The 144,179-nt window shown below is 37.2% G+C and overlaps 1 protein-coding gene across 4 annotated transcripts; it reads right to left on the bottom strand.

The window, feature by feature from the left end:
* Positions 1-61,388: 61,388 nt before the first annotated feature.
* On the bottom strand, positions 61,389-121,976 carry GABRG1 (gamma-aminobutyric acid type A receptor subunit gamma1). Of its 4 annotated transcripts, none has more exons than XM_071432457.1 (9): positions 121,873-121,976; positions 103,635-103,783; positions 95,559-95,626; positions 83,333-83,553; positions 80,502-80,584; positions 79,188-79,325; positions 78,907-79,059; positions 75,585-75,796; positions 61,389-70,790 (listed from the first exon to the last, which is right to left on the bottom strand). In XM_071432457.1, exons 2-9 carry the CDS (start codon positions 103,744-103,746, stop codon positions 70,512-70,514), a joined length of 1,266 nt encoding a protein of 421 aa, XP_071288558.1. In that variant the 5' UTR covers positions 103,747-103,783; positions 121,873-121,976; the 3' UTR covers positions 61,389-70,511. The 4 variants fall into 4 exon arrangements, 3 of the variants coding, with proteins under 3 accessions (XP_071288558.1, XP_071288557.1, XP_071288560.1); XM_071432456.1 differs by lacking the exon at positions 121,873-121,976 and adding an exon at positions 120,374-120,955; XR_011680018.1 differs by lacking the exon at positions 121,873-121,976 and adding an exon at positions 120,374-120,955 and having other exon boundaries at positions 70,668-70,790; positions 74,261-75,796.
* Between the last annotated feature and the right edge of the window lie 22,203 nt (positions 121,977-144,179).

Genomic DNA, 144,179 nt, shown 5'->3' with positions numbered 1-144,179 from the left:
CCTTACATTTTTCTCTTTCTTCTTTTTGTTTTTTCCCTGAAAAAATCAAAAATGCTGGCATGATGCCCTGCTGGTACATTACTGAGATTCTTTGCTTTGTTTTTTTCCCAGCTAGGAAAGTCTTTCTTGTGGAACAACTTATCTGTTAAAAGTATTTCATACTCCAATAACATTAAAAGCAATAGATAGAGAATAACAGAGTCATTAAATCTGCAGGAACCTTGGCATTGTCATTGTTTTCTGTATTTAAAATTCACAGACTTTAGTGTTGGTGGTTAAGAAATACTTTTGAATTCTGGAATTTCAGGGCATTGGATGGTGTGGTAGAGCTAGGACTTAACCTCTGTGCAAGCTGCAAGCTGAATGCTGTTTGCAATATATATTTAACAAAAAGAACTGGTTGGTGATTGGCACATATATGACTGGAATTCTTCTGCAAACAAGCCCTGTCAAGAGCTGTTTTCCCTTTATTATTACCAGTATTACCCCATAGAATACACTGACTGTTTGTATTAGCCAAGAGGAAAAGGGCCTTTATACCATATCAGTATGAAATAGCTTGTGTCGTAGTTTTGTGCACAGGTATCATCTCTGGCTGGCAGTGGTTTTATTATCAGAATAGAGGCAGAGCTGTAAGAATTGTTCCTTGCACTGTGCCCTCCTTCCCCCAGCATTAGCTGGAAGCATGAACTTTAGATCTGCGTTGTCATTCCAACTGGGGAAAGTTCTTCCAGCAGCTGTTCCTTAGCCCAGATGCATGTGGCACACTTCATGGCACAAGAGACTCCACTCATCAAAGGTGTAGGTGGCCAACTGCCTGCTGACCTGGGGGAAGTTACTTAGGGATTTAGGCTGGCCTGCATCTTTATTAGCAGGAAGTTTTCAGCTGATCCCTGGATGTTGCCAACCTGCTGTCTGCACCAGGTAGAGTGGAATGGTAGGTCAGTCCCCTCATTATCCTGTACAGCTGGAATCTCTAATTCTCTACAGACATTGTCTTTCATCTCATTCACTGTGCCCCACTGTGCATATTATCTGAACACCTAGTAGAGTAACCATTACTAAAAATAAACTATTGTCATTAAATTCTTCTTTTACAGTTTTCAAAGGGAAATTGCAGATTTATGACGGTAATTAAAATTACAAACTTAATTTAAGCCAGCCAACTAAGACAGCAGTTATGATAAAGAGAAAATAATTAACCTCACTATAAAATAGGTGTATAAGGCAGGTAGGATGTATATGCTGCCAGGGCTGACTGCACAGAGCTCAAAGAGAGCCATGACTTAGTCTGGAAACCTAATTTTTAAACAGCTAAAACTGGGGGAAACCCCAGCCAACATTTATGTATTTAATATTCAGTATATATTAATCTCATGGTGTTCATGTGACTTTACACGACTGAATTTATATTTCTATGTATCCTGCTCAGTTTATGTGTATCTGATGCTTAGGCAGCAGCACAGGGAGCACATATTGCAGCCTTTGTGTGTGTGCATTTATAAAGCTTGCATTTCTTACACGACTGGTATTGATCACCCATCGATTTTCTGGCACACCTTCCAATCAGATTCTTATATTAAAGGGGAATAAAAAGCTGAAAGTGATTTCACAGATCAAAGAGCATTTCTTTCAGTTGTACACAAACCAGATAAGAAAAATACCAAGGATAAACTGTAAAAATCATAAAATATTTTCTCCCACTATGATTGTAGGAAAGCTAGCTTGGAATTTTTTTTCTTTCGTAATTGGAACATCCTTCTGATTTACAGCTTAAGATCTTTTTAAATCAACAGTTCCTCCTATTTTTATGTCACCATTGACCTAGAGAATCTTTATTCTCCTTCCTTGCCATTTATCTCTCAGTCCCAGTTTTTATGTAAAGAATAAATATATATCCTTGGAGCACTTATTTTTATTGGTTAACAAAACAGAGATTTTTCTATATATATTAGCATAGGTGTTCATACCTCTTGACTGGACTTATCAGACACATGGTATTTATAATGCTATTTTATCAGTGCCATACAGAGGGGCAGTAATTTTTTCTCCTCTGTCTCATAGAAAAACTGCATACAGGTGCAATTGTATATGGATAATATTAAATTTATAGATCTGTTTTGTAGGTTCATGGCTTTGTTGTTTATATTATACCTTTAGAAAATGATAGCTGTTCCAGCTGACAAAGAGAAATTAACCAGAAATTAAAAAGTTATTTATTTGGACTTTTCAGGAGGCTATAATAATTGAAAAAATATAAAGGAATTATACATATATAAATATATACACACACACACACATATATATATATATACACAAGGATTTGTCCTTACCATGAGGGCATATCAGTAACATTGTTGTGGTTTCAGAGTATGTGTAAATGAAGTAGTAAATTTTTTTAATAGTGTTTTCATAGAAATTTAAGGAATTTAAGCAGTATTGGGGTTGACATTATCAATCTGTAACGTCAAACTATGATAATAATGCCACAATGACTCCATTCTGATGGTGCTGAAGAAATGAAATGCATTACCTAACCAAAGGCCTACAGTCCACTAAACAAACATAAATAATCTGGTGTTTATTTAGCAGAATGTACTTAACAAAGTGATAAGTGGTTTAGTGTCCTGTCCTTACATAATGTCCAACAAATAAACAAGGAGGTTGGAAAGTGAAGAGAGCACATGACAGCAAAAAACCAACCACGTACAATCAGCCACTGGTGAGCGAGGGCTCTCCACTCCCACCACTTCTTGCTAGTATCTTTACTTGACTTCACTGCTACACTGCTTGGTTTATTTGTATCTCCTCTGTGGATGCATGCCCTGTCTCCCCAATTTCTGTAGCTGATGTCATTCACAGCCTCATTGTTTCCACTCTCTCCTTTGCAATTTGTTTCCATATTCTTCCTCTTACTTTCCTTTTCCCTCACCCATTCCCCAAAAGTACTTTCCAACTTTGTTGTTCTCTTTCCCCCGCCCCTTATCATGAATCCAGTTGTTTCCATTGAGAGCAGCATAGTCAAGTGAAAAGATTCTGTCTCAATGAAGTGTCAAAGTGTAATGGTAATTTTTCACATTTTCCTTAATTTCTATTGATATATTTCCAGTGACAAAATTTTGATTTAACTTATTTGTATAGGTACTTCTTTCTAGCTCCTGTAGCCAGAGAATAATTTTGAAAAGCATTAAACAGCTATCTGTCTTTGTCTGGGGTTTATTATCATTGTATTTTACTTCTGAATGACAGATAAGCAGAAATTGACCTTCCATATTTACAGAGATGGGGTTTTATATTTCAAATGAGACTTATTTTTTCCCCTGTAGATCTTTTCTACTGTTTTTGTGACTTAGTCAGTAATTTCATCCCCTAAGCAAAATGCCTGTGGGGCCATTTCACACAAAGGGATTTGGCTTGTTCTCTGAATTCACTGTGTAGCCCTGAACAGCAGGAATTATTCACTGGGGATTCCCCCCCCACCATGTTCCAATCATTTTATTGTTAGTGAGTTTCAAAAATAAACATGTTTTATCCCCTTGAGCAACTCACAATATGCAGCTGAATTGAATAATATATTTTCAACTTGTTATACTTGTGCCAATTTAAATTTCAGGAACAAAACTGCTCAGGAATATGCAGGGTTACGTGTCTATGTATCTTTCAATAAAGAGTAATCAGATTTCTTTTGGTCCTGAATCATTGTTGAAAAAAAGATGGGTGGTTACTAGTGAGCATGCTTGCTTCAAGAATACTGCATTTCTACATGCTCAGAATAATTTTATATTCATTTTGATTAGAGCAAACTGCTTACTCTCAAGAGGCTGACAAATACTAAAGATTTCCACTTTAGTGGTTTACAATGACATCAAAGTGGCCTTATATCTTTGCAAAAATCTGTTTCCTTGGTAACGTGAAGCAAACTGTTCATTTCAGAGGTGCCTATAGAGAACAACTGAGATTTTATTTTCATATTAAATATCAAAACTTAATGTGGATAATGACATTGTACAAAATATACTACTATGTTTAAATTATATTCAATCTTCAAATAAATAATAAAAATGGTCACATTGTAATATCAATAATTTATAATTATATTTAGATAACATTATTTGTTGGAAGTCAAAGTACAATATGTTTTCATGCTTTTTTTTAAAGGTAAAAAACAAAACCAGAATAATGACTGTTGAAAAGTCAGACATATTAAGAAATACTTAATGGAAAAGGATTCCCCAACAAGTAAATTTTAAAGAGTTTGCAAATACTGTTTAGTTAACAATGAATGATTTCTCTGTCAGGAGTATCATTCTCTGCTAAAGAAAAGCTTTATGCACACAGAATTGCAATGAAAAATAGCTCTCTTCATACAATCAATAAATGATTAAAACTCCCCATCCTGGTTCCATTTATTTATTAGACTCTTTTGCTGTATCTTAACTAAGGACCTGAACAGGAAATACATCTAAGCATGAGCTTAGCTTTGAAGTGGCAAACATTTGTATGGAAGCCTTCTGAGTTTAGGAAGGATTTGAGGAACAGATGCAAAACTTACAAATTCTCATGAACACCTTGAAGCTGTTACAGCCGAAATTGTCACACATCTACATGCAAATGAATACTCTTTTTTCTGACAAATAATCTAAACATCTGTCAGAACATCTCTACAAAACAAACAAACTGACACTCCAGTTATGATCAATAATCACTCTGCTCAGGGCTCATTAGAGATGGGAAAATATCTCCTTTTTGTCTTGATGGAAAGGGAAGGAATATGAGGTAGAGATTGGACAGGGCAACAGAAGGAGTGGTGAAATTCAACAGGACCCAGACAGAGAAACTTTATAGAGAAACATAAGATCTCTGTTGGGAGAAAGCAGGGATGTGCTTTTATAAGCCAGGAGGCAGTATACTACAAAGGCAAACTGTAACTTACGGGTGCTGAATAAAACTCCTGCAAAGAATCCATCCCGTAGCATTTTCCTAGACACTGCTCCTGTAAATTATTGTGAATTATGCAGGTCTAGCTCTCCCAGGGAAACTGGGATTATCTGAATGAGCCCTTTTTGTAAAAGGAACATATTGTCAGTCTTTTTTTTTACCATTTCCTAGCAAGTCAAGCTGTGAGAACAGACAGTAGTCTCATGCTTCAAATTATTTAAAGGTGCATTTAGTTTGCAGAAAATATCTAGTGAGCTTCAAGAGTAGATTGGAAAGGCAAACCAACAATCTGCCTAATAACCAAACAAAGACTTGTAGCAGATCTCTGACAGGGCATCATGCTCAACACCAAAATGTGCAAGAAGGTACTTCTTGTTCTAAGTAGTAAACACTTTTAACAGCAACTATAAAGTGCATTATGGGCTAGTATTATGCTATTCTGCAAATAGAAAGAGTGGGGATACAAAATCTTTTGTACAGGGAGTCATTAGGGAACAATGACTTTTCTTTCTTCCACTAGATTCCATGCCAGTATCCTATATAAATTCAAGAACTGCAGTGAAAACTGAAGCTCCTCTCCATGAAGATCTGTGTTGAAAATACACTCACACTCTTGGATTCTTCTGGTCTGGATTCTTCTTCTGGGTCACAGGAACTGAGGGTGGTATTATTTGCTTTTCTATACTATAGTTGAAAGATTTATAAATGAATAACCAGTGCAATCCAGTCTGGCATCATGGTTATAACATAGAAGCTAATTAAGTTCCTTCTTCTAACATCATTATTACATTTGATAGCTTTTGTTAGATTATTTGTTTACCTATTTGCTTTTGCTGGAGAAATTTAATTTAGCTACACATTTGGCCACTAGCTGGCCAAAATTTCTATGAGAGAATTTATTCTCTGTTGTTTTCAGCTTTGAAACTATAGCAGCATAGGCTGTAATTAAGGAATACAGCTGTGAACAATCAGCACCAAAAGGTGACAGGTTATTTAACACACAGAGCATGAGCAGCATAGTGCACCAGGAAAGATCCACAGGAAAGATCTAACATTTTCAGAGAAGGTTTACATCACCAAAGAATTGATGCATGCTATCAGGAGGAATCATTGAGATGTAACCTGAGGTGCTATGGATAACATTGACATGAGGAGGAATTACCTCATCTTACAGCTGGGAAAAACATTAAATATAACAGAATGCTAGTTAAACCAAACAGAGGAAAAACAACAATAGTCAATCTTCACTTTTTTTAAGAGCTCTTCTGGTCCTTGAGGCATTAATTTAAAGTAGGACTACTTTTTAGCAAGTATTTCCATTTTTACTATCCTCTGTTTCTTACATTCTGAAGAAAACCCCACATGACAACTTACAAATTGTAAAACCAAGACTCCTGGAAATTTTACCCATTCCAGAAACTTCAGCAAGGAACAATCAACATAAGTTATTTACATGTGGTGCTATCAATATATTTAAATTCTTGTAAAGGAAAAGAGATGACAAAAACTACTGTGATAAGAACCTTGATGCTCAGCACGTGGCTTCTGTGCAGCTCCTCTTGCTTTACAGTTCAAATAATTCCTTCAACAAGATTTTTATCTGGTAATGGGCACATGAATGTTACTTTCCAGTAGTTTTGTACACTAGACAGGAACCAGAATCATATAATGCTTCTAAGCTACCTGGGAGTAAAAGGGGAGATTTTCACTCCTTGGGTGATTGAGGTGAGGGGAGAGACCTTCCTGAAGAGCTCAACGAAGACAGGATGGGACACTCTACGGTGGTATGGAGCAGTTTCATGGTAGCACTTGGGAAAAGACACAATTTGACAACAGACTCTATCCCCACTGAGCTAACAGCCCCCAGCAAAGACCTGGATTACCAGACATAGTTATAAAAATGAATTTGCCATCTCGTGAACTTACAACTTTGTATATCCAGGAGCAAAGGAGTATTTCATATGGCATGACCACAGCAACAGTGATGGCAGCAAAAAAAACACCTTTATTAGTAAGAAAGCTAAATTTCCAGAATAGTCTTTCAAAGATGTTTTTCTTCCACATTTTCCAAGTAACAGGAAGTTACTTGATAAAGTCACTTTTTTCTCTCCCCAAGTAAACACAGCTTTTAATGAAAAGCACATTTTCTGGTGTGAAAATAACAGGAAAATGATTGGAAGCTGAAGAAATCTTGAAAAAATAATTTGGAGATTTACAAGATTTTGCAATTGTTTAACAAATATGATTAACATTGGTAAGACCACAACTTTATAAAATTAGGATATAAAGTTCATTTCTGTAGCTCAGACAAAACCTTTAGTGTTTTTGTGTGTAAACAAGAGTTAAACACAGGGAAGTTTTTAAAAAATAATAAAATCCATGAATAATGCAGATATATTTTTACTGATCATTGGAGGAAAAATAATTCAGTTTAAAAGAGATAACAAAATTAAATGATAATGAAAAGTAATAGAGCACTAAAAAGACAGAACTATTTAAATATGGAATAACAGATTGATATTCACAAACACTCCAGAAACAGAATAATGTGTGTAAGAACCTTGACTCATGCTAATACTTCTATTTTTTTGTTTGTTTGTTTTGTATTTTTTACTCTGGAAATTATAGCTGAACAGAATTCAAGACAAAGGCTTAAATTATCATTTTTGCAGATTATTTTATTTTATTAAACCAGATTATATTCACTTTAATGACTTTATTTCTATTAGCAAATCATTTTTGTTTTAGTTTTAAAATTTATTTTTCTTCTTTTTTTTCCTGTATATCTGTTCCCTTTTTTTGTATAGTAGAGATTTTTTTTGTTTTTGTTTTTTTTTCCTTTAATAGAACTGTTTATTTCTATCTAAACATCTTACGTTGGTATTTTCACTCTTCAAACGTATTAAGAAAGCAACCACCTGGCAGAAAACAAAGCCACAGCAAGAAGCAAAAATATTTGCTAGAAATTAAATCTATAATTAAACATTAAATCCATAACTAAGTCCATAAAATATGACTGTTAATCAGACTTTTGAGCCTAAATCTTTAGTGCCATGGAGACAATTCACATTCTGCTACCTACCTTTCCGTGCAAATTTATTTTATTCTTCTTTGGCTGTTAGTATATTAGCCATATATTTCATTTGGTTATTGAGAAATGGTACAATACAACTCCATATAAATCTTGAGATATATGTGTTATCCTTTTAGCAGTATACACACACATCTTTGGGTAACATCCTCAACACAAAGTTTCAGAGATTCCACAGTAACCCCGGGTCAGTCTTTGTCTTATGAGGGTCTGCCAAGAAGGCTATCATCCAGCTTAAGTTCCTTCCCTCAGGAAAACAGCTTCATGGTAGGAATTGCATGAAAATAAAATGCTTTTATAACCTTATGAGCACTGTTATGAACATACCATTGCTGCTAGACATGTTGCCTTTTTCTTTCAGTGTATGAGAAAAATACTCATTTGAACTTGTGCAGCATTTTTTGAAGGTGCATTCCTTGAAGGGGAAGACAGTACATCTTCACAAGCATACAGTTCAGCAGTAGAAAAGAAAGTTTCACCACCAGCACAAATTCTTTCTTTTCTGATCTTTCAGAGTTTTTTTTCTTCTTTTTCCCTTTTTTTTAAATCAAGGTTTTCTTGTTTTGGATACAATTGCCCTCTTGTACTACATACTTGATGCTACCTCTGATGAAGTTTTCAATCTACAATGACTTTTGTCACCTTCAGTAGCTCTTTTCCTGGCAATTCCCGAATCAGTTGAGGAAGTTCAAACTGTAATTTCCTGTCTTTACACCCAAGAGAATTCAAAATCTGCTAGAAAACTCAGAATACACAATGCTCCTTTTTCTGTCCCTTCTTGATTCTTCTGTTCTGACTTCAATTCCTCACTACAGTGTAAGGACCACTTCTCTTGTCTGTTCCTGCCATGTCCTGTACAGCTCCAAGGATGCATCCTAAGGAAGCTGGTAGCTGGTGTGTTTGTGGAAACTTGTCTTCAGTTTCCATCTAAAAATTCAGAAAAATCCTTTGTCCTCGTATTTGGGATTCCTCTGCTTTAAAACTTTATGTTAATAGGGGTAAGAACTGTGTCTCTCAGTTTGCAGATCTCTGTGTGTGAATGCATATGCTGTCCAACATACAACAAATACACAGAGATGCAAATGAAATTTAGCAGAATTACCAATTTCACTTTTCAAGTGTAAAGAATGTCTAGACAAAGTACATATTTGTCTTCCTCAGAGTTTCAATTTGTCTAGGCATGTAGAATTTGGGTTTATACTGGTGTAACTCAGCAATATACAATATAGGTAAAGCAATTTCTGTAGAATATGGTCTATGTGTTGAATGCATACATTGCTGCTGAGAAAGTGAAAACCAATTAGCCCTTAGATAAACATATTATGGTTATGATGTGTGACATAAAGAGCAGTCATGAAGAAAATTAAGAAATCTAGCTCCAGCAACTGTATCAAAGCTTGGTATTTTCAAGTGGAAAGAATAACCTTGGCTACACGCATTTCATGGCTGCATAGGGAATAATTCCTCTACTGACAAATCAAGACATGGAAGAGTTTCAAAATGAAAAGTATATGCAGGCATCAATTACATGACAGTATTTACAAGTTTATTCACTAAACAATTGATGACAGAGTACAAAAATAATGATGTGAATTTAGAAATATGTTAAATTATTTAAATGCTTAAACAAATATGGATTTTTTATAAAACATCATTATGCAAGAAATTAAATCAGACAAAAGTATAATGTAATATTGCATTGTCAGAGTAAGAAAAATCTCTTCCTTCCCAAGCTGAAAGGTAAAAGGTTTTGGAATCTGGGAACACCACTTTCAATCAGAAGTGATGGAGACCCTGCCCTGCCAGAAGGATCTCAGCCATGCTAGGGCTGATGACTGAGCATAAGGGTGAGCAGCTGGCCAGCCTCCTCCATGACTGGCGCTGGGGCAGAGATTGTCATAGCTGAAGTCCTTTCTCCTGCGAGGTGGCTGGGCATTGCTTGTGGAGGGGAAGTAGAGAATAAATTCTACTTTTTCCTCCTTCCATGTGCATGTAAAACTTTCAATTTTTGCTCTAGTAAACTGCCTTTCTTGACCTATGAGTTGTCTTCTATCTCATTTTCTCTCCCCTGTCCACAGAAGAAGGGAATGTGATAGAGTAGCTTGGTGGACACCTAGCATCCAGAAAAAATTAACCCCTCACACCTGGCAAGAGAACAAATGCCAGAGCCTTAATAACCTGATTTTCCAGAAACCAAGTTACTAAAATGCTGCTTAGTGTTTCAGTCACTTGAACGATCAGAGCCAGATAGCCTCAATAAGATGTGCCTCCATCAGTAAGACACAGAGTATTTTCACTAAATGCAGCTTCCCTTTCCTTAGGCTGCTTTCCCAGCACAAGTCATAGTCCACTTTAAATCATTCCAGCTTGCTGTCTGTTCACAGATTAAAGTAGAAAAGAGTAGAATAAAATATTCAGTATTTAATACCAAGTAAGAGAATAGCAAACAGAAAAATATTTAAGACATATGTACTGAGATAGTACACATACCAAGGTAGGCTAGGCAAAGGGATAAAATTCAGCTAAACTGATTAAAGAAAACTGATCATTTTTTTTCCCAAGGAGAAATTATGCACTAAGGAAACTGAAGCAGAGGGCTTGGCTCTGTAAAAATTGCAAAAATCTCAAGCCGTTTCCCCCTGCCTAAGAAAATAAAAACAACAAAACCTGAAATAATTATTGATATAATTTTATAGAAAAATCAAATGCAGGGGTACATATTGGTATTGATTTAAAATATATTTAAATTGCACCATTTCTTTTTAATTGCTAAACTATTTTAAAAACTGTTTTAAAAACTGTCTTCTCCAAGTGTCAAGAAAAGTCAAACTGATTTTTTACCCATAGTATCGACCAGTAGCTTTCAATGTATTTTAAAACCAGAATATATGTTCTTACCGTATAAAACAGCAAACTGGAATCCAAGTATCCCTTTCCAAAGTCATCTGTGATCAGGACACAAATTTCTTCAGGACAAATGACTTCTGGAAATCCAGTAGGCTACTGGATGCACCAGTTTAACCAGTGGGCTTCATCACCCCAGTGTTCTCATATCTGACTCTCTTAATTAAACTACATCCTTTGTAGGAGGCTTATTTTTCAAGCACCTGGCCTCATGTGAGAATTCTGAACAAAAAGCAATTTAACTATGGCAACTTTTTAAGTTAGTGAGGAAATGAATCTCACAAAAAAACCCAGAACCTAACCAACAATATATCAAATCAGGGTTTAAAATCTGTCATGAATGGGAAATGAGGAAAAGAGAAAATTCAAAATACCAGTTAAGACATCAAACACTTTGTCAAATATATTCCTATATTCACATTTGAACTGTAAGTATCCAGTTACTGTGTGTGAGAGCCTTATCCTGGTGAATATGTGAATACTGGACCCTTAAATTCCCTCAGTGGTGAGCAAATGGAGGCTCTCTTTGCTGACTTCTTTAAAATGAAATGTTGTTGGTCAGCAACAGTGCATACATTCCCAAATAATAACTTGTGAGTGGGTTTCTATGACTTTGCATCTGTTTCTACAGATGAGGACAAGGATAAGGAAAATTATTCTCCAGCCTGGATCAATTGAAGTTATAGTGTGGTTTCAGTGCTACTTCCATTATGATCTAGGTGTTCAAACTCAAAACTCAATGCAGAATCTCCTCACAGAGAAGTAAAAAAGAGGACAGAACCCTTAGAAAAAGTCTTTGCTCACAGGGAGAGGCCTTACCTAAGGTTCCTTTCCCCCAAAATAGCCCATTCCTCCAGATCTCCAGGAATCTCTTATTTAGGGTTTTTTCTGTAGAATTCCAGATACCCTTTTCACAAGCCCAGTACTAGTGAATGTAAGTGGAAAGAGGGAATGGGAAAGAGAGTAAAGGCCTTTTATAGTAGCTTTAAAAGAAAATTTTCCAGATTAATCACCTCAAGCCATTCTGAACAGGCTACCTACCATATTGCCTGTTTTTTAATTAAAATTGATTAATGAGCTACATCAATTTACCCATTTAGATTTCTGTGTCATGTATTTTCATTAAAGTACAGATGACTATAAAATAAAAGATTCAGCAGAAAAGACACTTCACACTGAAAGATACATCTAGAGTTATCAAAGAAGGGTATTGATTCCTTCTGAGACAAAAGGTTGCTCATTCATCAGTCACACACAGGAAATGATATCTGGATTTAGAAAAATACTGAAGCCTATTAGGGTAAGAACTGACACTAATTGGGAGGAATGACAAAACTTCCTAGCGAATGAAACAGAAATTAAAAAGTTTCATGGAGAAAGATTGAACTTACCTGAATGGATGTCAAGAACAAGATCTTGTGCAAACACAAAGTTGTTTTTTTTTTGTTTTTTTTTTTTTTTAATTTTGGGTAGCCCTACTTCAAGAAATTTCTTACTGGACACAATCAGAGATCTAAGGCCTGCAGAAGAAAAGAAAACTTAATGAAATGGAAGAAGAAATGACTTTGTGAAGTCCCATGGATAAAGGAGTGAGAATTTTCATTCCTCCACCTCTGACTTTTATAAATGTTTGTAGCAAGTCTATCTATTCAGTTATTGCAATCTTAATATTTTTGTGATGCATATTACCTTGAAAGCAGTTTGAATTAATAGTGATTTCAAGATAACTGGATAAGAGAAAAGCATTTCTCTCCTGGGAGTGTGATAACTTTAGCTAGCCCTAGAAATGTCTTTTAAAAACATCAGAAATAATATATTTGCATACAGCGCCATTGTGGGCAGTGTGCTCATGCCCACAATGTACAGGAAACATCCATGTAAAGCTGAGATGTTTTCTTTCTGCAGTGAGGTGCTGGAGTACCTGGGCAAGCTGCCAAGAGAATCTCAGTTCCACAGAGAGTAATTTCTTGCATGCCAGCTCTTAGCAATTGTAAAATACAGTGTTCCAACACTGAACTCATTCCAACTGGTTAACTGCTCTAGATACATCGTCATTAATGGGATTTAACCTAATTCTGGTTCTGCAAAACTGCTTTGCACAAAACAAAGATAAAAGCTAACCAAGAAAAAGACAAAAATAATACTGTATGAAAACAAGAGCTGAAGCAAAGACTTTACAACTAACTACAGTTGTAATGATTTTAATCTGAGAGACCCTTCATAATTTCCTGATCAATCTACCATTAGGAAGAAAGGAGACTTAGGTATTGAAGTTGGAATCTATTTTAATTAATGGAGTGATTCCAAAGAGATTTAGAATTTGGTTTCCTTGGATTTCTTCAGAGTTCCATTAATATATGGTGGCCTTATAAAGTAGGCTCAAGTTTCTGGTGTTTCGGATCCATTTAGATTTGGTTATTTCTTTTTGACTACTCTGGGTAGTGTCTTGGAGATAAATCATCTAGCATATGATTTAGCACAGCAACATATTTTTTGAGAAAATTAATTCCCTGGTTTCACTGAGACCATTTCGAAAATCTTGGACTTGCAGAGACATTCACAGTTATGTTACCTTGAATGATTGATCCTAGAGAAAGTTTGCCTTTGTGAGGACATAGAGGGCTTGGACATAAATCCTAAGAAAATTTGGTTAATTGTACTGTCTGAAACATTCCTCTATAAATCCCGTGACAACACAGTTCATTTTGACATCTACAATCAATCAGTGTGTTAAAGCACTTTTTAAAATTCCCATATATGATGTCAATTGAAGTAAAGAGCAGAAACTCACAGACTTTAATACTTTAAAGTTTAGATTTGTCCATAAGTTTTGCTTTAGGTTTACAGGGCAAATGAAAGCAGGAGTCAATAAAATGAAATTACAAGAACAGTGATGTTTCTCTTTTTTTTTTTAATCTTTACTTGAACATTACATTTCCCATTCCTGTCTTGGATCTCAGTTTAATTACTGAACATCACTTAAGGCAATTCATATATAACCTAAAGATGGCAGGACTTGCAAGATTAGAAGTAAGACCAAACTAAACTTCTATTTGTGATTTTCTTTTCTTTGTTCATTTGGATATTTTTTGGGTTGTTTTGGGGTTTTTTTTGTTCCCATGAAAGTTATCAACACTGCACTAATTTGGCTTACACTGAGTGCACAGCACAATTAGGGAAAGTGCTAAATCTGCTTCAGGAATCAATACTAGTGTTTAAATGAGAGCATAAAATTTGGGTGAATTCTTTGCCCTTTTTTCTCCTAAAATTTCATGCTTGCCATACAATTGACATAATTACATTAAACAAATCCATCCATCAACAAAATAAAAAACACAAATCAGAATATTCAATGATCTGAGCCCATGACATCTAAAGGATGACTTACAAATCCAAGATTGTTTAAAGATATGAGATAACCAATAGTCATGGATTGTCAGATAAATTGAAACAGTACAGTACACCTATATATATATGGAGACTCCTTCCTCAGAATACTTTCTAACACTGTAGAAAATCTATATCAAACAAAAACATACCACCACTTTTTAATCTTACATACAACTATAATTTTGTTCTTGCCCCCAATAATGTAGAAACATGAAACAGAATACAGATACTTTAGACTAACAGTAAAAAAAGTCAGCCTCCCAGAAACAGTCCACTGACCACACTTTTCCCTCTCTCCCAGAGAAGAGACATAAGGAAGAAATGCTGACAGATGTCAGTCAGAAAAATACACCACTGGAAAATTTTCAGATTTGTGAAGTGATGTAAAGAACCTAATAGAACAGGTTCTTAGTCTTCTGGGAAAAGTAAGTTAGCTCCAGAAAATTGCTTTGACATTTTTGTAGGTATTGCAGTGAATCATAGTCTAGCTTCTGCAGGACATATGGCAACACTGTCCATGAATCTCATTATGTTATTGAGCCTTTTAAAAAAAATGGCCCTGGTTCTGCCCTGATGCCAAAAGTCTGAGCAGATAGCACTGGAGAATATTCTATATTGCACAACTAAAATGAATTCACAAAATATACTGCTACTGGGACTCATGGTCTTGTGCAGAGCAATTCCCGATGTAGCAAATAAAGTATGATGATCATTGGACCACTTTCTGTGTCAAACATAAGGTCAAATAACACTAGTAACTGATGAGCCACAATACAGTTTTTAATTAAAAAATAAAAGTATTGATGGCAATAGTGATTATGGAGAAATCTCTTCCCTCCTCCTCCTTATTAAGAGAAGAGTTACTTTATGAACACATCATTCTCTGGCAGAAACCACCAGTGGGCTTAGTTGGAAGATTTTTCTTAGTACAAAACTTTACAAAAATTTCTTTGCAGCTAAGTTAGGGATATGGAAATACTAATGAATATACTAGAATGTGAAGATTTTTTCCCTTTGAAACAGCCTCCTGTATGGACAACTAAATAGAATTTGAAGAGATTGAGCTTGGCCTCCACTCATCTGAGGGAAAGGCCTTAGCCAGCAAAAAGTGCCCTTGGTGTATTCATCTTTAGTATTCCCCCTGAGCAGCATTTGTACATGGCAAGTAACTATACAGCCTTATCTGAAGTATCACTCTTTATAGTTTAAATTAAGGAGGATTCCATACAGCTTATGAATCACAGCCCTAGAACTGTCATTGTCTCTATACAGTTGTGATACCGGTAAAGCTGTTTATTGAATCTGACATTTTTAATGGGAAAATGGTAATTTTAGTGAGACTTTCTCCAGAAACGAGGCCTGTTGCATGGATCTCAAGCTTTGTCTCCTATACCTCAGTGGACTGTTGCAGAGCTCAGGAAAGTCAAAGCTTGTGTGTTAATGTTAACTCAGCTCTTCTTAGGCACAGGACAGAGGATTAGATTTATTTTCTCTTTACATTTGGAAGTACTATTATTTTAGATGTATATTTTTAAACTGCACTTACCCTATCAGTGGAAGAAACCAAAAATTATTGAGAAAACAATTCCCATAATTGCTGTTGTCCTAGTACATAAATATGACAATATTTTCAGCACATTTTATTTAAGCTGAATAAGTAATAATATTACTCATTCTGACTGGTTGATTACTTTAAAAGTAGCAACATAGTAATTGTATTAGGAGAAGGTGTGTTAAAAATAAATGGCTTGAAATTTGGCAGAATGTCATTGGTTGCAAATGAGGGAGCAGGTTGTTCTATCCACAAATCAATGCCAAAGGAAAATTACTTTGCTTCAAGCTAATTGTCCAAGTAATGATCTGCTTAAGACAGCAAAGTACATTGTACATAAGTTAAAATTTGCTCTTGAAAACTGGATCTTCTGTTACACAATAATTTCAGTCATCAAAAAATTTTCAAAATTACAGAAAATATTTAGGTTCTGCTGGAACAGAATGGGCAGGCTGTATGGCTAGCACTTTGTAATTAAAGAACATTAAAAGTTTTTCCTGTTATAAGAAATTACTTTGACTATCAAGTGAGTCCAAGTAGAATTTCCTAATTTTTTTAAAATTAAAGATAACTATGAAGGATGGAGACTTTCAGGTTCTGAAAGCAAGTAGCTTTAATGCAGTAATATCATTACTCCGATAAGCTGATCTTGTTGAGTATGAAGTTAGGGACAAGAATGCTTTGATAAAATGACCAATTGCAGCTCAGAGATGAAGATACATATTGTGGTCATAAATATATCACCTGAAATTAATTGTCACAAAGTGGAAAAAATCAGAAAAGATTTCTTTGAGGTATACAAGGTTTGAGATACCAAACTTATTAGCTCAATATGAGGAAAAACAAATACTTTAATCAAATTCAGCCACAGTCTTTGACAAAAATAAATAAAATAAAATATATATATATATATTAATCAACTTTACAAGATATTTTCAATCTTGACTCCAGACCAAAGGCTGAATATGGACTTGTTTTAAGAATTACACACTGCAAGTTTTATTACACTGATGGTGCATAGTTGAAGAATTTTACATTTGTGGAATAATACTGATTTTTAACCTGGTTTTCTTTAATGTCTTAAATTTTCTGGAGCATATTATTCCGAATACTACCTCAAATGTAGTATCAGAATGTTTCTTTTTTAAAAAAGGGGTAGAGAGTTTTCTAGACATTGATTTTCTTAAAGCAAAGCTTCAGATTAAGATTATTTTCTTTCATATTGTATGAGTTTTTACTTTTTTAGTGCTAGACATATTAAATCTAATCATAAATGAGTTCATAACAACTGAATTCAACATTTGAAGGAAAATCTATTCTTCACAGAAAATTTAATAATATTCTAGGCATTTATCTAAAGTGTGATTCAGAAGAAAAACTACATTGCAAACTCTCTTCTTGGCTTTTCTCCAGCAGGAAAAAAACATGTCACTTAAAGAAATACTACTGGCCTTGGAATTGAGAGATGAAAATACCATTGATGTCACAATGGAGTAGATCTGTGAGTGAACAGAAATATTCTCAGATACCAAAATAAAACCTGTTGAGGAAAAAGGTATTGAAAGGCACATCTAAGTTTTGGTGGCACGTCTGAGATGTCAAGATTGTAAGTTTGAACAAAAGCACAGAAATTAAATCTGGGTTTCATATTAAGACTAATATCTTTGAGTCTATGTATTGCCTTTAATCATGCTTGTCTGTAGAACACAGTATTTGGCTTTAATTTAATTTTTGCACATGGGCCCAAGTGACTCAAATATAGGCAACTGGAAATCTGTTCAAATGCATTACACATCCAAATACCAAAATTACTGATGTTAGTCCTGCCTGGCACTAGGAATATTTATTTACTCCAGAAAAGGATCCTCTAACCTTGTAGACTGAAAAATAATTCAAGAGAAAAAAGAAACTTTATTTCCACAACAGTATTTTGAATGATATGTTTGTTAATTCAATTAAAGTTACGTAGGTTCATGGTATCCTGGGGTAAGGTCACAAAGAACCCACACAAAATAGAATGTTGTCAGAACAGTCATATCACATCAAACACACAGAGTAAAATTTCCTAAAATAATTACATTTCAATAGCAACTGCAGATTTTCCCAGGATTACAGAAATTCAGAGGAAGTTCTTCTAACCAGTTTACCAGAAAGTCAAAAGTTGTACAGTATAAAAGTCTAATTGTAATGTCATTCATCCAAAGTTTCCCCTAATTTAATACTATGAAATGCAATTCTCGTTTAGCTCAGTTTAACCAAGATCCAAATCAAATTTTGTGGAGAATTTAAGAAGTCACTGACTGCCCCAAGTAAAAGAAAATTTCAGAAGGAAATGGGGCCAAATGTGTGCAAACACACAAAACTTTTTATGTGTTCTTGCATTTTCTGATCTGGAGTTACTAAACAGTCTGTTCCCTCCATTTTTTCCCTGTCTAGCCTTCCTGAGGTAAAAGAAGAAAAGAATTAGCTGAAAGTATTACCAGTGAAGAAAGAAGGAGTGAGAACAAAGGAGACATATTAGAAGTCATCTTCTTCAGCAGTTTGCAGATAAGAAAAATACATTCTTCTGCTAAAACCTTCCTAGATCACTATAATAAACTAATTAATCTCAGATGGGTAAGAAAAAGCATTAAAGTGACTTTGAGCTGGTAATAACTACCTGCTGAATGCAGTAGTCACAAATTTCTCCCATCTCCTCAATCTCACCAAAAGGAAATTGTGATTTATTGGTAGAGGTTGATGGGAGTAGGGCATTACTCATTGTAGGGCTTTTAGTTTTTTACTTTCCTAAATGAGAAATCAAGAAGGACTCATTGTTTGGAGCAGTAAATGTATGGACACGGGGAGGAGCATCTACCCCAAATCCTGCTGAGGGAAGCATTTATGTCTAGCCTACTGAGAAATCTAAGGGAACAGAAAAAGGTGTAATGGGAGATGCTGAAAGAAGGAAGATAATGAGAGTGTTGTGGAAGGAGAAAATTGAGAAGCTAGAGAAAATATTTTAATGTGAAAGAGATGAAGCCTTTGAAGCTCATGAAGAGGACAGAAGTCTGTTGGGGACTGCCTAGGGACAGAGACAAAGAAAAGCAGAGGGCCCACCTTCTTTCATCTGGCTTTACAGGAAAGCAAGCATGATTAGTACAAGCTTACTAAAGGAAAGGAGGAACTATTTTCTTTACGTCATTAGATGTCAAAAAAAATCAGACTAACAGAATGGATAAGCACTTCTGTCTGATAGAGGTGGAATGGCTCTTACCATCATTAACCTGGTACCTATGTGAGTTTTTGCTGCCAGGATCAGCCAAAAGAGATACAGGAAGGGACAGAGGAAGAAAGGGGTGGCTCAGAGAGTTATGCCACTGGGGAAAGAGGAAAAACAGAAGTCTTGAAAACACAAACCCTTCTAAACAAATTATTTTGTCTATTGTGAATGCTTCACCTTGTTTAAATTTGAACCTAATTGTTCAGTGTTTCAACTAAAATGTTAGTGCTGTGCAGCATTGTGAGAGCACATAGATGATTAGGAAACATGTACCTGACAGCTGTGGAGAAATATTAATTAAAAGTGAGACAGAAGAGCACAACACAAAGGTATTTTATTGCCTTTGAAGTACACTCAGTGAATTAACAGAACAGTTATTACATATAAACTGTGCAGGTAACACAAAGGGTGGTCACATCATAAACAGTGGTAGGGACAAAGCACAAAGGACAGGCCAATATTCCTGCAGTGATAAACAAGGTTCAATCACACTGAATGCAGTTTTTTCAGCTACTGACAAAACTGCACATAGAAAATATGAAAAGCTGAATATGTACTGAAAAAATGTGAAAAAAATATGCTTTAAACACATCTTTAAATGGTTTTGAAAGAAGAAATATAACTGGGATTACAAAGCAACAACAGCAAAGTGATTTTCACTTCTCCTTGAGTTATGAAAAGATCAACACAAGCATAATGAGTAGCAATAGGGGTTTGTGCTGCACAACAACATTCATAGGAAATCACAATGGGTGCAGAAAAGTAGTCAAAGGCTAAAGAAAATGTCATCCTGAGGGAGATAGAAAGAATTCATTCACTACAGTTTATGGAAAAGAAATTTAATAACAGTTAATGTGAGTGGCTTCTCAATGTCCTACAGAGAAAATCTCTGTTAAGGCACTTGGTGAGTTATAAGAGAAAGAAAGGCAAAACCCAATGTCTGGAAGCCAAAACCAGACGAATCCAATATGCAAACACACAGAGTTTTAATACTGATTAATGAGTGGAAAAACAATTATCAGAGGAAGTGATAGATTTCCTATTTCTGTCTTGATTGTTTCCCATTAAGACTGGCTTTCTGGAAGTTAAACAGTAGCCAAACCAGTTAATGGGCACAGGAAAGGGATAGCTGGAGATCAGCTGCATAACAATCTCCTTATTCTTCTAGATTTAGGTATTCTAAGTCCCTGTGCATCTCAAATTGGGGAGATTAGCAGAGCACACTTGGAGGGCATTCACTAGTTCTTTGGGGGAGGGTGATGAGGGGTTAATTTTTCCCAAGAACAGACACAAACCTTTCTCCCATTTGTATTTCAAATGTCATCAATCTGTAATGCTCTTGTGCTTGACAAGAAGATCAGATCCACTTTGAAAATAATGACAGTTTGAGGGAAGTTATTCTGCTTAGGGAGCTTACCCCCGTTTTAAATGTAGAAGTCACCATACGACTTAACAGTGATGGGAGAAGCCCATTTCTTTCTGACCTGTATGTTACATTGGTGCAACAAAAGCAAAAGGTGTCCCTACATATCTGTCTTCTAGAATTAGCCCAAACTGGAATATCCTTTAGTTTGTACAAAGGTAGGGAACAATGAATTTTAAATGTATTCTTCTGAGTAATATGCCTATCTGACATGACCTAACTTTAGATTCTTGTCCCTCAGGACATCTAGCACACAAGCAGTTGGAGGATAATTAAGGACAACAGTTGCTTTAATTATTAATGCCTTTGCCTTTATCCATCTTAGCAAAGCATCTTTAATAAGCTGTTTGTTAAGTGTCTTTTAATGTCAAATGTCCACAGGTATCTGTTGTTACAACTTCTAATCACATAGCTGTAACTTTTTCATACAGATGGCAGATAATAAAGATGTGTTTCAGTTATTTCTTTATGGTTTGTCAAATTAATAATTGTCACCCAGCTTGGGTTTACTTGGGATATCAGACGTTCTGGGCTTGTTTCCTGAGATAAGTTTCATTTGAGAAGGGAATTGTGAGTAGTGGTTTTGCTACCATATTTTTTCTTGTTATCTCTTATTGTAGCTGCTACCATTTATGCTTTCAGAAAGGGCAGAATACATTAAGGTTTCAAAAATATTTTTTGTGCCGATCAAGCTAGTGATTGTTCACTGGAGAACTGGATGGATAGCCACTTTCAAAGGAAGAAAAAAGAAACTTTCATTGCAGCACTAATGATAGAAGGCACCTGTCCTTCTAAAGGACTTCATGGGATGGAAACATTGATTTTTAACAATATACTTAATACAAAATGTTGAAAATTAGGCATTTTAACCGTTGCTGCATATTTAATAATTGATTTAATTGACAGTGCCACTTGAGACATGAACGACATTTACGCTGACAAAGTTCACAATAAATTCAGCTGCTGGCAATGTAAGTATCCCCAATCATTTATTCATCTCTGTGTTTCCAAGCAGCAAGGTTTCTGCTTTTACAGATGTGATGGGTAACTGCATCTTCTTTTTACAGGATTATATCTATGTTTCTTTCTATCTCTTTATTTCTGACTATTACAGAAGTGCACCTGAAGGCCAGAGTGACTCAGGCTCTTGTAAATCTTTTTTTCCCTTGGAGCAGATTAGAGTGAAACAACAGTAAATGATCAGTGTTTATAAATATGTATACATGTAGGGTTAATTTTAGAACAATTTGGTTGCAATGGAAAGGGGGTATGTAGCCATTATAGTTATTATTATTTATAGTAATATAATAATATAAAAGCCTACTTAAGAAAATGTATAAGGAAAACAAAACAGGAAAAAAAAATAGCAAAGGATAAAAGTGGAAAGATATCACCACTCAGGGGATAGTGACAAGACTTGATTATTGCAATTTCCATGTCTGTTGGTCAAAATTGGTGGTTGCAGTCTTGATCCATTGGCCATGGGGAAAGCCTGTGAAACACAGATAAAATTATTTATGCTCAGGCTATGTGAAAACACACAGGTACCTCCCCTGGGGGAGAATTTTTACACTCTCTTTTGCAACACTGTAGCTGTGTGGACCATGGATAGCCCCCAGAATTTAGTTTGAGCATGCTTTGGGGATCTTTGATGGTGTATGAGAGATGTAAAATGTGATAACTACAGCTGCCTCTCATGTCAGTGTAGCTGAACCAGTTATGCCTCATCAGAAGGGATGAATAATGTTCCAATACCTTCCCCAGCTGACAGTGTTAGGTAGGGAGAAGAGTTTTACTGCTGAGCCACTTGAGTAAGGGACACTGGCATGGTGAAAAGCATTATCACACTCTGCAGGATCTGCTTCTTATGAGCCTTTCCCCTTACCTACCTCAAAACCTAGCTTCTGCTAAACAAATGTTGTTTTGCCATGGTTAATCTGTAGAGCTCACACTCTCTGCACCTGGGCTGTTACTGTGCTCATCCTCAGCAAAGCACCTGCTGCTTTTGCAAATGGCTGATCGAGTCATTGACCATTAACATTTCAGTCTCTTACAGTGACAAAGTAATAATTGAACTTGGTATAATAGGAACAGTACATTCTTCCTAGAAGAAGTGAAGAGTGGAAACTGGAGCATCTATATCTTACAAGTAATCCCAATAGTAAAGGAGAAATTTGGGTATTGCCTGTCAGAGTTTCTCAATGAAAACAACATACAAAATCTCCTGCATAATCAGTGAAAAATATGTCAACTTGAATTTCAAGAGATAGTTTTAAGTAAGAATTAGCCTTTTGGGATGAAAATAAATCATAGATTTGTAAATACTTTTGTTCATGGCCCAATTAGTGCATCATGATTACACCTCAGTAATTTCTTCATTCCAACTCCAAGACTGGAAAACGTTATTTTTTGATGAGGGGTCCCATGCTGAGTCCCACTCTAGATTAGGATATCTCCTTCCTCTGAGTTTAGAGAAGCCTGGGGAAATTAACCTTGCTAGGCTAAAGCTAACCTTTGTGAGTCAAATCTACATGTGCTTTTCTGACCTGCCCAGATAGAAAGTGGCGCTATAAGTTATTTCCCTCATTTTCTGTTGATTACCTGTCTGTGAACACAAACTGTAAGTCACCTGGGTACCTCTGAAATTTATACTCATATTTTTAGCTTCCAAGAACCACCACTTTCTTATACTCAGGCATATAGTCTCGACCTTGGCCAGTGTAGAAAAAGTTACTCAAAATCAATTGGTAGAAATACTTAAAGCCAGAAAATCTCAATTAGAAGAGCTTATTTTTTTAAGAAAACCTTGATGGTTCCTGTTGTTCTCTAGTGCTAGCCACAGAGGCAGTAATCACCAAAAGACACGTGTAGTTCATGACAAGTATTTACACTAGGCAATCCTGCATTTTGTAATACATTTTTACTAGTCATCTGAACTTAATATGACCTTGTACTAACAAATAAGGACCGATTTTGGATGTGAAGGTTGAAGGCAGTCTTGGTCCCAGTGACATTTGCTGGTGGTGTTCAGGATCCTGCATGCAAGAAGGCAGTAAGTAGGATTATAACCCCAGACTTCAGGAGAGATAACTTTATTTTCTTGATGGTCCTACTTGGAGAAATTCCTCAGGTTAGGGCTCTGGAAGAGAGCTAATTAATATTCAGGTTTCACTTCCTCCAAGCTCAATATCTGTGTATTTCTGTAAGTAAGAACTCAGGGGTCAGGAGTCCTGCATAGATGAGCAAGAAGACTCTGGCAAAACTCCAACAGAAGAAGGCATACAGAATGTGGAAAAAGGGACAGGCCACTTTGAAGAAATATAGGAATGTTGTCAGAGTATGCAGGGATGGGACAAAGAAGGCTAAGATCCATTTGGAATGAAAGCTGGCAAGGGATGTCAAGGACAACCAGAAGGATTTATTCAATTGTATTGGTAAGAAAGGGAATACTAGAGAAAATGTCAGCCCACTGCTGAATGAAGTTGGTGTCCTGGTGGCAATGGACACAGAGGAGGTGCTTACTGAATGCCTTCCTAGTCTGAGCCTTTACCACTAAGTCTGGACCTCAAGAATCCCTGCTCTATGAAGCCAGGAACCTCTGGAGGAAGGAAGAGTTTCCCTTTGTAGAGTAGGATAGGGCTAGAGATCAATTAGGCAAATTTGATAGTGGCAAATCCATGGGCCCTGATGGAACACATGCATGGGTGCTATTAATAAGCCACTCTCCATCATGTTTGAAAGGTCATGTAAAGCTGCAAAGGTGCCTGAGAGCTGTAGGAAAGCCAATGTCACTTCAGTCTTCAAAAGGGCAGAAAGGAGGATCCTAGAAACTACAGGACAGTGAGCCTCACCTCAATCCCTGGTGAAGGGGTGGAACAGCTGCTCATTCTGGATATTACTGACCATGCAGAGGAAAAGAAAGTTAACTGGAGTAGTAAAAATGGATTCAGCAAGGAGATTGACCTATGCAATCTCCTGGAATGGCTGCCCGGTAGATGAGGACAATGTTAACCTTGATTTCAACACCACTTTTGATGCTGTTTCCCACAACACACTCATAAGCAAACTCAGGAAGTGCAGGCTGAATGAGTGGACAGCGCAGTGGACTGAGAAACAGCTGAATGCAGGTCCCAGAGGGTTGTGTTCAGCCACAGAGGGTCCACCTGGAGGCCTGAGATTCCTGTTGTATCTCAGGGGTCAGTACTGCCAGCTGTAGATGTGATTTTGGATTTTTAATTCTCCAAAAGTGTGAAGAATTCTTGATGAATTTTATCAGAACATTTCAAAGTTTGTGCAGGGAAACATAAACCTGCACAAACAGGTTAATATCTTAGATTAAAGATCATTATATCTTATTTGAATTACTATTTAACTTTAACAATATTCATTAACAAGAAATTATATGTATAATCAGATGGATTAGCAAAATAAATAAATTTCACTAGTCTATTTTTAACACTCTTTTAATATTGCTTTCCATGCTAAGGAAAATCAATGCAATTCTAATTCATTATATATAAGACTTCTGATCTAAATAGAGAATTTTCTTTAAATTATATAGCTGCTATTCAAGCTAATTTATATATGACAGATTTGTTAGATGATAACTTTAAGTGTACTAGCCTTACAAGGCTAGTACAGTGTGAAACTTTTCATGAATTCTCTAAAGGGATGAAGGAAAGAGAAAGCAGAAGAAAATAAGGTGACCCATTAGAGTTGTTATTGACAGGTGCTTTAATTCGAACTTATAGATCCAGGTCTGATCTTTAAAAAACTTCAGAAGCTTAGAGACATCCCCACTGACTTCTGAATTAGAATGTGCAAGATAAAAGCAAATGCAATCTTTAAGAATTACCATGGCAACATTATTAAAGCTATGTTAGTTAAGATTGCAACAATGTTTCTATTTAAAAAACCACAAAAAACCTGTGCTTTCTCCTCTTTAATAGTCCATATAAAACGAACCATTACAGAAATATTTACTTCAAGTCAGCCTCAAAATTAGAGATTATTATCTCAAGTAATGTTCAATCACCACTGAAATAGCATAAAATCTTTGGCAACTGATACATTGTATTAAAAATTTAACACCCTAAAATAACAGATCTAAATATTTTACATACAACTGATCCACAAGCAGTACTGAAAATTCCAATAAATAATATCATTGGAATGTAAAGCTAATATACTTTCCACCCATTCCAGCAGCTGCTACAGAAGGATACCTTTATATATATATGCACACCGGGTTTCCTAGGTAAAATTTTCAGTATTATTTGCAATTTGAAGGTACTCAAAAGTACCCAGTGCAATCCTGTTTCTGTATGTAGCAAGGTATGCCAGGTATATTTTCTTTTTTTTTCTAGATTATCAGAACTTTTTTTTTCCACTTTGCTTTGAAATGTCTCCTAATAATAACATCTCTTTCTTTCCCCAGGAGATAATACCCTAAAATAAAAACATACATTTGTTAATCACGAAAGGAGCAAGAGTACAAAAGTACTAATCAGGAGATAGTTGAGTGAAAACAAGATAGATATGGTCTCTGAATTGTCATCCTTTCAGTATTACACCAGCATTTTAATGAGTGAAAAATTAATTTACATCAGGTTAGTTAGGCAGTTACTTGGGAGTAGAAATGCACACAAATCTCACAGTGAACTGGAATCACAGATGTCCCCAGTGTTCTAATTTTCACAGTGCTTGGATACCTTTCCTCTGCCTTTTCAGATACTTATAATGGAAGATGCACTGGGAGAAGTTGCCATAAAGTTGCTGTGTCAGCCAGAATGATTGGCACATGATGCCCCCTGCCTTCTTGCATATACTTGCTTCATCCTGGAAGGCATTCTAGGCTGCAAGAGAATCTGGAGAATCTGAAACAAGGTATTACTTGTAATCAGTCATGAATCCTTGGAAAAAAAAAAAAAAAGAGAGAGAACAGTGAGTTTCTTGCTTTAACTTATTTTTTTCTTTTGGTGTTGTCTCTTCAGGAAGGGAGAAGCATTCATTCAGGCCTTGTATAAATACAAAGTGCTTCCTATTCCCAGAAGTAATAAATGCTCATTCTGAACCAATTTATTGTAGTCAGCCTGAAATGAATAGCTTCTTCTTAATGCCAAAATCTTCATTTCTGTAATCAACTCCACATCTACAAGAAGAGATTCTTTTGTTGCAGTGAGATGTTGATCTGCATGCTTTCATTTGAAATTACATTGCTTCTAAATGTGCCCAAATTTTCAGAATTTAGACTCACATCCAAAGATGAATTCTTTTCTTGTTGCTTTGAGTTAATGTCCTGGTTTCACCTGAAATGAAGTTTTTGTTCTAGTGGCTGGTACAGGGCTATGTTTTGGATTTAGTATGAGATTAACAATGACACACTTATGCTTTATTGTTGCTAAGGAGTGCTTACTCTAAGTCCAGGACTTTTCCATGTTCTGCCAGTGAGCAGGTGGACAAGAAGCTGGGAGGGAACATGGACAGGACAGATAACCCAAACTGGCCAAAGAGATATTCCATGCCAGAGAATGTCATGTTTAGTATAAAAACTGTGAAGAATGGCCAGGAGCTACTGATTGATCAGTGCTTGGGGATGGACCTGACATCAGTCTCCAGGTGCTGGTTGATTGTATGTGTATGGCTTGTCTCTCTTGGACTTTATTTATCTCTTTTTTTGGGGTGTGTTATCTCCCTTTTAATTATAATTGTTGCTGTTATTTTTTTTTAATTTTATCTCAATTATAACTGTTCTTAACCTATAGTTTGTATGTTCTTTCTGATTCTACTCCCCATCCCACCAGGGAAGGAGGGTGTGGGGAGCAGCTCTGGTGCCTAGCTGGGGCTTACATCATGGCAGTTAACCAGATGTGAAACATAGAAGGCTTATAATGAGATTTCCATGAATGCAAGGCATCACCAAGGATGAATTGTAGCAGGAAGAGTAGAACTCATCATAAGATAGCAAGGGCCTGTCTAATTAAAATTTGCAAAATGAAGAATGAATCATACTCTATGTTCTGGAATGCTGTGAAGCTTTCAAAGGGAAAAAAAACCCCACACTTCTTTCAGCATGTTACTCAGGGTGGTTGTGTGACCTAGCAGGCACTCTCTGAGTCAGAGAACATTCTGAAAAGAAAATTTGTCCTTTAAAGTCTCAAAGACAGCACATGGTAGAGGTGGGGAAGAAGGTATCAGGTGGATATATGAAATGGAGGTTTTGATTCTTCAATAATAATGAGTGGACAACTTCTCTCAACAATTCTTTTTCCAGTGATGTCCTAAGTTGAGATGTCTCAGAAAACAATGCCATATTTAAGCCTTTTACATTGATTTAAACATGCTCCTCATTACTAATAAAGCACAAAAAATTGTGATACTGACTCAGTTCACAGTCCTTTAATTTACCTGAAGTATTAAATTAATAATAATTGCTCCTCAATTGTACTTTGGAAAGCTGTTGGATTAGCATTTCAAGTCTGATGACCAATTTTTCTCTCTCTTGCACAAGTGCAAGTGTCTCTGTGGGGAGATAATGAAGCACATTGTAACCTGGCAACCTTATAGGAATACTGAGGCAGTGTTCCCAGAGCTTTGTTTTTCTGAGTCTCAAGAAGGCACCTGAGTGCCCTGGTCAATGGCAAGATGAACAGGAATCAGCAGTGCCCTGGCAACCAGGAGGGCCAACCCTGTCCTGGGGAGGGGATTGTCCTGCTCTGCTCTGCACTGGGGCAGCCTCCCCTTGAATATTGTATGCAGTTATGGTCACCACAATATCAGAAAGGTATTCAACTATTAGAGAGCATCCTAAGGAGGACAACAAAGGTGGTGAAAGCCTTGAGGGGAAGCTGAGGTCGCTTGGCCTGCTCATCCTGTAGAAGAGGAGGCTGAGGTGAGATCTCATTGCTGCCTACAATATCCTCATGAGGGGGACAGGAGGAGCAGACACTGATCTCTCTCTGTAGTGACGAGTGACAGGACCAGAAGGATTGACCCGAATTCGTGTCAGGGGAGGTTTAAACTGGATATTAGGAGAAGGTTCTTGCCCCATAGGGTGTTGGGAAATGGAACTGGCTCCCCAGGGAAGTGGTTAAAGCACCAAGCCTGGCTCAGTGCAAGTGTTTGGACAATGCTTTAAGGCACATGGTGTGATTTTTGTCAATGTCCTGTGCAGGACCAGGAGTTGGACTTTGATGATCCTTTTGGGACCTTTCAACTCAGGATATTCTATGATTGTAGTGCTTTTTTATAGTTTTCTAGTCCCAAAAAGACTTATTGCAAAAGGAATGATATTTTGAAGTGGGAATGACTTGCTGCATCCAAGCAAACTCCCTCTGCTTACTATTTCTTATCCAACATGGTGGTCAAGAGCAGAGGTCAGGGGAAAATACTAGGACCAACCAAGTGGGCAGCAATGCTTTCCCAGAACTCTCTCACAGGCTCCAGTATTTTCAGCTCAGGTACTTACTCTGAAAATATATATGCTTGAATTTTATAGTCTTTTTGGATTTCATTGATTTGCCCAATGTCTTTTTGCGCCCATTTAACAGTCACCTCATGTCATGTCATGGAGCTCTGTAGCTCACCTACCTCTCATGGACAGAATCATTTCTTTTAGTTCCTTTTGCATACGACTCTCAACAGTTTCATCTGGCTCCTTGGTCTTTTACTAGAAGAAATTTTGAGCTGCATCTTTGCCATGATTTGTATGTTTTTACAGGTCACTATGTAGTTTCTTACACTATTTCTTTTCTAAGAAAGGGGTCCTACATTTCCAACCTATTCCTCGTAGAAAAGTATTCCATATATTTGATCATCCTCTGAATTGTTTTTTATCCCTCTCTGAACTTTTCCTATCTTTATCATTGTCTTTTTGTAAAGGGAAGAGTGTGGGAGAGGGAGATATTCAGAACAATGCACATTATCTAAGATAAAGGAGCACCTTAGATTAGAAGAGTAGGATAAAATATTTTAATTAAATTAATACCAAGATTTCACTTTAGATTACTAATAGCCTTCTTACAGCCTAGTGGGTTCTACATTTCCAGCTAATTCCCTTGCCAACAATGAAATCTAAATTCTGTTTGCTTATTGCAGTAGAAGACTATGGCAATGAAGTCCTCCCACATGCTTCTGGAATCATATGTAGAGTATATAATCAATACTGCTTGGTGTCCTTAGTAACACCTCCCTTCAGTTTGTGCTACCCACTGATCAGCCAAAAAGAAGGAATAATTGTTCCAGATGTTCACAAGTTAATGTTAGTGGTGTAACTAAGCTGCAACCAAAAGGGATCGGGTAAGGTTAATTAACATTTAAGGGAAATGGGGATGGCTTTTCATGGGGCAAATAAAACTCCTGCTCAGAATCTAAAGGCTTTCAGATTATTTCAACTTTATTAATTTTATCAAGTCTACATGGCCCAAACTATCAGCAGCATTTTCTGCTTCATTTAACTTGCCTTTATCACTCAGTTCTATGAGTTGAAAAATTCTAAGTTCTGAACTGGCTTGTTCCTAACAATGTACATTTTGCTTCTACTTATTTTATGCAAAAAACTTGAAAAAAAAGGGATGAAAAATTATGTTTTCTGGGAGAAAGAATAAGAATAAGAATTCTGCCTCAAATGTTAAGTGGCCAGAAACCAGAGCTTACACACTGACTCACTGTCATTCCTAATGATGTACCATGTCTACGAATTTTCATCTTCCTCAGATTAGTCAGCACCCACATGTGAGCTCCACGACAGCTGCCAAGCTTAAAAAAATGTTTCCTTTCTCTCAAAAAATAGCCAGATGAAACTGCAGCCCAAAACTGCTTTTAGTTTTGAGCACAGCTCTTCCAGTATCCTATTAAAATGTCTGCTTTCAGTTGTTTCCCTTGGTGGCTGACAGTGTCCACATTCTGTCCTGTTTGGGAGGACAGTTCCTGGTGGTTTTGGGGGGTTATTATCCTTTTGTTTGTTTTTTAATGGAAATGTAACAAAGTTTAGGCAAACATTCAAAATTAAATTCTGCTGTGCCATATTCATTGTGTCACAGTGCTTTTTAGCTCAATTTCCCCAACTGCAATGTAAATATAATTTTTCCTGACTGGAATCCCAGTGAACCCATGCAAGGATATGTGGGTCACTGTACAGCCATGTACTTGAAAATGCACTCAAAGCGGCACAGAGCAGGACAAGTGGAAACCCTTTTTAAGAACTCAGTCTTTATAATGAGTTCTTTATCCCTGTAGTAGAATTAAATATAATGCATTATGTTTGAATATTAATGTTACTTATAATAGTGTGACACACCAAAGAAAGACATTTGAATAAAAATAACTCCATTATTAGTTTGAACTATCATTTAAAAATAACATTGTACAGAATCATAAAACTACACAGTGGTACCTTACCCATAATTATGTTTTTCAGCCAGGTTTGTGTTGTGGACAGAAACAATTAAAACTTTACAGAAGGAAAGATGTTTCTAAAAACTTCTTTAACTCTGACAAAAAGTTCCCATTAAGTTTAATAAGTGAAAGAATCTTCTTTTCACCTTGCAAACTCCTATAAGTCATTGTTACTCAAACCCTGAGGCAGACTCTGACATATGACTGAAAAAGAAAAGGCACTGGCCAAAAGCATATCCGTGGGGAGAGCTGTGATGTGTTTTGCATCCCATTTTTTTTTTCAAACAAAGGATAATTCCATTCAACAAATTCAAGAAGCAGTAGGAAAGTTTTATTCTATTTATTCTGTATACTCTATTGCAATTTATGTCGCAATCTCTTATAGGTTTTGTTAAAATTGAAAAACTAGAAAGTTATTTTATTACAGGTTTTGTAAGAACAACATGATTTAATTTTTACCCAAGGTGTGAATAACTGTGAAAGCTGAATTAATGTGCAATTTACCAACCTTAGTTATCACAAACAAAAAATTCAGACCTCAGAGTTTGATAGTCAAGTTACAAAATTAAATTATATGTTACAACTCTGAATACTGCTCTCCAGAATGAAAAAAATAACTGGAATGAATATTTTCTTTAAGCATTGCCAGTGCTCTCAGCACAGAAGTGAGTCTGATACCAAAACTTGGGAACAATATCCTATTCAAAATGTCAGGTTTTCTACACCCCAAATTTTTGTTTTGGGATAACTAATAACAGAAACATTTTAACTGACAATCTCTGTTAGGAGCACCATAACAATAAAATTTCTATGTGATATTATTTCCTTGTATGCTGATGTCCAGTCCTGCCCTTGCGATACCCAGGAAGTCCTGGAGGGTTCCAGGTTCCTTCAGGATCACCAACATCCTACCTGCCCCAGGTAGAATAGTAGTAGATCTATCAAATCACCTTAAAATAAAGTGAGGTAACAGACCTAAGAAGACATAAACCCACCTCATTTATTCCAGAAGAGCTATAGTGGGAGAGAAGCTGAGTGGTTGACTGTTTCAGAGACGTGTTTCCTGAAGGCTGCACCTTCTACCATCTTACTTTCTGGGACTTAGGGAAGGATACAGAGAAACGGAATAAAAATTACTAGGACAAAGAAAAAGTGATAGCAGTAAAATCAGTAGTGTTCCTGCATTACCGAAGTTCTTTAATATCTTTAATATCCATTTGAGATTTACAAATTCCAGAGATTATACAAGGAGATTCTACATTTTTTTCAACTCATTTGACAGGAAAATAATTTGGGTGAATTCAGATGAAACTATTTTTCCATGAAAGAGTAAAATTACATGATATTTAATGAAATGAGCAAAAATGCAGATGCGTGATGAGAAAAAGTTTATGAAGTGACCCTACTCAAATGCTTTAACTGCCCAAATCCATATCATGACTTTGTAATTGCTGCTAGTTAAATTTACTGAGTCGTCCTTCAGCTGTCTAATAGGAGAGATAATGCACTGTACCAGGGGTTAATCACAGAATGGTCAAATGTGCTGAGTTGGAAGGGACCCACAGGGATCACTGAATCCAGCTCTTAGACTGCACAGGACATTCTCTGCAGGGTCTCCTTGCCTTCAAGGGAGTCAACATAACAAGTACCTTTCTGTGGCACCTTTGAGCCTGAAAAATAAATTATAAAGGTCAAAGTAAAAAATTTATCTAAATTGTTTCTGTTTTGCTGTAAGAAAGTACACTAAAAAAACTCAACTGAAAATAGTAAGGTTATTAAAGATTAAAACAATAACAAAAAAATTTTAAAAGTTCTTCTCTTAATTTTTAAATTCCTTGAGAATTAGACAAAATATTAATCAGAGAAAGATAAGAAGAAAGTCCTCTGTAAAATAATGAGATACACACCTTGTAGGGAAACCAAAGCTTTTGAGTTCTAACAGCCCTAATAGTGGCTTTGTCCTGGTGAAACTTGCCATTTAGGCTGTAAATAATCTTGCTGTTCCTTTTAGAGCTGCACAGATTGCTAGCATCCTGGCAAAGTTTCAGCTATCAAGCTTGAGGACAGCAAGTAAGGGACAAAGGGGAAAGAGGGCAGTTTTTGCATTGTGTATGAGCCAAGTCAGAGCTAAGGTTTGATATCCTGTGATAGGAGGAAAAGTCCTGTGTTCTGCAAACTTGCAAAACTGAAAACCTCTCTGAAACTATTTGATTCTAATTAAACACAAATATGATTAAGAATATTTTTCTGTGGATCAGATATAGTAAATGAGGTTAAATTTGGATGTGCCAGTTCTGAGAAGTTGGTAAAGCAATAGACCCAGTTTTGCTCTCTTATCACAGGTTAATTTTTTATTCAGTACTTGCTCTTTCTATTACTAGTGTTGGTCTTCAACATTAAGAATTAGTTTTCTGATATTTAACACATCAGATCCCATCTAGAATTCAATTATTCTTTCATTTTCATTAGATCAACCTCTTCAATATTTTAATCTATTGTAACAAACAAAAATTATCACTCATAATCAGAGAGGAAGGAGGCATAACTTCCATAAAATTATTAAAATTACCCACATCAAGGTATTTTCAGATCCTTATAAAAGGCTTTTTTAATCACATATGTAATTATTTATTTATATATTTGTATAATATATACATCATTATATGTTCATCTCTACATTTATTGGATGAATGAGAAGGAAAGCAAAGTGAGGCATCAAGTCTCTGAGGGAAGCATTGACACATTACCAGAGCAAAATAGGTTGCTTTAAAAATATTGCAATCTTTGTTCTTGAAGGAAGAGTCCTTAAAGACTAGCTTACATTTTCCCTGGGGCCATTTCCAAATGTGGTTAACCAACAATTATCTTTTTTTTTTTTAATATTCGGTAACTATACTAGAATTGGGGTAAAAATTACTATTTTTTCTAAGATATTATTATTCCTAGGCAGCAAACAGTCCAAAATGGCTGTCTCTGCATATCACATCCTGATGAATGAGCAAGACATTCAGCCACCAGTGATTAATTTTCTATTGCTGCAGTGTTAGTCACGAGCAAATCAGGTTAGTATGTCAGACACTCACTGGAGGAGACTGTATCACTTCTTCCTTATCTTTCAGAGGGAAAGAGTTTTTGATTATTCATTGCTAGAACTGACAACCACCTCTCATCTCTTCACATTTACACCCACCTCCCCCCAAAAATACTTTTAAGTTTATAAAAGCAATTATGGAGTCAGCATGGGATTCATTTTTTCACATAAAAAGATTTAAGGTGTTATACCTACTATATTGTATACTTCTGAGACAAGTGTTGTACTGAAGTCTGTGTGCAGCTCAGAAAGTTTCAGAACTTTTGCATACCTAAGTAAAGATATCTTAGGGAAAAAAAGTCAAAACACCACAAACAAAAACAAACAAACCATCAACCAACCACCAAAAAAAAAAAAGAGCTTTTGCAGCATACCAGGTGCAAAACTGTCATGACAGTAATAATGTGGTGCTTAGGAATATGGTTTAGTGGAGGACCTGGCAGCATGAGGTTAATGGTTGGACTAAATTATTTTAGAGGTCTTTACCAAACCTAGCAATTTTATGATTCTATGATTGGACACTTTATTTTCCTTGGCAGTTTCTGGCAAAAAGTAAGAATTGTAAACGAAAGAAATGCAAAAGGAGGAATTTAAAGATAATGACATACCAAGACACCTGTCAGGAATCTAAAGGTTGCTGGAAGAGAAGTGAATGACTGAAACTGAGTAGGCTGGGGTACTGGGGGGAAGACATTCAAAGCAGTATTTCTCCAGCTACAGAAAAGAGAGGTGGTAAAGTGTTGACAAGGTAGTCACCACAGGTCTAAGAAGGCTTGATAGCTTGGATCAAATATAAAAATGAAAGAATGCAATGTGAAATTCCTCATTTAACTTCTCTCTCAGACTGAAGTGAATAATTTTTGAAAATGGTGTGTACTGATTTTAATGATTTTTAAATACTTTTTTAAACTTTTGCATACATGATCTTCACTGAGTTTCAAAATGTTTCTGGAGGAACAAAGTAATTCATTATTTCACTGTTAATTCATTCAGTAATTCAGTATTAGTACTTAATATTTGAAAAAGATTTAAATTTAAAGGGAAACAAATGTGAATATAATCGCAGAGCAGTATATATTCTACACTATTTTAATAGCTCAGGAACTTAAATAACCTAACAATCAATCTGGACAAGCATTTCCCCAGGGATTATTGAAAAAAAAGAGAACTGTAATAATATCTTTCCCAGACATCTGAGAAGACCTTTATTTTTAAAATGAGATTTTTAATCAAGAATTCTTTCATATTCCTGGCATGGATTTTTCCTTTCGCAAAAGTTGGAATCTGAAAGCTCATACAAGAACCTTTTAAACTATGTGAAAATCCTTCAGTGATACTTAAAAAAACTCAAAGAAAAAAACCACTTTTTTAAGATACATTAAAATGTAGTTTTGTAAAAATTTTATGGGTCCTGGTAATAGAAGATAGTGCCACTCCACAGCAAAAGGCATCCATGCACACCATGGACCTCCATCTGTCACCAAAAAAATGTAATCCTGCTACAGTGGGAAAAACCTAGAGCTAGCATATGTGTATCTTACATGAATAATAGAATATCCTGAGTTGGAAAGAACTCGAAAGAATCATCACAATTCAAATCCTGGCCCTGCAAAGGACAACCCCAAGGGTCACACATATACCTAAGAACATTGTCCAAATGCTTCTCAAGTCTGGCAGGCTTGGTGGGGAGTCTGTTCCAGAGCTCAACTGAGAGAACTTCACCCTTTGGGTGAAGAACCTTTTTCTTCATATCCAACTTAAATGACCCCTGACTCAGCTTGTGTTGTTCCCTCAGATCCTGAGGGATCCTGGTCACCAGACAGGAGAAATCAGTGCCTTTGCCTCCCCTAATGAGGAAGTTGTAAAGTTAATTCTCAGTCTCCTCTTTTCCAGACTGAAAAATCCAAATGGCCTCAGCCACTCCTCATATGGCTTCCTCTTCAGACTCTTCACTACCTTTGTTGCTCTCCTATGGATGCTCCCTAATAACATTTTGACTATTTTATATTATGGTGCCCAAAACTGCCCCCAGCACTGCAGGAGAAACCACCCCAGTGCAGAGCAGAGCAGAGCAGAGCAGAGCAGAGCAGAGCAGAGCAGAGCAGAGCAGAGCAGAGCAGGGCAATCCCCTCCCTTGCCTGGCTGGTGATGCTGTGCCTGATGCCCCCCAGGACATGGGTGGCCCTCCTGGCTGCCAGGGCACTGCTGACTCATGTTCAGCTTGCCATCAGCCTGGACCCTCAGGTCCCTTCCTGCAGTGCTTCTTTCCAGCACCTCATTCCCCAGTCTTCATGCACATCCCGGGTTGCCCCATGCTAGGTGCAGGATCTGGCACTTGCCCTTGTTAAACTTCACATGCTGATGAATTCCCAGCCTTCTAATTTGTCAAGATTAGAATTTTTGTGCAGGCATCAATTAATAGAAGGAGACTTTCATTTCTTAACACTAAGAGAAAATCCTTTTTTTTTCATCAGTATTTCTAGTTCTTATAAGGAAAAGTAAAATAAAATAATTTACTTCCCCATAGTTTCCTCTGTACTGTAGTTAAAATAATGAATTTGGTATTCAATTATACCAACAATGTGAGTGTATCACATTTAAATATAAAAAGCTATAAATAAGCCCAAACATCTAGTATGAGTGTTAAACACAGTGAATCTTTAATGAAGCAGTGAGAAACACACCCGCAAAGCTTAGTTCTGAGGTGACAAAGGAGAGAAGGTTCTTTGCACTAAAGGTTGTAGAAGGGCAAGTTGCCAAACTGAAAATAGGGTAGGTTCTCTCTTTTTAACTTCACTTTTGCTGCCTTCTTGGCTTAGCTTTTGCTGCCTACTTGGACTTTCTGTTCTTACTGGTGGTGGTAAGTCTCACATCACCTCTCTTCTGGGAAGTGCCAGAAATTATCTCCAGAGAGATCCATAAAGTGTTCTGCAAGTAGTGGAAAGTCAAAACATAACTTTTCTCATCTGAACTTCTGTCTTCCATCAGTCATCAGTTGTACTTGCCATACCTTGCTGCCAGGCACAAACTGCTCTTTTGGAAAGATCTCCAGGCACTTTATAAATGAAAAAAACATGAACTTAAGTTAATTAAATCTAAGGTCTTAATAAAAAAGAAGTTCATTTCAGTATTCTGATAGTAATGGCCCAGAAGAAGAGCATTACTGAAATTCAATACTGATTCTCAAAACATAATCATATTTACAGTTCTAATGAAAAGGAAATAATAGCATTCATTTCTATAAGGGTGGGGAAATGCCTGGTAAGTACTGGTAGCAGCAGTTATATTCCCTACCTCAATTATTTTTAGCTAAAATATGTCAGATTGATCACTGGCTCAAAGATATTCTACCTTCTTTAATTAATACTGTGCTAGCATCTAAAAAGCCAATCCACAACTGGATTTCTATCATATCTGGTTTCACACATACAAAAAACCCATAAAGACCAGAAGGAGCTCTTGTAGGCTCTGCAGTTCCAGGAAAATATTTAGGCAGGGTGTACCAGTAAACACACTACTCCCACTTCCATTATGCCAGGCTATTTTCCCCTTCTTTTATCTACAGAGTTCTGTGCAATATAAACACAGAAAAGTCAGATGTTTTGCAAAGTTACCATCTACTGTTGCTGATTAATTTTCTTCTATTCATTTTCATAACGTACTCAGCAGTTTCAAATGGACCCAAACCAGTATTTCTATTGTTTGTCTAAAGGACTTACATTACCGCAAATGGTTCTACAAGTGAAAAGATTTAACTTCATCATTATCTTTTACAGTGCATCATTATAGAAAACACCATTACCTACAAATGATAGCTATTCAAAGTTTACACACTGTTAGACCATTAAGACAGCTTCATTTTGCACATGGCAGAATGCAACCATCTCTGAAACCAGTATGAAACAGTGGCTTCTGTGCCATAAGTAATGCCTTCTGCCTTGTCTGCTTGACTTCCAACCTTTGGGAATTGCCTGCTCCTGTGTCCTGTGCCCTAACATCACTAAAATAGTGATGTTTAAAAATTGACCAGCACTGCTGGACCTCAGCACCTACTATATATATATATATCGTATATATATGTATATATACTATACATATATATTATATATGCATAGTATATCTATCTATCTATCTATCCATCTATCTATCTATATACTATTAGAAATATGCATATATATATATATGTCTGTGCATATGTATGTATATGTAAATATGTACAGATTTGAGTTCTTTCCATTATATGGAATTCTGAGCAAGAAGGGATCAGATCAACAGATGATACAACCTATGGTGCCAGATGGATGAAGTCCAAAAGAATTTGCATTGAAAAAGCTGTAGACTTTTCCATAAACATAAATAGTATATTTTTTTTTTATTCATACTGTTGACAATACAAATTTGGATAAAATATTGACAATAAAAACATCAGCATACTTTTTTTTCCCAGCCATAAACTAGTAACAAACAGAGAACAACTAGAATAAAAGGATGAAAAATATGGTAAATTTATGGAAGGATGCTTAGAAGGATCAGATGAACATGTCCCCTCAAGCATTAAAAATATATTAAATTCTATATATAAAAAATCCATGTTCTAACATATAAATACACGTGTATAAATTTGTAAGTGCATGCATATATACACATAGAAATACAAGAGACTAGCACTGACTGTTTTCATCTGCTATAAATATATTTCCTTTAAACAGACAAACTGACTTGTCAGGCCTGCCTTCATAATCAGAGATGTACAAATACTAACTTTGAATTCAAAGCTAATGAACTATTTGCAAAGGCTTAATCTATAAACAATATATGATATCTTTAAGTACTTCTCAATATCAGCTCATAGTTTTTACAAATAATTTATATTAATATTAATAATTTCCACTACTTTCTGTAAAGGGATCCCCTTGTTTTTCTTACTTATCAAGATGAATTAAAAATAGAGTTAAATTCCACTTTAAACTGAGCGTGGAACAGCAACAACTAAATAAAAGAAAATTAATCATTATGATGGCAAAGATAAAATAGTAATAATAATAGTAATAATAAAAATCTTGCTACTCACTACATTGGAATCAGGACTGATCTCCTTCTCCACCTTGAATAGTAAATCATCTGAATCAAATTCAACATCTTCTTGAGGTGCATTTGGTTTGGCAATTGCATTACAGATACCACATTCAATCTTTTCTGGTTCCCTGAACTTAACAGTCCTCGTTTGCCCACGAGCAGGTGTGGTGTCGAAAAGCACAATGCAGAACAAAGCAATCAGGCCACAAAGGATGATTATTCCAGGCAATGAGGCAACCAGAGAAGGAAGGCAATTGTTCATGATCCTAAGTGCCCTGATGTCGTAACAGCAAAGCAAACCCCTCCAGAGAGTGCTGCGTGTCCATGCCGGCATTGCAGGGACCTGCTCGTAAGCCACGGGCAGCAGGCTCTGCTGGGGCGTGTGGCAAGTTCTACTGTGTCACAATTGGTGACACAGGGCCAGCAAACAAACCTTGCATGTTGGCTTTGTCCTCAGCTAGTTCCAGCTCTTACACATCATAGAATCATAGAACCAGAGATTCACAGGCAGTCTAGAGCTGGAAGGTACTCCAAATATATTCCAGTTCCAACCACTCTATTGTGGCTAAACAGTCCCAGCTCTCTCACCCTCTCCTCAAGGGAGAGATGTTCCAGTCTCTAATGATATCAGCCATACTCCAAAGTTATGGTAACCTTACAATTTCCACATCACCCAAAGAATATCGGCCAGCTTATCTAATTTGCTGGAATTTAATTTAATGTAAACTGGAAATATACCAAATTTAGCTTTCTTTTGAAGAAACAACTAGTTTATCAAAACAACATTATGCCTTATTTTTAGTATACTCAGTAGTCTTGTTTCTCATACAGTCATTGAAAACAATAGAAAAAGTGTATACTAATGTTGCCAATTAAATGGTAACATTGCACCAAGAATCCATATAAATATTAATGAGGCTTTAATTCTGTTATTTGTTGAGAATGTTTTGCTAAGTTTTCAACAAGAAAAACGTATCACTTTTGTAGATAAAACACCATATACCTTTTGTTTTGTGCTTGAAAATTCTTTAACATACGTTTTACTGAGTCTACTTGCCAAGACAGCCTCTGTGAAAAAATGAAGTTTGAAACAGTTTTCAACTAAAGTTATGTACAACATTTTTCATACTCTGGGTATGAAATGTGTGCTTTTGGTTTTTTTGCTTCCTTTTAATTGCCAGCTGATCTTTCTGGGTATAGACAAGGCCTCTGGAGGCACCATAGTGAATGGGACTGGCACTGACTCAAGCATGCTGAGCCCAAGGTTTGTATTTAACTTGGAAAGATGTAGCTTTTTCCAAGAAATCAGAAGCCTTTCATTTTCAGAACTTTTTTTAGTCATAATCCCACATCTAAAAATCAACTTTTGGCATTTGCCAGTGGCTTTAGAAGGCATGCTACTTGGCCTAGAGTGAAGTAAAAAATTCAAGACACAAGCTTTTGGGGTCTTTCTAGTAGGAGGAGAAAGGAGAAAAAAACAGCCTTTAAAACGTGTGTCTTGTCTATAGAAGACCTTTAACAAGTTAATGACATCCTGAGAGTCCAGATGATTCAGCATACTGTTTTGTTTAGGGTACAGAAATTTGGCAGAAAATAAACCATCTTACTTCCCAGCTAGTCCTCAGAGATCAGGGGGGCTGGGTGCAGCTAGGTTTAATTTCTGATTGGAAAAATTCAGCACCATCAGTTCTGTTCACATTCAATAGGATCTCAGGTGCACAAATAGTGTGGGTTATGCTGTAAGTCTGGTGTCATTCAGAAATAGCACAGTTCTCTATTTCAACGCTTAAAGTATGAGTTCAATAGGAAACACGGATTCACAAATAGTGGGTTTACTGGAGCGACAGACTATAGATTGTCTTTGATTGGCAGTGATAATTTCATTAAATCTTCAAAATATAAGGATCGATTTCAAAGCACTTTTTTTTTTATCTTTGGAAGTTGCACAATAAATTAACCTTTTAAAGAGAAAAAATGAACCTTTAATTTTAGGTGGTTTTTTTTTTGCCTTCTCATAAAGTTATGAAAGGATTAGCAGATTTTTTTTCTGGTAAATTAACACCCACATGTCCCAGTTTTATAGAGCATCATTAACAAGGTCTAGTCAGCACAAACTAAAAGATGAAACAATATGCATCTGTATTAGCATTTTAGAGAATTTGAGGACAGCACTTTGGAATTGAACCTTGTGCTTACTACCACCTACTGCACCTTGGTGAGCACTGTGGAGAGGCATGAAAGTGGTTTCAATGCTCTTCTTTTGTATAAAACCAAACTGGAAAATAGAGTTCAGGAGCATGTGAGACAAGATCTACTTTGTATCACCTCCAAGATGATTAGGATATGTCTGATAGGTCCTCAGGGACAAATGCTTCTCAGACCACTTCTGTTAACCTAAACTACTTGTTAATGGAGACATAGCCTTACACAGCCTATCTTTTCCCCTGTATCCATTATTTTATCTCCAGTAAGGTCTTTTAACCCCAAAATTTCCTTGAACTGAACTGGCACCTGTTCTGCCTGATATGAAGAACTACAGCTGCTATTTAAGCCAAGGAAAAATATTTCTGCTACTACGGTAGCATGTAAAAATCTGTAGACAAAAATATCACTGCAATGGAATCTTGGCTTCCTTGGTTTTGAAACCATTTGGTTTTTTTATTAATTATAAATTTAGGCAAGGAAGCCTTGAAAATCTTTTCAAGCTCAATTCCAATCATCTGTTCTTAGGTACAAACCTATTCTCTTCCACTGTAGTGTTTCATATCACTTTTTCAGCTTGAAGGGAGAAATAAGGTATATCAACCTTCAGCAGGGTGCACACAACAAAAATAAAATAGAAAAAAAATCTTAAAGGGAAAAAAACTAATGCATTTGGTTTCAACTCATGAGTGAAAACAATTTTATCATTTTCTTTCCTGTATGGCTTATTGATATAAATATGTTCTTAGACATATTTATTTAAAAAAATCAAATTCTCTGCATATTTAATTTTTATAGTGTTCTAGACAATACAAAATGCATAGTCTAATGAAATTCAAGTGCTGCATCTATCATGATGAAATTAATTATTGCAATCAGATTGGGTGGTTTAGCTTTCTAGGGACAGCCATTTTCTAGCAAAGCAGGTAAGTAATATTATCATTTGCTTCCCCTTCATAATTAATAAAGAAAGCATATGTTTTTACCTAGAGTAACTCCTACCATGATTGCTTGTGAGAAAAATATTGTTTGAGAAAAATCTGCATTTCTAGAGTGGGAAAAGTGGATGCTGTTAAGTGAATGCGGTATTTTTTTTTTCCAAGGGACTATACAGCTTTTACCTCAGAAGTAAAAAGTAAACTATATCTCTGTGAAGATTAGCTCTAACATGAAGAATCTGAATGAAACATTTTTATCTTAGGTTTCAAATCCCCCATACAGAGGTTCATAAAAGAAAGGTCATTTTGTATTCACTAGCCTTGTGTCTTTCAACAAGAGAAGAACATTTCCAAAGTACTAGGAAGAAAAATTTGCGTTTGCTTTTATAAAAAGTTTTGATTTATCTATGATTTCTTTTCTTTTCAAGACAACATCCAAAGACATCTTGTGAATGCATAATGCTTAGATATATCCATAGAGTTGTGAAAGGAGACGATAAGGATAAAAAAGTGGTTTATATTTTGTACATAATGACAATCTATGTCCTTGCTACAATAACCTGAACAACAGAGTTTGTTGTCTCTGCAGGTACCAAAGAGCAAGACTTCAGAAATTCTTGGTTTCTCCCTATAGAAAGATAAAAAGAAGTCCAATTTATTGTTGGAAAAGTTCCCCTCCTTTAAAAGTCTTGAGCAGCTGGAAACAATTCCTCCATGGCCCATTTTTGTGCTACATAAAAAAATGAATCCTGGTTCTCTTTCCCTTTTAAAATTAACATACTGAAAACAATTACCACACTGCTCACAAGTCAGGTAGGTCTAAACACAGTTGTAACTTTAATGAAATTGATGGCTATTCCTTGGAAGTTCAATTCTGTTTATTTCAAACTTCTGATTTCTACAGATTTTCAATGACTGGATATCATGGTTTTTTAGTGGTATTCTCCAATTTAGTACTCGCACTATAAACCTCCACTCACTTCCCCTTCCCCCTCCAGCTGGAAGCACAAAAGGCAAAGATCATGGCTTCAGATAAGAACAAGTTATTGGAAACAGCAATGAGATAAGAAAATGAATAGTAACAGCAAAAATATTAATAACAAAATGTGTAAGACAAAGAAACAAATTATACAAAAAGCCCCCCAAAATCAACAAATACCCATTTTTGCAAGCTCAGTTGAAATCTTCTGCTGTTAGGTACAAACTTGTTCTCTTGTGCTGTAGTGTTTCATCTCCCTTTTTCAACTTACAGGGGTAAATCAGGGAGGGGTAAATCAGGGGTAAACATGGTGGGGGCTCTCTCCCCATGTTTTCTCCACCTGAAGGAATGACCTCCTCCCCTGCAGTGAGAGTCGCTTTCCCCCACCCTGGCAATGATGCGAGGTTGTGTCCAATAACATCAGGATCCTGGCCATGCCCCTTCACATCTGTTGCAAAAAATTAACCCTGTTCTGGCTGAAAACATGGACCATGAAACATCACTCCAGTTATTTCCTTACTTTTTGTTTTTTGTTTGTGATCCAAACAATGTCATGCAAATAACCTAGGAGAACTTCTTTTCAAGACCTCACCATAAAGGGCAATGAACCCCTGGCTCCCAATGTGGTTTTCATTGTTTTCTAGCTCCTTCAGCTGTCTTTGTGCTTATTCTTTGGGTTTTTTCCTGTATTTATAAGGTATTAATGAAAACATAAAAAGTTGTCCATAATCTTTGCACGATATGCAGACAAGTGTGCTTTTTTGTCAGGATGGTAATGAAATGTAAAGAAAAGCCAGCTTCCCTCTTTTCAGCTTCTCAGTAAGAAGCATAGAAAACATGAGAACCTCTCCATACCTGCAGCATCCTAGAAATGACCATAATCTACTCCTTGCAGCATTTTCTAGTTATCTTAATGAGATGCAGCTTCATTCCTGAAAAGGCCATGAAAAAGGATGTTGAAATGCCATCCCTCATAAGCTCCAGGCAGTGAAACTGAAATGGAGTATGAGCTTTAGGAAAGCCACTTTTGCTGACTATTATTAGATCTATCTCCGTTTAAATGACTTGTGAGTTGGAAAATTGTTATTACTACACTAAATGTGTCATGTTCGTTCCACAAACCACATAATATAGTTCAATATAATAAAATAGTTTAAATCTACAGTTTAATTGTCCCTCCTTGTACCACATAATTATCGCTGTATAATCAATGGGATATGCTCACTTAACAAAGGCAAATTATTTCAATTGATGTTCATCTGGCCTTATCAGGACGAAGTACATATCTAGCTATATAAGCTATATTAAAAATTTTAATATTTAAGTCTAAAAGAATAAGAACTTTAAAGAAAATAGCTCTTTATCCCTTATAAAATCCAGAAAAATAAAAAATTTTCTCAATGTTTCACCTATTGCCACCTTAATGATATGTATCTGGAGTAGGTCACCTTCACAAATGCTGTCCACTTCTAGAGTGCATAGCAACAGAGAGCGAGTTTCATTTGCACAGTGTCACTCCTGTCCTTTTCATAGGGATGAGACCAAACATGTTTATTCTTATATTGATCATAATTATAATGTAACTCAATGCAAATTGTCAATTGTTTTTCTATCAGCCAAGTCAAAATATTAACAATAAAACATGAAATTCTTAAATTACAGAGAAACCTAGGAGAACTAGCAACAAAACTCAAGATAGCAAGAGATTATGCTGTGCTACCTAAAAGTACTTTAAAATTTGTTTTTCTACGTATGAATGATTTTAGACCTACCTCTTCTCTTTGAATTTGTGGCTAACAGAGTGGCTTAATGCAAACTGAGTCAGAGAAAAATGTTTCAGACATCTCCTGGGACTTACATAGGTCTTGGCATGCCTCTGACTAAGTGTCTGCTAGCAAGTTGACTTCCATCAGACTAATATTAGTACTGGAAACTTTAATTAGGCATTTCATGCAATGGGCAGCATGTAATTGGCATGAATGTACCTTCTGCAGAGCAGTCTGGTTGGTCATAAATAAGCGTTGCAGTACTGCTGAGGGGAATAGATGAAAACTGTGTTTTACTGGTACCAAGACTTATTGACTCAAATAGATCACAATGAAAACATTGTTTTAATGAACTGGAGCTGCCAAGGCAAAGTAGAGGACAGTTGGCATCATAAAGTTATAGCCATTTCCTTTCTATTCCATCTCTTCTGAAAAGACTCCCTCCACCATAAGCAGCCTAGATTTGATACTGACCTTTATGCCTGAGAAAATGTTCTGTCAATAGATGCAAAATAGAGGAAGTATTGTGAAAAAATAGTCTAAGTCTTTTGTTTCTGAGAATATTCATTCCAGTGCTTTGCACTAGAATTTTGAAAGCACACAGGACTTCAGACACAGCTTATTGTTGCAGTCCAACCAGCAGCAGTTTCCTGTATAAACAGCTGAGGATTGCTTTCCTCATAAGAATGAGAGGACCTGAACATTACTCCTAACTCTAGTATCCACAGGGGAAAGCTTAGTATTGATGAAGAATCCAAGTAGAAAACAAAACTAGGGCATGAATTCAAAACAAATCTAAATTCATCTGGATTCAGATTTAGCCAGCTGTCATTAATCCATGAGTTGGCTTTTTACGTGCTCTAGGCCGTTTTGCTGGCAAGACTAGAGCCCGGAGTTACACGTGATGCAGGATAAGATATGCCACCCAGCATGCACAATCTGCCCATCTCAAATGATAGCTGTCTATAAATTCTGAAAAGGAACAAAGAAAACCAACACTGACTTCACATCTGGGTGGCTACACACCGAGACTACAGAACCTGGCCACTGTTCTTCTTACAAAGAACCTAAACAATATACCTTCTACCCCTCTGCCCCAAGACACAGCACTTCAAGCAACACATCAGTAAGTTCATGGTCAATAGTGAACTGAAATGACACCAATGATTAAAATTTAGTTTAAAAAATGCTGTTAATAGCATCTGAGGAGAGCTTTCAGTTTCACTGTTCTTTCAATAATGTGACTAGAGCTTTAAAGGCATCCGACCCAGAACTCTTTCTGAAAATTGTGATTTTATTCTACTGCTAACTCAGCTGCCCAGTAACCACTACCTGTGGAACAAGTGTAGGATGGAATGACAGTCACAAATCTGTGCTACTCTGTTTCTCCTGACCATCTTTCTAAGCATCTGAATTTCAAGATTCTGTGGGAGAGTAAGAGCTGATTCAATTTCAAAGTGTTAGTACCATAGCATAATACTTGCCACATACCAAATGAATTTTGCTCATTCTGAGCAGCACTGAAAGGTTTTCTTTTCCTTTTTTTTACTAGATTTCTCAGTGCTGAGGTGTTAAATAATGTAATTTCAACCATGATGAATTATTAGAGCTTATTACCAAGTCTACCACTTGCTCTTTGCAAATGTCATGGAGCAAAGAAATTAAGGTACTGAATTTAGAAACTTAGGAGCTTTTGTCTGTTTTGCAGACAAAATATTTGCCTTTCTAAAATGAAAGGCTCTGCTCCTGTTTTAAAGTAAATTTAGAACACACATTTTTATACCAAATAGTAGGTAGTAAAAGTCACAAATTCTTCTTACTGTTTTATTTCTTTATTCTACAGCCACCAATGAAGCATCCACAATTGTACATGACTTCTTATTCTTTCTTTCCTTCACATGCCATGTTGCCTTGTTAGACATACAAACTACAGAGGAGAAGTTCTAAATAAGTACCAGTATAAAAGTACTCACTAAGAATTCAAAGATATAGTGAAGATATAGTGTAAAAGTTTCATACTTATCTGATGAAGACATTTCAAGTAGAAGTGTTGATAGTCACAGGAAAGAATGAAAAATCCCATTATTCACTACAGGATGGAGTCAGCTGGCTAAATCTCCAATCAGTTTTGATCAGTCTGGTCCTCCATCACCAGATTCAGTGATGATATTTACTCTATACTGAATTTAACACCATCAATGGTCAAAGTGGTGATCATTTTACTAGAAGGCTGGAATACTGATTCTATTGGTGAAAAAATGCTTTCACACATGACAAAATTTCCACAAAGCTTGAGTTTCTTTGCAGGAAACATTGGTCTAGTAAAGAGAGAACAAACAAAACAAGCCCCACCAAAAGTAAACACAGTCCCCCCACCCCCCAGAACACGCAATAATCATTTTCCTTTAATCTGAACTTTAATACAAGATTTAAAAGTTTTCTTCACTGCTTTTCCATTTTTTAAATTAACAGGGTGTTTTAGAAGTTTTTCTTAGCACTTTACCATTAACTGTGAACTGGCTCAAAATAATTTGCCAGAAAATTTGAAACCAAGGTCCAAGTTTTAACTGCAGTCTTTTCTTTAATGAGAATTCATTATTATCTACTGTCATTTTCCAAATAAATACAGCTTTTACTTTTTCAGTCAGGCTTTAGTTTGAGCTAACAATGTCTAAGAATGTATTATTTTTTTTACTTGTATCACATTGTTAAACATTCTTCTTCTCCATTTTTTCCATGGTAGCTAATTGACATGAAAGGAAATGTACTGGTGTAAGACCACTGGGAATACTAAATGACAATGCCATTGTCATTCCAAGCAGTAACAACCTTCTAATTATTATTTTTAATAATTGAGAATAAGCAAGTACACAGAAATATTCATTTAAATAGCATCTCTTGTCTTTTTTTCTATCAGTTGTCTTTATCTGTATGCTGGTACATAGGCACTCACAAATGAATCTCTGTGGAACCAATTGGTCCTTGCAGCTCAGTTGCAGCAAAGATGTTTCTGCGTAATCAGAGACAGAGAGTAGTTTCACCATCCTAAACTTGTGATAGGCAAAGGGAATTCACAGCTGAGGGGAGCTAAATACAGCTGCATTTTATATCAGTCAGAAACACTCTCTTCTAAATAGTCTGACTGAACTTCACCATGCCAACAAATTTCAGGTAACTGTATTCCAAAATTAAAGTTATTGCAGAAGAACTTTCAAGCTTTTGAAACAAGCTTTGCAGTCCCAAGTCCACAGCCAAGTTGTGGGCACTGTGGGACTGGCAAAGATAACTGAAATGTAAAAAGAGTTAAGAACAGACTAGGTTTCAAGCCCAATATGCTGACCTAGCCCACAGCACTTAAAATGGCTGAAGAGAACACTTTCATCACTATTTTTTAGAGTCCTTGCTCTATTCTTGTTACCTTTAATCTCTAGGACTCTCAAATCAACATAAATTACACCTTCTGAAATGGAAATATGGTTTTAGGACTCTCCAGTATCATCAAATCTCCCCTGATGCTCCTTTCCTAAATAGAATTAGGCAGTATTATCTGATGGCATTTCATATTCAGGTCAGAGCAATAGAACCAGAGGTGAAAACCAGAAAAAGTACCTTTCTGCTGTGCTGAAATACTGTGGTCCTCTGACATTCTGTGTTTTGAAAATGTATCTGGGAACGAAATTTGTGGAGCTGTACACATATATCATCAGTCTAAGAATAGATTTTGTACTGACAGAAATTAAGTCTTAGTGATTTCAGACAGCTTCAAGATTAAGGAGATATAATTTGAGGTCACAATTTTGGATTTCGTCACTAAATGCCTGCATGAATCCTACTTTAGGAATTTTAATCCTTTGTAGTGTCTGGTCCCTGATCCTGTAAGCCTTGCCAAGAACTGGCAAACTTGTGCCAGTGAAAGATAGCTCTTTTTGCCACCTTTTCAATCAGAAGAGTAAAGCATTTTTGTTAAAGAAACTCAGTCTGCTAGTCAGCAGAATGCAAATGGAGATGGAGACAGAAAAAAAAATGTGTTTGGGGAAGGAAAAGGAGAAACTTGAGAGGAAGGAACCTCTATTCCACATTCAAACCTTCTGCTCTGAAGTTCACCAGTAGAAACACCATTCTGACTTATTTTGGTCAGGTCATCTTCAGAATGAGGCTGACAAAGATCTACTGATGATCAGAGATGGTGACAGTAGTATCTAGAAAGGCAAAACACACTGCCTTCAGCTCACCCATCTCTGCAGCAGGGTCATCAGCTGAAGATGTACAAGAGGTGGAAAGCCTATTCCATGTTCAAACTCAGTTTGTCACATGAGTTTCAATATGTGTATGTGTAGCTCTTGCTTATCTGACATAACCCTAAATACAAAGCTCTGAAGGAGCAGATTTAGCCTATGCCTAAATTGTTGCTGAATATTAACTTCTGTCCATTTAGCTGAGTTGGATCTTTTTTTTTCTATTAAAAATCACTAAACTTACACATTTCTGAGCATCTAAGCACATTTCTACCATTGAGTAACATTACATGGTGCAGATAACTCCTTTGGGGTTCCTACAACTCATGCTAGAGCTTCTTAAAAACCTTTCCAAGGGTAAACATGGGGGCAAATAATAAAAACAGGCCTGCTCCATATAAAGCGAGCTGGAAGATGGCAAGCTTCCATAGAAAGAAAGGAGCAAGGCATTGAAGGAGAAAGAGATTTTCACCTGCTACTAGATTGTTGAGACTAATGCAAAGCAGAATATGGAAGTCTGGTTAGAGGTCAGCTGGGAGTTCAGTGGGTAGTATTTTTGGGTTTGGTCTGATTTATGGCTGAAAGAAGGTATAGCAAACTACAAAAAAAAAACGGTGCTGGTTCATTTGAGACCATTTTTACAATTGCACTAGCAGGGATTTCAAGAAATAACCATTTTGCATGCATGTAAAAAACTCTAAGGCAGATTTATCATCTTGAGCACCTCAGAAAGTGGCTCTGGGCTCTAGTTGACTTGATGAGACCACTTATCTTGCTGAAATGGTGTCTTCCAGTCTTTCTAGACTAAATTCCATTCAGCTTTCCTCCAACAACTGTGCTAAACCTCAAGGGCCTTTTCTTAGCCGTGTCTTTCATTTGGAGCTGCTGTTTTAAATCGTGTGCTGTACCTACAAAGCTTAGTATTTCTCCAAACCATAACACTGCTTAATATAATGCAATGCAATGCAAATGCCAGCTGGAATCACTGCTAAAAACAAATGACACTTTTTGGGGCAGACTCAGAATTAGAAATGGTAAATAAATATTCTGCTGTCAGCATGTCTCTGCATCAGGCTGATCAACAGTCTGGCCTTTCCCTGCTGGTGTACTCTGAAAAGCAGCAATTTTGCATTTATGTTTCAATAATACTAGCAAATATTATCAAGGGGGCTAGAACTTCAAACAGTAAATATTCAGTCTCATGAAAGATGTTATTCTTGGATAAAACAGAATAAGTACCGTGCATCTACAGGGAGAAATCAAAACAATGTAGTCTAAAAAACTATTTAAGTGGAATAAATTATATTCTTCTTGCCAAAGGAAAATTTAGTTAGTTACCAGACTTCATTGCAAAGTTTTGCTAGCAGTAGATTCTAAATTCTTGAACAATGTTAAAAACAACCATTAATATGATAATGGGTGTTTTTAACATTGTTCAAGCAGTTAGAATGATCTAATAGTATGAAAAGAATTTATAAATTGGCCACAAGATTGCAGCTTACTGACTGTCAGAATTTACCTCTAAACTCTGAGTTATACTTGCAGAACTTGTAATTCATCACTGATTGAAATAAATGCTTTAAATCACTGAGATTCAGTGAAAATATTCTGTATTGTGATTAAAAACTACATTTTCAGACTATAACTGTCATTCATTAAAATAAATTACTGATTTTTAACCTCCTATGATGAAGAATGTATGGTTTCTACAGCTATTCTTGGGTCCTGGAGGACTTCAAGGGGGACAATGGTCTTCTTAGTACAGTCATGACTGTTTCACAATACAAAATAAAATGTTTCAAAATACCTTCACAAAGTTTACTTCTCAAAGTAATTTTCAGGCCTAGCTAGGAATTGGTGAAAGATTCCCCACTGGGAAGAGATGAGGGTTCAATAGACCCTCCACAGGACACAGCTGAGCAAGACAAGCTGGTGCCATTTCTGTGAAAACATATTTTTAAAAAGGCAGAAAACAGCACATAGGCAGTGGAGAAATGTAGATAGGAGTGAAACACACCAGTGGGAACACCAAGACCAGAAGAGAAGGAGAAGGTGCTCCATGGTGAAGAAGATACTCCTAAAGAACTGCAGGCCTTGAGGAGACAAAGCCAGAGCAGAGGAAAAATGGAGTGGTGGGAGGCCTGGAAAAGGGGGAAGGACAGGTATTATTAGTTTAATGTTTGTTGTTTCATTTCCTCCCACCCAAATCAGTAATTTGATATCTATTTTAATTTGCAATAAGTTAATTTTCCCCAGGTCTAGTTGGTTTTGTTTGTGATGGTAACTGGCAAGGGATCTTGGCCCAGGAGTTTTCTCACCCCTCTCCTTCCTATTTTCTCTCTACTCCAGTGGCTGAGGAACACAGTCTGAAAAGCAGCTGGGTGGAAATTTAGCTGCTGGCCAAAGCTAACCCACTACAGACACAATCACTTTTTCCAGAAGCGCTGGAAACAGAGGGGGTCATTTTACCTGTCATCTAAGAATAACCAGATAGTTCAGCACAACAAAAGAAAAACATTTCAAAGGGGCTTGCTAGAATTTCCACTATACAAGTAACAAAAATAGCATGTCAGGAAGACTGCTCTGCAGATCAATAACAAAGGCTGGCCTTGCTGCAATGACAAGAGCCATTGTTTTCCAAACCTATATCCTCACAGCTTGATTCACTTGTGTAAATGTCCCAATGCCTAAATTTCTGTGGTTTTTTTTTGTTTCCAGCTTCAGTCTCATTAAAAACTCCCAACAGAAATATGGGTACAATCTGCTAAAGTCCTATGCCCCCATAATGATATTGTAGCAATTCTCTTAAGTTCCTGTTTCTAGATGTACAGCATGTTCTTCTTTCTAACTCAGAAAGAACAAGATTGTTATTCTAGCACAGCCCAAAGCAAAGCTAGAACTCATACCAAATTCCCTCTGGATGGCACTCTGGTTTAGAAACATCTTTTGCTGGCCAGAGGCTAATTCAGTAAAAGTATGACTTAGTTGTCCTGTCTACTATGTAGAGGCAGTCCCAAGCAGCTGTAAACTACAAACAGGTCATCTACTGTTGGAATTAAAAATTTAATTGTAAAGGCATTTTCAATAGAATTTCATATACTATCTTGCCAAAGAGAAGCCTCAACAGCAGTTGAGATTCTTTCCCTTCAGGTCTCTGTTTAATTAACTTCTCTACACTTCCAAAGGTTGAAACAATCTATAATATGACCAAGACTCAAGGTAAACAAGCTTGGTCATCTTCAGCAGGACTGTACACAAGATTATCTAAACAACACAGTTTCAATTGTAAAGGAAGTCTTCCTTAATAATTATTTTCTATTTCCATACTTTTATTTTTCTGTTTGTGAACCACAGAATTTTTAAAAAATCATCTAGCACCTACAAAGAGACTGCAATTCAATTTAAGTTCAAAGTAAACTCTATAATGTAAAAAATAGTTCTTCCTGACTCCATTATTTCTTATCTTCTGTTCAAGCCATAGACTTTGTAGCAACAGGGAACAAGACTTAACCCAGCTGATAGTTTAATTCAGCTGTAGTTTAATACAGAATGGATTGCTCTTTCTAATTAGTTCTACAGATGTTCTTGCACCGGGCTTAGGCTAAATCAATGTCTAGAAGTGCAGCTCAAAAAAACCCTGTTAATTTTGGGTGAGCTTACTTCCCCAGAGAGGCACAAGGCATTTCAACCAGCCGAGATCAACCCACTACATTCACCATTAAACCCTGTCCTCAAGTGTCACTTCTACACATCTTTTAAATACTTTCAGGAATGGTGACTCAAGCTCTTCCGTGGGCAGACTGTTCCAATGCTTGACAAACATCTCTATCAAGAAGTTTTTCCTAATATCTAATCTAAACCTCCCATGGTGCAACCTGAGACAATTTCTCCCTGTCCTCTTACTTGTTATGTGGAAGAACTGCCTGCCCTCCAGGTTGGCTACAATCTCCTTTCAGGGAGCTGTAGAAAGTGATAAGGTTCCCCCTGATCCTCCCTTCTCCAGGCTAAATACCCCTACTTCCCTCAGCCCTTGTCACAACACTTGTGCTCCAATCCCTTCACCACCCTTGTTGCCCTTCTCTGGACATGATCCAGCACTACAATGTGTTTTTTTGTACTGACAGGCCCAGAACTGGACACAGGCTTTGAGGTGTGGCCTCACCAGTGCTGAATGCAGAACCCCTGCCCTGCTCCTGCTGGCCACACTGTTGCTGACACAGGCCAGGGTGCCATTGGCCTGCTTGGCCACCTGAGCCCAGCTGGCTCATGTTCAGCCCCTGTCACCAGCACCCCCAGGTCCTTCACAACTGGGCAGCTTTCCAACTACTCTTCCCACAGCCTGTAGTGCCTCTTGGGGTTGTAAACCAAGTGCAGGACCTGGCACCTGGCCTTCTTGAACCTCATACCATTGGCTTTGGCCCATCAATCCAGCCTGTCCAGATCCCTTTGTAGAGCCCCAGGAAACACCGTGGGTGACCCACTGCCAACTGGATTTAACTTTATTCACCATCACTCTGGGTGATACATCATCCGAGGGTGCACTGAAAGGTATAGTGTCTTCCTCTGACATTTAAAGTTTTGTTTACCTCCTTCAGGGCTTGGATCTCAATCTTCCTGCCTTCCGTTGCTTCCTCTTTCTAGGAAATTACCCTGTAGAAGGAAACTGTGAAGAGACTATTCTTGGGAAGCTTTGTCTGGGTAGAAAAAAGGAGCAAGGAGGAGCCCTCACCTTCCATCTCCCAATGAAGGTGTCTTCAGGTAAAACCTAGCCTTTGTACAGCTTTTTCCTGAGGGAATAATGGCTATTAGAAAGCAGTTTTGGATTACCTCACAGGCAACTATAATTTCCTCACTGTATTATGAATTATGAACTAGTGGGTTTTTTTTTATTTTCAGACTAAATTATCAGCTAATTATTATTTCTCAGGCAAGCAATAATCCGTTTCATGAGGGAAAGCCTTCAAAGGGAATATTTTTAATTGAGAACACAAAAAAAGTTTAGAAATACAAAGCAAATAAAGGTTAATCTCTGCTTGGTGCAAGATTTCTGCTTTCTCTACGAGGTCCAGAGGCCCTAAGGGTGGGAAAGGCCTTGAATACAGAAATTTTCATTTACTCTTCTGCTGTAATCCATTTAAGATGTGTAGTTGTGAACCTGTCTGTTTGGTATTTCAAGAGCAGCAGTCTGAAAGTGAAATAGTGACAAGCAAGATAAAACACTAAGAGAAGAAACAGCAATGCTGGTAAAACTGAGGCAAACACCTAAATAAAAACACAACTTGCCCTGGAGAAAGGTAAAATACATGATTTTCTGTTCTCTGATAGCACTGCCAAATTAACTGTACAAATTTTTCACCAAGAAAAAAGAATATAGATATTCTCTCAAATACTCATTTCTGGTTTCATTCTGAAGTATTGCAGCAACTAGCACTGAAAAAAAAGGTGATATGGACTGTGTGGTTGGTGTGGGGGAAGAAAGATAATACTCTTCTTCCTGACAGTGAGCCATTAGTCTCTAAGTAGACAGCACTACTGCCCTTCTCACAGGAGAATGGAGATTGTTTCTCCAATGGGAAGTCTGCCTGTTGGTTTTTTAAAGCTGCTGACAATTATTAGTTTAATGTTTGTTGTTTCATTTCCTCCCACCCAAATCAGTAATTTGATATTAATTCTCTGCTGCATTAAGCAGAGACTGACAGTAGGCAGGGCAGTTATCACTGGGGCTGTGTATGCAATATGGAGCAGATTTGCCTGCAACACCACCAGCCTTGGTCTGGACCTCTGGGACCAGGTGAATTGTCCACCTGGGCCTCAGCCCACAGAAATCACCAGATAAGCGAAGAGTTTATTTGGATCCCGTCCCAGCCTTCCTTCTCTCTCTGATCACAGAACTGAGCCAGGATGCAACTCCACCCAGCTCTGGGAAAGAAGTATAAGCATAGCTTTAGCAAGGATCACAACTCTCAGGAAAGCACATCTTAGCAGAGCATGGCACAGCACTTCTAATAATGCTAATAGGTCCTGAGGAACTCACATCTGTTCCTCTAACCACTCCAAATTTTACGTTGAACTCATCCATTTTGTCCCTCATTGTCATGTTCTGAGAAGCAAGGATCAAATGAGATTGTGCAGGTGCCTTTTTTGTTATAAAACAAGAATTCTGAGATTTAAATTTGATTTTAGTGGTAGGCTGTAATTTCTTGGTCCAGTCCTGCCTGTTTATCTATCTTTGAACTTTATTTGTGTGCCCAAAATGCTGAGCTGTTTATCTACCTGGCTGGTAGCTCAAAATGCAATGCAAGCATCACCATATAGGTTGATAGAGTTTTTGAGTACTAGTTCAGCTGCTGCACTTGAGTTTCCCAAAGGGAAAAGTTGTATTAGGGAGAGGAGGAGGAGACAAGAAAGAACAAAATAATGAAAATCTCTAATGCAAGTGAGGGATGGGAAGCAATGGTATCATCAGATACTAGACCCTGCAGGAATAATGGACTGAAGGTAAGAAAAAATATTTACAAAATCAAAATAGAAACCAATGGAGGGAAAAATCTATTAAAAATAATGTGAAAACGTCACAAACCTTTGCTAAATTTTCACTACGTATCAGAAATTGAATTGTAGCAGGCACCCCTAATCCCTTAAATGGTGCATTTTAGACATGTAGGCTATACTACAATAGTGAACTGTCAATAATTTGCATCTATTTTAAAGTCATTAATTATTTTGTGACTTCTAGTTGTTTAGTAGTAAGTAGTTGTTAACATCAATAGTTGTTTAGAAAAAGTAAACTGTATCATGAATAAAGAATCTGTGCTAGTTCAACACAATGGTATAAAATATTCTCTAAACAGTGCTTGTAAGAGAATAAACATATCTCTAGTACAGAGTCATTGGGTAAATATGCATTCAGCATTAGAAAACCTATCTTCTAATCTGCAGGAGTAAGCTAAGGATATTTCTGTTGTGTGTTCTCTGCACTACAATTAAATCCTAGAATCACAGGACAGTTAGGGCTGGAAGGGACCTTAAAGATCCCTTTCAGCCATCAGAGAGGTTTCAGCTTTCTGCCATAGGCAGGGCCTACTTTAACTAGACCAGGCTGCTCAGGGCCCCATCCAGTCTCATTTTGAACCCTTCCATGGGGCATCCACAACCTCTCTAAGCAGCCTATTACAGTACCTCACCACCCTCTGAGTAAAGAATTTCATCCTAACATCCAATATAAATCTGCTCTCTTCCAGTTAAAAACCATTGCCCCTTATCCTGTCACTATTTGTCCACACAAGAAACTGCTCCTCTTTTTATTAAGCCCCTTTTAAGCACTGGGATGTTGCAAAAAGTGGAAATTACACCAATGATCTTCATCAAATTCTCATAAAGTGGCTCCTGCCCTGTTTCTGAAGGTAGCAATAGGATGGTACTGGCATCCTATTTACTGCCATCCTAAACATCTTTGTTTAACACAAAGCCATTAAGAGGTTTGCTCCTGGAGAGGAGCATTCTGAAATGCTTTGGACATAAAGGCTGCAGAGTTGTCGCTAAAGCACATAAAAACAACCTCACAGAGAGAAAAAGTCAAGTGTGCAATTAAAGCCAACTCCCAAAACTAACAAACACAGAGGGGGTCACCAACAGAGACACTGCAATGTAATTTAACAGGTCAGAAGTTAGGTGTTCCCATCAGGAATGTTGTTACCACATGGACAAGAACAATGACCCAAAACACATGCACACACACATGCACAGGGCTACAAGAAGATTTGATTGCTTCACCCAAAGGGCTGAAGGATCACCCAGGTATATGCAGTAGAGAACAGTGATTTGCCCAGGAGAGTTGGGCAGGGGAAGCCTCTGTGGGTGCCCAGGGTTACCTTCCCCTCACAGGGCTCCTCCTCTCAGGGACATGACAGCACATGGGCTTGAGGTGGGACCCGTAGCCACACATGGCAATGGTCCAGAAACACAACTTTTAACATCTGCACAACTTCCAAGTTTTTGCAAGTTTCCAACTGCTGCCTTTGTTACAGGGCACTGCTTCTGACAGCAAGGGCACCAGCCATGGCTGCCTGCACTCTTCTGGCCCTGCTGCCCAGTTATTGACCACTAATCCCTGGCAGTCTGTAGGACACGTCAGCTTTGATGTATCACTTCCCTTAATGTGTTTTTTGGAATGCTGTGGTGATAACACACTCACATTTATCTTCATTGTTGCTGCTGGGAAATGTGAAGGTTGTCTCTAACAGGATTTTCCCATTTAGTTAAATAATTATGTTAGAATTTTAAAACACTCTGGGTTATCAGAAGGCAGCAAAAAATCTCTAGCCCCACAAATGCTACATGGTGAAAATATTTTAGTAAATTATATTTCAAAGCCCTTTTGCATGTTGCTGTAGAAATTCCAAATATAGGGAATGAAACTCATTTCTCAGCAGAGATGGCTCTGTTGTTAAGCCACAAATCTATGTACTCAGTGCAACTGACTGCATGGAATAAGTAGCAGCTTCTGATGGGAACAGTGCTGGATGCTCATTGACAGTCTGAATGATGACCATGTGATCTCTCTGTGACCTTACTATGTGCTGAGAAGGCTGTAATTCCAGACCAAATACTTTGATGCAAAACACTGGTTATACCTCTCAGTCACATCAGAACATACAGATCTTAGTTATAAAATAATTTTGGTCCTGCAGCTGCAGCTGTAAATCAGTTCTATTGATTGCAGAGGAGCAATGCTGCCTTACACTGAGACTCTGATCCTGTCAACTTTTCAATAAAATCAGATCAGAAATCTCACTACGGCAACTAAACTTTGCTATTAACTTTATTTATTGGCTGACAGATTTTTTTTCCCACTCATTCAAACCTAGATGTACTTGCTTAATTTACTGCAACTATGAAGGTCTTAGAGTCTTCCGACACTGCCTATAGGACAAACCACATATAAGCCCATTATTAAGATAGCAGGCTTTGTTATCAGCAACAGACCCAAAACAGGAAACAGATAAGCAGGATAAAAATGCTCCTGTGTATTATCATTAATAACAGAAAGATATCAGAGTTCTTAGTTTCACACCTCTTCCCAAAGAGTTTTCAGATTCAGAATTTATTAGCCAGATAGCTCTGTTCCTTATTACTTCCTGAGGGGAATCCTGATTGCTAAATTCTGAGAATTTGTCCTCATTAATTACTGATTTATTTACCTTAGGAAAGTTCCAGGCACAGAAATATCACCCATCTGCTTGATCAGTATACTTCTGACTAAGGGGATGCATATGTTTCTTTCTCAGAATTTAAGTTCACAAATATAATTTTTTCTAGTTTTCTGACAAGTTCTTTACAAAAAAACTGAGTGCTTTGCATTCATTAAGTCAATGTTAATTTTAACAGCTTTATGAGTAGCATTATTGACATCCTATAGATATAAACTGAGACATACAAAATTATTTCTCTCAAATAAAAGAGGAAATATTTGAGTCTTGCAGATCCAGTGTCAGTATAGGAAAAGGACAACTTTGAATTCCAAGTCTTAAGGCTCATATCTAACCATTGATTCATGCTGTGAGCCCCCAGGTCTTCTAGTAGGGGTCTCTATGAAAAATAACAGTTAGGAGAAGGGAAATAAGGTCACTGCTGAGATGTTGGTGCCCCCTTTTCTTTAGGTACTGCTGGCAGGAAGCTTAGAAAATTATCTGAACTTCTGCCAGGTTATCTCTCCAAACATGTCATAAGGAATCCCCAGCATTCAGGATCCCAAGCACCTTTGGAGACTCTGCTGCTCAGAGCCCACTGACCTCAACAGCAGGACTGTGTAATCAACAACCTAAACAAAAATAATTCTCAAGGATTTTTGGTCCTTTTTGTCTTATGCCATCCTTAGGAGAGTGTTAAGAAAGATCTACTGCTTATTTTCTATTTTTTATCTAATGACTTATGCCAGACAAAAATCTCTGAGGTGTTCTTCACTCAGCAGGATGCTGATATACTGCATTGCCTGATGCTGGTGGTGTGTGAGGAAATGTCTCATTTCTTATGCCAGCATTACTTCCACAGTGATCATCTCTCACCCTCTGCAATTCTCGCTGTGAAAGTGTGAATTAACCCAGCAATAACAGAAAATGAGAAAACAAAGGTGCAGAAAATGAAAAAAGGATGGACAGTACAGTGGAAGTTTAGGAAACACCAGTGATTTATAATGTAAGGAAAAGAACTGAGAACCAGATTTGCTGAGGAAAGTTATGAGAAGATGGTAGCCAAAGCTCGAAACAAGGAGAAGGGATGAAGAATCCTGAAGTTTTGCTGGTGGGCTGGAACACATGAGAAAACAGAAGAGTAGCTCCTGACCTGACACAATCCATGAGGAAATGGCAGAGATCATGAAAATATTCAGTTGCCAGCTAGTAGGGTCTGAAAACTGTTACCATGCTGCCTGCTCACTGCCCTGTGTGGAGTGACTTCTGTGCTCACAGTCCCCTTCCCAAAAGAGAAGTGAGAGCACCACAGATGTCACCCTTACCAAGAAAAGCTCTGTTGGCAGCCTCAGGGCTTGTGGACCAGGTTATTCCCTCACAAAAAACCACTGTGCCGGACCTTAGGGCATGAGAGGGAACGCAGAGACAGCTTTACCTACTACTTTGAAAAATAGCAGTCATTTATTTTGACAAGAATTTTTTAATATCCACAGGTTTCATTTATACACTTTGAGTTCCTAATACACACTTTAGAAGAACTCTTTAATTTCAGTTGCAGATACTCTTAGCAAATAATAAAATTGGGTATTACTAAGAAATATTTATTTATAATGACATTTGTTTACTAATTCTTACAAACTAAAAGGTTATTTTAAATATTAATAAGATGAAGTAGTTGGGAACTCTTAAAATTAACTTTCTTGTTCTGGCTCTGCTCTGACATTTAGTAATTTCAGTCAGCAAGGCTTGTGTCACCTCAAGTCATAGTGGTCTCAGTTTGGTAGAAAATAATAAACTTTGGCTTTTCCATGAGAACTGAAGTAATTTTAGCTCCTTACAGGCATGTATATCTGAAATCCACCCCATTGACAATAATACTGAAAAATGTTTACCTTAAAAATACAGAGGACAGATTTTTATTTGAAGTCTGTACATAAAGGCTTTGCCTAATTCCTTCATTCATCAACAGTACTGTGGAAGCTAGAGGTTTGATTCTTTTGGCCTAAAAAGTCCATCCAAAACATTTTGAACTCCAAGGTTTGTTGTTATGAAATAGCACTGTATGTACAATGGACAAGACATCAACACTCTTAAAGAAAAAGGTATTAATAATTTAAGTAAGCTGTCAAGCCATGATACTGGAGGTAGTTACCAGGGAAAAAAGAACATTAAATGCTAAAGGAAATGTAGGGATCCTTAAATTTAATCTGAAAAGGATATGTAAGAGACTGCAGATATCTGTGGCATTTTCCAGAACTACCAGAGACTTTAAACATCTTTGACTCGTTTCCCAGGGTTTTTATGTCTTTGATCACCTTTTCACATTCAGTTTAGAATACATTAAAAATATTTCCTCGGACTGCATACATGAGGAAGATGACAGTCACAGGCTGGTGGGACAGTCAGGCCAGAGAACAGAATGTATTTGAGGAAAATAATGAGGAGTCATTTTCTCCTGGATATTCGCTTCAGCATGAGCCCTGCTCCTTGACCTGAAGCATATCTAACAGAGCATTGCAACTTTTCCTAAAATGAAAGAACAAGGAATAGGGAGACATGTATCATGGCCATGAGGGATTCTGGAATGGGAAAGAGAGTGGTATTAGCCAAGCACCAGTTCTGGCCAAAGTGAAAGAGCTGTATGGGAAAGAATGACCACTCTTCTTGGCAGTTACAAGCAGGACGTACTTATTAGCTATAAAACTGGTCCCAGACAAAACGACTGATAAAAGTGGAGTTTTAGTTCCAGAGCTTTATTTCTGTGGCATGACTGCTGTTGTTCCTACATTATTATCAAAGGAAGGAAATAGGACGGGAAAGGAGGGAGGAGAAGGGAAAAATTAAAAGCAAATAAAGGATTGCTGTATATCAGAGCAGTGTGTAAAATTATTTTCACCAGAATGACCATTGTCATCATTGTATTGAAGAGAAAAGAATGCACAGCATATAGAAAATAAATAGCATAAGAAAGTAAGTAGCCAGGCACTATTTATTTTTTCACAGTGTAACTAATCAACTTCACAGCAGATACAGTATAAACAATGCATTACAACTGCTTTACAAAATTCAGTGTTGAAACTCTCTTGATTCTTATCAATTTAAGAGACATCAGAGCACAAACATCTAATTTATTCATTTTGCACAGAACACGTTATTCAATGGTGGGGTACAAATTTATTTTTTAAGACTATGGCTTTCAGAGTTTTACATTTAGAAGATTACAGATTACATCGCAGTAACATCTGTATGAACCATGCACCAGGGTGCAAACACATTTCCTTTCAATGCACAAGGACTAGTGCAACATTTATATGAAAATTCAATAGATGTTAACATTCACAGGAGAGCTATGAACTATAAAACCTATCCTTCAAACCATTGTTAGTCTTCTGGCAAAAAGTTTCTGAGATTTTTTCTCTAGAGGTCCTTATAATCCAACTCTTTCTCATAACCTTACTTCAGAATTTCTGTTTCCAAAGCCTTGCGCCTCCAAGCCCCTTCTGATAATGAGGGGCACAAGCACCTCCCTTCTGAGCCTGTTACTGATGTTCTTGTTACCAGTCTCAAAGTCTCATTTGCACTTCCATAACATCAGCTTTTAGCAGCTGATATACCATCCTGCATGAGCTATGCTGCTGAAAACAAAGGAAAAGCAAGCAACCATAGGATGAAATCTGTCTCCTTGCTTTCATAGCTTCCTACATGTCAAGAAAATGATATAAAAAAAAAAGAAAATTCCCCTAAAGGCTACAAAATTCTAGCCTTGAACCATAATTTAACTTTCAGCACTATTCTATAGCAATCTAATTTATGTAAAACACTCAGTGATGACTAGTTACTTTTTTTCAAGTACTTGAAGCTGAATGCTCAAGGGATAATTTTTAAAAAGGGCTAAATTTCTGAAAAGCAGATTTATTTTCTTTCATTACTTAAACTGCACATCAGAAAATAAGGCATCCAAAAATTAAGAGTATACTAAATTGCAAAACTCTGGCTTGATCTTTTACCATGATACCAGAGAGTTCTGAAAATGGAGAGCAGAATCCACCTACTCTGCAAGTGCAACTGAAAATGAGGAAATTTGCTCCTACCTACAGATATGTATGAAAATATACAATTCACATAGATAGTACTTTCATATTTACCTTTAGTGATATCATTGCCTATCTCTTCTCCCTTTCTTCTTCAGGAAAAAGAAGTAAAATTAAAAATTAATCCACAAAACCCTATAGTTATTTTAAGCTCTGAACCACTCCTACTTTCCAAATGTACAAATCTTAAGTGGGTTTTTAATGACTTTTTTGGTCACATTTAGAATATAAATTTTATTGGCAGAAGTAATCTTGTTAAAATGACAGTCAGAAACTGATGTATAAGTTCTCATACCTTGATTTCCAATTTACATATATATATATGTATATATGTATATGTCATTGCCGCTGCCATTATAATTTCTATAATGCCCATTGTAGCTGTACATGGGGCTTAGCCAAGAGCATCATCTTTTTATCAACTCTGAAGTCTTCTGGTTCAGTCATGATCATGTAATAATGTTGTCAAATATAAAAATCATGTTATCAGTGTTTCATTATAACCCAGCAGACAGATTTTTTCAAAATTCAGAAGCAAGTAAAACTCAATTTAATACCTGAAAATGCTTTAGTTTTGGTATTACACACAAAAGATTATGGCATTTTAAGAGAGGCTGAAGAAGTCATGGCTTAATCATGTAGAAAGACTGTGAGGATACCTTGATGTTTCCAGGTAATTGAATTTAATAATGGATGAATACATTCCAAGACTATTGGAAAAGTACCAAAGAACTAAGCAGAACTGTAAATATGAGCATAATAATAATAATGACATTAATAATAATAATACCCCAACTGAGGATGTTTTTTGAAAGAAAACTGAAATGTAAGAATAAATTTGCTTCAGTATCATGTACTTTATATATAAACCTTAGAAGTAGCACAGAGAATTACAACATTTATCTTATATTCCATATTTCTTACAGTAAGTTATCCACAAGGGCATTAATAAATAACTTTAAAAGGAACAGTGATGCATAATTTTGCAACATTGTCCATTGGTGCCAAAACTCTTATCAAATTAAATGCGTAGTATAAATATTCACCTAGGTAGTTAAAAATATCAGCATTTTTTTAAACATTGAATAAAAAACAAGGATGTACTAGTAAGGAGCGAAGTCAGAGTAACTGAAATACTATGTGAACTATGGATGCCAGAGAGAGATTTGGATTAAGGGTGCATTTGAATACTGGACCCTCAATATAACAAATACTGAGACATATCATAAATCAACAAGTGTTATTTTTCAAAGATATTTCTGTAAATTTAGTTTTCAGACCATAAATTGCAATTGTTTATAAAATTTTAATGTAGGGAAATATAAATTATAGCAGTACTATGCTTAAGCAAATTAAGTAAAAATATTCAACTTTTTAAATATAGGAATAGCTATGAGATTACCAGATTCTTAAGTATATTCTATAGCAATTTAAGCTGTAATCAAAGGTATCATAACACAACTCTTCATGTTCAGACAGAGTCCAAGTGTTTGTTGTGGCCAACAGTGGGAAATACAAAAGGTATTGTGAAGATGCACAAACCATTAAGAGTTTTTTCAGTGACTGAAGTGTAAACATAGATTATATATTAATACTGGGCCTATGAATATGCAAATTTCTATATTTATACTTCTTGGAACATCTGAACTATAGGGCAAGTGCTTTCAATTCTACTGCTCTTAGGCTATCATTGGGCAGATGGACTAACATGACTTTAAAGAGACCATCACCTTTTTTCTGAATATTTCACAAGCCAAAAGACTCCTACAAACCATCTTCCTAAGGAAGAAAAACAATTCAAAGGGAAATAGATATCTGTAGTAAAATGATGAGTCATCCTCATTTCCCACCCACGGTAACAGTTTTGCATTTTGTTTTTAAATATCAAATTGGCAAAAGTAATACATCCTCTGTGGAGGCAGCACTGGTCATTGCTTTTAACAGCCTTCAACATTCTCATGTCTAAATGAAATAGGAATCCTAATGCCACCCCCGAGAGCCAGTCTGTCTCCTTAGCAGGATCAACTGAAAATCACTTTTCCAGTGTTTGGCAGGAAGACATTTCCTATCTGCAATGCCTGGACAAGGAAACTTCAAAAGGAAATCTTTCCTTTTGAATTCAGCAATGCTCAAACCCTGATGATAAAGACATTGTACGAAGCCAGAAATACACAAAAGAATTACTTCCAACCTGAAAAATATTTTGAATCTCAGGTAGGCCTGCAGTGATGTATGGAAAAGTAGCTACTACAAAAAATTACAAAAGAGAAGCGTTATTACTGTGAGCAGTCTCATCCCTCTTGATCCTGTCAGTGGGACCCACGCCCTGTTGTCAGAAGAAAAATTGTCATTTGCACATGCCATACACCTACCCTTTTGAACCTCTTTTCTTGACTAAGAAAAGGAACTGAGAAAGCACAAGGTAGAACAGTTTGCAGGTCTTCTGTCTTACATCCCCCATGACTCTCCTCACACAGCTAAAGTGAGGTTGATGTCCCATAAGCACAGTATGCAGGCAGAGCAAGATTACTCACTGAGAAGGAGAATAAGAATTTTACAGATTTTTTTTTCCCCTTAAAATACCATGAGGCTTTCACAGTTTTTTCAGAATCAACATATTACTAGTGAACTGGACCCATCTATGGTAAAAAGGGCTTCAGTTTTAGCCAATCTCCTCTCTCCAAGGGTGATCTGAGATCTCTGCTAAAGCCTTCATTACCCCTCTGGCTTTCTCAGTGAGTTTTACTAGTAAGTAAAATCAAAAGTTCATTTACTGCCTTTTCACAGGCATCATAACATCCAAAAGACAACTGTGACTGATCCCCGTGACAAGATTTAAACATTTTGCCCAGGAGTGCCACCAGAACTTTTCTATACCACACAGGGAATATCTCAGTGCCTCATAGCAGGACAGCCAATTCAGTGAAACTGCTCTTGTGCAAAGATAAACATTAAATGCAGGGATGCTTTTTCATCATCATGAAGGCACAACACAGATGCATATTCTGCATATTCAAATTACAGTCTTGGGCAGAAATGACCCTTCCTTTTAACCAGAAACCAACCTCCCTGGAGCACCCCAGCTATCCTAGTTCATGTCTGGCATAATCACAATTCATCTTTCTCACTTCCTGATGGGAATAGGGGATGATAACTGAGTGCAGTCTGAGTCAGGTTTCTATTCCCAAATATTTTAGCTCTTGAGGGGACTAACAGCAGTTTAGACTGGGTACTAGGCCCTTCCCAGTGCTTAATGAACTAATTAATGCTCAGTAATTTTAAAAAATGGTTTTATCTCCAATAATAAATGGAGAATAAAAAAAGCTTTTTCTCATTTAACCTGATCTCTGTTTTCTGTTCAACAATTCACCAGCATGTTAACTCAAGATAACTTTCTATTGCCTGTTCAGTCAGCAGTTAATGTATAGGAAATACACAATATTTTCCTTTTTATTTAAAACATTAGAAATATTTAATTATGTTGCAGAGAAATCAAGGGAATGATCACAAATACCAGTGAGAAACCTATGAACTAAATGTAAGTCACTCAGATCCATGTAACTTGATTCTGGGATCACTGCCACCATCAATCTTTCCCTCATACCATTGTTTCCTTTCCTCCCACCAGCTTTCAGTGCAGATTTGCAACTGAATGAAAAATGCCCATCACAACAAGCCATCCTTCAGCCTCCAGCTGCAAACTCCCACCACCTGTCTTGGAGAAAAACTTGGTCATAATCTTGTGCGTTCAGTCAGATGATCCCACCCATCTGTGTGAAATATTAACCAACTAAGAGTAAAATAAAGATAATTTTTCTGATTTTCTTTCATCTGGCAGCAAACAGAGCATTTGAACTGCTGTTGGTGACTGAAATAAGGCAGAAATAAGAGATCACTGAAAAAAGGAGGACAGATCTATTTCTTTCCTCCATTTGAACCACTTTTGTAGCAAATTCATGGCATGAACCAATGCAAAAGCCTTTTCTACAGTCTGGAGAGTATTCTACCACTCCCTGTGAGTCAGGTTCCCCCTCCAGCACATTCATGAGGCATGTGGACATCCACTGAGCTTTTTTAGGAACAGAAGCACAGTAATTCTGATTCCTGGCTTTGGATTTTTCAGCTGTTGAATTGTACATTAGTTTCTATCTTCTATATCTATTATAATGACTAAAAATACAGTATTATTTCATAAACATGAAAGATCATATTTAAGTTATAACTGAGAGAAACTACAATGAATTCTACAAAAATAATTATAGTAACAGAAAAATGTATTTGCACTAGTTCTCAGCTATTTGGAAACAGTAGACAGAAATTATGACTGATACAATTAAATGAAACATATCTTACTTTAGGCAGATAGATACTCAAATCCAGACTTCTCCTGTTCTCTTTTGATTGTAAGGTGTTCACAAATTACAAAGCACAATTCATATATCAATTTTAAACAAATGTTTTACTACCATACCAAATAAAGAACAGAAAGTTTTAAAAATACTGTTGGAGGTGATTCTCCTTCAAAGTCTAACACAATCCTATATCTCTGAATGCCAGAAAACTGGATAAGGTTAAAGTCTTTGAAGCACATCAACATGTGAATACAAAATACGTTACCCAGAGTTCATGCTTTGGTTGCACTGCCACTACATAAAACAGATTTATTCAGACACAGAAGACATGCACTAAAGTTCAGTGAGGTACAATCATAGACAGAACCTTACCAAAAAACAACACACTGAACTGTACTCACTACTAAAACAGGAAACTGGTAAACACTAATACAGAAATATCAAGGAAAAGTCTCTTTTTTGAAAAATACATTTCAAGATATGCCAAAGATAGGCGCAGTATAAAACAGTTTTCCCAGACTTTTTCCCCTCTCTGCCTTTACAGCAATTTCTCCTCTTATGTCCCTCTCTTTCAATGAGAAAGTCTCTTACTGAAAAGGCTCTGGTTCACATCCTTAATGTTCAATTATTTGAGCTACTGAACACTCATTATTGAAATTAGTGCAAATTAAGCATGTGTTAATGGCATCAATTCATGATAGCATCACTCTTTATGACAGTACATAAGAACTCCCTTTTCTGAATTCTGGTCTAATAACAGTACTAATTAGGAATATGTTTAAGTGTGTGCTTATGCAGTAATGGTCAGAATAATATGACTCCCAAAAAATATGATCCCAGCTAAGAGTAAACAAACTTTTTTATCCAGGTAAGTTTGAAAAATGATTGCAGTACCTAACTCCAATTAATTATACTGTCTGTTTCTTGCTATTTTTTTAAAGTACTATTTTTTTAAAGAATCACTTAGATTTCTTGGAATCAAGTGTTTACATGCAGATTAGAAAGAAAATGCATAGGACTAAAATAACACATTTATTACATGCCATGTAACAGTTCACTGCATTCTCATTCCTATTTGCACTCACAGTACTATGAGAAACTAAAATTATTTCATCAGAAACAAATGAAGTACACAGAATAGTTTGTCAACAGACAGAAGCAAGTGTAGCCATAAGCCAAACAGCCATAACACTCAATAGGTTTAATACTCCACTACATTGTTCCATAGAAATTAGAGATGAAAGACTTCTTATGCATCCCTTGCCAATTCTGAATGTTTTCAGTTCTCCAATTCAGTCACTGGAGGCTGATTGGCAACTGACAACCACATGAATAGAAAAAGCTAACTAGATGAGCCAGAGGAGAGCAGGCTGTGAAATTTGTATTTCCTCTAGTGAAGTGCCAAGTTCTTTTAAGTTTCCTTTGTTTAAAGGTGAATTAATGAACCTCAGGAACTCACTGAATCTAGGCCTTGCATTGTACAGCAAGCTGACTGCTTTTCAAGCACACATCAACATACTGCTGAAGGCACCTTCACCCCTCCTACAGAGGAAAGCGTTCAGCATGCTGTCAAAAAGCATCAACCTACATTATGGAATAAAAACTGACATGTTTCTTTTGGACTGAACATTTTATGAAAATTAGACTCTAAAAAACCTGCTCAATAAATTAGAGCAGATCAGTGCCATTAATGATACCACACTTCTACACTCAGTCCAACAGTCAGGAGAGCTGGTACTCAGAAAGGTCATACCACAAATAATGCCAGCCAACCTCATCATCAGGGCTTTCAGATTCTCTCAACCACTCCTATATTTCATCAGCTAAATACTGAAATAAAGTTTTCATTAAAGTTGGAGCTCCTTCCACAAAAACTGCACATAATCTCGCACTCTCTATTAAACTTTGGGGCTGAACACTGGAATAACATTTCCTCTGAAATGTGTATTGTATATCATATGTTACTATGCCTGGTACCAATTAGACTATAAATACAGTAATCCCTTCTGAGAAATTCAGAGGAGGGAGCATATTCAACAGAAATATTGGGGGGAAGAGGGGGAGCCCTTAATGTAACATTTTCTATTCTTAGCTATTAATCATGTCTTTAGCACAACATCCTTACCTACAGCCAAATACTAATCCCATTAATCCTCTTTAAAGATCTGTAAGGTCTTCTGTGTAATGCTGACTTTTACTTAATGCATATCTTAATTTTACAGTGATTTTTGCAAACTCACTTGAGACCAATTTGTCTTTAAGAAAGGAGGAAAGACTGCACTTTTCTATAGTGAAGACAATGGATTTAGAAAGAGAAATTAGATACCAAATGCTGCCAGGCAGCAATGGTCAACACCAAGAGGTCAGTCCAGAAAGACTACTACTGAAGGATTTCTACCCAAGCTCTACCACTGAAAGGATGGGCAGCTGGTCCTATGATTCTGGGGGGATGTATCCCATCTTGGAGAAGGTTCAGCAATGCATAAGGATTATTTTAACCCCCCCTCCATAACACATCTTTTCCATTAGAAACTAACAAATATCAAGAAGGTAATTACCCAGCAATCCACACCACACATTCAACACATTAATACCACTTGTCTTTGGCTCAGTGAGCAGCATGTGCAGTAACAAACCAGATCTACAAAACCACACTGAGTGCAGAGGGGACCAGATCACACACTGCACTCTTAGGACTGGGGATTTAACACAGTGACTTTGAGTACAATGACTACAGCACCTCCAAATTCTGCCGATACAAATTCTTCCAATTGTAGAGTTATGACTTTTTCTCCAACACTGAGTATGTGAAGATCATTATGCTTGATGGCCAGAATCTAGGCCAAAACCAGTCTGCTTTCCATGAAATGAGCAGGCAATGGCAGCTGGATAAGAACTTCTGAAAATTGTAGACCTCTTGGACAACTTTGGGGAACTCAAGACAATGAAGTAACAGGAAATGGAGTACAGATATAAATGTAATCTAAGGTTGAAAGCCAAAAGTCTCTATCCATGGTCAGGATAAGACAAGCTCAGAATTATCCTTGGGTGTTTTGATAAATCAATTCCTTGCTGCTCTTATATCTGTATTCTGTATAAATTTGAATTGATTAATTATCATCTAATCACACTTTTTAACATACTGGAGAGAACAAATGGCCGATTGAAAAGAGAAATGTTACATTTCAACTTTTTAAAATTAGGGATTAACAAAATCATCACCTTATGGATGAAATGGATGAGAGTTCCTAATCCCATTTAATTAAGGCTTTCTTTGCAAAGGTGTAAGAGATGCTACAAAATCCTTCTGCATTGTCATCTAGGATTAAAATTGAGAGCTTATGAAGGTTGGTTCAGTTAAATAGCATAGCCTGTGATTCTGCATTTTCTTAGAGCTGGAAAAAAGATAAATCTTAGGGATATTTATTTTAAAATGTTCTCTTCAAAACAGCAGTATCAGTTCTACAGTTGATCACAAGAGGGAGACTACATCATCATATTTCCTCTCATTGTTTCAAATTTTTAAAGCATACAAGCAATTTGAGTCATTTTGGACCAGCTCTAATCTTTGCTCAGTTAAAAGTATTAATGACTATTCAATTAATATTTTTTTTCTGAGTTTGTCAAACCTCTGAAATTTACAGATAAAGATATCCAATCCAGTAAACAAGGTTGAACAATGCAAAGGCAGTTGGAAAGAAGATTCGAGAATAGGAGTCAATTTTTGCTATCCGGATGTGTATTCTTCCTTCTCGCCAAGATCCTGTGCGGCAGTCTTCAAAACAACAGAAGAAACTGGCACAGTCTTTTCCTTCTAGGCACTCATATCCATAATCATCATCACGTTCAGGGAGATGATTAATGCTATTCATTGGAATTAGTGTTGATCCAGGTCGAACAGCAATTGCAGATGGTTTCTTAAGGAAAAAAAAAAAAAAGGGAAATACAATTTTGTGTGCTTTTATCCTCACATTAAATAATTCCATAGGATTTCCCCGGCAATAAAGTCACCTTCACTAAATAATACAGAAATTCTCATATTAAAGAAAACAGTTTGGGGAGCTTGGAAAATTATGAACTGATATATGTAATTAGCGCATGCAGGCAAAAGACCATGAACTACTTTAACCTGCCACAGTGAAAATTGGGTTGTGCTGGGATTTGGGAATAGTAGATAATTAGTCACACAGACAGGGTTAGCTGATCTCATCTACACAACACAGACAAACATTTTGAAGTCAGTCACTTCTTGACAACTGGGTTACAACCAAGTCCACAAGCAGGCTATAATCACCACTAACAAAGGAATGATGGTCCTCCCATCTTTTGGAGTCCTTAGGAGACTAGATGTGTTTCTGGAAGCTACATTTTCTACATTTTCACAAAAAAAAAAAAAAAAAAAATGCTAAGGGGTTTAACACAGCATTGCTGGGGAAGTTTAACAGACTGAGACATGTAAGGCCAGGCTATGCATGCCCTCTCACCCTCAGATGTTAAATCCCTGAACAATACAGCCCCCCTTTAGAATCCAAGACATGACTCCTTAGGAGAATGCCACTCAAATCACCAGTGCGTTTAGTTCTTAATTCTTAATTTACTTTTGTGGTCATAACAACCTTCTGGTATCTGATTAAAAACTCAGTGTAAAATGTTATAATTCTCATAGAAAAAATCTGGGTGGCTTATTGCCTAGTACATATAGTGTTTGCTATTCCCTTACTTGTGACTTTTGCCTATCCACCTTTTACTTACACTAACACAACCAACTTTTTCCCCTTTTATTTCTTTGTTTCTTCACAGTTTTCTATGCATCATCCTTCTTTTCCTGATTGTTTCAAAATATATTCTCTTTCTTCATCTGTCCTTTATCTTCTCTTTCTAAATCTCACAGCTGTTTTAAACTATTCCATAATATTCTTTCAACGTACCCCACCCCACATTTGGCATCTCTTCTAAAATCTTCTGACCAAAGAGAAGGGTTACATTAACACTACTCTTATATTGTGTTCTCTCTTTTCCACATTCTTCATATTTTGTTATGTAAGAATATAAAACAGCAGGAAAGGAAGCAGTGAGAAAATCTAACTGGATATTATTAACCAATTATACATAATAGACAATGAAAACACATGAAAAAGTATGGAAAGTGGGAAGCCATCATTTAGCTTCTTGTTATGCTTTAAAGTCCCATTGTCCCATTTCCTGGGAATTACTTTGGCCAGTACACAGACTTCTTATACATTGTTAAGGTGACATTCTTTTGCTTCAGGGGCATTTTACCCAATATCCCAAGGGATGGTGTTAATGCAGTGCAGTATCCACCATGTTTTCAAATAGCTTTATTTAATAAGTGTGTCTACCAGAGAAAGTTTCACACAGACTGCTGTTTCAAAACTGATTATACATGATGACCTAGGGAGCTAATTATCATCCTGAAGGACCTCATTATTCTTTTCAGTTATGATAAAATACTGACAATACTAAGAAACAGGAGTTACATGCCTCTATCCTAATTTGATGCAGTGCAAAGAGGAGTTATTTTTACAAAACATGAAAAATAGGTTCAGGGATTTTTTTAAATTAAGAAAAAGTCTTTATTCTGCTGAAGATAAACAGGGAAAGATGCCTATTTCTGATTCACACCTACTCTGCTCTGCTCACTGTTGGTTTTGCCCATGTAAGATTTATGGCATGAGTTATTTCTACTAGTGGGGTAAAAGAGGAATCCTCAATACAGAAACATGATGGGAGAAGGAAAAAATTACAGTACTGCTCTCCACTGTTCACCTCACCAGCACAGACTGGAGGTGGCCACTGAATTACAAATTTGAAGAGGTGGCTTGAGAGAGGCAGACACAGTCATCCTGTAGGCTTAACTACCTACAGGAAATACATAAAATGTGTCTAAGAGGCAATGAGAGGGAAAAGAGGAAAAAAGACCAACACCTAAAAAGAAAATGCCTTTATATAAATTGGAAGAAACTGAAAAAAACCCCAAAACCAAAACAACAACACTCACAACATGTAGATATAGAAGTACATGCTGACTTTTTATGGATATGCCTACTGAAATTGTAGATAAAACAGCAGGTATTGTGAGATCATTTATAATACAGTCTGATAGGATCAAACCCCAATTATTCTGCAATAACACTAATACAAGTACAAAAGAAAGCCATTGTCTGTGGAGAACATGGCACAGGTGATGCATTCATTTCAGGTGAAATGATGATCAGAATAAGATCCATAACTAATTAGGTTTAATCTTTCCTGCCCAAACTCATTATCCTTACTAATGTGGATTTGCATAAGCCAATTCATACTACCTTTCTTGAATGATGCCAGCACATATTTTGTAAGATAATACTGCTGTAATCATTTGCAAAATCTTGCCATTTTTTCCACAAGATCATTTATCGTGGCTTATTGGCATCAGTTCCTGGAATAGTAACCATTTATTGCATTTTGCAGTAGAAATAAAAGATCTATGCAAGTTTCCCAAGGAAAAAATAACTTGTGAGTTTTCAGAAGGAATTAAACTGACTTTAAAAATTAAACGGTTTTTTTGAGTTGCATATCCATAACTACAAGACAAAAAGAATTAATAGAAGTCCTTGACAAAAATAAAGTGGGAAAAAGAAAAGGAAAAAAAAGAATAAAAAGAAAAGGATTTGTAATGGTATGACTTATTAACTAATTAGATGCCTTCTTTACTTATTTGGAGCAAGAAAAGTCACATCTTTTTATAAAACATCACTAGAAAAGCTTTTACCAAATTACAATCCTTGCCTCTAAGTATATTAAATTTAATTCTCCCTTTGTGTAATCTCTTTATTTTGTATGGTCTTATAGCCATAACATGTTTAAAAAACTCTGTGCAAAAAGATTTCTTTTTTCAACTTAGAAATAAAAAAGCATTGTTTAAGAACCCAGTAAAACACAACTGAACAGTATTTTAGTATTATATTGCTAATTTTATTATTAGTGCAAATTCCAGCTATTTATCCAGTAAGTTTCATAGTTTCTATCTCATCATTATTTGGAATTTAAAATTTTCATATGCACTGAAAATCTCAAGGCACTTGGCAGATTATTGCACACATGGGTGATGTGTGAACAGATTCTGCAAAGTGGCATTATTTCATTCAATAGAGCATACTTGCAAACTGCTTCAGTGTCTTTCGATTTGTCAGCAGCTGATCTTTACTATCTGCCTGGTTTGAATACAGCAGTACATCCTGATATCTTTGCCTTCTCTGTGTTGTGCATGCCTACTCAGACCTACTCAGCTCCCTGCTCACTGAGTGTTGTTGAGACCTCCCTGCAGCAGCAACGTGAAATTGAGTCTGCTGTGCTGACACTGGGATGCCCCCACATGCTCTCTTACCTTTTAACCTCAAAACTCAAGTGTGCCTTTGCCAAAGCCTGTGTTCTTCTCCTCCTGTTGCTCCCACATGTGTTTCTACCACTAACAGGAAGCAGGTTTGAGGTTTCCATTTTCCAGTTTTCCTGACTGTGAAGGATTCCCTGAGGATCAACAGTGATGTCTGACCAAGGCAGCACAGGGAAGTATTAACACTTCACCACTGGCCTTGTCCTAAACACAAGCTGATCCCCTTGGAACAGCTCACAAAATGAAGCCTAAGGGTTCTCATTTCCCTGGAATCCAGCCCCAACAGCCTCAGTGTCCCCATAGAAGAGAGGCCCACAGCAGTGATGCTCAGAATGGGTGCACCAGTCCTTGCTGACATGAGCTGCAGAATGGATATGGTTCATAACAGGATTTCTGCACTTCCATACCCGCAATTGCTTCTGTAATTTCTTATCAATTTCTGTTTCACCTCATAAAGAGCTGGTATTCAGCCTTCATCCAGAAAAGACAACTGGTGTTATGGTTCGGGTATGCTCCTGCATCTTTTAATGAGATGATTTGGAAAGGGGCTTTATAACATTTTCCTTTCTCTTATTCTCTTCAATGTTTTCTTGCTTTAAAGACTACCTTTAAGTATTTGTACTGACTTCCAACAATAAATTCCTTGGAAATTACAATACTCTTACTACACAAGCAGAAGGACTCTTAAAATGGAATAATACTTGATCCTGAGATGTGTAGAGGTTTACCATAAAAACATCAACTTGTAAAAGCAGAAGGTTAATTTAACCAGAAAGAAACATGGAAGCCAAATTAGAAAAGAGTTAAGATAGAATTTCTGTCGTGGGATTCAGAATACTGGCCAATAGCAAGCATTTTTTCCTTTGCAAAGCTTTGTAAGACTTAAGTTAGGTGATGCAGATCCAAAGAAATCCTCATACTTTCAGTCCATGCACATTATCTTTACTGCTACAGTTTTAGCTGTGGTCTGCCAGGTGCTGTTTTCAGAAGCCCTGTGCCCCTACAGAACCATCTCCATGGGCACACACTTCATGGGCAGTTCTAGAAGCACCAAGGACGTGGAATATTATATCAAACCACTCTCCACCTTAGGCTCATGTGTCCTCATTCACATATGGGAAATAATCTAAACTCTTTGCTCACTAGTTGTATTTACATAAAATTAGTACAAGCCCCTAACTACAAAAAAATGAAAAAATAAATATTAGTGTTAATTATCTTTCAACATTAGCTTTTCTACTTAAGAAGCAGTCATTCAAAATGAATGCTACAATAAAAACCAATCTGTATTTTTTTTTTCTTATTTGCCTAAACTTACTGATGGCTTTGATTTTGCCTTCTTTTCTTTTCCTTTGACCCCTTTTCTGTTGCTGGTAAAGTAATGTAAGGTGCCATATTCCATCAAGGCAGCAAACACAAAAATAAAGCAAACTGAAACAAAAAGGTCCATTGCTGTCACATAGGAAACCTTTGGGAGTGACTTCCTAGCAATTGTACTCAGCGTTGTCATGGTCAGCACTGTTGTGATCCCTGTAAAGAAAGAAAAAAAGACAGAAAATGGGAAATGTATAGGTAATCAAATCATATTGTCACAAAAAAAAAAAGTAATCATATTAGCTCTTATTTAATTAATGAGTCATATAAGGACTGACCCACAGGAGGGATCAGTGGGTTCACCTCTGATTACATTCATGTACATTGGTGCTATGGCAAGTATCCTTCCCTATGGATGCAGCATCCTCTCTGGGATCATAGAGAAAGCAGCACATTTCACCTTCCCTTTTAAATCCATCCTATTTTCAGCTCACACTGAACAAACAATGAGATTAAGTTTGTGAAATTTTATAAATCTGACATGAAATGTACACATAAATGAAAAATGGGTACAAATAAGCACACAAACTTTATAAGCACAAGAAAGTCCTTAGCTCGAACTATTAAAATGTTAAAAAGAATGCATTCAGAAATAAAAGGTGTATTATTTATCAATGATTTCAAGCTTATGGTAAACAAAAGAAAAATTAATAATGTTTCCAATTGTCTGCTTCTGAAGAAGACATAGAAGATCAAATTTGATGACATTCACAGCTTTCTGGTCTCATTGTCTAAGTTACCAGCTATGCTTTCAACACTATGTCCTAAGTAATAAAAAATGTTTGCCCTGATTCACTTACATACAAGCTAATTATAAGAACAAATTGGCCTTAATAACTATGTGTTCAAAATATATGCTCAACTGTACATCTCTTCATTGGTTTAGCATTTAGGTTTTAACACTTTCTTCTTATATTTGATGCTTCAGGGAGATGCAAATCCATTTACATAGTAGTCTAAAATTAAGTGTGACCTTTCCTTTGAAGAGCAATACTTGAACACACAAATAATTTTTTATTTACATGCACAAGATTATTTAAAACTTAAACAAAAACAACCAAAATAAAACAAATAAACAAAAAAAAAAAAAGGCATTACACCAGGCTAAAACTGTCTATGGCTCACAAATCACAGCATGGAATCACTGGTCGCTATGGACTGTTCCTGCAGCAGGAAGGCAGTCGTGTTTTTCCAAGAGATTTCCCAATGAAATTACATGCCTAAAGGGGCAAACTGATAACCAGTGTTCTTCAAAAGTGCTTCACTCCCACCAGATACTTTTGAAAATGGATTTGGCATTTCCTCTGTGTAACTAAATATTTAAATATCTGTAATCACCCCAAATCTTTTGCTCTGGGAAACCACAATCTTCCAGGATCTTCCAACAGGTATGAGAAAAAAAGGCCCAGCCTTTTCAGGGTACCAGACCCCAGCACACCTTCCAGATGGGAAATGGCACCCACCATTCCCTATACCGACATCCGTTCAGAGGGAACAAAAAAAACCAAATTTTTCCAGCCTTGTCTGCTATGTGAAAGACATTGGGGGCTGTCACAGGGAGCAAACCTTCAACAGCAAAACAGCTACCTGCCATAATAAACCTGGCTGAGGTTTGGCTTTCTTGTATTAATTTCTCTTTCCATAGAATTGTGTCTATTTGATAGGTACTCTCTTTCTCCTTCTCCAGAACATTTGCATGTAAGAAAAGTCATCCTACAAACTGTCAAGTGATGGCTTTTGCATGTTTACAAGAAAGGAGTTCAGAGTCACCTGCAGGGAGCTGTAAATAAGATATTACAAAAGTTTGTATTCCATCTTGAGTAGATGAAGGCTAGTACTGCTGAACTGAGAGCTTGAAATCTTCAGCTGTGACATCAGAGACAGAGTTCTAGTTTCATGGCATATAAAAAGTACTTTGTAAAAACAAAAAACTGGATACAGAACTAGAAGGATACCAATAGAACACTTTCTTCCTGTTATAACTATTGTATTGAAACTAATCAGAATCCACAATGATGTTCAATGAGTCAAAGAAATCTGATGAAATTTCTGCACCAAGGTCTAAAACTATCAAAAGTAATTTTCACTTATTTATTCGAGACTTTAGACTCTCTTCACTAAATTTTGCAACACTTTCAAACAACATAAAGTTAGAGTCCAAGACTGAGATTTTCTTCCCTTACCTTTTTATTAGGCTACTGAACCGTGCTTGCTCTTGCTTACTTTCTCTCTTGACTCATTAATCTGGCAGGCTTGCTGGTGGTCCAGTTTCAGTGGGAAAGGCAGGGAGTTAAAGTGTGGACTCATGCTTCTGGTAGCAAATTATCTTGTGGGGTGGGAATGGTGTGTTCACAGCAATACAGCTGATCAGGAAAATTAACTCACACCTCTAACTTCCCAAGATACAACTCTCAGCTCTTGACCCCAAAATAGGTCAGACCGCTGTCACTAGTTCTGCTACAAGCATCTGTCCCTGCTAAGCTCAAAGCTGTGTCCTGTGCACTCTGTGTACCCATTTATCAGGCTTTACATGGGGACTGCAACTTTTCTCCAAGGCAGCACAGGAATCCCAAACAGTCAAACTTAGCAGACTGATGCGGTGCTAAACAGATCAGCCAAAATGACACTAACACAGAATTATCTTTGTATTAGAACTTGCAATACACTTCAGAGCTGTCTGTAGTAAAAGCAGGATGTTTTGGGAATTATAGGCCTAACTTCTTGAAGTGCAACTTTGGTTGCAAATTTTCTGTCCTATCCTAAAAGAATAATTGAATAATTCTAGTAAAAAAAAAAAACAAAACCAAAAACAAACAACCCCCTGAAACAAGCAAACAAAAACCAACCAAAAAAACCCAATGCCAACAACACAAAAAAAGCAACAAAAAAACTAAACCAGATTTACACCATTTTTGGTCATGTAGTAATGACTTGATTTGTTCCATAATGCTAATTGTCAGACTAATAATTGCCACATGACAGTCCCTGGAGATGATAAAAAGCCATAAAGAAGAAAAAACGTATTAATGTGAACAACAGCAGACTGACAAACTTGGATCAGGATTTCCATGCTCAGCTTTGCTTCCTTTAACTCTTCCACACAACTACAGCAGGACTCCCCTACTTTTACTGTTGCAGTTCAAAAGAGAGAATGACCAATGGTCACAATCTGAAGGGGCATAAATTGTGGTTAATTTACTCCCTGCTGCACATTTCTTTTCTTTAGGAGTACCAGATCCTTCAAGGCTGAAAAAAGACATTCTTACCCAGAGAAGTCCTTGCAGGAACTGCATCCTTATTGATCCAAAATGACACCCATGAAAGAACAACTGTGAGTATACAAGGAATGTATGTCTGAATAGTAAAATATCCCATACGTCTGCTGAGATCAAAGAATATTGTCATAATAATATAATCACCTAAAAATTAAAAAAAAAAAAACCAAAAAATATTTATATGACATATCATATGGTTTTCAATTGTATCATTATATGTTAGTCTTGATCTAAATAGATATTGCACAAAATAATACTCAACACTGCCTTACCAGACAAGGTATGAGAAATTTCAGTGGTATTTCGTAGCCCTACAAATGCAAACTGATACAACCTCCAGTATTTTGGATCTGCCACTTCAACAGAGGTTTTCTTCCATTTGTATTCAATTTCATTCCTGGGATATCCATCTAGAATGAAACAAAAAAAATCAAACACTAAGCCATAGAATGTACATAGAAAGCACACTTTCTGATCTCTGAAGTTACTTATAAATTAAACCAGAGCTGTACATTAAGTGGATTTGAGACCATCTATAGTCCTTTTGATAAACTTAAAATTTAACCACAAAATAATTGGTCTCAATTTTAAGTCTAGGTACATGTACAATCAATCAAAAACTGTGTAAATACAAATGTTTAGAAAATATCTACATGGTATTCTCAAACTCCAGTAGTAAAAACTGGCTCAGAATCATCACTATTAAATCACAAATGTCATTACATTATCATTAAATGATCAGAAAGAGCTTAAAAGTACACTTCTCAGTACCTAATTTGATTGTTTAGGGTAGACCTCCTGAAAGGAGGCTGTAGCAATACAGGAGTTGGCCTGTTCTCCCATGCAGCCAGTAACAGGGTGAGAGGACATGGCCCCATGTCTGCATCAGGGGAGGTTCAGACTGGATATCAGGAAGAATTTCTTCACTGAAAGGTTGTGAAGCATTGGAAGGGGCTGCCCAGGGAGATGGTGGAGTCACCATCCCTGGAGGCGCTCAGGAAATGACTGGACATGGCACTATGGTTGAGACGTTGGTGTTCAGTCATAGGTTGGACTTGATGACACTGGAATTTTTTGCCAACATTAATGATTGTATGATTACAATAGCACAATTCCCTAGGATTGTTTTAACATAGTTTGCATCAAAAATAGAGCCTGAAGGTAGGGGGTTTGCTCATATAAACTAAGTTCCACTGAAAGGAAAAGGACTTCTACTGATTCAGCATTTATAGAAGCAAGTTGAAGACATATCTTATTCTTCCTTTTAAGTACACCGTATGAAACTAATTCAAAGTTGCAGGCATAAGAAAACAAAGTTTTTCCAGGAGAATGCATTTCCATTAACTGTAATAGGCACTGTATTAGACTCCTAAGCAAAAAGACTATTTTTAAAGTTGCAAAAAATACATGTTATTCAAGTAATTCATTAGTGTATTAAGTAATACAATAAATCCAGTCAAAACATGAATGGTCAGTTCTTTCTTTTGCCTCAAGGCTTTAAAAAGGAAACATTTTCTCTCCTGAGGCCAAAATTTAAGTAAATATAAAGCTGAATGTAAAGAGGACAAAAGTGTTTTACCACGTACAGCTTGAAAACTCCAGAGGACAAGAGTGTTCATCCATAGGAAAATTATGAAGCTGAAGATAACATTCAGCATTAATTGTCAACCTAATTAGAAAAAGATGGGGAAGAAGAAAACAGGTTATATTCAAGAATTCTGACACTTCATACTACATAGTAAACAACATGCACAGAAATAAATTTTGCCAATTAATGGATATTATGAATAGCCTCCTGTGTATCAGGAAAACAACATCCAGCATTAGTACCAAAGAACAAAACAGGAATTATTATTGCATGCAACTTGAGGATCTGTGTTGTTTCAATTGGTATTTCAAGCCATTTCCAAAATTTCAATTGATTTTGGGGCACCTCTCAGCTCTTCAAGAAACAAGGGATAAAAATTAGGGTCTGAAGACAGGGGAAAGAGAGGAGCTTATGATAGCACAAAAAGGAAGCTTTTGTAGAACACATTGATCAAGTCACATGGCATTTGTCATCATTGTATCTGGTGGCTCTACATAAGAGAAAAATTGTGGGGCACACTGGACTTGCTCTATACTCATGGAAGCAGTTCTGGTGAAAAAAGCATTTGGATAGGAAAAGCAAACTATGTTTCTACCTATTTAATGTCTAAGGCATTCAAATCATTTACAACTTATAAACATTTTAGAACTGGTTTAGGACTCATAACTGTCTGAACTAAATCACTTTCTGCTTTTGAAAATGCTATCACGAATTTCCACATGACTTCCAAGGAATAAGTGCAAAACCCAGTTCTGCCACCTTTCACTAGTAAGCCAAAGCAAGGGGCTAGACTTCAAATTGACTTCTTTGCATTTAAAATACCTCCTCCTTTGTTGGCAACACTGTATAGAAAGGCAGAATGTCTTCTAAAATCAACTTTAAAAATTGCCATAATGCTCACATACTTGACTGTGTGCAATGTTTACATATTAGACAAGAGATAGGAAAAGACTCTGAGACATGCTGCCAGATAGTTTTATAAGTCTCTGAACAAAGTATTTATTCTACACAAACTGCCACTATGACCTGACCAAAGGTTTATAAGGAACCTGTGAGAGAAAGGAAGAAAGACCCTTCCCCACCCTTTCAAGCAGAATACTTGCATTGCTATGGAGATCTTTTCCAAATTTTTTAGCTATGGTCTATGCATTTATTGCCTTTACTTTCCACTTTCGATTTTTGGATTGTTAAACACTCAAAGAAAAAGAAAACAAGATGAGCCTTGTGTTCAAAGCACCACAACTAGATCTGGAATCACAGAAGGTGCAATGGACAGACCATGGACACCCTCAGAGGACGTTCGGTAAGGCTGGTTAATATTTTCACCATGTCTGCCCCCTCAATTACCAACAAGGAAAGAGTGGTGATACAGGGGAGCCCACGAACCTGGAGAACTGTCAGATCATATTGTTGTTCCTTCAACAAGCCAGATATGAACCTCTCAAATGTTGTTTTACCTTAGGTCAAATTCAGGCCATATCTTCACCCATACAGATGTTGGTGTGTTGCAGTGCAGGGTGACAGCCTGTTCTGCTGTTCTGTTTCCAGCTCATTGCACTTTATTTCTCATGTTCTGACACAGTAATTCTAACCTATTGCTCTTTGAGGGCTCACATGATTTTTTGCTCATATTTATTTCTTTCTCTTACTTTGAATCTCTTTAGAAATTTTTTTTTTCATTGAAAATGAAGGACAATGGAAGGGTAAAGTCCAAGTATGACTCTACAATTGCTAATTAGAAAAAGAAAAAAAAATTAGCATGTCAACAGAAGGGGCTCTCTAGAGACTTTTATAAACACCAACTGGCATAATAAACCATTTAAAAAGTGCTCTTCAGAGATGTATGCTCTCAAATAATGCATACTACGAAAAAATTAAGTGAAGAGAATCCTTGTAAAGCATTCTAATTCTTACATTTGATACATGAGAAATTCATACATTGTTCATACAACATATACTGCATATGAACAGAGCATAAATGATTGAGAAGAAAGTAATTTAAAGTGGCGCTTTTTGTTTTAAGTAGATAACTAAATAAACAAACTGTTAAGAACAAAATCATATTTATGGCATCCTCTGCATAGACTACTTCTTGATCAGCCCCGACTTATTACAGGATTTGTTCAGCATATTTAGAAAATATGACAGAGATGACCCTAAAATACTTTCTGTAGACTACAGCCTTTCAAGAACTGTTTGAAAAGTGACTCAAAAATCAGTACAGATAGCCTTAAGCTTAAAAGCAGCACACGCATCTCCCATTTGCCAAGTAGAATTATCACCAACATGTTTGTTTATGCCTATTCTGGATGAATAGATCTGCTGATTTTAATAGCTTACAAGTGTAAATATGTTAAGAAGTACGTGCAGGACTGGGGCCTTAGCTTTAATCAAACTTCTTATAATTTTCATTATTTGAAGCATTTAATATTTTACTTACAGAATATAATTTGGTGGAAATTAGATTTTAAAGTATTTCAACCAAAAATAATTTATCTGCAATATATTAGTGACAGACCACCATGATGCTATATACTATAATAGCATCCTTTTTTAAATCTTGCCTGTACCTAAATGAGATCAAAATTTGCTATTACCTTCAGTTGTCCTTAGTCAATTATCTCTGCATTATATTTCAATACTGCAAATTTAATTTTTTCATGATCAAATGATCTTTTTTATTTTCTTATTTAATCAATTCCTTGCAAATTCCTATGGTCCATAACAAAAGAGATGGCAGGAATTTGATTCATATTCATTATTTTCATATTCCTGATCATAACAGGAATATGTTTTGATTATTTTTCTACCCAAATAATAAAAACCCACCTTAGAGTGTACAATACTCTTCCATCACTCCAGATTCGAAGCAAACGGTTTGGAGTTGTAATCCAGTGAGCATCAGATTTCCTTGAGTTCCGGAAGAAAGTGTCTGGGATCCAGATTTTTCCAACCATATTGCTATTAAGCATAAGCACCTTCATTGAGCTGTTAAATTTTAGACGACTGTCATACCAAGTCTGGGCAAAAATTATATCTATAGTGTATTCCTAAAAACAGAGAAACAACCATATCTATGTTTACGTTTACCAACATCGGCAAGCCAACTGTTTTTTGACTGATATAGAAATCCGAAGGCACTTCCTCTATTCTCGTTTGTATTACCATTTGCATAGCAGACAGCAGCCAGGGAACCCAGAATGAGAGACAAAAGATGCACACAGCCTTCTGTCGCTACCTCCTCTCCCCTGACACACACTGATTACTTCAGGAAGAAGATATGTGATGGGAGTGTAACTTGGAAGTTCCCGCACACTGCAATCACCTCTGGGGGCCCTGGACAGAAATTTAAGGGCAACCTTAGTACTTCAGGGTTAGACTATGTTAAGACAGATATTCTATACTTTTAAGAACCAAACAAAGACAGCTTTCAATGTTTTCCCCCAAACTTTTCAACACACAAGTTAACATTTTTCAAGAAATTTCAGATTATGAAGAATTCATGAATATGTGGAAATCAAACATGCCAGTTTGCAGAACTATCTGTTACCATCTGCCTTGTACACCTACCAACATACACACAAAAGTATACATAATCATAATCAAGAAGGAAATTTCCCTGAAGAAATTCCACTTTACTTGTTAAAGCCTCAAGGAAGTCCTTCTGTAATAGAAAATCAAATTCCTCTGTAGACTTATGGCCAGAAAAGAAAGGTGAAAACCAAAATAAATAGATAAAAGGTAACCTCATTTTATGAAATAATTCTTGACACAGTAAAACTTGAGAGGGATATCAATACAGATGCATTAAAAATTCTTCTTTCTGAAGAATCCAGCCAGTCGTTTCTGCACTTCAGACAAAGGGGTAAAGCAGCAGCTCTCCGTGTTGTCAGAGCTCTAGACCATACTCCGACCTTAATGGCAACAGTCTCCCTACCCCACAGCAGATGTGATCTTTCCTGCACAGCTGCCCCATGAGGGCTTCAATGAGAACTGGGCAGCTCCCCTGCAGGGAAAGAGCTGGAGGCCAAGCTGAAACACTGGGTGCTGGTTGCTCACCTCTCAGTTATGGGTTGAATGGACAGGAGAAAGTGAGGAAGAGACGGTGTCCACACTCTTGCTTGAGCCAAAGGGGTAAGCACTTGTTTACTTGGTCAATAAAAACCCATAGTGCAGTCAATCAATTCTGTTTTTAAATGAAAGCTAAAGGCTTCATTGATTGGAGTGGATTTTTTTTGTTCATTTTCCTTTTAAGCAATCACAGCAGCCAACTGTACAAGTTACAGGTTCCTCACTAGCTTCAGCAACTGATACCACCCATCTCTTAGGAAAGTTTGAGAAATTTGGCACTTCATCCTTGAGAAGTACCAAGGCAGATATTCAAGAACTATCTTAATCTCTCTTAATTTTCCCACCTCTCCAGATGGGAGAAGTTACAAATTCAGGAAACGGATATGCTAGAGGGAGGTTTCCTCTTGCTCTGTGATGTATGGCAGATGAATTACCACCTGGTAACTTAGTGTTTTCCAAAGGTTATGAACAAGTAATGCATGAGGCAAACAGTGGAGAGACAGAGAGAACAAAAATACTATAAAAATGTAGTTTTAAGGTGACTTTGTTCTAAAACGTTGCATATTTCTTGAGAGTCACTGCCATCAGAGGAAGATTCTGAAGGTCAAAACAAGTCCTTGACTTATTTCTTTTTCTGCAAACAGAATTCCAGATACCTGTGAAAACCCTGGAACTGTTTAAGCTTAAAATTCAGCTTTCTGTGCTTATTTGTAGTTACAACTGAAAATGAAACTTGCCTTGCTGTAGTATGAAGGAGAGCCCAAGGCAGGGCACCAGAGAAGTGTTTTAATGGGCTTTAATGGGACAGAATGAACAAAGATTTATGCATTGCCTTTACAATACAAATAGGAGAAATGAAAAAAGAAGCGAGCAGAATCAACAGACATGATGAAATGTATGAAAAGTGAAGACCATCTGAGTTTGAAGGTGCTACTCTTAACAGCCACTTCACAGTAGCAATGACTGGTTTGAGAAAAAAAATTTATCTAAGTCATTATAGTCAAATCCACCCAAGCAAGAAAACACAGCTTGTCATAGAATACCTGCAACCCTAATAAATTAGACTAAAAAAGGAAGATTATTTTGAACACAAAGAACAAGGGAATGGCCTCAGCAGACTCAGATGCTTGTATTCTTTTGCCTTTCAGTATTAAATGTGCAGGTTTGTATCCTGCTAACTCCAAACAGCAGCACTGTGCCAGCTACTAAGCAGAAAAATAGTTCTACCTCAGATTAAACCAGCATGTATTAGAGAAGCTGTTTAGAAAACCCTTGGGGGAAAAAAAAAACAAAAACAAAACAAAAAAACCAAACCAAAACCAAACCAAAACAAAACCAAAACAAACAAACAACAAAAAAAACAAAACAAAACAAAAAAAACAAAAAAAAAACCCCACCAAGAATAATTCTTCATGATACATAGTCCGGTCGGCTGTCTGTCTCTGCCCAGACACGCATAGGGTGGTTCTGGGGCAGCCCGCGTTTCAAAGGACGAGTCTGGACTCTTCAGTTTTTCGATCTTCAGATTGTTTATTATTTCTTATCTACAGAATTTTCTTTCTGCCCAGCAGAGGTCTGACCTGCAAGGCAGCCAAGGGCACTCTGACCACCCACGGGGTGGTTGTGTCTTTTTATACTAAAAACCTTATTTACCTTTATTATATTTATATTTACCTTTATTTCCCAATACCTTTCTCCCATATTAGCAAGTGCACCTTCACCATGGACCAATCCCCAAGTGCCAACATCACCACAGAAAATGGATGACAAGAAGAAGAAAGAAGAAGGACAAGACACACCCTGATCCCTCCATCTTGTCTCCATAACCCCCTGTACCACAACTCTAAAATCTATATTTCACCCTGTAAATACATCATTCCTGCACCATTCATTCCCAAGTGACTCTCATGTCCTCAAAGAGGTGGCAAATCCATAGAGGGATCGAAGTCAAGCCACCAGACGCTCCTGGCAACATTCCAGGATTTCCGAGCCCCCCAAGGGTTCTCTTGGTAGCTCTGGACATCCGGAGTGACGTGCTGAGTTCCCACAATACATTTATAACTCTTCAAAAATAACCCAGTACACAATAATTTAATGTCAGAAAATTAGTAATGTCTTGTTTCCAAGCATGTTGCTGTATGTCAAATGAGATCCAAGTGCTAGCCTCTTGTAACACACCTGAAGAGACTTGTCCTCCTTGTATAAACTCACACTTCTGCACTCAGACACATCCTTCTCCCTCTCCCTCTGGAATCAGCCAACTACAGGCATAATCCTACCATGCATCCCACCTGAAAGACATGGACTTGCAGCCTCATGGTGGGAGGCAGCAGCAACTCACCCTGCTCTTTCGGAAGGAACCCAGAGATAGTGCTCTGATTTCACCCAAGAACATTTATTCCACTTCTACCATCTGCCTTGGTGACATTACTAACTAATTCTTCAGCGTATCTATTTACCCTAAGACCTCTCTGAGGGTACATAACACATCTTGAGGCAGCACATAATCTTCACAAAATGCATCTTACATGTGACCACATTTTTATCCCAAAATATTTCCTACTTCCTTTTAAGAGTGGGAAATCTGGGTCCCTAAAAGTTATTAAAAATTAGTAGAAAAATCACCATACCGTCTTTTCTGAGAGTACTTTATTTCTGAAACAAGATGAATAAAAGCCCTATCTTTTTTCAGAGATTGCATAAGCAAGCATAACAGCAACAAGATTAATGCAATATTCTTTTATTGCAACACATCTTTCTAGCCAACTATCTTGCTTTCCTTGTTTTCTTACAAAATTTAAAATTAACACTTCTATCACTTCTACTAGTCTTTGATGAAACTCACCATTTAATGCCACTGTGCAACCATAAAAATTGGTTTACTACCCTCTCTTTCAAATTAAACTAATGGCAAAATAGGCATGCAGAATAAAGTGGAATCCATCTATGGCTGCGTTAGTCACAGCTTATTCATATTTAACCTCACAGGGTCCAAGAACAATGGCACATACTGGCTCCTATTTGGCATTTGATTAAATCTCTGAGTACTTTTTTTCACAGCTGGCATGGAGTGCCCACCTGCCTAATTATTTACAGATAACTTCAATCCTCCTCCATCTCTATCCTCTCTAAAAGATCTTAGCAAACTCCAAAGGCTGGGAACAGTGTGACTAATCAGAGATTACCATTAAAGGGCCAGGCAGGGCACAAACTGTGACTACTGAAAAACAGATTCATAGCCTCAGTGGAAGTCATTTAATATATAAAAACAATTACTTCAAACAAAGCAGGAACAGCTACTGAAGGGGGATAAATAAAATCCTCAATACATTTCATTGTCATGAACAGTTCAATTAAAGTCAGACTTTGAAAAAGGTCAGTGGATTGCTTTTTTTATTTACTGGAAAGCTGTGAAAGAAAGAGAGTCAGATATCATCTAATACGATTGTTTCTGTTTCTCAACTGCACCACACAAATTCCAATATAATATCAATAAGGATAGGAAAAAATGTAGCAAAAAGAAATAAAGAATTTTTGTATATTTTCCCTGACAGTCCAACAACTGATTTGATATTCCAGAATAAAAAAAAAATTTGGAGAAGGCAAGTAACAAGTAGCTAAATTGTTGGCTGGATTATATTAAATGCAACACATTTTGTCTGAGAACAGAAGAAAGTTGCCTAGTTCTGTTTTCTGAAACAGAAAATCAAGAAAGAGTCCCAAAACCAAACTCAGAACTAAAAAAAATTTTTGCAAGCTACAGACTTCCAATACAGCTAATGACCAGCGAATTTAATAGAAAAATAAATAAAAACATATTCCTATCATTTCATCTTTGCTCAGAAACCCACCACAGCTTTTCTACTAGATTCAAAATTTTGTGTGAAGGACAGTTCAGTGTTCCTGTAATGGCATATTTTGAAATCTGTTTCATATGGAGCCTCTCAAAGCAGTTGAACTAACAAGTAGATATGACTTTAGTCAGGTGTTTTATCATTCTATTCAGCATTCTAATTTCTTAAACTGGAATTCAATGTCAGTGAGGCAGGGAATTTTACAGCAAAAAAAAAGAAAGGGAAACCAAAGAAAGCATTCTACCAGCCTATATGTTTTCACCATAAGAGATGTGATTTAATACCAAATACCAATTTAGTATTCTGATGAAAAGATTTTAAAAACAAAAAAAAAAGTCATAAACAAAACCAGTAACCACAAGCTTTCCTAGGAGGTAAGCACAAAATAAAGCATCAAGAATTAGTCAATTTATCTTCATCTGCCCAGGGGGGTGCCAATAAACACTCGTAACCTTTACCTTTTCCCTCACCCAAATTTCTTTGAACATCAATAAGGGGCCATAAAGTAATTTATTAAAATACTTAACCTATCCTTGATGCATAACCTCTAAACAAAATGTTGAAAATGTGGCTACTCTGCCTGGTAGGTTACTTTAAAAGCCCTTTAAAGAGTTTTTTTTAGCTGCTTCAGGGCCAACAGTGGTTTCAGAACTTAGTCCCCATGGCCGAGACCAAAGAAAAAGTAAAATTTTTTGGTTTATTAAGCCATTTTTGTTTGGTCTCTAAAGCAATCTGAACTTACTGACCTTAGGGTGAAACCTAAGAGATCCAACAAACCACAGTGCTTCTGACACATACCTGTAATATTACATTAATGATGCTGCAGCCATGCAATTAACAGAATTCATGCAGTGAACAGAAGTGCATTGTGTCTGCTTCCAGAGTTTTAATCAGTCAGATTGCTATAACTGTACAGATAATCACACTGGAGGATGCTGTGAGAACATACAGGGTAAGTGGAAATATGGCAAATCATATCTACAGAAGGTGAGGGAGTACAGCAAGACCTACATAGTCACAATTCAGGAAAAAAATCTCACTCTTCACATCATAATTTGGCATCTGTGCGAATCTAGTCCTTATTTTGAACATGCAAATTGACAGATGCAAACAACAAAGGCAAGACTTATTTCAATGTTTTGTAGATTATGAGCTATCATTAAAATCCTGCCAATAGTGAAAGGATTAGCTAGAAAAGAAACTTAAGCACTGCAGAAAAATCTACGCTTTTATTTCATCAGATTTGGTCATTTGAAGAGAGCATAAGGAGAGGAAGTAGACAAGTTATATACATAATCTATATACATTCTCATGGTAAAAATTATATAAAAAATTTTAATTTACTTTTCAATAGAATTTTGAATATTTCAGCCAGTAGCTCTCATGAACAAACATTAAACTCTAGAAAAAACTAGAGAACTCAGAACAAAACAAAATAAAAACCCACAACAACAACCAAAAAACACCCAAAAACTGAAAAAAAACCAAACTGAAACAAAAAAAACCCAATCAAACAAAAAAGCCCCACAAAAATAGAAAGAAACCAACTACCAAATGTGTAAATACATATATATATATAAAACCACATGAATAAATGGATTAAGGATTTGGCTTAGAGATTGTCAATAGTGATTTATCTGCTCCATTGACTGTACCTTCTAAAGTAAGCATCTACATTTACCTTGCTGTAATTAGAGACACTCTAGCCAAAACTGGACGCACAGGCAACTTTAGCAGCAAAGCCTTACATTACTCAAGCATACATGGTTTTGTAGTTTCTCTTTAGAAGCAAAGGGAATACTTCACCGTTCAGTGTGGTGCAACTGTTTTGAAAGCAAGACTAACTGCTCACCTACTGTTTGGTCTTTAATGTACATGGTTTTCCTGCCATGGTTAAAAATCCCAACACTGATGGCAGACAGACTTATTTGTGGCTTGGTTTCTACTCTGCAACTCCTGTAAAATACATGATCCCACATGAAATACAGTATACCTTTTTGGTTTTCTGGTTGATGGGGCAGAAATCACCTTCAAACACCAATCATCTGCTACACTATACAAGATAAATAATATAAAAGAGCACGTATAGCCATGAAGAACTTCGTAAAAGGAGCCTCTACTTACTTACTAGTCTTACTGGTCTCAAGAACATAACCTGTTGTGGGGATAAAACTCTACACTTGAGACACCACTGTTATTCAAAAAGGCAACATTTCAATCAGCATTTTCTGTATGCTTGTGAATGACACACTTCAATATAGCCCAAGAAAAAGTGTTTTAAATGTGCATTCTCCGTGGTGGTCTAAATAAGCACCCAGATGTGAAAGACTCAATGAAATTTAAAATTGGGCAAAGTAAGTACCCTTACCTTCTCAGCGAAGTGCTATGTAATACTTACACTAACATTAGTCTCGGTTTAGATCATCTCAGATCATAACTGAACTATGCAGGCACTCAATATTGCTTATACAGGATACATAACCTCTGCAAGGAGCTGATGGCCTGAATTTAGCATAAAAGGCAAGATTTGGAAAGCCAACGGGGGCATAATTACAGATAACAACTTTAGCACGACATGAGCTTAATTCTTTGTGATATTTTGTAACCTTCACAGAGGGGGAAAAATGGGAAATGAGCAAAAGGAAAAGTAAGTTTAAACAGAAACAAAATGAGAAACAATGAAGTTGCTTTGCAGACATTTTTAGGAAGTTTCTTTCAAGCATAAAGGGCAGCTTGGGAGAAATTAATATAAAAAGTTGAAAGCATGGGAGCAGAAACTAGCAAGATCTGAGGCAGGAAATGGCCTCTTGAGGAAAAAAAAAACAACTAAAAATCGCTGAGGACAGGTTTTGAAGTACCTTGAAAGTGAAAGGGAATAGTTTATGTGTGAAATATAATGAAAGAGAAGTCAAAAGAAGAACCTGAACAAGAGATAAGTCAGGAGAAAAAGTGGAAAGTTCTACCTGTAGGACATCTTTAGATGCTATGAGTGGAGCCAAGCTGCAGCTGGAAAGGTTACAGAAATATGTAGCGTAACAATGGGGATTTGGACAAGAGTTTTCATGCAATGGGTTAAAAAATAAAGAAATATAAAATCTCTTTGTATTCAGAATTTGCAAGACTAAAATTGAGACTACTCCTGGTTCTAAGACTCATACATCATAGAAAATTTTTAGATTCCAGTCCTCAATGGCAAAAATTAATGATTATTCACAGCAACTGAGAGTGAATAAGGCGTGAAAATTTGTAAGCTTTAAAGCTGCAATTCAGCCATATTGAGCTAACAAAACAACTGTGAACACATATGAGTGACACAGGACAGAACTAAGATTCCTTAGGACAAAAGGAGACACAGAATAGCAGGCTATTGACAAAGAAAGGTGTCTAAATTTGTGCATTAAACTTCCAAGAAGAAACTGAGTGCAGGAGAAGAAAAGGTGACCATAGAAGACATACGGTGCAGAAGCAACAAAGGAAAAGCTTTAAGAAATACATTCACATCAATACTTAAATAGACAAATGCTACGAACACAAGAAACTGAGACTTTATCACAACACACTGACAGATTGACCACAGGTAAAAAGGAAGCTTTTTCAGAATTGTTGCCTGGCCCTATCCACATCCACAGCTCAGCACTCCTGCCATTTCTATAACAAGTTACAGTATCACAGATTAGCCCTGTGCAACTACAGAGCACTTATGTATGAAAGCTCAGGTACTTCAGAGGCAGTTTGGTTATTGCTCTGGCTGTGAATGCTAGGAATCTGAGATGAAACAAACAGGATTTCCAAACAGTGTGCTGGCACACTCTACTGAAATCAGGGGAGTGAAGTAAAAATAAACAGTAGTTGTAGTAGTATTAGTACTACTACTACTACTCTATTGATTATTATCATTATTGCCACCATGCCAGATGTGGCTTAAGTGATGCAGTGGTACAATACAAAACCAGTATTTCCTAAAGCATAAACTAATCTAAGATTTAAGAACAAACCACAGCACAAAAAGACTTACATAGCAATGCTATTACATGGCACATAGAAGGCCATATTTTACAGCAAAGAGCATGGATTTTCCTAGTGGACTTGTGTGGAACCTTCAGTACCTCTCCTGGCTTCACACTTATTAAAGGAAAATTAGTAAACTGCAGCTGAAAACAGGAAAAATACTGAATGCTGTTTAAAGTCAGGACTAAAAAGATGTCCGTTTGCTGCTTTGGTTTCAGAAGGCTACAGCAACACATGTGAGTACAGTAGAGTACTTTAACTGTATTTTCTGTACAGTAACTGTTCAGCACATTAATTGTACAGTAACTGCATTTTCCCTCACCCCTCACCATTCCCTTCAAATTGATCACAGGGATTGGGACCAGCTGCTGAAAAGGAACTGCTATGCTGTCCCAGTACGAGCAGAATACTGCATGTATTTGGCTGATTCTCCCTGAACAAGAAAATCTTAGAAGTATTTTCCAATTACAGTAATCAAACTGCAAGAACCAGATTAATCAATTAAAGCTAATCTTTTGAGGGAATAAAAAAAAAGAGAGAACAATCATTAAATTGTACTTGTGAAGTATTACTCAATTTCTAGAGATGGTTACACAAGAAATGCTAGCAGAAATATTTGGTTTGACTTTTAAGTATAATCCATAAAAAAACCCCACAATGCTCAAGGCTACTGAAAAAAATATTTACTCAGCTGCTGTCATGAACAGCATCTGTCAATCTCAAACAGTCATCTGAGTAAGCCAATTAACCATGATCACTTGCAGTGCTGACAGGCACCACAATGATTGGAATCTATCTTCCCTAATTGAAATAAAAATGTACATTGGGAAAAATAATTATAACTTCTTTCAAAGAAGATACTGTACAATAAAAAACAGGTAATATTCAAAGACCCATTGGTACTTTTGTCCTGTCTTATGAACAAATTGATCACAGAGTTCCTGCCATTTGAAAGAGAATTAAACCAAATTGCATTAAGTGTATATACTTGACTTTTCAAGAGTTTCCATTACTTGCACACTGAATCCACACAACCTTTAGGGAACCTCACAAATTCTCAAGTATGGGCCAAAGTGCATCCCTCATGATCTTCCTTTCATTCAGGAAGCTGCCAGTTTTTCCAGGAGGATGATGTGGGAGATGGTGTAAAATATTTTACTGAAGTCTAAATAGAACACAGCCTTTCCCTCATCAACTAAGCTGGTCACTTTGTCATAGAAGGAGATTTGGTTGGTCAACCTTGATCTTACTTTCACAAGTCCATGTTGGCTGGGCTTGATGCCCTGGTAGTCCTGAATGTGCCATGTAATGGCACTTAGCTGCATTTTATATGGTTGTTGCACAGTACATAGCACAGACTAGCTCTAAAAGACAGATTCAAGTCTTTAGACTTAGTATTAGAAGCCTAAATACTCTAGTGATCCAGACACTTGTTTAAAGTATTTACTCAGGATGCAGATGCCTGAAGAGATCACAAGATCTAGGAAAATGCATCTTAATCATGGAGTGACTATAGAATCTAAAATAGTTTGTAGATCTTGCTAAATAGTAAAAGCCAAAACACAACAGCCTTCAAAAACAAACTCGAATGAATGTCATGCATAGACCTCAATTATGAAAGTGGAAGTTTATCAAATAGCAACAGGAAAATAGACAATTAAAAAAACAAATCTGTTTGTTCTCATAGTATTCACATATGTTCAGTACTCATATATATTCTCTAAAGCTTTCAGACAAACATACTCCCAGATATGCTGCTTCAGCATCACTGTCAGAAAAAACAGCCTCTGAAGAATGTACACAGGTTACTGGAAAAAGAAGTCTCTACTACTTGCTAGATCCTCCTTACACATCCTCCCAGTTTCCTTCCACAGTAAGTTAATTCAGAAGAGGATTAGACAGAGAGAAGCAAAAGAGAAAGACTGCAGAAGGGAGACAGACAAAACAAAGACACCACTTACACTGGACATGGAAGCTGGAAAATGTTCCCCGCTCCGTCACTCTTATGCTGTCACAGATTTCATTACATACAGTCCTGGCCTGGGACATGGACTTCCCTGCCACAGCCCCAGGCAATGCCAACCCTAAACTGGTTAGACCATTATGCTAGAATGAGTATCCTTTGCCACAGACCTGCACCTTTTCCCACAGTATCTAAGTACCACTGGATTTTCTGGCTTGGCTTCCCATCACTGAAAGTTTCTGTTCTCCACCCCCACATGATGACACATGTCTAAACCACAAGATTCTTAATAATAATTGAGAATTACTGCACTCTCAGGAAATTCTCAGAAGCCCTCTGCACTGGCATGCTCTAGCCTCTGAACAAAACTTTTCTCTGTCATGCAAATTCAATACTGTCAGCAATTCTGTAGGGAGGAAGTAAAGGAGGTAAACTCAAAATCACCCGAAGGCAAGGCCCCTTCTTAGTCCTGGGCAGAAGTCATGCCAAAAGGCCTTTCTAAAGCCTCCCCCATTTCATACAACACACAGTCTGAGAGAGCTAAGACAATCCCACATCCCCAACTTCCTCGTAAAGGCTGTTACTTCAGTGTCGGTACTAAACAGATAGGTCAGATCTCCAAGGTGCACCACAAACTAGGTGAGATGTATTTCTTAACTTCTAGGAAACCAGTCATTTATACATACACACACTGAAAAGGATACAGAAATGGAAAAAGAAGAACAAAAGAGTTATTCAAATTTTGATTTGAATGAATTTGAAGAAAAACTAAACAATAGATCACTTCACCGAAAATAGTTTTGGTCAAATACTGCATCAGTTGTTCTTTTTCTGAAGAGTAGCTCTAGGAAATCAAACCAGGCCAGAAATAAAACAGATATACACAAATATTGTCGAAATGTTCAACACAAAATAAAACAAGGACCTGATACAATGGACTCTGTGTGACCTGACTTTTTAAAAGAAAAACTATTTTTAAAATTACAGCAATTTCAAACAGAGGGACTAAATGTATCTCTGCAATAACTACAATCATATCCAACAGCATAAGAATACACAGTAAGAAATAAAGAAAAATTTGAATGAGATTAGAATTATTTCATAATAGTAACCCATAGCAACATGCAGATGATATTTTGTGTCAATAATCAGAACTTACCATATTGATTGGGTCAACTGGACCGATGCTGTTAACATAGACATCTGTTTCAATCACTGTAGTTCTCACTAAACAAAATAGTAACCATAATAATTACATATTTCATTAACTCTGTGCATTGTTAGCGCAATTTAATTTATTTAACTAAAAACAGTGCATCTGGTATTCTTTTATTAGATTCAGAACAATTTAATTTCTGTTTTTTTCATTTTGTAAAGGATCATATATGACTTGGCTGTCTTATTTCATATGACTTTTTAGAAATATCAACTTTAACTTTTTAGTTCATAATGCAAACTCCACCTGTGCTTTTTGATCAATATAAGACAGATCAAAAAGGCACAGAAAGGAAAAACAAATAAAACAAAAAAACCCAAAAACTCTCTTCCAATATAAAAATGCAGTCCTAAAAAGAAAACAAGTTTGGAACATTTTTTTCATAAAACAAACCATGAGGTCTGGGACAAATGTGTTTACCAGCTGCAAGGAATCAATATGAAGTGCCTTCTATCAATTTCTACTGAGAATATGTAACAGATAAAAAATAACTGTTCACCACAGGTTTCTTCAAGTCATAAAGCCACAGCACACCTATGGATTATTAATGCTCTTTCATCAGCTTGATTATTACACTGGTTAAAGGACCAAATTGAAAGCTCATCAATTAAAGTTATTTAAAAGGTAAACATTACCAAACTTATTTTTCTTTAAAAACAGGGCAAACACTTTCACTGTGCAAACAAAAAACCAAAAACTTTAAAAAATGTATTCCAGTACAGAATGTACTCTCTACTCTGTACATTTTCAGAAGGATGCACAGTCTAAGAGTGTCCATAAAAGGCACACCTGAAGTACAGGAAGCTCTCATAGCTCATTTTTTTCCTCCTAACTGGTTTATACAGAAAAAAGGGCACAAATGAAAGAGGAGAGGATGCATTCTAATTTCATCATTTTACCAAGCATCTTCTGGTTTGCGCTGGAGAAGCAGAATGTGGACACAAGAGAATATATGTCCTTGTACCCAATGGAATGAAGAGGGATAATAATAATAGAGCTCTGCTAGTCCTTTTATGGTGTGGCACAATAAAACAAGCATCTCTTTCAAGCTGCAGATAAAAAAAAAGTGGGAAGGTAAAAAAAAAAAGGCATTTTGATTTCATAGGAGAGGGACCCTAGGTCATCAGATTTACCTTTTTTATACAGCAAAAGCCAAGGGTTTAACAACAAACCTAATTTCTGAAAACTTTAACAGATATACAAGAAGCAAGACTGTAACAGTGACCTCCTTGACAACTACAATGACAGGCAAGATGCATTTCCTAAATATCCCAAGATACTTTTTCCCTGCCAAGCTCACTTGGGAGGAAATTTGCCCTGATTCCAAATCTGGTTAATGGTGTGAACATAAGCCTGACAGAAAGACACACTAGTGAGGCTGCACAAAGGTTTTTCTGTACGACCACAGAGCACAGAGTCACTTGATCACCATACTGTCCCCAGCATGCTTCAGAGAAAGTTTAAACAGATTCTGGAAACCAATTTATTTCCTGGGGGAAAAAATAAGTACTTCCTGCAATGATACTTATGGGTCCCTTCCAACTCAAAATATTCTGCAATTCTGTCATTCTTTGATTCTGAGCTACAAATGTTTCCAATTTCTGCAAAGCTCATAAAGGAAGGGAGACAACACAAGAACCCATACACATAGACTGAAATATCAGAGTAAGAAGTTTATAATGTGTGTATTTAGTCATATGTCTAACGAAATCCTTTTGACATATATCACATTCTGCAAATGGATATCCTCTTCCTTTAATTTGCAATCCTATTTATTTTTATAACAGCAGCCCCACTGCTAGAGCAGAACACAAGGAGGTGGATTAAAGTATATCTTGCCTTATTCCTCAAGTAATGTTGAATACTTCATTGAAATACAACTCACAGGATTCCTTCTCCTCCACCTCCTTTTTTCCCCTCTCAATTCGTTATACTGAAGGAGCTAAATACTCTGCAGATGCAGCCACTCCTTTCCAACAGTATTTGTGTCATCTGCCAGCATAACTACAGAAATGAATTACTAAAATAATTCAAAATATCATTATTCCTGATCAAAAATTTCCTATGAGACCACACTATAGATATCCCAGCCACTGGGATGTTTATTAACAACTAAATTTCAAACTCTGTCAGTGACACAGTTTTTAATGGGGGCTGTGTCAATTTTAAGAAATTCTGACTTGCATCTTGCAGTACTTCATCTGCCACAAGGGCTTTCCTGTAGTGGGCCACTCAGTTAATTTTCCCAGTTCCATACTGCTCTGAGTAAGATTACAAGATGCATTAAGAGCTAGTGAACAGTTTAAAAATCTGCCTCTGTTGAAATTATTTTAATTGACATAAATGATCCAGAGAGAGAAACTCAATTCAAGAGGACTGGAAGAAGCTTATTTTGTTACCTTAGTTATTCTGTATGGTACAGAGAAATGTACTTCTGAATTAGAAGGATTAATTAATACTTCTTGTGTTCTTGAACTAGAAGTGATAACAGTTCATAAAAATTACAAATGCTGGAGGAAAATATCTTCTTGATACTTTGAGAAGAACAAATTGAGAAGATTTTCCAACCCTGACTGCTTCCTATTTTACTTTAAAACTTGCTATCAGCCCTGAAAACACAAGTAGGAAGAAGGCTATTTAACACATCCTGCATGAAGTGCAGAGCAGCAGTGCTCTAAACAAGGGGAGAAAGGGCTTGAACACTTTCAATATTTAAACTGAAAGACAGTATGATGCAGGCTAGAGTAAAGCAAGAAGGTGAGAGTGCATATTCAAGAGGAAGGGGGAGACAGAGAAAGAAGAGCACAAAGGAGCAGCTGACCATAAGGTCAGCTTCTAATGCAGCTGAAGCACCCAGGGAACCTGTTTGGTAAGCCCAATCTAGAGAGATATACTCACTTTCTGATTTCCTGCTTTGACCTTTTTTTTCATTAGACTAAACTTCTTCTGGGTTTAAAAATTTTGAAAAATGTTTATTCCTCATAAGAAAAATCATAGCAATATAAATCTATCTCAATAATTGACAAATTATTTTAGTAATTGCCCCTGATATTTAAAGTGCCTGGTTTTTAGCCCTATATTTTTGCAGGCTCAATTTTCAGCTTTTAATATTTGATATATCTCTTCTTGCTACACTTAAGAGCTCTTCTTATCAGCTATTCTCATTCTATAAACATCTATCTCCTGACACAAATAATAATCATTATTGTAAAAGTCTAGAATATTGCACTTTTTATTCCTTAATTCTGCTATTTTCATTCCTCCAATCCATTACTTCAATACATTAACCTAGAGCATGGTAGTCCACCTAAATTCACTAACCCCATAGTTTACCACAATTCCCTCATTTTCTAATGAAGGTAGGTCTAAGCCACATCACCTTTGTTTTTAATTAATACTTCTTATGCTCTTTAACTAAGACCACTTTTGTGACTTCACCAAGGCTTATTTTCTTTGAGCATGTTTTCTATAACTCCTCAATACTTGCCTAAAGAAGCATCCCCTATAGTGATAAAGTAGTTATTCAGCAAATAAATTCGGTGGCTACCATATTCAGAAATAACAGAGTCCTTCAATTTGTAATAGCTTTTAATGGAATAATATAATTCTAACAATCAGCTATCTAAGATTATTACTTTAATGGCTACTTATATTGAAAATTTAGTCTCAAGTGTCTACAGCAGGCTTCCAGGTCAACCTCTGAAGAATTTTTTCAAAGTGATTTTGATGAAGGCAGAGCTCTGTTCTCTAAACTTTTTGCACTTCTACTTAAAAGAAATCCATCTTTTGCAGATACTCCTACCCCACCAATTTTATTATTTCCATGATTTTCTATGCAGTGCACACGTCCAATACCATCAACACTCCCTGAATATGTACTTCTACATTTTGCTCTTGTATTTTAATTTTCTTCAATTCTTGGAAAATATTCTTAAAATACATCTCTCTCTAACTTTCCTTGGTATTTTCCTACTTGTTTTGCTGCCTGGAATAAAATTCAAAAACCTTCTAAACAGTGTTAAAATGAGAATGTAAAAGCAAGTCCTTAATGGAAAGCATTCACGGTGGCACAATATGGTGATATGCACATGCATTACAGTATTTCTACAATTTTTATAAGGTTATTTAATGAGTATATCTAACAAATATAGTCCAATTAGAAGAACAGTTGGCTAGGTAACTTCCTCAAGGTCCTGTCCCTTTGGAGCTCCTCGATCTTTCAGCCCTCTACATTATTGTATCTACAATGTATGGTGCAAAACAAAATGTCCTTGCTAGACCAATAGACAGAATTCCAAGAATGTATTACTATGTGTGATGGTGTTCACAGGGGTCTTGGGATGAGGGAAGAGACGTAGATCTGACTCCATGTTACAGAAAGCTTGATTTATTATTTTATGATATATATTACATTGAAACTACACTAAAAAGAATAGAAGGAAAAGTTTCATCTCAGAAGGATAGCTGAGCTAAGAACAGAAAAGAAAGAATGATAACAAAGGCAGCTGCCTCAGACTCTCTGTCAGAGTCAGCTCTGCTGTGATTGGCCACTAATTACAAACAAGCAGATGAGACCAATCACAGATCCACCTGTTGCATTCCACGGCAGCAGATCACCATTGTTTACATTTTGTTCCTGAAGCCTCTCAGCTTCTCAGGAAGAAAAAATCTTAAGGAAAGATTTTTAATGAAAAGATATCTGCGACAACTAGGAGTTTGTTAAAAGATGGGAGAAGTCAGGAAAAGTTGTAAAAGTTGTAACTATACATTAACAGTCTGCAAAGTTACAAATATATGAAAAATATAAAAAAACCTAAAAATTTTAGGCATAATTTTGATCTTATTACTTTTCTGCCTATATCATACTTTCATTGCTGTTACACTAGGAGCACCTGTTCAACAGAATGCTTTCTAATACATTTATTTTTTGAGAATTAGCACTTCAGTTTGAAAGCCTTGTATTTTCCATGTATTCTTGATATCTCTTAGAACATGACTATTCATTTTAGTGCACTTGAGAGATGCAATTATTCACCCATGTTTTGCTTATGGGGTAATAACAACTATCCACATTTCTCTAGGTATCCAATTTTTCTACATCCATGAGCAATTATCCTTAAATTCCCACCCAATTATCCCAAATTCTTAAGATTTCCATTAATGATGAGTTGTCTTAAACTGTTAATGAAAACACTCACTAAAGTTGTAGATATGTGATGACAGTTTCCTATGTTTTAATTAAATTTTCAGATAGTGCAGTTGTATTTCGCACATACACACATCACTGCTGGAAAAAATTATCTGTACATTGATAGGATAATATTAATAGATCACTGTCCCTAGGATGAGAGGGGAAAAATGAGAAGAAAAATGAGAAGCCAGAATTCTTTCCTTTAAAAAGGAAAGTTCAAAAATAATAGTGACTTTGATGCAGGACTAGAGCTGAAACAGTGTGGTTATAAAATCATGCACCCAGAAGGTAATGTTACAGTGAGAATAATACTGCTTTATTAGTATATCAACACTCCAAGGTTGTATCTGTAATTAAACATATTTATACCACAGATAGGAGACTTTATCTGATAACTACTATTACTTCATACTGAGTAGAAGAATGATAGAACACTTATGCTCCAAACACTCAAGCCTACTACATAACTTGAATTAAAGGCTAGTAAGGTTACTAAACATAGCAAAGGGTACAAGTTAAGAAATTACTACAACTCATAGATATTTGAATGAGACAAACAGAAAATGACAGAGTGTTTTTCCCCTATTAAATTTCAGTATTGCCTCCAAAATGCCAGTTTTCATTTGGCTCTCCTTTAGCATGTCCCTCAACTAACTGCGTGTTTAACAATGAAACTCTTATCTCACTGTGAGATGGTGAAATTCTGTGTCAACACCAGGAAGAAAACTAAATTCTGCTCTGGGATTCAAACTCAAAAATCCAAGTTCAAAACAAAAAAAAATGTTGCTATTGTAAATGAGCTTTGTAATTCAATCATAAGAATGTTCTGTGGGATTCTAATGTTTTGAAAGATAATGAAAATTCCAGTTCAATAACCTTGCTGTACAAGAACTGACATTCTCGAAGAAAGGAATCTGACACCAGATTTTATCCACATACTTGAAGCAGATTAAGATGAATAAACTATAGCCTGATTTTGTTTTTCTGTCTGTCAAATATCTGCTGCAGTTTCCAAACAACTGGACAGAATGCAGTGCTTTCAACTGAAGTCAGAAATTTCATCTTATGTTGTCCAAAATGTCTTCCTTGTGGCAGAATCATACTTAACATTTCTTCAAAACAAAGCGAATACTCCCAAATGTTTCCTTTTTTCATTACTCTGGCTGATTATTCATGAACTTTATGTTCTAGTATAGTGGATGGATGCAGGGCCCAGATAGCAATGTCATATTGGTACAGAACTTTTGAGAAGAGGTACATTTATGAGAGAGAAGCTAGAACTAAGTGTCTTCTTTTGGGAACTGATATTTTGAATCCAAAAAGCTGTACATTGAGTTACTCACAGAAAGACAGTTCTTGTCCTATCAAGACTCAGAACATAGCCATAAAAATAAAGGTAAGAATTACATCAAAATTCTTCCATGCCCATCTAAATACATTTGACATGTCAGAATAAATTCCTCCTCTGTATTTGTTCCATTTACTTGTAAGTTTTATGGGGAGAGAAGAGAAAAAGAATTCTCTTTTCTTTCATCCCCACGTACAAGCCAATCATTAGAAGGAGTCCTAGAAGGGACAGTTTATCTCCTCACAATCACTTTTCTGTCTGTTGCATCAAATGGGCAAAAACAAACAGTAAGCTACACATTTGTCACACATTGAGAATTTAAGGAAAAACATGCTGGAGGACTTTTCGTTTTGTCTAAATGTTTTTAGTAATTCAATTAAATGAACATGAGGGAAAAGACTTAAACCAAACTTTATGAGATTCATATGTGGTTATATTATGACAGGGAGAGAATTATTGCCTTTCAACATCTCTAAGATAACAGTCACCAATAAAATAGAACTCAGAAGTTTGAGAAAGAAAACACTTTGTCAGAAGCTTTCAAAGGAAGATGCATAATTTTAGATTGTGTCTTTTTCTTCCCCTACATAAATGAAACAGGTCTAGATTGTTGTGCTGTTTAAAGTATAAATAGCTTACAGACTTACATGGCATTCCTTTGATAAGGAGTGCCAGGTACATCACAAATACTTATGTCCTCCTCCTCTTCCTTCACATTTCAGGAAACAAACTCAGAGAAAATATATTGTTTTTCTTATTTGATCCTGCATGCAAAGAGCTGGCAAGGTTTCATGTACTACATGTTTTCAAAACAAGATTCTTCAAAATATTTATGCTTAATAGTTATATACAAAAATTGATGCTTTGACTATTGAAAGACAAAATTGCCTTCATATAGCTGCAAATTTTGATCTATAGCAATGCAGGTTTTCTTCCTAGATTCCACTTAAAAAATGGGTCCTAAGTTATACTTTTAGACTCTTGAATTTTTTTTCAAAATCTTACCTAAGGGAAGAAGACAATTGAGTTGAGTTATATTTGCTCAAAATAGACACAATGAATTTCCTACAGTAAGAATAAAATGTCTAGGGATAATTCTTGAATGAAGTCCTAAAGACTTAAGATCAATTTTTGAAATGGCCATGGCTGGTTTATATCTACAATTCTTTCTGACAGAAGATCTTTGTTAAACAAAGCAAAGTATAATTGCCTTTTAGTAATTTATTAAAGATTGCTCACTGCCCCCCAAAACCAATACCTTCCATAAGAAAAATAAAATTATAAATAGAACATGAGGTCTTATCTTGCATTGAACATTTTTTACTAGTTCCAGAAAATTACTGTATTTTATTACTTTTATATTTAGCTTGCAATATTGTGTTTTAAATATTGCAATAAGCATAGTTTTGCCATCTTTGACAAAATGCACATCATCTCTAGTTCACATTTTCTATTACACTGAACCATTTTATGAGCTTACCCCCAATATCTGGCCGAAGCTTATTGTCATATCCTTGAAGTAGGGAGTCCAGTATGTGAGTTACATCACCACCATGAATCTTTGGTGCAAGGACCCATGTTTTATTCACCATTAGATCTTCATCATCCTCATCATCTGCTTTATCAGCTCTATGTTGTGTGATTTAAAAAAAAACAAAATTGGGAAAAACAAATGACACGGTGAAACTGAATACACAAGAGTTGGAGAAGAAAGAGATAAAAATATTGAAAACTATTTAGAATAGTTTGTACAAACACAAATGCATTCTGGTGCTAAAAGAAAGAAGCAGACCCTTATTTACAATATATATCTATATAAATATTTACCAACATTTTGTTTTATGATGGTGGAGAGTGTAAGTGTTAATAGAGGCATTTACACATCACCCATATAGAAAAACTCAAGCCATGAGTCAAACCCACAAAGGCAGCAGCAGGCATCAGCTTACTGTCAGCCTTTTCCTCTTTTAAAACAAAAGTGTAATTCCAAAGCTTTTCCCTACATGCATTTCTTTCTCCAGCAATACTGCTGATATTTCTAAGAGATGCTTAATCTTCATAATAGCATACCTATTGTATGCCACTTAAAAAAGCATCAACAGAATCTCTTTCCTAGTAGACTCTGTTATATGATGTAAAAAAATAAGACTTGCATACTGATTAAACTCCATTCACATTTTAAGCAAGCAAACATTACATCCATGTGCTACAACTAAGCATTAGGAGAAGCAGAAGCTCCAGACATAAGCCAATTATGTCTCTGAATGTATACGTGGCATAGTTAACTGAAAGGAATAGTACTCCATTTTCAGATAATTTATTAGCTACCTATTTTATCAAGATGAAACAATTGTACAAGGAAAATAATTACATATTCATTTATTACCTATCTTTTCATTAGATAAGCAGCAATAGATAGTGAATCCCTAGATCATTAAAAAAAATTGCAATACCTTGGTTGCATCTGAAATTCACTCAGATGTCACCAAAAAGTCAAAGAATGCCCCAAAGTAGTTTTCTTTCCATTTCAATCAAATGAGTATGGACTTCAGTATTCCTCCAGTGCTAAAAACTGCTATCTATATTACTCATCTAGTTTATTTCAAGGAAATGCTATGGGCTTGAGGTAAAGCACACTGCTTGAGACTGACAGCAGTAACTAACAGTCACACAACCTACCTTCACAAATGGGCACTGGCTAGCAATTACAGAAAATATGCAGCCCCTATAAATCAGATCCAATGTTAACACAAGCACAATATTCCAGTAAAAGAAAGGAATTAAATTACTATCCTTGTGCCAATTCACATTGTAAACCAAAACTAAAAATGTTACTGCTTTATTAAGGGCTTCTAAATTACACAGACATCTGCTGCCCTCGAAACTAAAAGCGGAAATTTTCAGCAAATTTACTACAGGAAAGAAGACCACCAGTATGTTCCATGTAAAGACAGGACAGAAGAAGTTAGGAAAGGACAGAGTGATATAAGGCATGCCTGCCTTTTATGGCAGCCCTTTGTGGGAATGCCTCAAACCAGTCCGTAATAGAAAGGCCTTGCATCACCTCTTGGATAACACTAGCAAGTCTCACTGAAAATCAAAACTGTCATGGCTGTGGAAACTCTCAGTGGTTTTGGCATGCCTGCTTAATTTGGGAAAGGAAACCTTGCCACAGCTCAATAGGTTTCCAGAGGATGAACAAAAAGCACTGTTCAGATATCAGAGCTTTCGTACCTAGCTTGCTGCAAACAAGTTGAAAGAGTCTATTATAGCAGAAAGTAATATGCAGTCTAAATACAAGGCTCACTGACAGCTTCCCTGTAACAGCCTGAAAAGTGCTTTCATTCTTTTAAATTGAAATGCACCATAAAATACTTAATCTTTACTGCACTACATAGAGAAATGTCAGATATTAAATATTTAACATTTCCCATTAGCAGGATCCCACTAATGGGAGCACTAAAATTAGGAAGCTAAGTTTCATAACTGTACACTCTTTCTCCCTCAGAGCTACCTGTTTCTTTCATGTGTTGTTGCCATACAGCAATAATAATAATAATAATAATAATAATAATAATAATAATAATAATAATAATAATAGTTATTATTGTTGTTATTGTTATTATTATTATATCTATTTATGATCTGCTTACACTTTTTGGCATCTAATTACTTTATAGATTAGCTTACAGTTGCTCAGAGTGAAGAGGCAATCCCAGACTTTTCCCAGAGGCATTAAGATGATGAGGAGTTAAAAGTTAATTTATAACTAGCTCTCTAAGGAAAAACACATAATCACCACAAAACTGACCTTCTTCTTTTTGTCTTCCATCCCATAAACAGTAGAAAGTATAGTGAAATTAACAGAGTTCCTTACATATACAGGGCACCTGATTCTCTGGGTCAGCCCAATTATTTGCAGAAAATTTGAAGTGATTATGACACTACTTTGTTGTTCTTTAAAGTGTTTTCCACAATGCTATTAAGAACAGCAGAGATTTAGCCAAAAGGGAAAGTACAAGAGGTCGTGCCATGACCACCTAAACCAAATAGGAGTTACAACCACAACACCTCAACTCACAGTCACTTGAATATCTTGACATTTCAAAGAGTCCTTAATTTTATTTATAGATTCACAGGACAAATCACATCGGAAAGAGATCATGAGAGATCTCTCTAGTCCAGCTTCCTGCTCAAAGCAGGGCTTGCTCTGAGCTCACAGCAGGTTGCTCATGGCTTGATCAGGTTGGCTATTGCAGACATCCAAAATGGAAGCTGCACAACCTCTCTGAGCAACCTGATCTCCACTTGGCTCTTTTCTATAATTTAATGTATTTAAATAAACTGGAAATTAACAACAAGAAAAAATGCAAATAAAAACAGATTTCAGATTTTCACTTTTTATTTTTTTACTTTTTGTCTTACTTAATTGGAGTATCTCTGGTCCTCCGCCAATTTTAAAACTCTGAACTACAAATAGGTATACAATGACAGCTTACAGAAAGCTATTAATGCAATTTCAGGGGGAGAGGGAAAAATTCCATCCCAACATCTAAGCATTTTTTCAGGCACCAGTAAATAAATCCATTTAAGAAGACAGTTTTATTAAAGGCAACATTTCTTTACTTGGTGTCTGACAAGTCTTGGTTTAAAATGCGCCTTTCTGACTATTTACACGGAACTATTTGATTTTATCTTGGAAATACTGTACACTGAAAAAAAGTCCAACTGCACAAAGAGAAACACAATTGACTTCTACACTAGTACACATAGCCAACAAGAGCTTGTGACTCACTAACCCATTTGGTAAAACAGCAAAGAAACCAACATGAATCAGATAATAATGTAACCAAATGTGGAAGACCTGAATCACTGCTGTTCTACAAGGTGAAAACAGCTATTCTTTTCAGAGGTGATTCACTGAGATAAACCCATCTCACTACCTGACTACCATCTTCTGAACTTGTCTTTAAAATGTGCCCAAGATCACCAAGTATGCAGTAAAGACTATAGTATCTCTGAAATGCTTACGGCACCCGGTTCTGCAGTTCTGATTCCTAAACCACAGCCACTGATGTGCAGCAACAAGACTGTGGTAAGAATGAATGATACTGGATGGAAGGAGGAAATGACCAGAATATACACAAAGTCTTTTGTACACCCTTCAGTGAAACAGAGCACACCACCTGCCAACTTGAATTGCCAGTCCAGTTGGTTTGGGGGGAGTTGCACAAAGCTCTCTCAAAAGAGCACCTAGTCATGTGAAGGCAACAGGACAGGCACTGTGTCCATATTCACTTCCAGGAATCTGAATTACCAATATGCTAAACAGATTTGTCATGCTAAACATTTGTCATGCTAAAGAGATTTTAATTTAGTTTGTTTTAAAGATAGAAATCCCTTCAGATGTAAAAAGTCTGCAGGATCAGTTGAGATGGTGCTATCACTTAATCAACCTTGCTAGGCCATGTTCTATAAAGAAACATTCACTTTAGAAAACAAGATGGGTCAAAACTTTTGGTTAACCTTTTACCAAGTTTTTGTGCATCTCCAGCATTTTCTCCAGGGTTTGGAATGAGATAGAAGGAAAAACAGAAGGCAGCAAACTTCATTCTAAACCAGAAAATAAAATGTTAAATTCAGGTATTCAATTATTTAGTGACAGTTAACTTGGGCTGAGGACCTTTTTACTTCTTTGTCATTAAAATAAATCTGAAAAACCTATGAAGATTAATGTCAATTAACTCCACTCCCATTTTAATGGTAGCACTATCCTGTCTCTTTCACAACCCCAAGAAGAAAGGCAAACTTAATTAAAGAGGAATTCTTTTCCTTTCCAAGTTCATCTAAAGGTTATTTCACTATACACAGAACATAATACTTGATCATCTCTCCATTTACTGTAAAATGTATTTGTTCCAGCTAAGTTCACTCACTGTCTTTTTCAGAATGTCTGGAGAGATTATGATTGAGAACAAAAACACATCATCAAACATTAAAACATTTCTGTTCCATGGCAGAGTGCTACTTTATGCCTATTAATGCAGGTGCTAATTCTGATTTTAATGATTTTATAAATAAGAAAGAGACCTCACCTCTTAAGATGCTTATTGTTGTAACACTTCAGCTACCCTCATAAACTCAACAGTAAACTGCATGTACACAGCTACCAGCAATTAGGCAAAAAGTGCCCCCATTATGCTCTCTGTCCTTCAACTAATTTGAGACATTACCATGACTAATAAATCTCTGGGCACAAGTGACTAAAGACTAAATAAGTCTTTTTAACATCAGGCAATGTGCTTCTCTTCAGAATAATCTTAATATCATAGGTTTTTGTTCTCCTTTAAATATGATAAAAATCAGTCAGGTGACCTTTGTGCTGCAATTAACATCTGTCAAGTTATGCAATGAACTGGAAGAAAAATTAATATAGTGAAAATGTTCTGACTGCTATTTGCATCATGCATGTCAAAGTATTACGCACAGAAGTACATGTATGGCATAAGTGAGAGAATTTAAATATAGCTAAGCATCAATTTAGTTGTCCATTCCCAGGCTCCTATTCTTATCCAACACACAGAAGGATATCCAGTCCTCCAAGATGGGCTGATTTATAGGGAACCTGTAGACATCTGGAAAAGTAGAGACTTGTCAAGGAACCTGAGTTATCTCTGCTGAAGCTTTAAGTCTGTGCAGAAGCAACTCAATCAAGCTCTTGGTATCTGTGAGGTTTAGACAACCTTCATAGGGGCCTCGTCTATTTGGAGATAGTGATCCTTCTGCACAAGAAATACTCTGATGATTATTTACTAAATAAATAAAGAGGGAAGTGAGTGGTTCAGATAATTTCTATGCTGACAGAGCTAAAACAAATACACTTCTTTCCTTGTTGCCTTACATATGTGAACGAAAATAGTAAGGTTAGTTGTGTTACTTCATTTACCTGAGGATCTTCAGTTGCTTCAGTAGTTTTACCAACACAGGGGTAGGGCACAGTGACACTTACCTAAATGATGAAATATGCCATAAGACAGCTGTTATTCACTGGCTGTGCTCCCCAGGATACATCCTTTGTCTAAATATAATGCAATTTAACCTTTATTTTCTATTAGTTAAAAAAACCCCAAAAACAAACAAAAAACCAAAACAAAACAAAAAAAAACCCACCAAAAATCAAAAAAAATTTCTTGAAGTGTTAACACGACAGATTACTTTGTAAACAATAATACTGCTTCACAGGTTTGTCAAAATAGTTCATTTAACCAGACTGGCCTTCATAACAAGTCAGTCAAGTCAGGTAAGGTTCCCAGGAAAGTTTTCCAACAGATCATCTAACCAGACACTAGCTTGCTCCAGAACACCAAGCATTGTATGCTTGTATGTGGTAAAGTGTATTTATTTCATGGCCCCATCAATGTGAGGTCAGAGCTCACCTGAACTAGCCAAATTGCACACATGAAAAAAGACCTAAAGCTCTGCTGAAAAGCTAAACATGGTCACTGACACACTTATGTCCAGAGTCAGACATTTGTACAGAGGCTGGTGATGATTCTAGTTCAGAAGACACAAATGCAAGTACTTAATTGTGCCATGTGAATGACCAGGGCATAGGACCAGGTGTAGATGAAAATCTGAACTCTGGCAGGACGATAAGTTTAAAAAATGCCTGAAGCAGAGCAAAGTTCCTTAAATACAGAGAAAAAATGCAACTTCAGTGTGGAATTAATAATTACTCTCATGTCAGAAATTTAAATTATATATTTGCATATGTTATTGAATCTTCTTAAGATAAAACATGGATGTCAGTTAGACTTGTAGTACCCTCAGAAGTTGAGAATTTACCAGCACTCCTTCAGGTATGCAAATACTACTCTCAAATAGAAAAAATAATTAGGACCACATAATCATGACTCATAAAATAGAAATCAATTCCATTTTTCTAGAAAAGACTTGAAAGCTCACTATCACTGCTAGCTGTCAGTAGTGAATGGTTTAAAGCATTCACTCTCAAGACTCATCTCTCAAAATTTATCTTTCAGACTTTATGGCTGACTTCATAGTCATCAGTTCCCTTACAATTCTGTGGAAGTGAACTCTTGCATTTCATCATCAGCATCTTCCCTGATATGCTTTATGTGTCACAGAAATTTTCTGGGAAAATAAAAGTAACTGCAAGCAAAAAACTACAGCTACTGAAAATATGTGTCCAAAAAGCACCACTTACACCTCATAATCCTGTGGGATATAGAGCCACTGATATTATAGTCCTTCCTCTTTATCCTTCCCAAACTGGTTTAGACATTCTCTTGAAAAAATCTCTTTTCCCCCCATCTATTCTATCTCCAATGTTTTCATCAATTTCTCCCCCTTTCTGCCTTGCCAGACTTGGGCATATTCTTTTTTGTGTCAAAGTGTATTTCTCTCTCCTACTAAAGTATGTTTTACTTATTCCCTATATCTTCTTTCCAGTACACCAACCACATACTGTTAGGTTGATTCTTCTTCTGAATACACATAGTGCCTTGTGCTATTTGTTTTGTTTCATATTTGTCTGGCTCTTTATAATTTCCTGCCCTGCTTCTTCTTTCCCTTCTTCTTCCTTATTGTTTAGTGAAGGGATTAATTTGGACATTAATTATCAGGGAAAAGTGTGAAAAAAATATTAGGAATTCCTACACAGAAACATTTGAACACTAGAAGTATAAGCTACATAGGGAAGTTCACTTGGTATTAAATAAGCTTTGTTGCAAAAAAAATGAACAATCATAGCAATAACAGAATAAAAACATGCGCCTCTGGTGTTCACTCCCTGTAACAAAAAGCATTGCCTATGTACCTGAGTGGACCATTAACCTTGTGGTATGTTCATGCATATCACAAGTATTGGATGATTAAGATCTTTTGAGTCATTACATCTTTGAAGCACATCTCTGAAAGATATTAAGCATTTTCTCCAACACACAGTAACTTCAGTCCAACTAATTTTAATTGCAGTGATACCTTCACTTAAAAGCATTATCACATTTCTCATAAAATCTTCAACATCTTTGTGACATTTATATATTAAAAACTAATTCAAAATTACTGAACAATACAACCAGACTTAACTCTGAGCACTGAATAAAGGCACAATCTGACTGCAAAAAATATTTATAGAAGTGTGGATTTTTAACAAGAGGAACAACAGATACTATTAAAGCTATCCTCTGGGAGAACAATTTTGTTCTGAAATCCACACAAACTGCTCTTCTCCAAGTCAGTTTTCACATAAGGCTGCATGCTGTTTGAAATAATACTGGTCAAATGCTATTAATTCAAATAGATTTTACAGATCTCACTAAATTGTCATAAAGACTCAAAGCATCTCAGATATTCTTTATCCATCAGTCTTCTAACATAATACAAAATTTATCTTCTCTCCTTGAAAGTTCATCCAAAGACTGATATGGTCAAACCAGTATAACTGCTGCCTCTAGTCCTATCAAGCTGCAGCCCAGAAATCAATTGACAATTTTTCTCACATCTCTCTAGCCAAGTACAAGTAATTCTCTGCACCACTTCAGAGCTGCTGGATTCTCAAACATATTCAGCTTGATTAATATAGCAATCTTACTTTGACCATGTCTTTATCTCCATATGTGATGACAAAAATACTCAGTTGTAGAGACCTGAGGCAGAAAACTACCTGTTTCTACAATTCTCTTTTTGTGCTACAAAATAGAGAGCTAGCACTTTGCACACATAGCAAAACAAAACAAAAAATACAAGCTGATTTCTGCAATTTTCCAGAGAAATTATTAGTTTTCACGTAAAATTTAGAAAGAATCTTGAAAAGTTTACTTCTAGTCAAAGGGCTGAATCTGAATTCAGACCAGGGTGCTTGCCTAATCCAGCTGATATATAAAATTCCAGGGAAAGACATCTCAAACCTTCACTGGATATCTTGTTCTGCTGTTTAATTATCTTTTTAGCAATTTTTTCTTTATATCTAGTTGAGATTTCCCTGTTGCAATTCATCACCATTGTTTCTCATTTTCTTACCATGCACCACTAGGAGTGCCTACCTCTGTTTTCTGGATTGTCTCCCAGTAAATGCTGGGGACTGATGCTGAATCCACATCAAGTCATCTTTTCTCCAGTCAGATCAGCCCTTGCCTCCTAGGACAGGTGCTCCTGCTTGACCAGCTTGGTATCTTCTCCTGAGCCCCCTCCAGTTTAAACCCCAAACTGGATGCAGTATCTCCATGCAGTTTCACAAGGGTTGAGCAGAGGGAGACAGCCAATTTCCTCAGCTTCCTGAATGTGTACTGATCCCACAGCCCAGGAGGCTGCTGGCCCTCCCTGCTGCTAAGGTGCCATGCTCTCCAGGTCCTTTTGGAAGAGCTGCTCCCCGGCTAGCCAGCTCCAGTCCTGCTGAGGGGGATTTTCCATTCAGGTGCAAGATTTTAGCACTCATCCTCGATGATTTTTATAATGTTCCTGTCAACCCATTACCCCAGGCTCTCCTGCTCCCTCAGAACAGCAGCCCTGTCTGCAAACTTATGAACTTGGTAAAAAAGTAATATTTCAAGATGGAAAAAAAATGTCTTCAAGAAACATTATGGCTGAAATCATTATTCCTGATGCTCTGAGCAGTTCTTGCTCCACCTCAGACAAAGGAGGAAATAGGACACATTTCTCACTTCTCTTTCCTTGCAGCAATTATTTTGTTTTCTGATTACAAACTTAAAGAACATGTTGTATGATGTCTTTTCACAGGATCATGGAACCATTTAGTTTGGAAAAGACCTCTGAGATCATCAAGTCCAACCTTTGACTGATCATCATCTTGTCAACCAGACCATGGCATCAAGTGACACAGAGTTGTTTCTTGAACACCTCCAGGGATAGTGACTCTACCACCACCCAGCTCAGCCCCTTCCAATGCTTTCTGGGAACAAATTTATCCCAATGTCCAACCTGAACCTCCTCTGGCACAATCTGAGGCCATTTCCTCTTGTTCTGTCTCTAGTTGCCTCAGAGAAGAGGTTGATCCCGACCTTTACAACCTCCTTTCAGGCAGTTGTAGAGAGTGGTAAGAGCCCCCTGAGCCTCCTTTTCTCCAGGCTAAACAACCCCAGTTCCCTCAGCTACTCCTCACAGGACTTAACCTCTAAATCTTTCACCAGCTCCATTGCCCTACTTTGGACACACTCCAACACCTCAGTGTTTTTTCTCATAATGAGGGGCCCAGAACTGAACGCAGGACTTGAGGTGCAATCTGGTTTTCTCCGTTGGTAGGTTTTACTTTCTTTGTGGGTTTTGGCCAAAGCATGCAATCAAATAACCAGAATGTAAACAGCCATAGTGCACTGTTCATCTAGACAAAGCAGCAGGAAACCAATGAAGACTTGAACAGAAAGTAAGAGGGTAACCAAAGCAAATTATAGAACCTAAGTAGATATAACTGAAGAGGGACAACAGGTATTAAATAAAGGTCAAAATATCCCCAAACTGCTAAGGAAGGTCCCAGTGTTGATAACTTCTCTGGTTATGTGAAACACGTACTAACCATGGCAGTTCCAGATCTCCTGGAAGTTTCGGACTGATCATCACACAAAGACACAAAGACAGGAACACGTAAATCCATGTGTCACACATCAGCACACCATTCACACATTATCTACACTTGACTGATGGAAAGTTAATTGCCATCAAATTCAAAATGAGCAGATACACTGTTGATGGGCTTAGTGCTTTGATCTAAGATACACTTTCCATAGTGAAACTAGACTTAAAACAAATCTTTGATAAATGAATGCTGAGAACTATAACCTCAAAAAAAAAAGATGTTAACCTAATTAAATGCCATCCCACACTAACTATAAAATTCACCGAATTGCAAAGTTAATTTTCTTAAATATCACCAGCATCTCAAAAAATATATCAAATGAGCAACCCCTTATAAGGCATTTCCAGTCATTTAAGCTGATGGTATTTCAGCATATCCATTTGAGTATTTGTTCTAACACAATTCATCATGTATTTCCTGCAAAATCTTCAGGTGACAAGAAATCTACCAAAACACCTCACAAAACCAAACTTCTGTGAAATAGTTCCAAATTCTGCTACACATGTGAGCAGGTGCCATCCTCCTCCACAAGAGCCAAAGAAATATGCATGACTGAAGCAGCAACAGAACCAGACACTTGCATTGAATTGCACACTGTAATTGCAGCATATAAGTAAATTCAGTTTGAAATTACAGAAAAAGCCACACAACTACAATAACTAGGCAATGACAACATGTACCCACTAGAAATATAATTAATAGGTTCTACTGAAATTTTAGTGTAAAATTAGGCAATTATGGACTAATCCAAAGGTCAGTTAAGTTAATGAATAATTGTATGGAAAGATGAATATACTCTGTAAGGACTAATGGAAATACCTAAACCATGTAATCAAAAGCTTGCTGTCTCTATGCACAAAATTGCCTTCTCTGATGTTGTGTATTACATTACACATATCTTTCAAACAGAAGAATTACACCTCTTGTTAGATGGTAACTAAAATTTATGGTAATCAGAGTTGTCCCCTGCTGGACACAACGCACAGGCCATCAGCTGGATGGCCCTCACTGGCAAAGCAAGAACCTAAGGTATAGGTCCATAGGTCACCTGCAGCAGGTCTAACACAACCCAATCCATAGCCAATGGCTGTATGGCAATGATATTAAGAACTGTTCTCCTCCAGAGAAAACAATGAGGACACTTTATTAAAAAAAAAAATCTACATAATTTATTCTGTCATGCAAATTTAACATTGGACAATGAAATAAAAAAATTTTCGTGACTTACATTGGCATTTTACCATCTAAATGGACACCGAATGCTACATTTTTTTACTAATATAAATTCTATCCAGTCAAACTTTATTTAGAAAGAAAAATTGGACAATAATACTACATTACCCCTACTAATCATAACACTTAATCCCTCATGATACACTGCCTTAAACAAGAAGATAACCACATTAAAGGAAAGGACTAACAATCTATTTGAGACATCAAATAATTTAATCCAAAGGGGATGTATCCCCTTTGTTCTACCTCAGATTTTTCCTATCCACTAAGTCTGTCTGTCTTCCTTAAAACAAAGAAAAATTGCGGCATATAAATTTAGAAACACAGAATTAGCCATTCACACCTTACCAGACACGAATGCAGTGACACAGAAATGAATTTGACAACCAAGGCAAAAAGAACATGAGTTACACCTGAACAATATTGGAGCTAATCCTGTGAGACAGGATCTGAGCAGTATGAAGCAGCAGTGAAGAAATATTCTGTGTGTATCTCTTCTTCAGACAAAAAAATGGAAAGCGCTTAAAAGTGGTCAAGCAAATAATTAAATATTTTCTGAAGAAATGTAGGTATCTCAGTTTACTCATGTGAGAGAAGAATGTAAGTGGCTATCAAGTCATGTCTTAAACTACACCTACCAGGGATGTGCTTCAAAGGTTAGTTCAAATGACTGCAGCATGGCTGAATCCAATTCAGTGGACATTTCCACACTGCAGAGAGTGTCTCCAATTGTGACACATTTGTACACAACTTTCATTTTGAACTAGATCATTCATCCTGCAACAACTGCGTGGAATCTAACCACACTGGAGCTTCCTGTCGCCCTGAGGTGAGGAGGTTTCTACAACATATTATGAAAGACTAGGCTGGAAAGAGAAAGACACCAGGATGTCTTCTGACCAAAATACTGATTCCTTTAAGAATTTTTGGGATTCAACTGAGATGCTCTGAGTTCTTGTCAGGGAAAAACTTGGCAGAGGCAATCAGAACCAGGAGGAGCTTTGATGACCACACTCTGCTCCTGAACAGCAGCTGCAGCCATTGGTCTATACCTTGAGGCTATCCTGCAGAACCAGAAGTATAAAAGAAGATGTGGATTTTCCCACAAAGAGATGGACAACGAGATCCAGTGGCTGAGCCAGGTGTAGCAGGTTACACTGGGAACAGGAGATCCACTGGCTGGAAGCCAGAGAAACCTCAGACTAGAAATACTGTGTAATATTTCATCAGATTCCTCCTCACCAAGTCTGTATGCAGGAACTTAGTTAAACTGAAGGAGCAAACCTAATAGAGGCGCCAGGGTAAATTCTCCAGTTTTGTTTAGCCTCTTATACATTCTTATATAAGACCAGATTATCTCAACAGATCCTACTGACTGGAAAATCCCCAATTAAAGCATATTTTTGAAACAATTTATTTCCACCATATCCATATCAATGAAATTGCCCTCTTCTTTGAAATAAGTTCTGTTCTGATGAACTCCTGATGACCTTCCTAATCTCTCTTGTTACTTCTATTAGTTCAGTGTTGCTCCATGATTTACCATTTTAGGTTTATATATCTATATATATATATACACATATTTTTTTTACATTGACCTGTAGGCCACTGAATTTTTTACATTGACCTGTAGGCCACTGAACTCACCACACGATTTTCAGTCTTAAATAATGTTTGCATGTGTAAAAATTCAAAATCAGGACTTCTGTGTCAACTTCAGATTAATTCAGTTGCATCTGAATTACTCTGTACAAATTATTGCTATTCAGAGAAATTAAGAAATAAAAGTTAGTGTCATTGTCATCCACCAGCCTTTAAAGGTTCCTGTCAGTGTGTTATAGTAATTTGTAATTCGTACTTGTCTCTGCTGCTCTTTACCAACTAAGTTATGATATTGTTATTTTACTCATGCACATGACCAATTTAGGATGCAGTGCAAGAAAGTTATGCAGGTAATTGAAAAAAGTGCTAGTCTCTTCTATCATAAATGGTACTACAAAAAAGGGGTTTGAGACGATCACTTTTGTTTTTCTGTGAATTCAACACATACGACTCTTTTAGTTTAAATTTATGATAGCCCAAACCAAAGCAACTCACTTTCAAACAGTGCATGTACCTAGTCCATTTAAGTGGTCCTATGTACTAGGTGTTCTGTTTTACCCAGATTAATACAATCTGTCTAGAGCTTCTAAGAAAAAACACCTCATTATTCTCCTGATCCCCTTGTAATCTACTCTGTAGATAGACGACTGTATTCAGAAAAAGAAGTTGAATAAGCTCAACAAGTGCTCACCTGTAAACTTTTCTGTCCAGCTCAAAAAGGCTTGAATTTGCAGCAAAGGTGCTTTTTTTAACATCAGGCAGATTTAAAAAACAGAAAGTTAAAAGTAAATGAAAATTTGTTTCAATTTGCTGAGAGCCTTTTCTTTAACAGTTCAACATAGTTTGAAGGTTTCATTGAAACCGCTGTAAGAAGATTATGTGCAAAGACTATAAGTACTTCTCAATATTTAGGTCTCTTTAAACTTTATACCAACAAAAGAAAATATTAACAAACTTTCAATAAAATAAACTGTATTTTAAACCACTGGGACTGCTGAATAGCAAGTTCTTTGTTGTCACATCATGAACAAAGCACATAAGAGTGAGGATAATAATGAATAAACATCACAGATGTTCAAATGAAACAGTAAATCACTATTATCAAGCCCTAAGAAACCAACATTGTTATGACAGGCTTAACTCTGATCCAGGAATTTATATGAGAGGAAAACGTAGGCTGTATTACATATTTTCCTAACAGATACTTTGAAAAGAAAATATCACTTGACATTTGTACTTGCTGACAGTTGCATTTCAATAGAGCATTTATAATTGCTTTTAAAACATCAGATTACAAATTGAAAGGGAAGATATGGCCAAAATTAAGTTAAGCTTAAAATATACCTTTAGGCATGCTGACCAGCACATACCATTTAAAGAAGTATAAATTGGAAGAAAAGTTACAGTTATGGTGTACTTGTACGGGTAGAACTGAGAAAATAACATTAATTATATTGTCAGTTCTTATGCTCTGCCTATCAATTATCTGTTTATTTGAATTCAACAAGAAAAATGGGTTTGTCAGACATTTAGGACTGCAGTAACTGCTGGGTAAGTACTCTTTCCCTGCACATATCTTGTAGAAAGGCTCACGGCCCAATTTCTGCTACAGAAGAGATATCTCAGACTGACAAATGTAGTCCTTCAAAATACTGACCCATGGAATTAAATCAAGGGCATTGGCCATTCTGATATGCTAGTGCTGAAGGTGAAGAACTGGAGGTAAACAACTTCTTTATGGGAAAGAGTTCCCACACTTTGGTGTGGGAAGTTTGGTGCAATGTCACGGAACAGCTTTTGGGGCAGTATCTTAATAGAATAAACTCTTGGTTGGGCTCAACTTCCAGTGCCTTAGCTTAGGCTTTAGCTCCATTTGTTGCAGCTGAAGCAACTTTATTCATACTCAGCCCAAAGTACTTTGTGTATACATGCATACTAAAAATGATGCAATTTGCATCCTTTTAAAAATATCTGTTGAAAAGGCAGACTGGCTCCTGCAAGATAGTTTTAGAAAAACTGGCAGAGTTAGTGCAGCCTCGTCTACTCTTGAGAAAAAGCATTACTCCTGTGTTTTACTTTGAGCTTCAAGGAAAAATCTTGGGCCAAAACTATAGAGAGGCATCCAAAGAAGCAGAAAAATAGTATTTCCATCCTACTTTGTAGCAGACTTTAAAGAGTGCCAAAGGTCCTAAGCAAGCACCCATGAATTGCAATGCACTACATACCAGAGAATCATGATCTGCAACACATGTCCATTTGAGGTCACTTAAAAGGAAAAAAAAAAGGGGGGGGGAAACCTTTCAAACACCATTTTTCCATGTAGCCTCTGAAAAAAAAAGTCAAGGCTGAAAACAGTTGATTCAGATACATAGATATTCATACCAAAGGTTCCCTTTTATCTGAAATGTCCTGGAACACAGAAAAAAAAAAACAATGCATGTAAGTTACCTCTTCTTCTCACTTCTTATCAACTTATTTATAGATTATAATGTTAATGAGATGCATCCATAGTAATCTACACCCAGTTTTATAATCCCAACCACAGTCTGACAAGCAAAGCAAATTTTTTTTTTTTTTGGCTAGTTCTCCTCCTTTGTTACAAAGTCTTTGAACTGATGAATTAGCATGCATATTCTTTTCTCTCAAACCACTTGATAATTTCTTTCACACCTGAGGTACACTACGATCATTAAGAAACATTCTGAAGACACACAGCTGCACTGGTATCATTTTCATCAATGTCTTTGAAAAACATTTCCATAATTTATCAAGGTTTTAAAAGACACAGGTTAAGAAAAGTATAATCACTGGTTTTTCTACTAGGATAACACAGCAGCCTTCTGAAGATGAGAGATGGGATGAGATCAACATACCTCACACATCATTCAGTGGTGAAGGGGTCTACATGGACTTTAAAAATGTTTAATAGATTTTTTTCCTCCTTTTTGCTAGCCTTTACACTACACATTTTTATATCCTCTAGAATGATAACTTCGTCTTTCATTTAAAAGAAACGCACCCTGAGCAACAGTCAAATACCCTTTATTTATACCTGAAGTGCTGCTTTGTGATTTTTATGAGTATAACCTGTGGAATGGTTCACATTAGTTCTGCATCATTAATGGTGTTGAATTATCACATTGGTTTTCGTTGTTATGGGTACTAATAACACATGTACACAGCTGTACCAAACTGTTGTTTCTTCAGAGGTCTCCAGCTCAATTTTCTAACTCTCCCTTAAAACGCACCTTTTCAACTTCGGGGACTTGAGCAGCTGCCCTGCTCCATCCCACGCGTGAGCCCGATCCCTCTCCCAGCGGCAGGAGCCGGTGCCGTGCGGGGGCTCCGCACGGGTCCCGCGGCCGCGCCGGGTGCCCCGCACCAGCAGCCGCAGGAGCGGCAGCGCCGGCCGCGCTCCCGGGCCCTCTCCCCGCAGCCGCCGGCGGGGACGGGCGGCACCGCGCGGGGAGCTCGGGGCTCCGGGCCGCCCTCGGCACGGGGAGACTTTTCCAGCACCGAGCCGAGCCTGGACTCACCAACCCGCCCAGCGAACAAGTGGGATGCGGCTGAAGTTTTACTTTGCCGGAGCCGGCTCCCGCCGCAGCCGCCCGCGGGAGCCACAGCGGCAGCACCGACACCTTTCTGGTTGAAGTTTGGCGGCGCAACACGCCGCCCCTCCTGCCCCGGCCCCCGCCCGGAGCCCCCCAGCTCAGCCTGGGGCGCAGGTAGCGTGTCCCGGCGGGGGGAGGCGCGGGGCCCGCCGTACTCACCCGCTCCCCAGGCGCACGGTCAGCAGCAGCAGCAGCAGCCGGGCCCCGCGGCGGCGGATCCAGCGGGGCGCGGGGCCCCCCCACGCATCCATGAGCGAGAAGGAGCTCTCCCTTGCCCGAGTTTTCTCCGGAGAGCCTGGGAAATTGCGACCCTACCGATCCCACCGCCCCCCGGCACACGACAGGGAGAGGGAGGGGAGGGGAAGGGGGAAAAAAAATAAAATAAAACACCCAAACAGGTAGAAACCCACTCTGCAAGGACCGAGCAACTCGCCCAATAGGCTCATCAGGTTGCTTCATAAATTATCCTAAAAACTGCTGGACGAATCAATCCCTAGCAGAGGTGGAGCCTCCTTTACTAGAAGGGAAACATGCCTGGGAGAAAGGGTGGCATCGATTTGGTATTTTCCTCCGAAGAGGGAAATGAAATAAACCTTACGTATGTACATATACATGTAAATATAAATAGGCAAAATGTATAAAATGTTAAATACATGTTTATAGCTACGCATATACATTTAAATATTTCTAATTTTGAAGCTACTCAGAGGGCGACTCTCCGAGGGGCAGCCGGTCCGGTCCTCCCAGCCTAGCGAAGACCCGCAACCAGGAGCTGAGACGCCGGGGGATGTGCACGGACACCCGCGGGGACTGCGCGTCTCCACGTCTGGCACGATCGGGATTTTGCGGGGGGCGGCCCTAGCGGCGGGGAAGGGGGCATCCGCCATCCCCTCGTTCGTCCCCGGGAGAGGGAGCCCAGCCCCGCAGCCGCAGTCCCGAGAGCCGTGCTGGAGGCAGGCGGCGTGCCGGGCGCGCAGGGGCAGCCGCGGGAGTTGCGCGCAGGCTCGGCTGCCGCGGGCGGCTCTGCGCGGCCGCGGAGCGCCCCGCGGGGACGGGCGGGAGGCGGCCGATGCGCCGTGCTGCGCTGCGAAATGCGCTAGGGCATGCAAACCGCAAGGGGATGGGGGCTTTTCTTCTTTTTCCCTTCGTGTCTCCTCTCGGCTGCTCCCTCCGGAGACGTAGGCGGGAAGGTAGCCGGACATGCCCCCAGCAAGCCCGCACACACACCCCTGAACCCCAGGCAGAAAAGCGCCGCGGCAGAGACCGCAGGCTCCGCGCTCGCAGGCTTTGACCGGCAGTAAGGGCGAGTGGGCACGTCCCGGCGGGACCAGCGCTTGGATAACGCGTATTTCTCCTCTCGGCTTCAGGCTGTCACCAAGCCAAATCCCCGTCCCCGGCGATGCCCTTGTTCGCAGCTCTCTACAGGGCACTTATAGACTAATCTGTGCACCGAGCTCTCGGTGGAAGTAGCAAACCGTTTTATAGCCATCATCATCATCATCCTCCTTTGAGTCAAGTTGTCACTGTGCAGAAATGTAAATAATCCCCCATCCAGTGGTTCTTCCTATGAAAGGCAGTGTTATGTCTTCTTTACACATCATCATCTGCTTATTATTTTATATATAGAGCGTACTGCTTTAATGGTTAAAGAAACTCACCATGCTTCAGAGAGCTGCAGTACATTAAATGAAAATTCAACAACTTGAAAATTAATAGCCAGTCCTGGGGGTACTGGCAGACGGTAAAGGCACATATTATTGCATGACCTGAGGTCTCTTTACTGGTGGATTAACACAGCAGGCAGCATCCTAGCATGATGGCAAAGGCATGAGCTCAAAGCATTGCATTCATTACAGAGTAAGTGCAGAAGCAGCTCCTCTGCTGCAGCTGGTGGCACTAGCTCCAGGAAGCAGGATTGCTGTCCCTCTCAGCAAGACAATGAGCACAGCCCACCCCCAAGTTCCTTTCTCTCTGGGAAATCCCTCTGCCCTGAAAATGGCCAGGGTCCTTAGGTTTATTATAAATTTATCTGTCAAATCAACTGCATTTTGCAAAATATGCAATAAATGCTTATGTCTTTGCATTCTGATGTTTTTGGAATCATTAAAGCTCTTTACCAGTCTATAAAATTCCACCCTGTCACTGAAAGATATGCAATTAAAGTAAGTACTGCAAAAATGTGACATAAGAAGTTTAAACATACTTACAGGATTCCAAGACATCTTCTTTCTACATGAGCAGTTTGGAGCATCTACTTAAAAACTTAATTTCACCCCTGTGATGATCCAGCAGCTTGCTAACAGTGAAAGAGGTGGAAGATTACAGCTAAAATAACATGTAGCATGAATAGGAGAAAATGGAATTTTTCATTTGATTTCAGGGTTGAGAACACTAAGGCATATAGAAGTACTGTTAAAAAAATTAAAAGCAGCGCCAATGCTATTTCTCAAATGAGACAAAACTAAGGATGACATCTGGACAAGCTGGTTTCAGGTTAAGGATGACATCTGGACAAGCTGGTTTCAGGTAGTGAAATTTTTCAGGTAGTGAATTTTTCTTGTACTTTCATGTAAATAGAAATCCATCCCTCTAAAACCTAGAGAAGAAATTATTCCATAATTAAGTAAAATACTAGATGAGAAATAGGTATAAAAGTTTTGAAAAGCAAACAGGGAACAGAAAATAACAAAAAAAACTTTTACCATCAGAAGAATACATGAAGGGAAAAAAATCAACTCAGATTTTCTGTATTCCTGAAGAAAATAAAAGAAGCAATAAACGAATTTTAAAACTGCAAAATAGAAAAGAGAATATCAAAGAAAAGCTGGGGAAATCACCTAGTTGGGTGTCAAAAGAAGGAGATATTGATACAGGACAAAACACTAAAAGACAGTGAGTTAGTTACTAAGACCTGCAGATATTTCTCCTGGGCCTGGTACTGGCACACCTAACCTAACAACAGTATTTAAATTCTCAGTTAAAAACACCTTCTGATGCTGGAAGTAAGAAGGCCATCTTTATAAAAAAAACAACAACCAAGATGAAGAAACAAGTTAATCATGTCTCTTCAAACCTGCTAGGCATCATTTCAGAATCATCAAATTAACCAAAGTTAAGCAAAACTGCAGGATTCACATCACTACTATTACTAAGGAGGAACAAACCAGAATAGCTTCTGCAATGGAAAATCACATCTCTATCTTCTACAGTCATATTTAATGAATCTATCAATAGAAGAACAGAGCTTCATAATTCACTGTCTTTCAAAACCATTTTAGGTCTATCAGGAATTTGTTAAAGAAGATGCATAGCTCTGGGGTCAGTAGGAAAGTAAGGCCATCTTTCAGAAACTGCTTGAGACTACTGTCAGCAATTAACTTTCCATGTTAAAAAGTTGAGTTCTTACAAGTCTGGTCTTGAGACTATTGTATTTAACTGATTACTTACTGAACCAATGGTTTCAAAGAGAAGAAACCCAAAAACTCTCAGATGAAAGTTTCAAATTGGTCAAGTCTATAGAAAAAAAAGTGAATACATTGTTAAATCATCACAGTGTAGAATATCAATTATAAAATGGGAAGTGATAACATGCTGACAAATGGAAAAACAAAAATAATTCATGGGTTGAATTTGGTAAAGATTGTAAGTACCTAAATGTAACATCACATCTCAGCTGTCAGCTCTGCTGCTGCCTGGTAGTAGAAAATCCAGAGAAGACATATATTCATAATTAACTGAAATTTCTCCAGGACTGTAGAGAAATACCCATACAAACAGGAGGAGCACCAATTTGAGCAGCCCAGCACCTAAACTCTGCCCAAACTCACTGGAAAACTTTCTCTACTCTTCAGATTTAAGGAGTGCAAGATAGGATAATCCAAGGTAAAAGACCTCTAAAACACAGCCAGGTGAGATCACTGGCTCCCTAATTTCTTAAAAGTGTAATTATTGATTTGGATTCCATAATAATACACCTAAGCTCATGCACTATAAAAGGAGCAAAGGCACTTAGCACAAACTCTTGATTTCCAGTCTGGAAGGCACTTACTCAACCACAAGGTACCTACAATGTGATTCATCTTAAAAGGACATGAGAAAGAATTTTCGTTATTAAAGCTGAAGTCCAAATAGAAGGAGGAGGAAAAAAATCTGCCACATTAATATATAAAAAGCAAATATCACTGTATTTTTCACCTGGGAGGCTTCACACTTAGTATTGAAGAGCATTTTGATTCTTCACAATTCAATTGCTCAGGACCACAGAGGAACTTAAAAACACTCACATGTGATTTTACTGAGCTGACATCCTACATCTGCTGAATTTCTCTTGGATAGAGAGAAACATCTATCCTGATATATAGAGAGGAGCATATGAGAATTGATGCATGGTTTGTATGCCTGCATACCATTTTGAGTACATAAGAGCTTTGAAAACCTAGACTTAGTGGATGGCCCATCTTTGTTCACTGTGCTTGAGGGAAGTTAATGGCTCTCATGTGGTTGTGTAAGGAGCACTTACCTGCTGAAAGCAAAGTTATCCAGCGTGTAGAGAGGGAAGAACAAATTATTGTGGTGTTCTGTCCTCCACCAAAAAACAGCATATAGAACAGCAGGAGCTCAAGGACCACTGCAGTCATGTCTTCAAAAGCCAGGTTTACATAACAATATTTTGATGAAATTGCATATGCAGACCTTAACTGTGCATTCACAAAACAGTTTCCTTTGTGCACCTCTATCACTGTAGGACATGAAATAAAACGATGCGGACATGCAACTCTCCAAGGCAAAAAAGAGAGTGTTTCATTTCTGACTCCAACATTTATAGATTTCCAAAAGAGATAGTAGATTGGAGCATGACAGTGCCACCTCTCCAATGACACTGGACAAACCAACAGTCCATCAAATTTTTCTTCCTCCATAAAAGAATGCAAAACAATAAGTTACTTACATAAAGTGCATAAAGTTACATAAAGTTCGTTACAGGAAGGTAAACGTCAGAAGGCTTAGAAAAACTTAAAAAAAGAGGGCAACACACCTCACACTTTAGTTTTATAGTGTCAGAGAATACTTTAGGTTGGAAGAGACCTTTAAAAGTAATCTAGTTCAGTCTCCCTGTCATGGGCAGGGACAATTTCAAAATGTACACACATATCATTTGTGTGCTTGTATTTGAGTGAGCACAAACATAAGAACAGAGTCAAGTGCATGGTACTGAAAACCTGCAACCCAAATGAAAACAGTTCCATTCTTCTTAGGGAAGTTCAGAAAATGTGGCTTTAAATATGCATCGTCATGGTTAATCCTACCTGAATGTTTACTCTAATATAAACTTAAAGAGCTATCTTAAACAGCATAATAGCCTAGTGCTACAATAAATGTAAAGAACATCTCAAAAAATAAAGAAAACTAATGAAAACATTTTGGTATAGGCCTTTTTAAAGGGGCCTTAAGACTTGATGGTGGTGGATATCCCCAGGAGGAGAAGAGAAAGATGCAGAAATGTAACTTCAGTGCAGCTTGCATATTGTGATTTGAACCACAAAATAATTGCTTTCAGTGAAACAATCAACATCTTAATGGAAAATAAATTATAAAATTCTCACTTTTCATAACTAAATACTATTTTAATTAGGATTTCATCTCTGATACATTGATTCAACTACTCACTTTACTCATTAAAATTATTATGAACACACACATCTTCAGTTGCACTTAAAAATTAAGCAGGGGAAGTAATCTCAAGTAGAGAAAAAGTGATGAAGAAAGAAGACAGCACCTATCTTTGCATCTGGGGAAGGAGAAGTGTTGCAGTATATAAGATGATATTCCTTTACATTTAGCATGTTACACTTCCTCTCCATTTAAGTTAAGATGAAATGAAAAACAAATTGAAGTGTAAACAGATCTGTGGTAACTAGGCTGGAGTGCCTAGGTACAGAAAGATAACTTCAAACCACAAACATTCCCCTGGTCTATTACTATTGTCATTGCCTTTCACTAGACCTTCAAGTATTCTCAACACAAGCCAATAAACAGCAAATAAATACTTTTTGATCTTTCCTGTTTTACAAGGCATATGCCCACTATCCTTAACTCTTCTTCACCCTAAGAGCACATTTTTAACTTTGCTTCTCCTTCTCCTATCAGACAATTTCCCAGTAAACAGAGACTAGGACTCTGGATTTCTCAGGAGCCTGGATTTACCATCTGTTAAAATACATCCTTGAAAGCAGCCAGCTTTTGAGGGAACATGGTGACCAGTGGGAAGAGGGCTGCTTCCAAGTGTGAGGCACATGTATGATGCAGACAAGGCAAGGAGTCTTACAGGGGACTTGTACACCAAGGTGCATACTAGTTAATTTAGGAAGTTAAATCCAGCTTGGATAGCCCCAGAGTCATGTGCAGGAAGTGGGCGCTATTCAAACTCATCTCCAGTCTGTGCTCTCTTTTCCCTGTCAAGGAAGTGACACAGTTCAACCAGTGGACCCCAGTGGCACAAATGTACAAGGAGTGCACAGTTTACATTTGCACTGCAATGCAAATGAGGAGCATTCAATTTAAAAGTGGGCCATGAGGTACATGAAGGTGCTTGCAGCATCTTTCTGAATGTGCTTACCAGGGCTGCTGGAATGTACTGTGCTCCAGCACAGTAATGGGTCATCTGTCTATGGAACTAGCTTGGCACTCATCTAAAGTAAATCCCCTCCAAACCACACTGTGGCTGCTGGGTTCTCAGTACAGTGGATTGTCTCTGAAGATCTGCTTTTATTTTACTCCAGTATTTGCCAGTGTAGCCAAAGGCACAGTAAATTATTAGAGGACTAGCACCCTGGCATGAATCATGGCAAAACAGCATGCCAATGTATGTTTGGTGTATGCTCACCCATACTTTGAAACCCCATAGCAAAGAAATCTTTCCTTTTTTCTGATTTCTCTTGTCTCCATCTAGGACAAAAATCCCCTTCAAATGGTTAAGAATAAGAAGAATTTCATGGCTTCTAGGATGCTCTAGGGAGAATACTATTTGATTATCTGTCTGGTCTTATTTTGTTAGAGGCTAACAGGGCAGCTGTTCTACCTGACTACTGTGAGCACTTACTGTTCCAGCCAGATCAGGAGGACAAAGACATGTGAAAATGAAAAATAATGGGGCAGGTAAAGACTGTGGTCTGTACTTTTTCCAGTTTCAAAAAGATTCAGTTGATACTTGCCCCAGCCTTTGTTGAAAGTTGAAAGTGGCTTTTCAGTAGACCCTATCCTGAGTAATCCTCCTTAGAGTATAAGAAGTTTTTTAATCTGCAAAGCACAAGAGATAAAAAGGTCTCTTCAGAAGGCTGGTCTGTCTAATAATTGGAAAACATTTTCTCCAGAATGACAATTTAACTCTTGGTAACAGTATCCCATAGCAAATCTAAAGGAAGAGCAAAGTAATTCTGTCCAGAACATTAACACTCTGCCTGCAATATATTATGTCACTTGCTCAACTTCTACAACTGCTATTAATTGACCTCTAGGTCTCTCAATTGTAACAGAAGTCTCAGATATTTAGAGATTGCTTTTTAGTATAATAGATTGTATTTTGCCTCCTTTTACATTCTCTAAAGTTTCACTAAATTTATCTTTTGCATCTCCATTTTTCTTAAGATTCCTCTTCCATCTTCCAGTTATTGGTTACTATACTACATTTTATGAAACAAGTGTTTAGTAACCCAATTGAATACATCACAGTCATAAGTGTCTCCTGTGCTTACAAGAGAAATAAGCAGAGATCTGTCTGAACTTCGAATTATTTTAATTGTTATTGGATATTCACTACATAATCAGATAGAACTGCCTTACAATATACCTTGGTGTAAACTCAGCAGCCAGGTAAATAGATTTATTTACATTTGTAGGATCATGTCAGAATACATTGTGTAAAACCAGCATTCCTCCCTAGTTTAATTATTGAGACAAAAATAGTCTATTATGACAGGTCCTCACTAGATTGTGTAAGGTAAATACTGTTTATTATGAAAAAATAATTTGTGGATAATATCAAACATATAGACATTTAACAGCATTGGCATAGCATGGAGGTTAAAGAATACATGCATATTACACTGAGTCATAACTCACAAGTCTGACAATATTTTAAATACATATTTCATGGTATGTTTTCAAAACTAATTCATTGCATCATCAGTATGATGAAAGTGCTTTGATTTTTATATTTTTTAAATGTGTCCCAGAGAAGAATAATTTTCCCTCTCAAACAATACCAGAAAATAGGACTAGAAGACCCTTAGTCTTAGGTCTGTTGCTCCTAGACAAACTCTTTTTTCTGTGGTTGTCTTTAATCACAGACTTGCATATTCTAGCATTTGCATATGATGAAAACTCATCATTCTAGCATGACAAAAAATGTTGCTGTGCAGAGATAATTCTAGTGAATAACAGAGAAATCATCTATTTTTGAAAGTGGACACATTATCCTGTGGTTTATCATATGCTCTCAGGAAGGCCATTATCAGTTATGATTATCAATACCAACTCACCCTTTTGATTGGAGACTGATGAAACAGCTGCTTTGATTTGCATCATTGATGACTATTCTTAAGAATGATCCTCTTCTGGAGTAAATCAACCATTCTCTTGAAAGTATCTCCTAAAATAATACTACTGACAGGACTGGTGATACTTATCTTCTGCTTCAGCTATGTTGCAAATGATACTCTGTATGTCAGAGTCTTTGATTTCCCTAATAGCTAAAATAGTTAAAAGCATCGCATGTTTTTGCAAAGATTCACCTCAGTGAATTAGCCATGTAAAACAGCTTTATTTAGTCTGATTTAATAAAATAAAATGCAATTTAATTTTCTCATCTATTTTGTTTCATATCTCCTTTACTTTAAATTATTTCTTCTAAAGTACTAATTCCCCCCCCCCCCCCCCCCCCATTAAATTCTCCTTAGCTTCTGGAAAAATATTGTCCATCCAGAGACCCACCTTTACTTTTTTAGGAAGTATTGCAAAGGCTGTACAAATGGAAGTTTGGAAATGGAAAGTATGTTAATAGCTGCCAGTCCCAGTGTGCCACAGGCTTATGACAGGTGGTGAGCAGAAGCTTCCATTTGTACAGTTTGCCAGTGTCCCAGAGCTGAGGAATTTCCATGATCTATCTTCCATATATCTTTATCATAGCATGCAGTGTTAGGCACCACAACGTAAAAAAGACATAAAGCTATTAGAGGGCATCAAAACATGGCCATGAGGATGATGAAGGGTCTGGAGGGGAAGCTGTATGAGGAGCAGCTGAGGTCACTTGGCCTGTTTAGCCTGGAAAAGAAGAGACTGAGGGAAAACCTCATTGCAATCTACAGCTTCCTCACAAGGGGAAGAGGAGGGGCAGGCACTGATCTCCTCTCTGGTGACCAGTGACATGACCCAAGGGAATGGCCTGAAGCTGAGCCAGGGGAAAATTAGTTTAGATAAAGGAAAAGGTTCCTCACCCAGAGGGTGGTTGTCCTCTGGAACAGGCTCCCAGGGAAGTGGTCACAGCACCAGCCTGACAGAGTTTCAGAGGTGTTTGGTGAGTGAATGCTCTCAGGCACAGGGTGTAACTTCTGGGGATGCCCTCTGCAGGGCCAGTTGGACTTGATGATCCTTGTGGGCCCCTTCCAACTCATGATATTCTATGACAGTTCCTGCTTCCTTCCAGATCAATACCAGAATCTGGATACCTATTTACAGTAGAATTTGCAGCTCTTCCTGCATCACACTGTTTCTGCAATGAAAAGATTATTTTCAGAGGACTACATTCCTACTTCCATTTTTCCAGCTTGAATCTTTTTCACCCCAGACATTTCTCAAAGTTGCCACTGTAGTATCAAAGACTTTGTACAATTTCTTAAAATATCTCATTAAATTTCTGAGCTAGTTGCACAAAGTCCACTTAGTTAAAAGTGTAGGGTTTGAATGAAAAATCATATTAAAAAAAAAACCAACAAAAAAAGAAAGGTATAAAGGCATTCACTCTTTTCAGTGTTGTTGTTCTGCAAAGCCTGTGTCCATCATGAACCTTGCTTGGCTTTGCTAGTTCCACAAATTGCTTCCAGTAGATTTTTACGTTGCCATCTGATAAAGTCCTGCCTCCAGGTTTTGACATTTATAGCCTGGTTATAAGCATTACCTGAAGTCCAGCTGTGCTCTCTTGGGAAATCATGGCAAGAATGGGAAACTTATCCTTTGCCCATCGCTGTTGTAGCTCCACATGCTGGGTTTGTAACAAAATAGGATCTGCCCATTGTAAGAAATGGTTGTTGCTTAGGAATGGTATTCTCCAACTCAGCATTTTTACTAAATGCTTCCCTTCCCACCCCCCTCGTGGGCTGAGATAAGAGCAAATAACTGGAAACAGCAGTGAGGTGAGAAAGGAAACAGTAGCAGCAGCAATAGCAATGAAAAAAAGGTGTAAGAAAAATAAACATTTGGGAGCATGGAAAGCTCCCAACAATAAACAAAAACCAGACCACTCCATGGCCACACTGTTTACTCAAATGGAGGATCCCCTTCTCCTGGGAAGGGAGAGAGTCTCTTTCCCCCGAGGCAGCTAGGTGATGTGGTATCAAAACACATCAGGGCCCTGGCCATACTCTCCCCTAGCTCCTGCAAAAAATTATCCCCATCCTGGCCAGAACCAAGGCCTGAATGTTGCACCAATGGAAAAAGCACATTCCTGCTACCTCTTGGCTTTGGGTCATAGGCACATTGTGCCAAGCAGTAGTCCATGTGTAAGCCCAGATAAAGTGAATCATGGCTGTACAAAACACAGGGATTGCCAGAGCCTACTGCAAATGCAAAATACTCTTCAATAGCAGTGGTGTAGTCCCCAGTCAAATTTGGTATCACAGAACAATTTTGTCATGGTGAGTAAAAACTAACTGCCTTTAAGAAGGAAAGCAACTTGCATTTCCAGGATGATGAAGACTTTTGCTAGCAGCAGGTATTCTGGCTGGAACCCATGTGAATGTGTTAGCCAGGAGCACCTATTTCTTGTTTGGACTCAAAATAAGCTGCCCATTCACAAGTATACAACTCTTCAAGATGTGTGACAACTTGTGACCTTACACACTGCACCTGTTGAGGACAGATGAGTTAATAATCCTGTTCAAGCCATTGGTGATTAAGAATGTATTGAAAATAAATCCAAAGATTAAATTGCATCTAAATAGAGTTTGGATAACATAAAATGGCAGGATGTGTTAGTCGATGTACCTAATGTAATCTTACCTTACATCTGTTAGTGTTCAGTGCTGTTTTTATTTAGAGATGTTTCAAGATAGCACAATAAGCTTTTATCCTCTAAGAACGCTCCCTGAAATAACATCAAATTCTCCTTGGAGAAGCAGTCTGGTTAAAAAAAAAAGAAATCACTATACTGAAACAATCTTGCTTTTTTAATCTATATGTAGGGGGAAAAAAAGTAACATTTTAAGAAGTCATCTGTATGGTTTACTGGTACGTGTGCTTGGAAAGCAAAGTACTTAAGTCCAAGTTATAGATTATCTTCAGGCTGGCACAACTTGATCTCAGTAATATCAATGTCTACAAATTGAAAGATAGTCCTGAGAACAGGCTGAATTTTTTCAGTAACCAAGTGCTAATCTAAAATTAAACGGATGTATTATCCTAAATCATTCAAGCTACCACATTTCTTTATTAACACACATGACCTAGCTCTCTGTTGCAGTGGTCCTGTTGTCTCAGCTATAAGTACAGAGTCATGACTACATTGCTGGAGCATTTCTGGAATAAACAGGTTTGAAAAAGTAAAGTAACTACTATATGTTGTCATCTTATTGCAAAGCTCCCATACCTTCTCAGTGATTTCTTACAGGCATCTCCTCACAGCACTGACATCTTTGTCTTCCCAGCACAACCAACAACCTCCATGTCTCTCCTCACCCAGCTAACCCACTCTTTTGTAGCACTTGGCTCCTTATTGGACACAGCTGTGGCCTGTTAAGGGCAGGCCTGTTCCTAATCTTTGGTGATTAGCACAGCTGCAACTCCTCACTCAGGGGTGAGATTGCCTTCTGCACTATTCTCTTATATTCTATCCCCCCACAACTATGCACACAAGCACTACTCTCACATTGTAAATTGTGATGGTGGCTTTTAACAGTAATTTTCCTACAGAGTAAGAGAAAATCATACTTCCTCCTGGGTTGCAGGGGATGCCTGCTTGGTCTACCAAGGGAGAAGACTGGTTGTCCTGAGGATAGCTGGCCTCTCTGTTAAAGACTGAGGTAAAGAAGGCATTAAGTACCTCATCCTTGGTGACAAGTGTGGAGTACCTAAGTACCTCATGCCTTTTCCTATCCTTGGTGACCATGTTGCCCTCCACATCCAATAAAAAGATGTAGATATTCTTTTTCCCTTCTTTTGTCATTAATATATTCATAAAACCAATCTTTATTAACTTTCACAGCAGTAGCCAGATTGAGTTCTAGTTGAGCTTTTGCCTTTCTAATTTTCCCTCTACATGACCTAGCAACATCCTTTTACTCTTCCTGGGTTGCCTTCCCCCTTCTTCCAAAAGTCATAAATTCTCTTTATTTCCTATTGAGTTACAGCAACAGCCCTCTGTTCAACCAGGCCACTCTTCTTCCATGATGGCTTGTGTTTTGGCACATAGGGACAGCCTGGTCCTGCACCTTTAAGATTTACTTTTGAAAGTATGTCCCACCTTCCTGGATCTCTTTGTTGTTAAGGTCTGTTTCCCAAGGGACTCTCTGAACCATGAACATGTCAATGACCATCCTGTGCAAGTGCAACGCAGAGCTGTTGCTGACCGCTTTTCTTACTTCATCAAGAATTGAGAGCTCTCTCATTTCATGGTCTCTGTGTCAGATACAACCCCAACCACCAGCCCCTCTCTGCTTGTGAGCAGCAGGTCTAACGGAGTCCCACCCCAGTAGGCTAACTCACACACTGTGTCAGGAAATTACCTTCCACATGCTCCAGGAACCTCCTAGGCTGCCTCCACTCCACTGTGTTGAGTTTCCAGAAGACTTCCAGCATGTTAAGTCTCCCACAAGAGCAAGGGCTAGCAATCATGAAACATCAGCCAGCTGCTCATAGAATACTTCACCTGTCTCTTCATCCTGGTAGTTTATAACTACACTACGCTTTATAAGCACACCATGTCTTCACCAAGTCTGAAAAAATTGTGAAAAATTCCAAGCAAAGCAGAGGTTAAGTGCATTTGCTTTGGATTTACCATGGTTGCATTTGTCAAACAGACAAGTTGAAAGCAAGCAGCACTTAGCACTCATTCAAGAACTACAGGAGGTAGGAGATGAGGTATGTTGGTTTAATGATCAATTTGCAATGTGGCTCTCAATCAGAATTTTCGCTTTGAACAGCACCCTGAACATTTGGTTGCTGGACTAAGAGATTTGATGGTTGGTACCTGAAGGTCTCAAGAAGGGTTGACTTTTCAGAGCTGATTCCTCAGAATACCAGGGGAGTGTTCTGCCATGAGGTCTTGGTGACGCTATTTTTCCATCGGTTGCTATAAGTTTTACTACCTTTTAATGCCTTTAAAACTTTAATTAAATACTTTTGAACTCCTTGCCAGATTCAAATACCCTTTTGAAAAATCAGCTTTGTTTTTATAGGTCTTTATTGTAGTGTAGCCAGTCCACAGATTTCACTAAGGAATTCCAAATAATATTTTAAATATGTAACTGTCAAAATGTCTGATCCTGAATGGGAGAGGGTTGGGTATCCAGCATGTTGGTCTGCCCTCGTTCTGTTGCCAACCTGCTTAAGGTGGTGTAAATACCTATGCAAAACATAAATGGATTGAAACTGTTAAGTCTGTCATCAGAATTAAATCATGGTTATAATAACAACAAGCTAGAATCAATGAGTTAAAAACAGCATCCCAGTCCTACCTACCAATGAATTTTTCACATGCAATGCACTCAAACAGAATTTCTCCACAGTTAATCCTACACAGTTTTGACAATGTGCAAAGTGCACTAAAGATTTGAGTTCAAATGTTCAAATCTGCCCTCAGCTCCCGAAGCTACTAACTCATACTGACAAGTTATTAACACCTAAAGTAACACACTGTAAACTTTTTAAAATTCCTACTCCATTTCTAGTGACTGAAATCCCTCCTCTGGTAAAGCAATTTCCATAACAGTGATACTGCCATAACTAGTAGATATTTAATAGTAAGTAGTTACCAAAACATATCAGTATACAAATAGATGTGCCCATAGAGCATTCCTCTTTGTGGCATGAACCCTTGAGTTACTCTTGAATGAGGCTGTGTGCTTGACTGGATTGTGCTAGTATAATGCTACATTACTGGGAAAGAACAGCTCCAGGCTTTTGAAGAAAAACAGTGCCCTCCAAAAATTCAAGCACAAGCTGCAGAATGGGCCTTAAAAGTGAAGAGCAGGATGGAATCAGAACTCTTAGGGCAACAGACCAGGGTAGAACTAGATGTAGAGATAACAAAGGCAGCAAAATTCAAGTATCTAAGACATGGAAAACACACCATATATACTAAAACCTAACGACAACACAGAATTTGCAGACCATTGAAGAAAGAGCAAGTAAGTTAATTAGCAAACACATAAATATAACACCAAGTGAAACCAGAAATGATGAGAAAGAAGTTCTACTATAACCACCATTTTCCTATCAGTGAAGCAGCTCAGATGCTGGATCCACAGTATAGCCACGCTCCCCTATTATCTATTATATTCTGCTTAACAGTAAGTCCATCTATATGCTGACCCAGAATAATAAAGGTGTGTGTAAAAGAGACTAGGAAATCTGTGTTCAACAATTGTATTTTAAATGAGAAATTCTTTCAATTGGCTAATTTCGACTGTATGTGAATAATTGTAGCTAGATTGGTAATATAAAATTTGATTAGATTTCTAATACTCTAATTGGACTAACAATAAATTCCCAAGTTTGCATGAGGTGTGTGTTTCATTAGCCCAGATGCACTACACAAAGAATTTGGTCTGCTACCTTGAAACTGTATTTGACTGTATTTGAATGCACTGCTCTTTAAAGTTATATGGCATATCTCATGTATTATTTATTCTTCTTTGCATATTCATCCAATGTAATGATAGACAAATTAATAGGACAGCTCTTCTTTTAACCAAAGGCTGTGCATATATGAAGGCCTTGTGACTAGGTATGTTTCATCACTTTTGATGCCATGACAATCCAAATGAGAATAATGGGAATTCTGCCACAGGCTGTCCTAACTCCCTGATGCTCTGGAAACAAGCAGGGACAGCACAGGTAAAGGCACAAGCTGCAGCAAGGGAGGAGCAGAAGCCTTCACAGCACTAGCGAGCTGCCAGCACTGAGTGGTTCTTCTAAATCACAGAGTTAGAAGCCCCGTGTCACACACAGAGAAGTTACCTGTACCCTAAATTCACTCATACTGACACTCCTTGACTTCCTGTCCATCTCTGGAATGCCTGCATGCTCTAGTTGCTGCAAATGCAGAAAATATGTAATCCCATCTTGGTGCAAGTCTGGCTGGAATGTTTGTCTTTTCCACCTACAGTTCCTCTTCCAATGCTCCTGTGAAGTACCTGAGATCAAACTCTTCCTTTTGCACAGAAAGTCCTACTCCCTCCTGTCTGCAGGAGACTTCTATTTAACATTACATTTCTGAGAGTTTTCTGTGAGGAAATAACACTGGAAAAATATTCCTCAGATGTTTGATGTTTGGGTATAATTATAATTTTTCACTAGTAGATACTGCATACTACATAAAATGACATAAAACAAGTATTTTTTTAAACAAGTATTTATAAATTAGTGAAAAATGCTCATGAATAGAACTTCTGAAATCCCTTATAAAATCATGGCCAGTCAGGCCAAGACAGAGTTACCAAAAGATAACAAACTACTTTGTATAACACAACACTTCTTTTGATAATATATTGCTGCCCCCTTTGAAGGCATAACCCTTGCAAAAGTCATTTCCAGACAATCCATGTTTTTATCTCTCTAATGTGTCTCATTCCTTTGCAGAGTTCTTAAATAATCTGCATCCTAACATAAATCAATAATTTTTAGGGAGAATATCTTCAGGAAATTTCTTTTAAAAGGAGTAAGACAGTAGCATGTGATTAAATACTGAAAATTATTAATGTGCTTGCTTGTTGCTTTCTCCATTCTGAATTACCTAAGCATAATTTTAAATTTTTCCCCTGTATCTACTTTGTAGACATTCTTTCTACTTCGAAATACTGTCTTAGTCATAAAGCATCAAAGACCTATAAAAGCTGACTTTATGTGGTGTCCTGAAATCCCTTAGGGATGATCCAGCATTCAGCAGATTTAAGTAGTAGTTCTTCAAGGCTGAAATGACATCTAAGTGTGAAATGTCCTTTTAGGAAAAAAGTAACTCTTGGATACTATAGTAGACAAACAAGTCTTTTAAAAGACAACTCTTGCAGAGCAAAGTCACTGCCTGGGTATTAATATATGTCTCAAGCCTGTTTTCCTACACTAAATGAAAGAATCTGGGATAAAAAAGGCTGCTTGTGCTCCCTTATTGTTTACAGCGGGCAGCAGTGAGCTTAGCTAATGCTTAGTCATCTCCCAGCTCTACCTGTGGCTGTGTAAAGGCCTCTCTAGTGGAAAACAAACCATTCTCACTTAAAATTACCTGCAAAGTTACCAGCTGGGCTTTAAACAGAATCTTGAAGATGCTGTGGTGACTGGATATTGTGCAGCAGCCCTAACTTTCTGACAAAACAATTAAGTGTTTACAGACAATGAGCTAGAAATGTTATTTTGCCAATTAACATAAAATGCCCATGACAATGAAAACACAACTAAAATTCAAGCAAGCAGTGTAGGTAAACTTACTAGTAATACAAACATGTAACAGAACTGAGGGATTCCATTTGTGACACAATATCCCTGCAATTACTCTTCCATGGCTGCAATACAAGCAGTAGGTTTGTATTGCAGGCTCCTAGGAGGTTTATAGTGTTGGAGGGAAAAGCCTCTTGGGTTAGCAAAAGCTTCATAGATCTCAAAATCAAGTTTAAGAAAAGGTATCTGAGGAAATGAGACTTTGAGGTTGACCTTTCTTTGCTATTATTTCTAGAAAAGGAAGTGATGGGACCATTTCACTCTTCCTGCTCAGACAAGAAAGTACAGATGTGCTCTTTGTGCATGCAAAATATGTAGAAGAAGAATTCTTGTGAGGCAAGGTAAAGGGAAAACAAGATAAAATTATTTTTCATGCAATTCATACTAACTGAACTGGGAATGGAAACACTGAAAGAAAGGAAATTGTAAAACTCTGAGCTGTATTTTATCAAGAGCTACAATGTGATCTACTTTAAGAGAATTCCCTGGGGATCAGTCCAATATGCAAGAATTAATATATGCTCCCACACAAAATTTCAGTAGTAATTTGAAACACCATGCAAGTTGGAAGAGGTAGAAAATATCTGAAATAAATTTAAGTTAAATATCTCTTATAAAAATATTGTGATTTTATTGAGCCAAGAAGCTCCTTTAGGGCTATTTAACACTTGTTACAATTCTAATTTTCTTCCACATTATTCCAATACTTAAACAATCTCAATTGCTTCTCAATGGAAAAAATACAGCAAGCTACTTTGCCAAAATACACCAGGTAAAGTTATTGCTTACATCTGATGCATCTGGAGGGAATTTTATTCCCAAAAGTGCTTCCAAGGCACCTGACATAAAAAATGCACTCCATCATTTTTATTATAGAGTGCTAACATGGGATTTTCTAGGAATTAATAAGGGTTCAAATTGTCTCTAGGCCCTTTCTGAGTAAATTTTGGTTTCTGTAGGAAAAAAAAAAAATCTAATGATATGGATCCTCTGCTTGACTTAACTGCATGTTTTCTTTGATGTCTTGATAAGTTCTCCCACTGTCTGCAGCAAACTCACTGTAATTCTCCACCATGGATTTTCGGGATAACTTTCATTGCTGCTATTTTATCTTACTCAAGCCCTCTCATCTGCTGCAAAAGGATGGGTCACACTAACCTGCACCCTGTCCTGTGCAGTCTTAAGTCAGTTTGCAAGGGAAAAAGAGGAGACAGCAAACTCCTTGGCAGCTGGCAGTTCCCTCCCTGCCCTTGCTGCCCTGCAGGAGCAGGAGGCTCACTGTGCTCCTTGCACCCATCTGCAGCTCTAAAAACCTCTGAGCATCCCCTCCCTTAGCAGTGGCTGAGCCAGCCCACAGGAACCAGGCAGAATTTCTCAGATGATTCAGAAAAGCTAAGGAAAGGATTATGGCTTTACATATATTATAAATGCTTATGCCTTCATACCTTCAAACCATCTGCAAAGGGTATTATGTACTTGAGGTTTGCCTGGTATTTCGCCTGACTTCTCTCCATTGCATGCAGAAGTTTCTGTAAACAAAAATGTTTCTTCCCCAGAGTTCTGTGCCTCAGAAATAAGAGTTGTACTGAATCTAATCTTCCTTGGGCTTGAGAGGAGAAAGGAGACTCAGAAATGTTCTTGTAAACTCTCATGCTTTTATAGAAAGAAATATGACGTTTTGTATTGAATCCAAGGAAAAATTCATTTCGCTAAGCTAAGAAGAAATTCACTAGAATGAAACATGTCAGGAAAACAATCAACACCAAAATCTAATAGAAAACAACCCCCAATACCCAAAATGAATGGAATTTAAACAAATTATTTTCAGAAAAGTTTGAAGGTGTAAAAAAAATTAGAAAAGCACTGGAAAAGCCTGACCCTGAAGAAAAATTCTTTTCAACTAAACTAAGGAAAAATTTAATGGGATGAAATGTGTTAGGGAAAATCAAAAGCAAGCATAACCAAATGGAATCTAAACAAACTGGTTTTGTAAAAAGGTATTCTTCCTCAATTGTTCAGCAAGTTTTCTTTGAGAAAGTACAAGTTCAATAGCTCTCTGTTTGTCTGACTTTCTGCTATGAGGAAAAAGCACAAAACTAAAACATTTTTCTTTTGATAAAGCCCTCCTTGCCTTGTACGTGCATTACAAAGAGCTGAAACACAATAACAACTGCCTTTATCCTGAACAAGTCACCTTGAGAGGTACAATCTAACCCTGAATTTATTTATGGTGACTCTGAAATAAGACTATTGAAATATGACTATATGAAAGGGATATATAGTACTGAAGAATGAATATGAAATATGTTTCATTTGAAGTGATACATTATTACATAATGTCTTCTTTGTTATATAGCCTCTTGTAATCTGATAGAAGACTGCAAGAACAAAAGGGAGACACTTTAAGTGGAGGAACATTTTCTAAAACTCAACTGCAACACGAGCCCCCTGTTAAGTATGAAATCAAACCAACTACAGCCCCCTCTTCCAACATCTCTGTGGGATAGTTTCCAAATAAAAAGCACATCTAAATACTAATGTTTTGAGGCAGAAAACAGTACAGAAGAAGAGAAACTCACAAAAAATATTTTTTCATTGATTTTAAAGAATCTGCGCTTCTTCTTTCTTATGTATGCCTCTATCAGAGGGAAACATGCCCAGGTTGGAGCTGCACATCTGCACCATCAGCTGCCTGGGGCAAGATAGTAAGTCAAGGGTCTGTTTATTCAGAGATTGCATTAGGATGTGAGTTGCCTCAAAATATTGTCTATTGAAAATAGCAATAACCTTTCCTAAACACTTATATACTAATTTTAAATTATTCACAAATTGTACAGGTACTGATATTTACATTCTGATGTTTTCTGTGTCAGATTGAGTAACTCCTCAATTATCTAACTAATGGAAATTACCTAGACTGTGTTTCTGACTCGCAATGAGGGAAATAGTCCATGAAATGAATATACATACTCCTATCTCACAACACATTTGTTGAAATCCAGGTGCCTGTTAAATATTTTTATGCTTTAAAGAGTATTACACAGTTGCATGAACAGGTGAGATGGAAAACTTATACAGGTTTTCTTATTATTTTTCTAATTATTAAGCACAATTGCTTCAAAAGTAGTCCTTAAAGAACCCGTGATCTCTCTCATGGAAGACATCTCATTTTTATTATAGGTGCTCCCTATGAATGAGAAACTTAGCTTTCATGCTTGTGTATACAATGTGCTTTGTGCAATCTACATTTTAACCCTACTCTAAGACTTCACTGAAATTACCATATTTCCAGTTTGGCAGGAAATATGTCTATTGTGCTTTTTGCTGAACTGCTTTTTAAAACAGATGTATCAATGAATCATGTTCCTTTATGTGTCAGATTTTCTGAAGTGCAAAAGAAAATGATAAGGATTAATTCTTTAAAGGTAAATCAGACTGGGAGGTAATTTGGATTAGAAACATGAAAATGTTCTAAGATTTTAATTTTAAATACGTAAAAATATTCAAATATACAAATAATATGCCAAATTGACAAGATTAGTTCTGTAATTTGCTATGAAAATAGTGTGAGTCATTATCCTGAAGTATTCTACTTGAACAATTTCTCTCCTTCCAATTATTTCTCAATTAAAGTAATTATTTTCTTAGATGCTTTGCATATTTCATTTTCTTTTATTCCCTATGGTACTATACCACACAACAGATGTGTTGTAGCTTTTTGCTCTTTAAATTAAACCATTTTTGGGGAGAAAGAATAATATGTGGGGGAGGGAAATTCACTGACAAACCATCAAAGGACTGCTAAACAGATACACAAGTTATTTTATGGCCTCAACATTTCTTTATATTTTAAAAGCTTTTATGCAAAATGGCAAACTATAAAAAAATATAGTTTTTTATATAGGTCCTTGAAGGTTTTAGATAATGCCTCCAGGCTTATCCTGCTGGCATTGATCCTGGATTAGGTAGTTTGAAAACAGTTCTTGGTACAATGCCTATGGAAAGTAATTTAATTCTCTTTGCTGCAACAAGACCCTGCTATGAACCACTACGATGGGAGGACAGAGCACTGGGCTCATCCTCACTGCATTCCATTGTGCTTCCTTTGGGACTGCAATTAAACTTGTTAATGAGCTGGCCAGATAGCAGACAGCTATGGACTTTCCATAGGTGCACCATGAGACGGTGATCATCAGGGCTCTTGCCTTCCTCAGGCAGTTTTTGGTGGCTCACTTACTATGTACCAAACCAAATGAACTGTCACAGGTCACCAGAGCACCACAGGATGTGGGACAGAGGCGTTAAGCTTTGCTCTCCTACAGTGGCCCCACGAGGTGCCTGCTGGTGTTGAAGGGAACCAGAGAACCTGGAGGGGAAAACCAAAGTCATGTAGAGCAGATCACAGCCCACCAGGGCAGGAAAGTGCTGCGTGAAGAGGTCCATTAATCCAGGATTACCTGAGGCAAGTCACCGCCATATGGGCAAGAGGGCAAATCAGACGTGACATGAGTACCAAAGGGTTTTGCTTCAACAGAATCCCATTCTGCCTTTGTGTCCCTGTGCCATTAACAAATGTGGGTTACCTGGGGCCTTCCCCTGGACAGGATTCTGGTCACTGCTGCTCCATGGCAGGGAGCCTCTGAAGTTCAGCAAGGTGGGAATACTGCCCACACCAGACCCCTTCAGCCTGGGAGGGCTTGCTCTGCAATTCAAGCAGAGGTCTGAGCTAAAGACACAGGGTGAAGGACTAGTACTTTATAACATCTGATTTGATCTTTTCTCTAAATGAAATGTAACATGTAGACATGGGACCATTGTATATATCATAAGGTCAGGTGTTCACCAAGTCAAAAATGCTTGCTTCCCTGTGCCACTCCAGCCTTCTTGTTTGTTTGCAGTACAATGCTGAACTTTGTTCCATACTCAAATGCTATGGCTTTCCTTGAGATAGAGACAGGAAGCAGACTTTATCCTCTCAGTGGTAATTCCTTCTAAAACAAATACGTAATTATGATATGCAATGGCCCACTACTCCACTGAAAAACTCTTTAGGCTGACAAGCTTTTGTTTCAGATTTTACATAAGGTATAAATTTTAGAAATTGTAATCAATAAATGAACTTGCAAATGAAACCATTAATCATTGTGAATAATATATGTACCATCTATTAATCAGAGATTCAGAACTTATAAAACTCCTTCACCGTGGATCAAAGTAAATTCTGATGAACAACATAAACATTCTGAAAAGTACTATTAATCTGTGATTGCAACACTTAGCACAATGAAAAAAAATTAACTGTTACTGAAAAATGGAATTGGATGCAAGGATATAGTAATTGGTGCTTGAGCAAGTGTAAGGGATTCAGGAATATTTACTGAAGTGATAACTGAAAAGCCAACATACATAAAAAAATAAATGTCAGAAGTTATACTTCTCTGTGGAAAGGGAATAGTTTAATCACCTTTATTTAAAAAACATCCAGTCAATAAAACCAGGTAGAAACTCTGAGCAGAAAAGGATAAGACCTGCAGGGGGAGTTAGTGAGGGAAGTCAAGCTGAGATATATTTCTTGTCATAACCCAAATACACTGCTAAAATTAACAAAATATTACTCATAGAAGATTCTCATTTCATTGTGATGATTCATTTATCATTGATGATCACTATTTCATCAACAGTGAAATAATTACAATAATATTGATATTTGCATCATGCTCAAAGGTCTTGAATGTTTTGCCATTATTATAATTTGTCAACAAAGCAGTTACACTTCAGACATAAATACTTAGGCTTCAACAACAAGTGTGATGTGTGAGTAGTGAGAAAGGCAACAATTTCAAGTAGTCATCTCTTTATGACATTGTGATTAGCTCAGAATAAATAGAAGTCATCTTGTTGCCATGAATTGTCTACAGAAGTGAATGGACAATTTTGAAATTTTCATTGTGAAAATGGAGAATGGATAGCAGGAAACATGTTGATTCAGTTGTAGCATCTCACATTAAAAGGACTATTTAATGCACTTTCAGAGTCATAAATATAGCATTTCAAATTGTAATAAGAGATCTAGTCATTCAACAGAGAAGAAATAACTAAAGTCATGAAACGCATGAAAAGCTTCTCACACACTGGTTTTCTGTGGTGGGCAAAAGGGTTCTCCTTGCCAACACCAAAATGGGCCTGCAATTCCAGCATGTGTTCTACCACAGGAAAAAGTCCTTAGTAAAGGGCAGGAGTCTGTACTGTTAATATGAGTATATTATATGCTTTATAACTTGAGAAGGTACTTTTAAATACATCCTTCCTTGCTTACAACCTTTAAAACTCAGGTTTTTTGATTCATTATAGTGTAGCACTGTATAAACCTCAGTTGGCTCTTATTTTATGATTTCCTCTTTCCCATCTCCTAAGCACCAAAGTTAAAAATATGTATTTGTAGCCTGGCAGAGGAAACAAACCCTCTTCCATGCTCAAATTACTTAAATTGTCCTAATTGGAGGACCAATTAAATGATTAACTGATTTTTCCACAACACACTAAAATGACACTTCTCAGAAGTGATCTGTTGAGTCAGATTGTCTGCAGATTCAGGGAGTGCTGTATCTTTTGATGTTGAGCGTACACTTCAGAAGCTTTCTTTGTAGCTGCAAGGAATAGAAACTGTTGTTCTAAGGCAAAATGAGACATCAGCATAAAAGGTAAGAAAGGGGGCAATGGTGAAGAGTTGCCTACTGTGTTGACTGTTGTGGGAATGCAAGAGATATAGCTAATTTTTGCTAAACTCTTTCATGTAGGAAAAAAGAATCTGCAGATTCTTTTTAGCAGCCTAATAGTAATGTTATACTAGTAGTACTGCTGGAAAAGATTCACTCCTTGATGCCAGACCTTCACAAGTAATGTCACACACATGGAGTTCAATGGGTCTGCTGTCTTTAAGATGTTTGAAAATGTTTTCCAGGAGTATTTGTTTTGTTACAAAGAAACCAATCAACAAGCAAGGTAAAGATGACCTGTAGGTCACCAGACCCTCCTTCCACCCCTC

This window comes from Agelaius tricolor, unplaced genomic scaffold (genome assembly GCF_023055355.1).
Source record: "Agelaius tricolor isolate 1412-34295 unplaced genomic scaffold, bAgeTri1.0.p SCAF_8, whole genome shotgun sequence".
NCBI lineage: Eukaryota > Metazoa > Chordata > Aves > Passeriformes > Icteridae > Agelaius > Agelaius tricolor.
Note: the sequence above shows the minus strand (reverse complement) of the source record. Positions and strands in the feature narration are given on the sequence as shown.

Bases quoted from the DNA above. Each gene is read 5' to 3' on its own strand.
- GABRG1 (XM_071432456.1), bottom strand. From the start codon at position 120,465: ATGGATGCGTGGGGGGGCCCCGCGCCCCGCTGGATCCGCCGCCGCGGG. The intron at 80,585-83,332 runs GTGGGTTTTTAT...TTTTCTAATTAG, and splicing joins AGAGTATTGTACACTCTAAG to GTTGACAATTAATGCTGAAT. The intron at 70,791-75,584 runs GTAAGTTTAGGC...TTTTTCCTTAAG, and splicing joins AGGCAAAATCAAAGCCATCA to AAACCATCTGCAATTGCTGT.